General features: G+C 44.6%; 1 protein-coding gene across 13 annotated transcripts; it reads right to left on the bottom strand.

Moving 5' to 3' along the window:
• Positions 1 to 49,077: 49,077 nt before the first annotated feature.
• On the bottom strand, positions 49,078 to 137,338 carry ACSL3 (acyl-CoA synthetase long chain family member 3). 13 transcript variants are annotated; one of them, XM_075937547.1, is made up of 17 exons: positions 137,190 to 137,259; positions 114,704 to 114,807; positions 111,813 to 111,921; positions 109,689 to 110,115; positions 96,794 to 96,971; positions 80,039 to 80,148; positions 77,001 to 77,139; positions 74,956 to 75,106; positions 73,674 to 73,797; positions 73,296 to 73,367; positions 69,062 to 69,201; positions 66,844 to 67,016; positions 66,004 to 66,078; positions 59,631 to 59,822; positions 59,322 to 59,436; positions 55,551 to 55,708; positions 49,078 to 49,420 (listed from the first exon to the last, which is right to left on the bottom strand). In XM_075937547.1, exons 4-17 carry the CDS (start codon positions 110,037 to 110,039, stop codon positions 49,260 to 49,262), a joined length of 2,139 nt encoding a protein of 712 aa, XP_075793662.1. In that variant the 5' UTR covers positions 110,040 to 110,115; positions 111,813 to 111,921; positions 114,704 to 114,807; positions 137,190 to 137,259; the 3' UTR covers positions 49,078 to 49,259. The 13 variants fall into 13 exon arrangements, with proteins under 13 accessions (XP_075793662.1, XP_075793663.1, XP_025046353.1 ...); XM_075937548.1 differs by lacking the exon at positions 137,190 to 137,259 and adding an exon at positions 137,024 to 137,171; XM_025190568.2 differs by lacking the exon at positions 137,190 to 137,259 and adding an exon at positions 119,081 to 119,236.
• Between the last annotated feature and the right edge of the window lie 6,841 nt (positions 137,339 to 144,179).

Here is a 144,179-nt window from a genome sequence, read left to right as displayed (position 1 = left end):
ATTGAAAATGTCTTTGTATTATAATATTCACAGTGTACTAGGTACATACAGACTATTCAGGCATAGAAATAGGGAGGGAAGCAACATACTAGTTTGATAGAGGAGTAGTGTTTGACATTCATCCTGAATTTCCACACTGGGTTTGTTTTCTTGTTTTGTTATTTAACTGTAATTTTATTTTAAATAATTTCACAAGCAGTGTTTAGAACTACCTATCACTGTTCTAAATCAGCATGGGATGATTGGAACTCTGGTGTCTTTGGCTTCGCCCTTGCAGGGAAAATTAGGACCCATCATTCTTAATTGGTGGTAGCTAATAGGGAGTTGGTAGAATTTTTACCAGTCTTCTAATGCTGCTCAGGGTAGTTCTAGGCATCCTAGCAGTTTAAAAGGCAGTGGCATTCTACATCATCTTTCTTACAGATAGTACAGTAGTGGTAAAAAATTGCACAAGTGAGTCTAGTGTAGACATGGCCAGTACACCATGCTAATGGCATTATGCTGGCTGGCTGGCAGGCAGGCAAGAAAGAAAGAAAGTCTAGACTTCAAGCTTCTTTCGAAAAAAGGTTTTTTTGGAAGATCTCTTCATCTACACTTCAAAAGTGCATCGAAAAATCTTTCTGCTTTTTGAAAGAGAGCATCCACACCCATCGGATGCTCTCTCACATGTAAGCTGTGATTACTATGGACGGAGTGGCCACCAGGGCACTTTCCTGCAGGCCTCTTCTTCTGCATCCACAAATGCCTTTTTCCAAAAGAGCTCTTTCAGAAAAGGCATTCTTCCTTGTAGGATGAGATTTACCAATGTTGGAAAAACCCTTGTGTTCTTTTGATTTTCTTTCAAAAGTACGCAATAGCAATGAGGATGTAAGTAAAGGGGGGGGGGAGAAAAGGGGGGGAGAGAGAGAGAGAGAGAGAGAGAGGAAGGATTGATTGATTTTCCTTACTGGCTGCACTATATATAGAATAGAAAAATACTACAGATATTACTGTACATTTAATTATGCCTATAAATGCTGATTTAATAGCATAATTTCTCAAGTTTATTGTTATTTTTCTACAAAAAAAGAATTTAAGATGGCTGCTATCTTCTGATAGTTTTAGAGATGGACTTTTTCTGTTTCAACCTCATGCAGAAAAACAAAATATAAGTTTATGTTCTTTTAATGACATGCGTTTGGTAAAAATGTTTACTTCCATCAATGTAAAGGTGCCTTATGATGAGACATTCACATGTCCTGTGAAACCTAAGACAGTCAGAATCAACTTGACAATGTGACACTGGAGACAGCTTCTTTCCCATCAGGTAGTGGAAGATGAGATGTGAACAAATATTTGGAGTTTTCAGGAATCCTCTTAAGCATAAATGATGAGCATTTGCTGCAGCTTTCTACATTTTTGTTCTTCTGAAGATCCACAATGATCTCAGAAATAAAGCTTGTGCCAGCGTTTCAGCAAGTGAAAGAAATAAAGACTACTCAAAACATTTGAGTCTTACTTAAGCCCTTTCGTGACAGAGACAAGAGCTTTGAGAATGTGTGAGGAAAGTTAAAGTATTCACAGCCTCAGAAATGAATGAGTGCATTGCTGTCCAGATAGATAATTGAAACCAAGGCCTTGTCTACATTAACAAAGTAAGTTAATCAAAGTTATGCAAGTTATGTAATGTCAGTCAACATAGCTTAGATAAACTCTTAGAGGCATTTACAAAATGTTATGTCATTGGGAGACGCTTTCCCATTGATACAACTCCGCCTCCAAGTCAAGGAGAGTACTGAAGTTGGCGGGAGAGTGCTCTCCCATTGACTCACCATGGCTTCAACAGAGCCCCTAAATCAACCCTTCTGCATCGATAACAGCAGAACTAATTTAGCCCATAGTGAAGAAAAGCCCTGAGGCTGAGGCTAGACTACAACTCAACTTTGTCTTCAATCAAAACAAGTCCCTGTTTGCTGAAAAAGAAACAAGCTGTCATCGTTCATTTACAATTCTAATCGCACTTATTCCTTCTGCTTTTCACTTCTGCTAGTTCAGTGGAAGTCAGGCATGGTTATTTGCATTATTTTTGCAGAAATAACATTTGTAACAAAGACAGAAGAAAAGCTGAGTGATGCACTTTATACGGTTGTATTGCACACAAGCCATGAAATGATATCGTAAGGACAGTGGATGCAGTGGCTTTAGAACTGTACTTTACTGGCAAAGATACAATGGGAATTCTCATGGCCTATAATACTTCAAAGAAGGTTTTAAAAAAGACAGGAAATTAATCACTGGGGAAATCGAATACTCTTAAGTCAAGGAGACAGTTGTTGCTTGATTTCAACTGAAGCCATCCAATTCAGTTACAGTTTTCATGTTACAAGAAACAGCGAAGAGGCCAATATTTTAGACCAATTAGTACAATGCTGCCTTACTCCCACTCAAATGAATGTAAATTTAGGATGTGTAAAGAATACAGCATACGGCCCTCTGCGTGTTTTCTTCATAGAGTGAGTATGTGTTCTGCCTCATTTTCTACCTATCTGGGATCTAAAATACCTAACACATAGGAAACATTTCCTGTCATTAACAATAATAATATTAGTGGAAGGACTCAGAGTGTTACACAAAAATCAAAATAAACCACTCTAATAAGGGCATCATGGTGCCTTTGTAACACTGACAGACAGAAACAAACTAAGACCTCTGGAGCTTAGTACATGATTTACTACTTCATGAGCTAAAAGCTAGCTGGCTTTTAGCTAAAGCTGTAGAGAAGACTCATTACTTTCTCTTTAAGTGGTCTCAGTGCCACTAGAAGAGTCAGTACACCACACTCAGAAGGTGTGTGGGTTACACCTTCGCAAAAGAAAATACTCAAACCAGCATAATCCCTCTCCAAGGGCACCAACAAGCAACTGTGCCTAATAGTAGGGATGTAAAATTTCGATTATTTGGCTAATAGAACAGTCGATGCAATCTACATCAACTATTCAATTAGTCAATAAGGGCACTTCCTCCTTTGAAGTGTAATAAACAGGGCTGTTGCTACACTTCAAATGCAAAAGTGCTGTGGGGAGCACGGGGCCAGTGGGGACTCCAGGCTGCACATGGCAATTCAGTAACAGACCCCAGGCTCCAAGTGGTGCTGCTGCTTTGAAATGCCCATGCAATTTGGACCAGCAGAGGACTCCCAGCTGGCCCAAGGCTGCACGTGGCATTTCAAAGTGGCACTTTGAAGCACCCCGTCTCTTCCCTCCCCCCTTGCTGCTTCTTTCTTTACTGGATAGTCGACTAGTTGTTCACATCCCTACCTAACAGCTCAACAGGAACATCATCCTGACCTCCCTCCCCACTGAACCAAGCCGTGAGAGGAATAGTCAGTCCTCTCTCTGAAGAAAATGGTGCATGGCTAGGGTAAATTGTGTTCTCTCAGTTTCACTCAAAATCCCACTGATTCATTGAGGTTGCATGAGTAACACTGATAGGCAGAACCTAACCTGGGAGCTCGGAGTTTACTGCATGAGCCTCTACAGCTTGAGCTAAAAGGAAAATGGCTCTCAGCTAAGGCTGTAGAAGAAAATCAGGGTATGTCTAGACTGGCGTGTTTTTCCGGGATACCGGTATCCCAGAAAAACTCTGCTGCATCCAGAGAACATGTTTACTCTTCTGCTTTTTTTTTTTTTTTTTTTTTTTGAGGAAGAGCAAACGCACTCTTGCGGGGAGCCCTGTATACCTCATTCTATAAGGAATAAGGGCTTCTCCGAAAGAAGAAGCTCTTCTGCCATTTGGCCCTGTCTAGATGGGGCCAATGGCAGAAAAGCTATTGGAAAAAGCTACGTAAATTGTGGAGTGCAATTTGCATAGCTTTTTCCGACAAAGGACTGTAGTCTATACCTACCCTCATTCTTTTGCTCTGTAAGTGGTATAAGTGCCACTAAATGGGACAGTGAACCACACCCAGTAGGTGTATGGATGACACATAGCAGTAGATGAACAAGTTGCATTTCGCTACATTATCTTTTCTTTTTTAGTCCTGGACAAAATGGTTTATAAAATAAAAAGCTCTTCGAGTTGTTTCATAGCAATCGCAGTGTAGCATCCCAGGTCACTACGACCTTAATAGCATAACAGATGTTAGTTTCACATAGATAACAAATGTTGAACAATCTCTGCAACATATGAGGCACTCCAGCTTTCCTTCAACATAAGGCAGACATATCAAATGCATTTGTAACATTTCCTCCAAGATTTTTTCTTGAGATAGTCAAATTATTGCAGCTGTGGCAAGGGAAATGCCATGATTCGTTAAGGTCCGAACGACACTAATATCCTCTATCTACTTGTGATTGTAAATACAGATCAGGATTCTGCTGTCTTTCTTGTATGTGGCCCTTTCCAAGCCCGGGTATAAATACACCAGCGTGTATAATTTTGTAGCTCAGGTGATTGAGTGTAAGGACTGCATTAATTTTTGGCATTAGAAAATCCTCAGAATTTTCTCCATTATCCCAAAAGTCTGCATTAACACCAACAGCAGAAAGACTGACGACCACAATAAGGATGTGTGTGTAAGTAAATTCAGGTGTGTAGAAGAGAGCACGTAGATGAGCAAATGAATTACGCCAATTTAGAAGGTGACGTAGACATATGTATTGTAATTCTGCATGCCAGTGAAAAGGGTCTTAAACAGCAAATTACCAACTCCAAGCTGACATTTTGGCCCCATTGAATTCATTGGGTTTTTTATCATGGCACCAGGATTTCATACCAGGTCCATGGACAACAAGAGGAGATTAGTAAATAGAGTACACAGGGATATTAGGATGAAAGTCTTATTTTCTGTACAGTATTGGCTTTTCCATTAATAAGAGACACTCCAGCAAGGCTGATACCCTGCATGGTGGACGGGGGAAGGAAACAAGTAATGGATCATCTGAAACACTGTATCTACCTACAAGGGGGCATGCTGCCTCAGCCTGGAATGGTCACAGGTTTCAACAATGTAAATGAGCAGAGAATGTGTCACTACATTCCAAATACTGGACTGAAGACAATCCACACCTCCTCCAAGTGACAGACAGGTTCTTTTACCCATACCCTGAATCAGCATAGCCTCAAGTTGCCTCCATAGGTAAAAGTCCATTGGACTCCCATAATCAAGTCAAGCCTATTCCCCTACATCAGAATTGCTGGGTGGGAATGACAGTACAAATATTGCCTTCAAGTAAGGTGAGTGAGTTTCTCCCTCTGGGAAGCTGACAACTGGTAGCAGAATTTCAAGATACAGGCTTTGACTAATCAAAAAGCTGTACTAACAAAGTGCCACTGACAACTATTTTGACAGAGTGAGTTCACTCTTACATGCTTGTCCTGGCACACTGTAGTTCACACAACCACCAGTCAAGTTACAAGGCCAAAACCACATTGCACTGTGGGTAGACATCCCACTCTCCTCTGCACTGCCTTCAAATACCCTCCATTATGGAAAGCTGTCACCATGTTTGTCATCCCCCCCACCAAAAAATAGCGAGTGATACGGATACAATTCTCTAATGTAAACCAGGTCTATGCAAGTAGAAGGAAGGAATATGAGCTAATATTTGTAAAAATTCATATTTTTATGCTGTAAGAGTAAATAAAACCCTATCAGAAAGGTATTACAAAGCCTGGATCTCTTCTGGCAGCAAGAATGTTTCTCTGAGGGACAGAGACGCTTCCCTGGCTCAGATGTTTACACTGAAAAATTTGGTAAGAAATCATCAGTCCTTGTGCAGTTGAACAAGAATATTGTTAATCCAATGGAATTAATTAATCCAATGGAATATTGTTAATCCAATGGAACATTTTGTTCTCAAATTGTATCTGTTGGCTAACAACATGTAATTAGCCACTCAATGTAAACAAGACACTGCTGAAACACAGAAGTGTGTGTGATCTTTTTGCTCTACATGCTAGGAAAGTGTTATTATTTCACAACAGTCAAAAAAAATTCAGTGAAAGGAAGTGATGCAAGAAAAGGGGATTCTACAGTTTCACAAGAGTCTCTTCAAGTGAAGTGCATTTGGAGACAGATATTTATTCCTGATTGGGACATTGTTCTTTAATATTTCCAGAGATGTGTTAGAGATGAACAAAGACTTGTAAAAGGCTCAATTAATATTCACTTGTATTATAAAGAGAATTTGCATGTGAGCAGTGTTCATGAATATTACTGTGTCCAAGTTTATGAACATATGAATATTCAAGCTTCAAGGAAGTCCTAGTGAATAGAAAATGTTAAATATATGTTGATATTTACTTGGAAGATCCGTGATTTCATCGATGTGAATAGTCTCACCACCGACGCAGACCGCAACTTTTCCACGCCATCCTGTTTTATGCAGTTCTCGTCCGTGTCCTTCCATAAATCTTCCATAAAGGATCCACCCAATGTGCTGGAGGCCTTTCTCTTGTTCTTTTTACATCTTGTGGCATCCTCTGCCTCTATATCCACCATTCCACCACCATCACCATCACCATTACCATCACCATCACCATCACCGTGGAAGCGAGGAAGAACTGCACAGGACTGGAGGTCACGCTGTATTATTGTGTTCATAGTTGCTGTGGCCAAATCATCGCCTGGTGACCAACCTTCTGGTGATGAACCTCTCCGCACTTCACTAGGCGGGCCCTTGGACAGTGGACACATAGTCCACTGCCAGGACCAAACTTGAAATTTTTCCTGCTTGGTAGAACCTGCCAGAGCTTATGCTCCACTGGCATAGCCTTCCAGAGCCTAGGGTCACCTCCAAGCCACAATGAGGCAATGGAGTAGGATTTTGTGGAGAATAAGTGTTGATATTTCCTGAAAAATTTGAACTGTATAGTAAAATCAACTGTTCGGGTGGGATGGCTGCTTACATAAATCATCCAATCAGAGAACAAACAATAATAAGGCTTAAATATAAGCCAATATTTAAAAAGGGCTCTCGAGGCGATCCTGGCAATTACAGACCTCTAAGTCTAACTTCAGTACCAGGCAAATTAGTCGAAACAATAGTAAAGAATAAAATTGTGAGGCACATAGAAGAACATAATTTGTTGGACAAAAGTCAACATGGTTTCTGTAAAGGGAAATTATGTCTTACTAATCTATTAGAATTATCTGAAGGGGTTAACAAACATGCGGACAAGGGGGATCCAGTAGATATAGTATACTTAGATTTTCAGAAAGCTTTTGACAAGGTCCCTCACCAAAGGCTCTTGTGTAAATTACATGGTCATGGGATAAGAGGGAAGGTCCTTTCATGGATTGAGATCTGGTTAAAAAACAGGAAACAAAGGGTAGGAATAAATGGTAAATTTTCAGAATGGAGGGGGTAACTAGTGGTGTCCCCCAAGGGTCAGTCCTGGGACCAATCCTGTTCAACTTATTCATAAATGATCTGAAGAAAGGGGTAAGCAGTGAGGTGGTAAACTTCAAAAAGAACTCACCAAACTGAGTGATTGGGCAACAAAATGGCAAATGAAATTTAATGTGGATAAGTGTAAAGTAAAGCAAATTGGGAAAAATAACCCCAACTATACGTACAGTATGATGGGGGCTAATTTGGCTACGACAAATCAGGAAAGAGATCTTGGAGTTATCGTGGATAGTTCTCTGAACTTCCACACAGTGTGCAGCGGCAGTCAAAAAGGCAAATAGGATGCTAGGAATTATTAAGAAAGGACAGAAAATAAGACACAGAATATTTTACTGCCCCTGTATAAAACTATGGTACGCCCACATCTTGAATACTGTGTACAGATGTGGTCTCCTCACCTCAAAAAAGATATTTTGGCCTTGGAAAGGGTTCAGAAAAGGGCAACTAAAATGATTAGGGGTTTGGACCTGGTCCCATATGAAAAGAGGTTAAAACGACTGGGACTTTTCAGTTTAGAAAAGAGTAGCCTGAGGGGGGATATGTTAGAGGTATATAAAATCATGAGTGGTGTAGAGAGGGCAAATAAAGAAAAGTTATTTATTAGTTCCCATAATAGAAAAACTAGAGGACACTAAATGAAGTTAATGGGTAGCAGGTTTAAAACTAATAAAAGAAGGTTCTTCTTCACACAGCATGTAGTCAACCTGTGGAACTCCTTGCCAGAGGCTTTTTAAGACTACATTTGAAAGGGAATCCTCTGAACTGTCATTCATGCTTAAATTCGACACTTTACACCTAAGTTTGAATAAAGACTCTAATTATCTTACCCATTACAAAGATAGCTTCCCCAATTATCAACTCTAATATCATTTGCTCACAGACATTTACCTCCCCCCCATCCACCTTCTGTTCTGAAATTTGATTTGTCCTTTTCATATGTGTTCATTTTTTTTAATTGTATCCTTTGTTATATATGGTTGTGACAATTTTCTTCCACTATTTGATCTGAGGAAGTGGGTCCCTGGTTTTCATGGGCCCACAAAAGCTCATCACCTAATAAACCATCTTGTTAGTCTTTAAAGTGCTACATAGTTCTGTTTTTTGTTTCAGTATATTTTGAATAACAGCTGCTAGAGATTCTGTGGTAAACAAATATTTTGTTAATAGAACCTATAGAATTCTGGCAAAAAAGAACTTTGCTAAGTCAAGAACCAGGGAATCAGTTAATATAAGGGATACTGCAGGCACTTAAATCTCATTGGCTCAGTCCTCCCCCCATTAAAATCAATACCTAAGCTTCCATTTATATCCATGGAAGTAGGATTGGACTTATTGGCTCTATTAGAACTTGAAAATGTTCAATATCTCACAGGAGGCAGTCAGCAGCTAGCAAGGTCTCACCCCAAAACAGTGTTTTTATATAATAGGATAGGTGTATCGATTAAGGGGAGGAAGGTGTCTTAAGCCATGATAATCAGCCACCCAAAAACAGGGCCAAGTTGAGGACCTCTTATTCCAGTGGAAAGTGGTAACATAGAGAAGTTATTTCATGTAGGTAATAGTTCACGAATGGAAGCAAGGCATTCACAATCTGTCCCATGGGGCTTAAATCTTAAACCCTTACTAAGGAAAATTTCCGTTGACTTCTAATGAGCACAATGGGCTTGAACCTGCAAGATTCCATATGACAACACCTTACAGGGTCCATCCCTCTGTCATAGTTACAGGCATGGCTGCATCTCTGTCCCCTCTCTGGATTGTGAGATTCTGTCAGGCTCACACCTGCCTAAGCATTGAATTTTGCAAGTCTCCCACTCTCAGAACTGCTTATTCCAACCAATTATAAACCTAAAGACCCATCTTAGGTTCAGGCAGCTGCTTGATCCTCTCTTCAAGAGCCTGTGGCCAGTAATATTGGCCAGAGAAAGTGTTTATACTTAGCAGCTGTAACAAAGTATTAGAGATAAAAGGATTTTAAAACCAATTAAATGCAGGATTTATGCTTCACTACAAGCCATGTCAAATAGGTTTTCCTCTTAGGCCGTGTCCAGACTCAGGGGTTTTTTCGGGAAAAGTAGCCTTTTCCCGAAAAAACTTCCCCTGCGTCCAGACTCAAGCCGCGTTCTTTCGAAATTATTTCAAAAGAACGCGGCTTTTCTTTCGATGGCGGTAAACCTCAATTTACGAGGAAGAACTCGCTGGGTGCTCTCTTTCGAAAAAGCAGATTGCTCTTTTGAAAGATCCGCCTGCAGTCTAGACGCGATCTTTCGAAAGAGGCTCTTTCGAAAGATGCTTTCGAAAGAGCCTCTTTCGAAAGAAGCCTGCAGTCTAGACATAGCCTTACAGGAGCAGAAACCAACTCACAAAGAAAGCAAGACCTTCTAGTGACCCACACTGGTTGGGATACACAGCAGATCCTGATTTTCTTCTAGACCCACCCCTCCTTGGAGGAGGGAATTCGCACTAAGTAGAAGAAAGCTCCCTCTCCATTGAAGATGGAATCATTACTACACGGCGCAATCAATTTCTTTGTGCTCAGAGGTGAAGTCACCTGGTGTCTCTAATTTCTCCCACTTGGCCTGTCCATCCATCAGGGCCTATTAAAGAGGGATGAGCCTCTCCCGCATGGCTGTTCTTTTGTTTGGGTGGTTAGAAAAATTCAATCTTAATGCACTGCAATCATTGGCCAAATAGCATCTCTTCCCACTGCATTTGAGGATGTTTAAGTACATGGGCTCCTCATCCTCCTTTGTTAAGTTAATAAGCAATCATAGAAGTCAAGGCCATAAATCACATTTTGAATCTTCAGCAAAATGTGCATTTAATACAGATATTTATGGACCTATTTATTCACATAAGGTAACTGTGAGCAAACAGAGGACAGGTGTATGCAAGCTACCAATTGGTAAATAACCAAATTTGTACCTGCAAATAAACAGACCATGTTTGATCCAACACCCCCTGAAATCAACAGGCAGATGTCCCGTTAGTTGTCAACTAGCAACCCATTTTTCTTCCTTGTAACTGCTGTGCAGGAAAAAATTAAAGTAAAGTAAATAGAGGAGACATTGACTTTACCGAGGAAGCAGAACTTTTGATTAGGGAGGTGCCATTTTTACCTCGTCTTTTTTACTATGATAGGATGGAAATGTAAACCTGTATTATTATACCAGTATAAATTCCCCACTCCATCCCACACACACACATGCCCACTAACCCATGTAGACACTCTTATGTCTCTGTACTAGAGGCTTTTTGTTGTAGCTTAAATCCCATTGCCAAGCAACATAAAGCTAACTGAAAAATGGCTCCTTTATTATACTTGAATAAGGCTCCATCTACACTACCAGCTAGGGGTTTGATTCCCAGGTTGCCTTGGCTTCTATAAGAAGTTTTATAATACAAGTATAACTATACTGATTTAACTATATTGATATAACTGGATTAGTATAACTGGTAACATTTCCCTGTGTAAATAAGCCTTCAGGCCCATTTGCCTTCCCAAGCCCAAACAGCTTTAAAGATTTCACACAATAGAAAGGTGTTATAGGTGCAGTTTCAAAGTTAAAAAGATCTCACATCTCTTCCTCTTTCCAAAGAGAACAAGACAGCAAGCAACCTATAAAAAGGTTCAATGTAGGTAACAGTCGGGATATTGATTCACTCTTTTATGGTTGATACGCCCATGAATGGTTTCTCTAGTTGTTGGTTCATGAAAGTTAGGAAAAGAATTTACCAGAGGACTGTATCCTGCCATCATGTGTCCTTAGCAATATGTCAAATTTCTCTCTGCACACTGTGCATATAACCTAAAGTCAAATCCTGCTCTATTTACAAGAACAGTCCATTAAAGTCTTCTGACTAAGACAAGCAGAGTTTGGCCGCTAATTGTTACTTTTTCACTTGCTTGTCCCCTGCATTTAAGAAGCAAAAGATTTTTAAAACCAAATAGGTTCGTCATTCCTTTAGAAGAGTATTGACACAGACTATATTACAGTACAGGCAGTCCCTGAGTTACGCGGATCCGACTTATGTCGGATCCGCAGTTACGAACGGGGTTTTTCTCGCCCCGGAGGACAGGAGCGGCGGGACACCCAGATGTGCCGTGATCCCGCCGCCAGCCGCCCGCATCCTCCGGGGCAAGAAAATCTGCTCCGCGTCTCCCTGGTCTGCTGAGGGGGGGAAAGCCCCCCCCCCCCAGCAGACCAGGGAGATACGGAGCAAAGCCTCAGAGGATGCTGGCAGCAGGACAGCCGCGGCGTGTCTGGGCTGTCCCGCTGCCCGCGTGTTCCGCGGCTTTGCTCCCCGTCTCCCTGGTCTGCTGGTCTCCAGCAGACCAGCAGACCAGGGAGACACGGAGCAAAGCCGCGGAGGACCCGGGCGGTGGGACCGCGGTGCGTCTCAGTCCGCCGCCCGCGTCTCCCTGGTCTGCTGGGGGGGGGGGGGAGCGCAGCTAGTGTGCCCCTCTCCCCCCCAGCAGACCAAGCTTTTCTCCAGACACCTGTGGTAGAGCAGCTGGGGCGCTGCCGGTTGGTCCCGCAACGCCGCTCTGGGCACTACTGGACCAACCCGGCAGCACCCCAGCTGCTCTGCCCCAGGCGTCCTGATTCAGCCGCTGCTGAAACTGACCAGCGCTGACTACAGGAAGCCCGAGGCAGAGTTGCTCTGCCCCGGGCTTCCTGGAATCAGCCGCTGATCAGTTTCAGCAGCAGCTGACTTGGGGACGCCTGGGGTTCTTAAGTTGAATCTGTATGTAAGTCGGAACTGGCGTCCAGATTCAGCCTGTTGAAACTGATCAGCGGCTGATTCCAGGAAGCCCGGGGAAGAGCAACTCTGCCTCTGGCTTCCTGTAGTCAGCCGCTGGTCAGTTTCAGCAGCGGATGAATCTGGACGCCAGTTCTGACTTACATACAGATTCAACTTAAGAACAAACCTACAGTCCCTATCTTGTACGTAACCCGGGACTGCCTGTACTTAGAAAACAACAATGATTGTATTGGACTAAGCTATCACATCCCTAACAATGGCCAGCTTGGAGCTTGCTTGACTGCCTGTTGTCATAGTTACCTGCAATGGATAGAAACACATGCCGCTATGTAAATTAAATTACCATGGAACTGAGGACATCTGGATGTTATTGTATAAAGAAGTCACGTTCAGGGTGATGGATGACATTCTAATTAATAAAGAAATATACTGCAAACCCCTTGATCTAGCTAATCCATGGCTTTGAAAGAATTACCATGAAATTAAGATTGAGGATGTTCCCAAAAAAGACAGGATGTTGTTAAATAAACATAAATGACAGAGAATAATTCTTTTAAAATATATAAAATAGTTTGTATATCTATATAACACATAGTAGCTTTCTGCTTCGCACTAGTGTATATGGGAAAAGAATCGGGCCCCATCTGCCTAGAATATGCAGTTTTGCCTTCCCAAAAAGGAAGACAAGAAGCTTTACAGAAGGAAATTACACTGTATGGGGAGCACACCGATGAAGCACTGAAATTATGCTGAAATTCCCAGTGCTTTCTGCAAACATCAGTTGATACCGTGGGAAAAGAGACCTTGAGATCGGCTGAGTAATGCCCAGTCATGTATTCCTGAAAGCAACAAGGTACCTGAGTCTGTATTGGCAGAGAAGCAGATAGCCACTGAAATTAGTGGGTGTTTTGCCTGACTATGGAATACAGGATTAGACCTGAAATAATTCACAGATACTCCTGATAAACCCCAGCATTGCCCAGTCTTATGATGTAACTGGGAGTTGCATGATATTGGGGAGCTGATCTTTAGCTGGTGTAAATTGACATGGAGCTCTGACAAGCTACACCAGCAGACCACCTTGCTTTTTTTCCTTAAAGACCCAGTTGCTGGCACCCAGTTATGCCTTGAGAATCTCAGTTTTCATTTAAAAAAATAAAAGAAAAACACTTTGTTTCTAGCCCTCGTGGGTTACGTCTACACTGGCATGAATTTCTGAAAATGCTTTGAACGGAAAAGTTTTCCATTAAAAGCATTTTCGGAAAAGCACGTCTAGATTGGCAGAAAGCTTTTCCGCAAAAGCACTTTTTGCAGAAAAGCGTCCGTGGCCAATCTAGACGCGCTTTTCTGCAAAAAAGCCCCGATCACCATTTTCGCGATTGGGGTTTTTTTGTGGAAAACAGTACTATGCTGTCTACACTGGCCCTTTTGGGCAAAAGTCTTTCGGAAAAAGACTTTTGCCCGAACGGGAGCAGCATAGTTTTTTCGGAAAAGCACTGATGATTCAAGTGGCCAGTGTAGACAGCTGGCAAGTTTTTCCGGAAAAGCTGCTGATTTTCTGGAAAAACTTGCCAGTCTAGACACAGCCAGTGAGTGTGGGAGGAAAGTTGAAAACATGACCCCAAAGTGCTTCAACATGAGATGTCAAATGAAAGGACCCCCAACAATATTCATTTGTAAATCTGAATTTATTTATTTTTTTGGAACTCTGACTCACAATTTGTATTTGCTTTGGGTTGGCAATAAAAACATTCTTAGAAAGAAGCGGACAAATTTTGTCTGTGCTCCCTTTCCTCTCCCCTGCCTATTCAGGTTTATTTTTCATTTGAATCTGTCCTTATTCCCTGAAGATTGCAACAGAGCCTTTACATTTCTCAGCCACATTTCCCTGGTGTTTCAGGAAATGAGTAGAGCCTATAGACAAGGACAAAAAGGAATTAGTCATTCTAGGAAAAGTGTGAGGCAGAGGCTTTTCTGCAGCTGACTGGGAAAAGTTTACCAGAGCTGTGGCCAGTGCGTATGACAGCATGACTTGAAGTATTGTACAGCTGGCTGTTCTGTGAAACAAAGCAGTTACATAGAACAGACCAGAGAAAGTTGGAAATTCCAACCTGATATTACTTCATTATTTTTCCATGACTGGAACTGTCAAACTTTAATATATATGTAAGCAGGGGCTAAACTGCTGTTTGCTATCAGCCAGCTAAAAGGAAAGAGCTGACCTAGAGTGGGTGTGCCCACTACAATTGTTTAGCTGTGCAAGATAATTAACTGTTAACTGTTGATATGTAAATACAGCTCATGCCAGGAGGGGGAAGGAATCCGAGGTGTGGTTATGTAAATCCAATTCAGCCAGGGCAGATGGAGGGTCAGTGTTGGAATGGAATGTGGTGCATTGTAAATCGTTTGGGGCTGTTGTGGGGGTCACTAATCATGCTACCCCTAAATGTGGGAACTGTAAAACATGCCACCAGTGCTTGCAGGAGAGACACCACCATCATTGTAAGAAGTCTCCAAGGAACAAGCTTCCCCCCTTCCAGAGTTGAGTGAACTAAGCTGGGGGGAAGAGTTAAAGGGCTTGAGTCAGCTTGCTTCACATGTGCCAGGTGTGAGCAGTAAGACTGGCCCAACCTGTCCCTTTCCCCCTGGCTATGTCTATACTGGCATAATTTTCTGAAAATGCTTTTAATGGAAAACTTTTCTGTTAAAAGCATTTTTGGAAAAGCGCGTCTAGATTGGCAGGATGCTTTTCTGCAAAAGCACTTTTTGCGGAAAAGTGTCTGTGGCCAATCTAGATGCGGTTTTCTGCAAAAAAGCCCTGCCTCCCTTTTTTGCGGAAAACAGTACAGGCAGTCCCCGGGTTACGTACAAGATAGGGACTGTAGGTTTGTTCTTAAGTTGAATCTGTATGTAAGTCGGAACTGGCGTCCAGATTCAGCCTCTGCTGAAACTGACCGCCAGTTCTGACTTACATACAGAATCAACTTAAGAACCCCAGGCGTCCCCAAGTCAGCTGCTGCTGAAACTGATCAGCAGCTGATTCCAGGAAGCCCGGGGCAGAGCAACTCTGCCTCGGGCTTCCTGTAGTCAGCGCTGGTCAGTTTCAACAGAAGCTGACTTGGGGACGCCTGGGGCAGAGCAGCTGGGGTGCTGCTGGGTTGCTCTGGCAAAGCCTCAGAAGCGCGGGAACCCGCCCGGTGCCCCTGGTCTGCTGGAGATGGTCTCCAGCAGACCAGGGGCACCGGAGCAGCTTACGAATGGGGCTTTCTCGCCCCGGAGCTCGCAGGTAGCAATCCGCCACCTCGACCTCCGGGGCGAGAAAGCCCCATTCATAAGTGCGGATCCGACATAAGTCGGATCCGCGTAAGTCGGGGACTGCCTGTACTGTGCTGTCTTTTGGAAAAAGACTTTTGCCCAAATGGGAGCAGCATAGTATTTCTGGAAAAGCACTGACAATCTTACATGAGATTGTCAGTGCTTTTCCGGAAATTCAAGCGGCCAATGTAGACAGCTGGCAAATTTTTCTGGAAAAGCAGCTGATTTTCCGGAAAAACTTGCAAGTTTAGACACAGCCCCTTTGTTTTAAGGACAGCCCTAAATCAGACTCCATGAGTAGTCCAGTGGCACCTGGAATCTTTTGCCAGTCCAGGTGGTGGCTAAAGAGTTGAAATCACTGGTTTGGCTGGGAGCCAGACCCACTGTAGCCAGCAAGGAGCGGCAACCAGCAGCATAGCATGGAGCGGCAGCAGGTGCGGAGTGGCGACCAGCGGCAGGCACGGAGTGGTGACCAGCAGCGTGGCATGGAGCGGCAGCAGGTGAGGAGCGGCGGCAGGAAACCAGCGGTGTGGCGCGACGCGGCTGGTAGGAGCGGCGGCAGGCAACTAGAGCGGCTCTTAACATGCCCCCTATCTATCCCTCCACCCCCATTTCTACCCAGGTTGGGAGGTGAAACCCTGTGGGTGAACTTTTGGACTCTGGGTGGCATTGACCAGGGACAGAGACTTTTGGGGTGTCAGACTTTGGGACTTCGGGTGATTCTTAGCTGGGGGCGGGGGACTTAGCTCATGTTTGGGTTATGAACTCTGTTTGTGGTATTTTCCTAAGTTAATGCCGTATGACTTCTCTCTGTGTTTCATTAAATGTTTCCTTCCTACACTCAAGGGCTACGTCTAGACTGGCCCCTAATTCCGAAAAAGTCATGCAAAGCAGGTAAGTCAGAATAGGGAAATCCATGGGGGATTTAAATATCCCCCGCAGGATTTAAATAAACATGTCCGCTGCTTTTTTCCCGGCTTGGGGAAAAGCCAGAAAAAAGCGTCTAGTCTGGCGCGATCCTCCGGAATAAAGCCCTTTTCAAGTCTACACTTTCAAGTAGGAATAAGAGATCCTCCGGAAAAGGGCTTTATTCCGGAGGATCGCGCCAGTCTAGACGCTTTTTTCCGGCTTTTCCCCAAGCCGGAAAAAAAGCGGTGGACATGTTTATTTAAATCCCGCGGGGGATATTTAAATCCCCCTATTCTGACTTACCTGCTTTGCATGACTTTTCCAGAATTAGGGGCCAGTCTAGACGTAGCCAAGGGCTGTGTCTAGACTGGCAAGTTTTTCCACAAAATCATCTGCTTTTGCAGAAAAACTTGCCAGTTGTCTACACTGGCCGCTTGAATTTCCGGAAAAGCACTGACGATCTCATGTAAAATCATCAGTGCTTTTCTGAAAAAACTATGCTGCTCCCATTCGGGCAAAAGTCTTTTTCTGAAAGACTTTTGTGCAAAAGGACCAGTGTAGACAGCATAGTACTGTTTTCAGCAAAAAAGCCCCGATCGTGAAAAAGGCGATCGGGGCTTTTTTGCGGAAAACCGCGTCTAGATTGGCCACGGACGCTTTTCTGCAAAAAGTGCTTTTGCGGAAAAGCATCTTGCCAATCTAGATGCAATTTTTCCGAAAATGCTTTTAACGGAAAACTTTTCCGTTAAAAGCATTTCCGGAAAATCATGCCAATGTAGACATAGCCAGGCTGTGTCTACATTGGCAAGATTTTGGCAAAAACTTGCTGCCTATCTACTCTGACGGGGAGTTCTTGCGCAAGAACACTGACATTCTAACGTGTGAAATCAGTGCTTCTTGTGCATGAACTCTGATGCTCCCGCTCAGGAATAAGCCCTCTTGCACAACTGTTCTTGAGCAAGAGGCCAGTGTTGACAGGCAACATGAATTTCTTGCACAAGAAAGCCCGATGGCTAAAATGGCCTAGGCTTATCCTCGCCCCCCCTACACTTTGACATCTCTCCTGTCTTCCAGAACATGGAAAGGGAGGGGGCCGAGAGAAGGGACGCAATACTCACAGCCAGTGACTACTGAGCAGCGTGCGCAGGAGACAGCTATACTGCAGAGTGACCCCTGGGGGTCGCACCTATATATCACTGGCCAGCTGCGGACAGGACTCTGCATAGTGTGGCCAACAGAGCAGGAAGTGTCCCTCCACCCCAAATAGTGCCAATGGAGCCACCCCTGGACCTTCCCCAGTCTCCATCCCATAACCCCCAGGCCCTGACCAGGAGACCCCCTCCCCCAAGGAGAGAATGAGAACCACGCCTAGCCCCACCCCTCCCTGGAGAAGAGGCCTGGAACCATGGTCCAGTCCTGGACAGGCTGCAGGCCTTGTGGGGCCACTAGAAGCTGGGGGTCAGCACCCAGAGCCTGTCCCCCTGCAGACAGCCTGCAGGCTGTGGGGAGGCCGCTGGAGGCCAGCCCCGCCACCCCCCCCCCCCCCCCGCCCCCACAGGGTCAGTGTGGGGGACAGAGGAGAGGTGGATCTAAGGGCCAGCCCCTGTAGCCTGCTCCCCCTCCCCCAAGGACCCTAAACCCTTCCAGATCAGATACAGGGCTGGGAGGGTGCTACCGGCAGGGGCCATCTCCCAGAGCCTGGCCTTCCCCCAGACCAGCTGCAGGGACCAAGCTCTTCCCTAACTCCTGCACCCACCACACTCGCAGGCCTCTGCATGGAGCCCAAGCACTGCTGGGTACATTTGCTAGTTTTTCACAGAGGGTCCACAGAAATCCTTGCTATGCTACAATTTACCATACAGTTAGCCCACTTTGGCAGAGACCAGATGCTAAAGTCTGAGTCCAAAACAAGGACAATTAGCAGCCACAATTAGCATTCAAATAATTTACACACACTCATATAGAACTTCTAGTCAAAGGCCCTCGAGATACTCCAAGAGTATTAATGAACACCCACATGATCCAATTCCTGTTAATACTATTCTGTGTAGAAGGCAATTGTGGCATGGAGAGTTACATCCAAGAGCTACAGGAAGTCAGTGGCAGAACTGAGATTAGGTCTCCAGATTCCCAGCCCTGTGCCATAATTTCCTTACAGCAAACTTACCCGGCACTATTTGGGGTGGGCGGGGCTCTTATCTGCTCCACTGACCGGCAACCTGCAGAGTCTAGTCTGCGGCTGGAAAGTATAAGAGTGAGCGTTGGTGGATGAGGAGAGGCGTGAGGTAGGAGAGCCCATCCAGCACAGGCCAATTCTCTCCTCTCCAGCCCCTTAGCTACTACGGCCCTTTTCTCTCCCCTTCTCTAGTGAAGGGCCGGGAGGGGGAAAAGGGTTTGGGGCAGGGGGGGCTACTTACCAGTGGGTGGTCAGGCAAGATGGTGGAGGCCTAGCCCTGCTGGCCACTACTTTGGTGGTGCAGCTGCCCCCAGTGGACACTCTGCTGGATAGCTCTCCCCTGCCGGCTTCCTGTCCCCAGTAGCCCTCTCATATCACATCCCTCTGAAAAAAGCCCCTTGATTTCCATGTCATGGAAAACTGTCCTTTTCCTGGGGCTTCTGGTTCTCCTGGCACAACCAAACCCTGTCCTTGCTTTAAGTTAGGCGCAGAGGAAGCTGCCTACCAAATTTGGTGGCCCTAACTCTTACCATTTAGGAGGAGTTCTTCAGCAAACAGACTCGCAGACAGACACACTTTGCAATATAGAGAGAGAACCAGATGTTAGCCTGGAACATGGTAGAGAAAGCAATAAGCCAAAGAACTGAAAAATCTATGGAAAACCACTGAGAGTACGTCTACACTACAGTGCTAATTCGAACTAACTTAGTTCGAATTAGTTAATTCGAACTAAGTTAATTCGAACTAACGCATCTAGAACTAAAAACTAGCCACACTGATTGGACGCAGGGGGGCATTTAAGGGCAGCTGAAACCGGTTCTGGCAGAGCATCAGGTCAGTAGTTGCGTTGTGTGGCTGCTGTCTGAGGCTATCTGAGGCTCGCGCTTAAAGGGACCCCCCTGGACAGCCGGTTCTCAGCTTTTCCTGCTTGCTTGCCAACCTTGCCAAGGGACAGCAAAGCGTTGGTCTCTGTGCCCGTCTGTGTTGGTGCTTCCCTTCGGGGGGGCCGCCGCAGGTGGCAACATGGAGCCACGGCTCGCCCTGCACCTTCTGGTGCATGTTCTGGACTTGCTGCTGCAAGCCTGCCAGCAATGGCTCGAGGCTGCCTGGCTCCACCTGGTGAACGTCAGCCCCCTGCCTCTCTGCCTGGCCGCCCTGGGGGCCATGGAGGAGCCGCGGCGGCGCCCCGGCACAGGCGTGCCCCGCTGCATCTGGTGTCTGGACACCAGCACCGACTGGTGGGACCGCATCGTCCTGGAGCGCTGGGAGGACCGACAGTGGACCCAGAACTTCAGGATGAGGAGGGACACCTTCCTGGAGCTCTGCGAGTGGCTCGTCCCTGCCCTGCGCAGAAGGGACACTCGCATGAGGCCCGCCATCCCCCTCCAGAAGCGGGTGGCCATCGCCCTCTGGAAGCTCTCCACTCCGGACAGCTACCGATCCGTCGGGAACCAGTTTGGCGTGGGGAGATCCACCGTCGGAGCGGTGCTCATGCACGTATGGCACTCGTCGGCCACTGAGCCGGGGGGAGGGGGGCTGCGAGGAGGGGATGGGCCGCCCCAGGGACAAAGGGGGGGAGGGAGGAGGCGAAAGCGCCCTGCACCGGAGGGGTCGGGCTGTCCCGGCCGTACTACACGCCGCCAGGGGGGTTGCTTCCGGGAGTGGGGCGCGGGGCACTGCCAGGGCACAAACACTCCCAGCCACCGGGCGCCCCACTGATTGGCGCTTTGCTGTGTCTCTCTCCGCAGGTGGTCAAGGCCATCAACCGGGTGCTGCTCCACAGGGTGGTCCGCCTCGCCGACCTGGACGCCGTTATCCGGGGCTTCGGCGCCCTCGTCTTCCCCAACTGCGGTGGGGCCATCGACGGGACGCACATCCCCATCCGTGCCCCGGAACACCAGGCGTCCAGTTACGTGAACCGCAAGGGGTACTTCTCCGTGATCCTGCAGACCATGTGTGACCACCGGGGCCAGTTCATGGACATTAATGTGGGCTGGTCTGGCAAAGCACACAACTCCCGGGTGTACCGCAACTCCTCCGTGTGCCAGCGGCTGCAGGCCGGGACCTTCTTCCCCGACCGCCACATCAGGGTCGGGGACGTGGACATGCCCGTGTGCCTGGTGGGGGATGCCGCCTACCCACTGCAGCCCTGGCTCATGAAGCCCTACACGGGGCACCTCAATCCCTCCCGCCAGGCCTTCAATGCCAGGCTGACCAGGGCCCACATCGTGGTGGAGGGGGCCTTCGGGCATCTGAAAGCCCGCTTTCGATGCCTTCTCACCCATCTGGACCTGGCCGAGCACAACATCCCTCCCGTGGTGGCAGCATGTTGTGTGCTCCACAATTTGTGTGAGCGAAAGGGGGAGGCTTTCCTGCCAGCCTGGATGGCTGAGGCTGACCGCATGGCTGGACACTACGGTCAGCCCCGCACCGCCGCCATCCGGGAAGCCCAGCAGGGGGCCGTCCAGATCCAGGAAGCCCTGCAGGAGAGCTTCCTGGTGGAGGAGGAGGACTGACCTCTCCCTGCATGCCCCACTGGGGCCTTCTTCCACCCTACCCCCCTTCCCCTTTCCCCTCCCTACCTACTGTAAAATAAAGACACCTGTTTTTGAAACAAAAATGTCTGTTTATTTCACATAACTGGGTGGTGGAAGGGAGAAATTAGGGTGGGAGAGGGGAGGGGGAAAGCTGGGACGAGGGAGCTGGAAGGGGAGGGAAGGGAGGAAGGGAAAGGAAAGCTCAGGGGTGGGAGTCCGGCTGCTTCTCCCGTCTCGCCACACTGCGGGTCTGGGGGCGTCGGTGGGAAATGGTTGTGGAGGGGGGGGCAGGAGGGACAGGGGGTGTGGAGGAAGCAGTAGCGGGAGCAGGGGGAGCAGGAGGAGCAGGGGGAGCAGGGGGAGCAGGAGGAGCATGGGGAGGAAGAAATGGGAAGCTGTCGAGCAGGCTCTGGAGGTGGCCTCGCAGGGCATGGCCTTGCTCCTCCAGGGCCTCCAGACTCCTCCGGCGCAGCCTCAGGTCCTCCTGGACCCAGTGGTCCTGGGTGCGGAGCTGGTGGTCCATGAACCGGAGGTGCCGCCTTTGGTACGCCTCCTCGTTCCTGGCTCTCCTGCCTGCCCGGGCACGGGCAGCTGCTGCAGGCGGTGTGGTGCGCCCTGCAGGCCCAGGTGCTGCAGCTGTGGTGCAACAAGACCAGCGGTCAATTACCCCAGGGGCCCAGGTGTGTGAAACCCAGCTCCCCTCTGCAAGGCCAGGGCCCCTGCAGGATCCCCAGCTGCTGCTCCTTGGTGGGCAAGGCCCAGGCGCACAGTCCCGGGGCTCCCTCTCGCCCCAGCCCCCCCGTACACATAAGGGGAACACGATGGTACTCACAGGTGGACGCCTCCCCGGCCTCAGACGACACAGGCGAGTGGCTCTGTGGGGTGCCTCGGGGGTCCCGGGTCCTGGGCAGGCTGGCGGCAGGCTCCTGGCTCTCAGAGTCCTCCTCCTCCTCCTCCGTCTCCAGGAGCGGGCCCTCTGCCCCAGGGTCAATCACGTCCCGGGGAGCAGGGATGGCATGAGCCCCCAGGAGGCGGTCCAGGGCGTGGAAGTGGGGGCAGGCCTCCGGGTCGGCCCCTGGCTGGCAGGCCCAGGAGTAGGACTGCCGCAAGTCCTTAATTTTGCACCGGACCTGCTCCCGGCTGCGCTGGTGGCCCCTGGCGGCCAGGCTGGCAGCCATGCAGCTGTAGACTGCCGCGTTCCTGTGGCTAGTGCGGAGATCGTGGACATTGGAGGCTTCCCCCCAAACCTCGATGAGGTCCACGATCTCCGCACTTGACCAAGCAGGCACCCGCCTTTTGCGCCCCCGGGCAGGCTTCTGGGAGCCGCCAAGCTGGTCCTGGGGAGCAGTGGAGGGCTGGGTGTCATCGAGTTGCTGGCTCATCGTGTGGCAGGTGCAGGGTCTGCTGGCACGGGTGCTTGCAGCCTTGCAACTGGCACAAACTGTGTAGCCAGCCCGTGGCCCTTTAAGGGCTCCGGGGCCGGGAGGGGGGCAATAGAGTTTCCCTGGTGTTGGCCAGAGTGGCCACCAGGGAAACCTGGGAAGCCTTAGCCTCCCACTAGTTCGAATTAAGGGTCTACACAGCCCTTAATTCGAACTAGCTAGTTCGAACTAGGCTTAATCCTCGTAAAATGAGGTTTACCTAGTTTGAACTAAGCGCTCCGTTAGTTCGAATTAAGTTCGAACTAACGGAGCGCTAGTGTAGCGCCTAGGAAAGTTAGTTCGAACTAACGTCCGTTAGTTCGAACTAACTTTGTAGTGTAGACATACCCTGAGGGAGTAGGAAGAAGTGACCAGCCATCTAACCGTTATATTTTGTTCTTGCCGTCAACGTGGCTTGTGACTAATGCTGGGGACTGGGTGTCAGGGTCTGTGGAAGATCAGTACAGTGATCAGGACATGAACAGTTTGGCCTGGTGGTTAGTGCAGTGTTCTGAAACAAGAGGCAAATGAGTAAGCCCCTAATCAGGGCCAGGGATCAAAGCTGAAAGTCAGAGCCAAAGTCAGACAGGAAATGAGCCAATGCCAAGGATCAGTGTTTAGCAGTCAAAAAGTAGAGTTGAATCCAGAGCAGTCAGACAGCAGTGCGATAGGATTCAGGGACTGGAACAAGGCTGATGGAAGGAACCAGACCAGGCAGCTGGTAACAGATGGTAGGGTCTGTGGCAACTACAATTCAGGATCCATGTAACAGGTAACTTCCTGTGTCTCTCTCTAGCTTAAATGGTGTACCCAGCCCAATCAGGAACTCCGGAGCAACCCTGATGAGCTCTCTGCGGGTGGCATTTTAGTGGCACTTAAGGCCTCAGCGCTCCTAAGTCTCCAGTCACTGGTAGAGCCAGAGGGTGGCTGTGGCCACAGCAGGACCCATGGGTCCAATTCTAGGAGCCCTACATCCTCACATTGGAAACAGGGTAACACTCTAGAAGTGGCAAACTGTATGAATTCACACAAATCATTTGGTTCAATATTTTCATAAGAAGCCTCTGATTTCAGGTGCCGTGAAATACCAGCAGCAAGTGGAAACTTAGAGCCTGTTCCAATGGTGCCTATTGAAAGACTCCTATTGTTAGCTGTAGGAACTAGTTTGGCACCACAGTGAATAAATATTTTTTCCCCTTTGCATAAGCATCTTTCATTGTCAAGGATCTCAAAGCAGTATATAAGCACCAACCTGCGTCAAGCTGGGCACACCAAAACTGAGGCACCCAGAATCACAGGCTACAGTTCAAAGTTTGGCTTTATTTTCTTTGTTTTGCAGCTTTCTCATCAACTGGGTGGAAACCTTGCAAGGCTTCACTAAATAAGGTTTATATAGCGCTCCGAGATCCCTGAATGGAAGGTGCTGTATATAAAAGGCAAAGTGATATTTACTCACTCTATCTCTGACTGTTGCTGGTAGTTATGGAGTTCCTAAGTTCTGGTCTAAATCAAAAACAGGGTAAAAGAGGAATTGCTTTTTGGCCAATATAAAGACACTAAAACCATTTAAAAATAACTAAATCAGGGTTGGGACGAAAACATTTAGATGTATCACTGTAGGGCCTCTACATCAGTTCTTCATCACAGGGGGCAGCTTGGGACTCAGAGAATAAAGATGAGAAAATAAATGAAAAAAGCTTAAACAACCCAATGAGGCTCTTGGAGCATTCGAGGCAATGTTCAATTAAACTCTGCAACTGAAGAGGGAGACTGTCTATCCTCCCTCTGACCTAACAATGCATTAAGGTCAGACATCTGGATCACTTTAAATAAGAATTTGACCTAGTTTTTTATCTGGAAGAGTCTTCCTATCTGGATCCAAAAGGAAAAAGAAAGAGGTGTGAGCTTTTGTTCATGTCATCAGAACATACATACAGCTTCTTTGGTCTTACTCTGAGCTGGCAAAACAATACAAAAACCTGGAAAATTTACCCATAGAACCATTTATTGCTTTTGAATATTTAATTGATTCATGAAAATGATCACAAATCACACTTAGCACAGTTGGCTATTCCTCTGACAATTCAAGCCAGAAATGTGTTATTCTTTTGTTTCAAAACCCTGCCATGTACAAATTAGGAGCAAAAACACCACAACACAACTGAGCAGAGGTGTAGCGAGAGTGTTATGCACCCGGGGGCAAAGGCCAAATTTGCATCCCCCCCCTCAACAATTTATTACTGTGGATCTGTTATTATTTCTAAGTCAGAAAAAAAAGTGCTACCAGACTATTGTTTAAGTTTTTCCTTTTGTTATAAAGTATCTTTTATTTTAAAAAAATTATAGGTAACCCCAATACACTCACTCCTCCCCTTCAGCCAGGTCCCCCAGTGCTCCCAATCCCAATGCACTCACCTCTGCCCCAGAGCCAGGCACCCCCCATTCCAATGCAACCACCCCTTCCCCAGAGCAGGCATCCCAGCTCCCTCCATACCAATGCAACTGTAGGTAAATCTCATTAATCTCTGTATTAATCATTTTCTCAAGGAAAATTTTATTTTAATTTTGTATTAAGTCCTTTTGCATTGTAATAAGTCTTTAGTTTGTTGTATTAAGTCCTTTCATGGCGTGTCTACACTACCGCCCTAGTTCGAACTAGGGTGGTTAATGTAGTCATTCGAAGTTGCAAATGAAGCCCAGGATTTAAATGGCGCCGCCATTTTTAAATCCCTGTTAGTGCGGACTCTGTGCCTGCGGCTACACGCAGCACGGAGTAGATAGTTCGAATTAGGCTTTCTAATTCGAACTACCGTTACTCCTCGTGGAAAGCCTAGTTAGAAAGCCTACTCCTCCTAGTTAGAAAGCCTAATTCGAAAGCCTTCATTCCCTTGTTGACCCTCAGCTGGGATAGGGGTCCAGGTAATGCTCATAACTCAGGCTGAGCACAGGAACCTGCTCCCAACATCTTCCCCACTGACTCCCTGCCCTGAACCTAGCCAGGGCCACTGCTGTGCTCTCCCCCACCTTGCCAGGGTTACCTGCTGTGTGGGTCATTGCTGCCTCCTCAGCTTGGACTGCCAACTGTCTAACCACACACAAAACCCAAACACCCTTGCTCCATCCCATTCCCTACCTCTACCCCAAGACCCTGCCTGAGACCTACCCCTTCTCTGAGGCCCTGCTCCACTCACTCCATCCCCTCTCCCTCCATCAACTCTCTTCCACTCTTACTCACTTTCACCGGGTGGGGGCAAGGGGTTGGGGTGCAGGCGTAGGTTCCGGTGCAGAGGATGATGGGACAGTGCGGAATCTGGGAAGGAGTCTGGAGGTGCATGAGGGGACTCAGGGCTGGGGCAGAGGTGAAAGGGGAGAGAAAGTGTGCAGAGTGTTGGCTCTGGGAGAGGCTCAGGGCTGGACCCAGGGTAGGGATGCAGGAGGGGGTTCATGGTGCTGATTCTCAGAAGGGGCTCAGGGCTGGGATGGGGTGCAGGGGTGGGTGCTCTGTGCTGGCTCTTGGAAGGCTCAGAATTGGGGCAAAGGGCTGGATTGGAAGAGGGGGTGGGCGTGTGAAGGCTGGAGCAGAGTTTGGGTGCTGGGAGCTGGGGTACAGGAAAGGGGCTCAGGGCTGGCATACGGAAATGGGTGCAGGCTCTCAGGGATGGGGCAGAGGTTGACAAATCCAGCTATGTGGCACTTGCCTTGGACAGCTCCCCATTAATGGCTAAGGCAGGCTATGCTTGAACCCCTGATGGGTGGGAAAGGAGGCACTACACCCACCTACAGGCACTGCCCCTGCAGCTCTCATTGGCTGCAGTTCCTAACCTAAGGAACTGCGGGGTCAGTGCTCTGGGTGGGGCAGCTCACAGAGACCCCTTTCCCCCTGTTTCTGCCCCCTCCCCCCCACAGAGGCTGCAGGGACATGCCGGCTGCTTCTGCGAGCAGCGCAGGGCTAGAGCAAACAGGGAGCCTGGCTTAGCCCTGCTGAGCCAGTGGATTTTTAGCAGCCTAAAATCTCCCAGAGATTGAGTTCAGTTCCAGGAGACACCTGTCAAAACCAGGAAGGTTGGCAACTCTATCCCCAAGCAGGCTCTCACAGGCAAGCGCCACACTGCACAGAGGCAGTGACCTGGCGTGGCGATCCTCATGTGGCAGGAGAAGCAGCTCCTTCCTCCCTCCGCCCAGAGACTACCCATGACTGATGATAGTGGGGGTGAGCAGAGGGAAGGTAGCTGGCTTCAGCAGTGTTACTGAGCATGCTCAGTACAAGCCAAGCACCATCTGAGCAGACCCAGGAATCCTCTTTCTCGCCCATGTATTGTCACTGCCACTTCCTCCATCCCTTCCCAGGCCTGGATGTTGGGGAGAGGGACTGAGCGAGCCAGAAATATTTCAGGTGGGGGTGGCTCAGCACAAGCACAGAGCCGCCTGACCCCTGGCAAGCTGAGGAAAGCAAGCCTGAGAGTGACCCACAGAGCTGCAGTAAAGGAGGCTGGGCGCAGGAGAAGGTTCAGGGTTGGGACGGGTTGAAGAAGCAGGGTCTGGCTGGGTATCATTTAACGGAGACAGCTTCCAGGTGGTGGAGCAGTGGAGGTAAAGCAGGCTTACTTCGGTCCTGGCCCTGTGCCACTCCTAAAAGCATCTGGCATGGACAGCAATGGCTCCATGTGCTGCCCCTCATCTACAGGCACTGAGCCCACAACTTCTACTGGCCATGGTTACATGATATTGATCAATGGGAGCTGTAGCAGTGGTGTCTGCAGGCAAGAATGGCATGTGGAGACCCCTTGCTCTGCCTCTCTCTGCCATCCACTTCCAGGAGCAGCAATTACCATAAGGATAATGACTTCAGCCACAACATATTAAGCGTTTTAAAATAAATTTGAGTTTAGGGTACTGTGTAGATGCACCCAAATATTCAGCAATATCTATTGACAATTTGCTATTTTTTCAAACATTCCTGCCATAGTCATGGAAAATCAACACAAAAAAGGTCCAGACACAACCAAGCAACCTTTGGGGGCATGTTCCACTCATCACCCAGCTCCCTGAATTGCCCCCATCCAGCCAGAAGATAAAGCTTCAAATAATAAATTATTTATCCACCAGCTAAGAAAAACCTTACACTTCTCAAGCAAAGGAACCGTCAAAGAGAAGGATAGTCAGTAGTTAGAGAAGCACCTCAGGGTTCAAATCACCATCTTCATCACAGACTTCCATTATGTCACTTTGGTGATGTCACTTAGCACTTGACTTCACTGGAGCTATGCTAAATTTGAACTGTGAAGGGTTTGCCCCTTTGTCCCTCTGCCTCAGTTCCCCATCCGTAACACTAGGATACTTGCACTGCCTTACTTTCTCACGGGCATTGTGATACAAAATACATTAAAGATTGTGAGGTGCTTAGTAAATACTATGATAATGGAAGGGTTGGGGGACACAGAAACACCTAGGATAGATGGTAAAGATGCTGCAGTAAAAGCTGAAAATCAGAAAGGGAAAATGTATCACAGCTTTGTGATCTAGATCTGATGTGAGTATTGGGATGAGTATTTCCAACCAGACAGAGAACAGTTTAGTAATTAATAGAAGGTAAAATCAGGACAGGCTCTGTATACAAACATTGTACATTGCTGGTGTTCTTAAAAGTAAAACAAATCAGAACAGGTTAAGGAGAAATATTTATCCATGATGCATGAAACTGGATTGAATCATGTAACCAAATCCCATGCATCACAATAAATTACTCCTTAGAGACTGTAAACCCATATTGTGTTTCTGATTTTTACTGGATATAGTGCGGTATGTGCTCAACTAACTGAGACTAAAAGCAAGACCAAAAGCAAACAAGAGGAAGGCGCATGACCCCTTCAAATAACATTTAAAGTGTAATTAAAACCACATGCACACAGCAGGCTACATGGAGGGTATTTGCAACTGTAGTCCCAAGTGTTCATCCTTAAAAATGCTTCTGATAAGAAAAACCCCCACAGAGTTTTAAACTAAATAGAAATGAGAAATATCTTCCTTTGTACACCTTCTAGAGTAAAACATTAATTGTGGAAAAAAAATTTCTTTAACCCCTCTACCTCCCGTCGCCTCCTCCCCCCCTCCCCACTATAGCTGCAGTGCACAAAGATGCTCAGATTGTAACCTACGCTTTTCAAATAATTTCATTTGAGATGGTCACATGCTCAACTACAGGGATTCAGTAAGGGTATGTCCACACCACATTATTTTGAAATAACTAGCCTTACTTAGTCCACGTCTACACAGAAGGCAGTTATTTCTACATAATGTTGAAATACTGTCAAGCTAGAGGACTGCCTACTCTGACTCTTGTAAACCTCATTGTATGAGGAGTAAGGCTATGTCTAGACTACAGGGTTTTTCTGGGAAAAACTCTGCCACATCCAGGGAACACATCTGCTCTTCCACTTTTGTTTGAGGAAGAGCAGATGCGCTCTTTTGGAAGCCCTGTCTTCCCCCTTTCACAGGAAGAAGGGCTTTTCCGAAAGAGGAAGTTTTTCAGAAATTTGGCCCAGTGTAGACCGGCCAAATTTCGGAAAAGCCTCTTCTGGAAAAACTATCGGAAAAAGGTACGTAAATTGCAGAGAGCAATTTGCTTACCTTTTTCTGATAAACCATTGTAGTCTAGATGTAGCCTAAGGGAAGTTGTAGGAAGAGTGCTCTATTTCGAAAAAGAGCCCAATTTTGAAATAAGCTACACAATTGACGAAGCTCAATTTGGGGAGCTTATTTTGAATTAAGCCCTACTGTGCAGACATGCCCTAACAATGACATGCTTCTAAACCACCAGGGCTTGAGATCATTACCCTGGGACATACAAATCTACTTATCATTTTACCCTCAGAAAGATTTAGGTATTGATTTCCTCCTCTAATAACACATTGTTACAAGGGTGTTACAAGGAGGAGGGAGAAAAATTGTTTGCCTTGACCTCTAATGATAGGACAAGAAGCAATGGGCTTAAACTGCAGCAAGGGAGGTTTAGGTTGGACATTAGGAAAAACTTCCTAACTGTCAGGGTGGTTAAACACTGGAATAAATTGCCTAGGGAGGTTGTAGACTTTCCATCACTGGAGCTATTTAGGAGCAGGTAAGATAGACATCTATCAGGGATGATCTAAAGAAGGGGTGGGAAATCTAAGGCCTGGGGGCCAGATGCAGCCCCCATCTTGCCTCAATCTGGCCCCAAGGCTTGGGGCTCCCCCCTAGCATTGGGTAGCTCATGCATGAAGAGTGGGGTTTTTTGTTTTTCATTTGTGTGCAGCCCCGACCCAAAAAAGGTTCCTCACCCCAATCTAGATGGTGCTTGGTCCTGCCATGAGGGTAGGGGACTGGATTTGAAGAGCTCTCGAGGTCCTTTCCAGTTCTAGTATTCTATGATTGTTCATCTCCCTGGGGAATTGGCTTTACAATAGCCTTCATGCTGTTAATTTCTGATCTTCCCCAACATCAAGAATTTACTGGGAATGTTATTTATTCGGACAGCTGATGTTTATTATTGTGAAGGAGCTGGCCTGTTCCTACTCAGAACTACAGTCATCTCAAGTTCCAGCTGTGACATCAGTGTCATCACAGAATACTCTTTTGGGAGGCTTGTGAGGTCAGTAAGTACGGATTAAGGAACGGGAGGGGCCAGCAGATCTAAAGAGAGATTTGAAGAGATTTCAGTGGAAAGCAGATGTGCAAGGGATGGCTGTGTGGTTCTGGATTTGCTCTTCCTTGATTTACTGTCTTCATTACTAGTTTCCCTTATGCTTCCCGAAGATACATTTACTCTCCTCTTTCCCTCACCACATTTCTAGGAAAACTGGGGGCAAAACTGTGTTTCTGTGTGGATCGTATTTTTCATTTGTGTGTAAAGCTATTGTGAAGTGTTGTGTCTTTATTTAGCAAATAATGATGTAAATAAACATTAACTTTTATTTTACTAGTACAGGGCTGGGAGGGGGGTAAGGAAAGAAGAATAGACAAGCTCTGCCTTTGCAGACAAGTGCCAAGTCATCCCTCCCACCCTTTCCCTGTGGCTGGAAGTAGCTCCCATCCCTAGCCTCCCACACATTGCCAACAGGCTGCTGCTGGCCTCATTCTGGTGTGAATTCTGGCAGAAATTTTGGGAATGGGACCCTGCATGTCTTCCACTCTCATGTTGCCTCAGGAAGACATGGTACCAGGTAACAGGAGAGGCAGTGGATTGGACTTGGTGACCCGGAGCTCCCTTCTTCTCCACTATTCTTATGATCATGATCATGCATCCAGTGGTGAACACCATGGACTTCATGCACACCATTCATCCCAGGGACTTGCCTACACAGTGAGGCCCATGTAACAACACAAAAAATTGTTCCCATTCGCTATCTTAGGGACATTAAAATGTATTTCCTTTTAGAGATTAAATAATATTGTTAATGGACGCCCTCTTGAAGATTTTGGACTACAGGTCAGACGTCCCTGGTCTGGCACCCTCAGGACCTAAGTGATCCCAATCCAAGGAGTCTTCCAGACCAAGGGAGATCAAGGCTCCTTACTCAGCTGTAGGCTCTTCCCCCAGCCGGGGCTGCCCTCCCTGCCACCTGCCCCACTTCCTCAGCATCCCACTGCACCAGCCCGTCAGGCTCTGGCCATGCTGCCTCTAGCCCTGGCCAGGGCTGCATCCTACACAGTGCCGGTCCAGGCTGCGTGCCCAGTTGCCAGCCCCGCTACGTCAAGCTCTAGCTGGGGCTGCACTCCCCACAGCCAGCCCCACTGCCTTCAGCCTCGGCTGGAGCTGCACTTCCCACCACCAGCCCTGGCCAGGGCTGCACTTCCAGCTGCTGGCTCTGCTGCTTCCAACCCAGGCCAGAGCTGTGTTCCCCACCATGCCGGCCCTGCTGGGGTTGTGCTCCCCACCTCCAGCCTGACCTGGGCTGCGCTTCTGAACATGGCCAGCCGGGGCTCTCAGGCCCAGTAATATCCATGATCCTGCAAGACCATGGATGTTGACAGACCATGGATGTTGACAGACCAGAGTCACGGATTTGAGAGGTTCAACCCGTATTTAATTATGCTTCTGAGAATGACATATACTTGATGTCTACCAGAACTAGACTAGTTTCAGCTGGGTTTTATTTAGGTTTTTCAAATAAATAATATACTCGTGCTTATGATTTCAATGTTGTGTTAACTATTGTTCATTTTTAATCTTTACATAGCATGTAGAATGTTAGAACCATGAAGTTCACATCCATGCACAAAATCTGCACCACTTAAGTTTCCCTTACCCATTAAAAATAGGTCGAGTAGGACCTTCCTATGCAGCTAGTACAACTGAAGTAATTAGGCGAGTCACATAGTAGCTTATTAATCAGCATGATTGTGTGTGGCAGAATCAGATACTAAGTAAACATAGTCATTGTAATGGAAAATTATTAAAAAGATTACAAAGTATTTGTAGATGGAACTTGATGTACTATGTGCCCCTGAGTGCTATTCTTCCAAAATTAGAGAGATTAACTAAATTCAGTTTATAAATCATTGAGATGATGAGAAATATCAGATGGTCTGAAGCCATGTAGTCAGATTATTATGATTAAGGCAAACAATGGCAAAACATTAGCTGAAGAAAAAAAACAATGGTATGGTAACCAATACAGTAATGAACATTAAATTGTTGTGTGAGGAATTATGACCCCCCACCCTCCCAAAAAAAACCCTAAAACAAAACAAGGAGTAGATTTTCCAAGGGGATTAGACTAAATTGGAGTTAAGAACTTAGTCTCCTTTGAAAGTCCCAACCCAAATTTATTGAACAGCTGATATTGATCTGAAAAATCTCATGCTAACAAAAAATCTTAATGTTAGATTACTAATACTTTAAAACCAGTATTTCTTATGGTATTGAGTTATTCAGGCATTCACAGTTCCAGTCTTTGGTAAAACTTGAAACTGTAGAAGGTGCAAAAATGAAAAAAAAAGGGGGAGGGATCAAATTTCTTTGAACTTTAAAAAGGTTATCTTCAAATCTGGTCAGGAGATTGAGGCTCTTGCCTGTTGCTATGATTATGCAGCCATTCAAAAAGGATGCTCTGTTATCCTAGTTAAAATTATAACAGAAAACTTTAGAATCTCCCACTTTGCGGGCTACAACAGATTTTTCATGTCCTTGGTGTATGTAATCACAGGAGGAACCTGAAAACCACAGCTGGTTGGAATATTATGAGCATATGTAATTTCCTGCATAATAACAACAACGAGGAGCCCTGTGACACCTGACAGATTAACAGATTTATTTGGGCATAAGCTCTTATGGGAAAAACCACTTCAGCAGACGCACCTGACAACATGGCTTCCTCTCTGAAACCTGCATAATAAAGCTATGTTAAGAATTATTGGAGCTTTTTGGAAAAGTGCATAGAGGGTAAACAAGATGAAAATAATAAAAATCAGAAAAACAAAATGATGGGAATAGCAGTTCTTAGTTATCCCAAATCAGTTTAGGACTTTAAGCGTGATCCAATGTCTAGATAATAGAAAAAATACATTACTGACGTAAGCAAGTGCAGCTGCCTTGACGTCACATTTAGGCCAGCTGTGAATTCAATCCAAGGCATATGACTGGCTCCAACATCTGTCATGAATTGAGAGGTGGCTTTTGTGAGAGCTGTAAGGGTAACCCCCCATGCACGCACACACAGAGCTAGAGAGAAATGTACAAATACATAGATTTGCATGCCAAGTATATGACTCTAGAGCACCCCCAACATTCCCAAAGTCCTGTGTGTGTGCGTGGGTATGGTAGATAAGTCATTCCTCCTGAGAATTACACAGCAGACATAAGCCAATCTTTTGCAGCTTATGTCTGCTGTGCCAGATATTGTGTTCTGAGCTCAGGCAAACAGAAACTAGCAATAGTATCCAAGGAAGTTCTCTCTCTCTGCAGCTGTTGACCTGCAGCACAAGACCAAAGCACTGTGTGATTGTTTCTTCAAACTATATGAAAAAGGAACTCCTTTGGAAATGAACATTGTGCTTTTCCTGTTTCATTCCATGCTCCTTGGCATTGTAAAGGCTGTTTTCCTTTCTTCAGCCTCTACAAAGTAAGCTGAGGAGAAGAACCTCTGTGTTAAAAATAATTATTTCCATTGTGTATGCGGAGCCATCCCATCCATAGGACGAATTGGAGTAGTTGCCTAGGCCCCATGCTTTGGGGGAAGGGGCAGGACCAATGGTGGCCACCTCAACAGTCCTATGGATAGGAGATGCTCGAGGGATTATAGGGCCTGGCACAGGGTGGCAACAGCGGTTGCCTCCCACACACACTCACTAGGACAGTGGGATATGGTTGGAAATGTGAGCGAATGGTAAGTATTGGCCCTTCAGACTGTGAGTGAAAACAGCGACAAGCAATGTGCCTGACTCTGTAACGTGCTCGCCATGCTCTGCTCCTTTTGCCCGGCAAGAAAGGGGGAGGTGCTCAATACATCACGGGAACTGGTCCAAAGTATGTCAACACCTTCAGAAGAAGAGCAAGAAATGAGACTGAGCAATCTCCTACCCTGATAATATTCATTCGGAGAGAGCTGTTTGTCACTTCCAAGAGCATGATCCACCAGGGATGCAAGGAGCCACACTCCACAGGTTGACCAGAAAATGGTGGCAAAATCATATGGGTACTAAGACCCAGATGAGCATTAATGAAGATGCTCCACTCTCCTTTTGTTCTCCTGCTGCTAATGCACCACCCCTTCCCAATCTACAATCAGGCCACATGCAGCTCTTCCTCCCTGCCTTCCTCTCCTTGTTCCATCTACACAGCAGGAGACAGAGGCTCCATAGCATCTACAGGCACCACTTATCCCACAGCTGAACATTGTTCAGGTGTGGAAAGAGAGAGGAAGCTCTTTCTCCACCAGAAGCTTCTTAGTCAGCCCTATTTGGCACCTCTCTTCTCCTCCCTGTCTCCCACTCAGCACAAAACAATTCCCATCCACCATCCAAAGCCAGCTCTTGTTTCTTTCTATTGCCCAGAATCTGAGGTTAAAAAAAAGGTGTGTGGGGGCTGGCTGGGAAGAATTGAGAACCACTGAAAGAGGAGGATGCTCCTCCTTAATAGAACAAATCCTGATTATGACATTACCAACTAAAAGTTAATGTATGGAGTACAGCATCTGTCGACTGAATTCTCCTGCACAAGTCTGCCCAGCTACACAAACACACTAATCTGGAATTTATATCTACAGAATATACACTCAGTTCCATCCAAACAACATAATCAGAGCAGAGGAGTTTGCAGCATGTGCCGTTTTTTGGGAAAAAAAAGCCCTACAAAGGATCCTACTGCTCTCATCTGGTAAATATCACTGTCTGTTTCTGCAAGCTTCTCAAGACATGTGATTCACGTAAGACTATGTGCAGTTATTTGACTCACGCTTGCTCTCACATCAGATGACCACATTTTCTCTGACCTACTTACTGAAAGTGCTACTGATGGATGAAAGAACAAGAAATTATAGAAGAAAAAGAGGAAGGTTTGTGTGGAAATTGGACTGGAAGTAAAATGATCCTTCGTACACATTGTACATCATAGAAATATGAACCTACGTACGTAGGTAGCTAAAGAATACACAGAAGACTGATAAAGATAGACTGGGCACTGGGCTATTTGCTCAATGTAGATCATCATTAAAATTCTCCTGTGGTAAATGTGAAGGTTAGTCTGCAAACAGATTCTTGACTCGTATTGTTCTTGCTCCCTGAGAGGTTTTGCACTGTAATCAATGCAGGGAAGAAATACATAATAGAAAGCCAGCTAATGAAGATCAATAAACTGTGCATGCTGTAAAAGTGGTTTATAAGGGAGATGCATTGCACAGATCTTTAATATATTCAAAAATGCTTTTCTTTCTTAGACTCAGTAGAGCAAATACAACTACAGGTTGGACTTCTCTGTCTGGCACTCTCAGGACCTAGCTGGTGCGGAACCAGAGAATTTGATGAACCACAGGAGGTCAACCTTGTCTAGCAGCATTACCTACCAACATTTCCACTGCTTACTAGGCTCTTAGAAGACATTTAGAGGTAAATGAGAAACTAGAGAGGTTCAACCTGAATGCCAGAATTCAATTGGTGGAGTTAGTGGTTAGACTGCCCTCTAGTTGCTATAAAAATGAGTAGTCCTGTGGCAGCTTAGAGCAGCGTTTCTTAAAATGTGTTCCGTGGCACAACTGTGTGCCAGAGATATGGTGACCATATGGCCCTTTTTTCCCCAGGAAAGTCACAGATTTAAAGACACCCAGTGCTCGTGCGGCGAAGCAACAACTCCCCACCTCTACCCAGCACCTAAGCGACTCCCTTGGTGCTTTGCGCAGGCAGCCAGGGCCGTTGCCGGTGGCGTGCAGTGTCCAGAGCTCCGAGCTCACATGCAGCACACGCTGCCATCCGGCAACCCCCCATCCCTTTTCCTCCCACATGGCCTCCCTCTCACTGAGGGACTGCCTCCGCCGTGCGTGGCCGCCAACCCGGACTTCTCCATCCACGGGTGGCCGCCACCACTGCCGGCGGGGGAGGGGCGCTGGTTGGTGGTCAAACCCGGCAAGCCACGCCTGGGAGCTGCTGCCAGAGTCCTGGCAGGTAACGCGCAGAGCCTGGCTGGAGCACTGCAGAGGGTACGTTTGAGCTCTGCCGGTGTGCTCTGCACGTGGCCTTTTCTCCCCCGGCCCCTTCCCACCCAAGCCAGGCCTGGCGAGGTGGGGGGTTTCTCCCTCCACCCCCCGCGCGTGCTCCTCCTAATGGGAGTCAAAGCTGGTGCAGTCACTGGACTACACTAAAATTAGCACCGTGGGCAGCCCAGCTCTAGGCCTGGCAAGCTGTCCTGCCCTGGAAGCAGCTGGGGCCAGGACTGCGGGGACTTCTGGGGCCTGATGACAGACTCCAGCCCTGCAAACTGGAGGGGCATGGAGAGAACTGGGGGGGGGGGGGGAGAGGAAGGGACTTGTTCTGAGGGGAGGGAGACAGGGCAGGAGAATAGAGGGGAAGGCACCAAGGGACAGGGTGGAGGAGAGACAAATGCCAGGGGGCCAAGTGGAGACAATAAGGAAAAGGGCAGGAGGAGGGAGGGGAGGTGTCAGTGTGGGTGGGAGTGTGAAGGGGACTGGGTGATTCTGGGAGAGGAGAGGGTAGGAGCATTGGGGGCAAGAGGAATGAAGGGGAGGAGGAGGTGCTGGGAGAAGGGATGAAAGGACGGGTGGGCATGAGGAAGGAGGGGATGGAGCAAGTCATGTGTGAGGGCACAGAGAAGCATGAGAGAAACTGGGGTACAGGGTGGTGAGGGGATAGGCATCAGGGAGAAAGAGGGCAAGGGGCAGGGGCAGCGAGGGAAGGAGGAGGTACCAGGTGGGTGCAGGGATAAGGGAAGGTGTAGGTGCCAGCGGATTCTGGGTGTGAAGCAGAAGGGCAGACACCTGCAGGGGAGGGATCAGCACCAGAGGAGAGAGACAGGGCAGGTGTGTAGAGGGAGGTGTTAGGAGAGGAGATGAGGAGGGGTAGCTACACATGATCAGAGTGGGGCTACTGAAGAAGTGGGCACAGGGGGAAGAGAAGGGCTGGTGCAAAGGGGCAGGTTCAGGGGGGCAGTGAGAAAGGCAGGAGTCACAACAGCAGAGGAGGGTGAGGGGTTGAGGGGCAGCAGGCACCAGGGGAGCTGACTGAGTAAGGGGAGGAGACATGGCAGCACAGGGAAAAGGTAGAGGTTTATAAGATATTTATTAATAACTTAGGTGCCACAGTGGCACATCCAAACATGCCACATGAACTCAATACTAGTGCACAACACAAAATTCATTTTGCTCATGGGAAGAAAATCTTAGAGGGAAAACTTTCCCCAACCTCTTCTCTCCCTCCCCCGCCTCCCCAAGTTAATGTGATACAAATTGGGTTAATGCAATTTCGGGATAGTTGCACGAGAGGGGGGTGGTTCAGTGGGAGTCAAACTCCCACTGGTAGGAGGATAGTGGGAAAAGTTCTTAGAGGGGGTCACACAACACTTTTTACTTCTGGTCATGTGTCTGTATTGACCCTGAGAATCAGGGCATGGTTAACAGAGGTCAGGGGGTGTGGTTCAGAGGTCAGGGTGTGTGGCTAATGGGTCCCTAATTTTGGTTCAGAAAATATGGTCACTATACACGGAGAGAAGAGAGTTCAAATGCCTGCCCAAATCCTTGGTGTTCCCTATAAAAAAAATTGTTTGGTGTTCCTCAGTCTTAAAAAGTTTAAGAAACACTGCCTTAGGGTATGTCTACACTTGCAGCCTATTTCGGAATAGGGCTGCAAATGTAGGTATTCGGAATTGCAAATCAAGCCTGGGATTTAAATATCCCACGCTTGATTTGTATCTTCCTAGCCGGGCACCTTTTTTGACATTTACAAGCCCGGAATATGTCCATGTCTACACGCAGCAGTGAAATGGGCGTTCGAAATAAAGCCCTTTTTCGAACTACCTGTTAAACTTCATTGAAGGAAGAATAACAGGTAGTTCGAAATAGGGCTTGTTCACTTACAGCAGCATGGGCTACTCAGCCCAAACATGTATCCCCTGTGTTCAGACGGGTTTGTACTTAAGGCCCCTAAACTGTGCTGACAGTCACTGCTTGTGCTACCAGGGTGTCACTACTAATTTAACGTGATAACTCAGATGAAAGTTAATGCTAGTGTGTGTATGCAGGCTGGGAACTTCTTAGAGTCGGCATAGTCCAAAGCTGACCAAGCAGGCTTTTGATAAAGTGGAATGTCCTTAGCTAAAAATGGGGCTATCAGATCTGGGTTTTGGAGGCAGCACGAAGACATGGACACGTATAATATAGAATGGTCTGTTAGGAAACGTTAATGTGGGCACAATCTAAAGAACTTCAGCTACGAAGAGTGAACACACAAGACTACCCTCATCTCACTAAGATTCGCAGAAATCATAGGCATGTTGGACTGGAAGGAATCTCAGTAAATCATCTGGTTCAGTCCCTTGCACTGAGGCAAGACTAAGTATTATCTGAACCACAATGCTGGCTTCCTGTGAGCCCCCAAGGAGCTCAACCCCCCACTCTGCCCTAGGTCTCATCCCCATCCGATGCCTTTTTCCACGCCCCCACACTGTCCCTATATGTTCCCACCCAGTTATGCCCTCTCCCCCTCTTGAACAGCTGATTGTGGTGGGCAGAAGGCATTGGGCAGGAGGAGTTGATTGGTGGGATTGTTAGCAGACAGAGGCACTTGGAAGAAGGGGGGAGCTGGCTGTTGGTGGGTGCTAAGTACCCACTAATTCTTTCCATGGGTGTTCCACTCCAGCCCTGGAACATCAATGGAGTTGGTGCCTAGGATCTAACCCATCCCTGACAGATGTTTGTCTAACCTGTTCATAAAAACCTCCAATGACAGAGACTTCACAAAATCCCTAGGTAATTTGCTCCAGTCTTTAACTACCCTTTACGGTTAGAAAGTTTTCTCTAATGTCTAACCTAATTCTCCCTTGCTGCAATTTAAGTCCATTATTCTTGTTCTATTCTCAGTGAGTAAGGAGAACAATTTATCCTCTTTATAGCAACCTTTTACATACTTAAAAACTGTTATGTCCTCCTTCAGTCTTCTCTTCTCCAGACTAAACAAATCCAGTTTTTCAGTCTTGCCTGGTAGCTCATTTCCTAGAACTTTTAATTATTTTTGTTGCTGTCCTCTGGGCTCTCTCCAATTTGTCCATGTTGGACCAGAAGTATGGTGCCCAGAACCGGATATGGAGTATTCCAGTTAAAGTTATTGCATCTTACTTACAACCCTCATCCCATCCTGTTACTATTTCCCCCAGAATGATTTGTGCTTTATTTTTTTGAATACTGTATTCTCTAGTTGACTCATTTTGTTTGGGATTCACTATTGCCTCAAAAGCCTTTTCTGTAGTTCTCATTCCTAGGCAGTCATTTCCTATTTTGTAGTTGTGCAATGGATTACTCCAACTGAAGTGCAATGCTTTGCATTTGTTCCTCTTGATTTTCACCTTATTTATTTCAGATAATTTCTCCAGATAATTTTGAATCCTAATCCAGCCCTCACACCACTTACGACCTCTCCCAGCTGGGACTGTCTACCAATTTTGTAAGAATATTCTCTATGTCAGGGGTGGCCAACCTGCAGCTCTTCGCAGAAAGTGCAGTTAGCGAAGCGTACCCCGTGGCTTGCAAAGCCACCCCTGCACTCCTACAAAGGCCCCCCGGTCCACAGTTCCCTGTGTTTACTGAGTGCAGGGGAGCCATCCAGTGCAGTGAAGCAAAATGGCGCTGGCAAGATGGCACTGGCTGGCGGGAGCCTGATGTGGCCAAAAAGCCAAACCGGAGTTTTCATTTTAAAGGGCAATGTCCTTCCCCCTCCCCTCCCTCGACAACTTTTTTCCCCTCAGTTCTTTGCACTCTGTCCACCACTATTTTGTCTCTTTGCCTGTAACGGGTTGGCCACCTCTGCTCTATGTCATTATCCAAATCACGTACCGCATAGAACCGGACCTAAGATAGATCTCTGCGGGACCCCACTGGATCTGCCCTCCAGCTTGATTGTAAACCATATATAACTAATCTCTAAAGAGGCTTTTCCAACCAATTGTGCACTCATCTTATACTAAGTTCATCTAGGCTGTTTTGCTTTAGTTTGTTTATGAGAAGAGCAAGTGAAACAGTACCAAAAAGCTTACTAAAGTTGAGATACATCACATCTACTGCCTCACCTCATCTGCAAGGTTTGTTCGTCTGCAGGGGAGCTGACAGCCACAGCAGACCCCAGACAAGGGTTGGGGGGGGAGAGCTCTGTGCTCCTGGAAGGAGTGGGGCCTCAAGCAGAAGAGGTGGGATGGAAGCAGCCAGCCCTCAGTACTGCCCACACTACGGTGCTCCAGTGGCTATTTAAAAGGCTGAGGCTCCAGATGCGGCTACAGCCACACTAATCACCAAACACCATAGCTGTTGTCCCCTTTGTCCACCTTACCTCCTGGCAATGGCCCTGTTACTCAGTAAAAGAAGGATATTGGAGTGGTTTGTCATGATTTGTTCTTGACAAATCAACGTTGACTATTTCTTACCCTATTTTCTTCTAGGTGCTTACAAACCAGTTGTTTGATTATTTGCTCCATTATCTGGATACCAAAGTTGAACTGACTGATCTATAATCCCGTGGGTTGTCTTTATTCTCCTTTTTATAAATAAGTACTGCACGTAGGTGGCAAGTTCTATGGTCCCATGCTGTCCCGACACCAGGAATATTCCTGGTCCAGGGCTGGGCTCCACAGATTTCAGGGCTGGGTCGCTCTTCAGCCCATCCAGTAGGTTCCCCGCTCCCTGCATTTCCTGGCCCACCGGCTATCTCAGAATCTCTCCCCTGTGCATCCCCTGGCCAAAAACATCCCAGAAATCCCTGCTACCGCCAGCAGGAGTATAACGGGACTAGAGCAGTTTTCCGCTGCTAGCTACTTGCAGCTGTCTGCACCTCCCTGGAAGGAAGCTGCTGTGGCTCCGCTGAACAGCTGGTGTTGATGGTGTGGGCCCTTGGGCATTTTACATTGCCCAGGAGCGGCAGGCAGGCAGCAGTGTGCGCAGACACCCTCCAGGAGCCACTGTCCCAGGTAAGTGTGACCTCCCCAATGCTCTCCCTCCACACTCCTTCACATACCCTGCTCCCTCCAAAGCCTACATCCTCCTTCCACCCTACTGCCTGCCCCCAAACTTACACATCTCCTGGAGCCCCCAAACTCTCTCCCAGAGCCTGCACACAGGACCCCTTCATGCATCTCCTGACCTAGGCCAGAATATGCACCCCTCATTCAAGCCTGCACCCACATTTCCTCCCAGAGCTGGAACCCTGCCTCCCTGCACCCTAATTCCTTATCTCCATCCCAGAGCCTGCATCCCATGCCCACTCTTGCACCCAAACTTCCCCCCAGAGATCCTTCCCTCACCCCTCCAGCACTCAAGCTTCCTCTACGACTCTGCATCCTCCTAATTCACTGCCCCACCCCAGAGCTTACATCCAGTACCTAAACTCCCTCCCAGAGCCTTAGGAAGGTGGAGGGGGGAGGAGGAGAGGTATGAGTGGGGGAGGTGTACAGGCTCTGGGCATTCTGGACACAAGCCAACTTTTTGCAAACCTCCCGCCCGTGGTACTACATTTGCCTTTTTCTAGTCCTCTGGGATGTCTCCCATTCTCCACAAATCCTCAAAGGTAATCACTAATGCCACTTCCTTAAGTATCCTAATGTATTTCATCAGGGCCTTCCCACTTGAAGACATCCAACTTGTCCAAGTAATTCTTGTTCTTTTCCTATTTTAGCCTCAGACCCTACCATTTACACCAATGTTCACTATGTTAGTCGGCCAATTACTGCTAACTTTGTGGTGAAAAGGTCAAACCCAGCCCTAGAAGAGGTCAGCAGGCAGGCAAGCAGTCCTTCACCTGCCAGGGACCTGCTCATTACAGAGGAAGTAGTACACAATATGCTGCCTTCCCTTTCTCAGAACTTGCCACGGCTGACAGACACTTGTAGGGTCCTAGAATGCAGGCTCCAGCCCACACCCAAATAGCTGAACTGCAACGAAACAGTCTCTTAGCTCAAGCAAGATGACAGAGGCCAGCCACAGGTGTTTAAGTGCAGTGTTGTCCCCACCCTCTGGCCCGAAAGGGGCCAATCCACAACATTACAACCAATTATAAAGGGAAGGTGTCCAGTGCTTTCAAAACTACTAATTTTGCTCTAGTTAGTCTGGATTCATGTAAGCATAGGAACATATGATTTCCAGCTCTGGAAGGGAGACATGCACTGACTCCGCTCATGTTTCTGTGCTCAAAATCACAGAGGAACTGGCAGTGGTACTATGGCAACTTGGGCAAACTGCCTGAGCATAGATTCACCTAGAGCCTTAGGAACATACTCCAGCAGCTAGGCCAAGCTGACACTTACACTGCTCTTGGCTTCACTGCTGTTTTAGTGGGTCTGTCTACCTCAGCTGGCAAGCACCTACCCAGATGCAGTAGAAACACAGCCTCCAGCTGCTATGTACATGTATCCTAAGAAGAAGTTCACATTGAGTTTTAAAGCCTGCAGCAGTGTGTCTCAGAACCTAGACCTACAGACTTGGACTACAGTGCTAAAAACAGCTGTGTAGATATTGCAATTTGGGCTGGAGCTCTCCCTGGAGCTTCAGAGCTCAAATGCCAGCCTGAGACAAAACAGCTCCAAAGCTATTTTTAGCACTGCCGCACAAACCCAAGTCCGTAAAACTGAGCTCCAAGACTTACTGGTCTTGGGTTTTAAATTCAGTGTAGACAAAGCCTAAGAAAGGGAGGTTTAAAGTTGGGTAGTAGGCCTGCCCAGAAAAGCTGCTGGCGGGCCGTGATATGTTTTGTTTATCTAAGCATCCACAGGCACGCTGCATCCCACAGCTCCGACTGGCTGGAAACAGTGAATCACAGCCATTGGGAGCTGCAAGACTCCATGTCTATGGACGCTTAGATAAACAAAGCATCTTGCGGCTTGCCAGTGGCTTACCCAGGCGGGCCCACAACTCCTGGCTTAAGATGCTTCACAGACAGTTGCATAGTTGTACCCCTGGTATTGTTTTCAGTCTAACTGTAGGTAAAGAGAGAGAGAGAGAGAGAGAGAGAGAGACACAGACACCCCCCCACACATCACAGGTTATCAGAATTCCTTATTTTAATAAATCTGCAATATTTTTCCTGAATGACAGGTTTATTGCTTTTAAGCCACTTGGGTTTTTCCCCTTACCTTTTGTCACCATAGCTCACTGGAACATAGATTTCCAGTTTTGTGCGCCCATTCATCCATTCAGCTTGTATCCATTTTTCTAATCATGTGTTTGTCATCATCTCCTGGCAGTTTCCTTAATATGATACTCATATAAACATTAAGCTTTACATAAGGATAAAATATTCTGTGTCCATTCTTAGTACCCAGAAGTAGATTAGCTCTCACAATATGAGTCTTTCACATCTATTTATTTAATTTATCACCCAAAGAGCTTCCTGCAGATAGTTTAATTGATTTCCTAAGGCCTTGCAGTAGCTAAAGTCAAATGATCTAGACTCAGTTTTAAACTTAAAAAAAAAAAATCAGTTTTTAAAATCGTATCTTTGAACGAGGTTTTGAATACAAGTGTGTACCAGGAGGAGTCTGGTCACCTCTCACAATGAATGTCAAAACAAGCAAGTCACTTGTTCAGCAGGACAGCTTAGCATTTAGTGATTCTGCCCTAAAAGGGCCATGGAGACCAAAGACCTATTGGGAGAATGGGTGCATTTCAATATGAAGAACAACAGAGCTACTGCTTTACAGCAGCAAGATACCACTGTGATTAATGCAGAACTATAGGACTAATCAAGTCATCCCTAGACAGATTACATGCTTAGCACTCTGGACCTCAGTCTGAACATTTGCCACATACTGTAAAATCTCAAGTATAATGCACACTTTTCCCCCCTTTTTTTAGGGTCAAAGCCGGGGTGCACATTATACATAAGAGCTATTTTTTTAAAGTTTTAAACCCCCCCTCCCCTCCAAACAGAAACTTTCCCGCCACAGCCACGCCAGGCTCCTAGACAAGGTGAGGAGCCAGCTGCGCCGCCAGGCTGCAGCGCCCTGGCTCGCTGCCTTCCCAGTGCTCCTTCAGGCTGCATCCGGGGACCCCCGCGGCAGGTCCGAGCTCAGCTGGGCAGGGGGCCCCCGCGGCAGGTGTGAGTTCAGCGCGGCGCGAGCTCAGCTGGGCAGGGGACCCCACGGCAGGTGAAGCGAGGAGCTGGGGGCGCCGCTAGGCTGCAGCGCCCTGACTCACTGCCTGCCCAATCTTGGCGTGGGCAGTTGGGGAGAGGGCCCTGCGGCAGGCACGAGCCCCTTCCTTCCTATATATCCACACCATAAAATCGCGAGTGTAATGGGGGTGCGCATTATAAATAAGAGTTTAGTTTGTTCAAGAATTCTGACGTTTAAAAGGCAGGAGTGCATTACACAGAGGGGCGCATTATACTCGAGAGAAAGGGAGAATTAACGGGAGACAGGAATTTTACGCACGTGAGTAAAAATGTTACCAACAATTTTTTTAAATTCAAAGTATCTTCCCTTTGAAAATAGAAATATTCTCAATGGTCTTAATTCACTACCATTTTCAGAAGTGGCAAGAACGTAGTTTAAATGTGAAGGGTTAGATATATCCTCAACTGATGGACAAGTATCTGGTTCCACCAAATCAATGGCACAACTCTTCTGGGCTATGGTTCTGGTCCAGTCTGACTTTTTTGTGGGGAAAAACAAATCAACACTCTGAAAAAGTGAAGAACAGGAAGTTCAGGGCTTAATTTGTGAAACTCTATTTTACCTTTATTTTTGAAACAATGTCCAATTACAAATAAATAATTCATACAATATAACTCAGTTATGATATACACTTTTTCAGGCAGTTCATATTAACAACCAAACCAAGACTACATTGAAAATGAGTTTGCATTAAATAACCAATTACAGTAATATACAACTGGTCATTCAATTACATTTTCAGCCTGGTCTAATGTGTACAAACTTAAAAAGAGACTCCTCCTCTTGCCAGAACAGAAGACACAGATGTATACATTTCTTACAAGCTCAAACAAATGAACACATCACATTCATAAAAAAAAAATGCTGCAACACAAGGTCTAAGTGGAGTTCTGAAACAGAGGAAAAAGCTTGTGAATTTCAACAGCATAAATATAAAAGTTTACTGCCATGCACTCTTATCTTATGGCAGTTTCTGCCTAAATTTACAAGCTTTGTAGGAAGTTTTTATGTAGAGGTTCAATTCCTTACATTTCTCCTCATCCTACCTAAAAAATTGATAGCACATATCTATGTGCCATATTTTTAGTTTTAATTGCACACAGCTTTTAACTTCAACCTCAGAAAAAAAAATATTTTACTGCTGAGAAGACACTGCTTCCCCTTGAGGTACAGTCAATTTTTCTGTAAACTGCAATAAAAGCAGCATCAGTAAACTTATCATGTCTTTTCTGACATCTAATTTTTAATTTCCTAACCACATCCAGAAAAAAGCTCTCTCTATTCCCTATAAAAACACTTGTGACATCTGGATTGAAGCGCCAGTCTAAAGTCTTGAAGCAGTTAAAAAAATAACCCTTCAAAATGCAGAAGATTTGTGCCAACTATTCATCTTCCAGTCCTGGTTCTTACTGGGTCAATTAGTCCTCTTTTAAATGCAACTCAAAATTCATAGTTATGTACATTTTCACCTGGGGATAAGTAACTAATAATCACTATTATCCCACTGATTCAGAATTATAAAAATTTTAAATTTGTTCTTGTCAAAATGCTTCTTTGCAAGAGCCAACTTTTACAACTTTTACAACAGTCTCCTGGCTGCAGGTCCCACCCTCATATTCTTATTATGAGAACCATGAAAAAGTCAAGGCTAAATTCAGCTTTCATTTTAAAAAGTAAGTTCATAGCCATTTTCATTGCAAAAGTAACCTTGAAAATAGACATAAATACTATATTGTTGAAAGCCCGTGACTGATTTTTTAATAGGTTTTTTAGAATCCACTGTGGCCATTGCAACATGTGAAATCCATTCCATCAGGCTGGTAGATATATATTTTTTTAAGTTCTGGAGGCCAGGAAGAGCAGAAAGTCTCCAAATCAGTTCATAATTGGGGTCTGGGGCCAGCCAGGTAGGTTACCACCATCAGTGAACTATTCCTCTGCTAAGCAGCTAGCATAGCCTAGAACCACAAGATGAAAGGATAATGGCAGTTCAAACACTCAAGATGTATTGTAGCTCAATGGATTACAATCACATGAGATATGTGCATTTCATTTCAGTTATGATTTATGACATGAGCTGCTTTTATGGCACTAGTTATTTAATGTAACTTTTCTCCCATAGAGATTGCTCTTAAGAAGCTCTGAATAGCCACAAGTGACTTTTAACAGGATTTACAGTTATTCAGAACCTCAGGATCAGGCCATTTATTTCCCCATCTTTGAAACAGACTTAAAATACTTACCAAAAACCAATTTTTAGGCCCACACAAAAATTCAAAGGCCTTTGTCACTAAGTAGAAACTGTATAAAATTGCTTTACTGATTTATTGTCATGTTCTGTAGAAGAAACAAAAGCTTTCTCTCTCTAACAAAACTAATCTGATGTCAGCAGAAACTGGAACAATTTCTCTACATCAACTTAAAAGTACATCACAAAAGAAAATTGGATTGAAAGACAGATGTAAACTTAGATTATAGCCCAACCTTCTGACAGAACTGGAAGGATAGTAAAGATATATTAATAAACTAACATTAAATGTGTTCAGTTCTATGATTTATTCCAAGTGCATTTAAGAATTTAACAGTATACTTTAAATTATCATTTCTTTCAGAGTTTATCTTCTGGATTAATAAAGTGTATAATATTTTAAATATACTGCAGAGTACAAGTTGTTAGCCATTTTTTTTATTACTTTAGTTTTCCTTGAATCACAAAAAAGTCATTTGCAAACTTGAGGAAAGTGTATCAGCTGCTTCAAAGTGCAGATTCTATTTATGAACTTTATTGCTTCTCTATGTCATTTGACAATGCTAATCCATATTTTATTCAACTTTTTTCTATACCTAACATAGTGACACTTTTCTTTTGATTTGGCAATTCATGTGCTCCCATTCTTCAAATCACTTTCCTACAATTAGACTTAGCTTCATATATCTGACATGTGTTTGTAACATCCTTAAGATTCAGATCAATGACCATAGACTGAATTACAACAGACTCATTATCTTATTTCTCACACAAGAATGATTTAAACTTATTTTTAATTCTGACAATTCCATTTGACTAAATACACTAACCTCACCAAAAGGTACAGAGTTAGCCAATACCAACAAAAGCGCAAGTCCATGGCAACCCTATAAGTGCTATTAAAAATACAGCTCACTCTTCTATTATTTAAGAGACTGAAACAAGGTATTATACACTTTCAGCAGCACAAGAAACCTGCTTGACTTTGGTCTCCTACACAACTGGACTGTATAAAGATCAATTTTCATATATTTCAGAATTAAATTTTTCATCAGAGTTCATGTGATTTACCAATGCTAAGAGCTGAATAGAACAGTTTCAGGTACTGAACTTCTTTTGTACAGCCTATAGCATCAAGCAAGCATAAAAGACCTGACTTTTTAAATTATAATTTTATACATATATCTCATAAGAGGGAAGAAAAATCTGCAAAATTTAAAGTTCTTTTAATACTTGTTGCATCACAAAATGCACCAATGCCTTTCCATAGTCTCATGTGACCCTGATCAGGATATTTTCTCTAAACTAAAAATAAAATACATATTTGAAACCAATCTATAGACTCTCACTTTAGACCTAGCTAGCACCCAGAACTTTTGAAATGAAAGCTTCACAGGGCTATTTATATTTAAATATAGAGACTCCTTTTTAAAAAGCCAAGAATTTGGGTGCAACAATTAAACAACCAAGCAAGTAAACTAATATGACCCTTGCTGACAAAACTTCAGACATCTGCCTTCACAACAAAAAAGATTATATCAAGAAAAGAACATGAAATGATTAATAGGGAAAGATTTTCAAAGGTGCAGATGGCAGTTGGGTGTCCAACCCAACTGGAACCTAACTGACATTTATATCTTTAAAAAATTTCCCTCCAAAAGACTTGGACTGCACCTAGGTTTGAACATGACTATTATCAATTATTTATAAGCAACAAAACAGAAAAACTGAATTGTGCGTGTAAGACTCATGAGAAAAGAGATGATTTTGTTAAAGTTCTGACAAACTTTCAGAATTCATTTTACTTAACACTTTAAAGATCTCATAACTTTTGAACAATGCAACTTCTGTACAAAATGGCCTCAAAATATTTTAAAAGTGAATTTCTATATTAGATAGATTATTCACAGATGTAGCTTTTGCTGCACTAAATAGCATCTTGTATATTAATAAAACTTCAAACAACATATTCTCCAGGGCTGCCTGCTTATATACAATGCTGTGCCATGCCGGCCTTTCTTTTTTAGGAAAAAAAAATAAAATATTTAAGGAGCAACCATCAGGCACATCTTTCAGGTGTATTTCATAAAAGTCAGAATGTCAGACTTTTTCTCTCTCAATTTACAAAAACAATTGCACAGCAACAAATAATCTGGTCTTCTGTCCAACAGTGATTTGATGTATAAGCATTTTCAGATTACATAATTTTGCAATATCAATAACTTTTCATATTTAAATATTTATATAAAAAGGCCTCCAGAATAACTATTTCTTACATAGCCAAGTTATCCCTCTATACAGCCAAACGTTAAAAAGTTTCAACCAGAACATTATACAGGATTTATAAATCATATTTAAAAACTTGAGGCTCCAAAAAAATCCACAGTTTCCCAAAAGGACTCAGGAAAATCCATATACTGACAGGGTATCAGAGAAAACTGGAAAGAAGGAGACAGACACAAGTTTGCTGCCTTAACACTTTACTAATCCTGACAGTTAAAGATGTTGATGTTATCAGAAGTAACTGTTTAAACTGAAAATGAGGAATGGTGTTTTTGTTTGTTGGTCTCAAGTACTGAGACATGAGATTCAAGTATTTCCTATTTGATCTGAGCTCACTGTAGCAAAGCAGCACAGGAAAAGAATTATTTAGTTTTTCCGTACATTCGATCAATGTCCACCTGGTAGTATGATGTAAGCTCTCTGCGTTTTAACTTGAAAGCGTCTGTCACCAGACCTGTCTCAGGGGTCCAAGGATCAGGGCTCAAACGAATTTTTATTGGTATTTCAAATTTCTCCAGATGAGCTGCAATTAAAAACAAACAAATAAAAAAAGATTTCAAATGTATGTGGGTTTATTTTTGTTGTTTTCCCCTCAATTAAAACATAGATTGAGGGGGCTAAATCATGCTCTCATACAGAAAAGCCAATGCTACAAGGATAAAATTACTCTACATTAAACTTCAGTTTGCTGCCACACAGAGGTCTTCAAAGTAAGTGTAATCACAGGATCTCTGGAAATTATATTCTCATTATCATGGGATGTTCCCTATGTGCTTGGGCCATTGTGCTGCTCACTGGCTCACAGCTGCATGGCTCACTCAAGATCTATGATGCAAGGCCTGTTTTCTGACCCTGACTTTCTAAGTCGTAGAAAGCAAGGCACAGAAGTGAATTTATTTAGGATGAAAATAGTGCTACTTCCTCCTGTTTGTTTCCGATGGTATTCCTAGAAAGCTGCTGGGAGAACATGTTGAGTATAAAAGGAGATTACCTACCTCTACAGTAACTGATATTCTTCGAGATGAGTGTCTCTGTGGGCGTTCCACATTGGGTTGGTGTGCCGCTGCCGAGCCCAGTGATGGAGATTTTGACAGCTGAACTCCTGGAATGTGTATGCGCCGGCTGAGAGCGCCATGCACTAACTGCCTACACTGCATATGCGCGAGCCCCACACCCCTTCCTCAGTTCCTTCTCTACCCTGGAGTCCGCTGCTAGACAAGCATAACCCCGAAGTAGAGGGAAAGAAAGGAGGGTAGTGGAGCACCCACGGAGACACTCATCTCAAAGAACACCAGTTACTGTAGAGGTAGGTAACCTCCTTTTCTTCTTCAAGAGCTGTCCCCGTGGGTGCTCCACATTAGGTGATGAAAAACCATGTCTCCTCGAGGAGGTAGGGACTTCGGGTCAGGAAGGAAGGCAGTGGATAAGACCGATTTTGAGACTCTGAGGTTTGATAGAGGGTCTGTAAGAGTGCATAGTGTTTAGCAAATGTTTGTTCCAAGGACCTTATAACGGCCAAGCATATGTCTGCTAGTGGGACCTTCCTTAGGAAGGCAATAGAAGTGGAAACCACCCTGGTGGAATGGATTATTCTGTCTGAAGGAGCCACTCATGCTTGCTCATAGCAGAGCTTGATACCGTCCACAATCCAATGCGACAGTCTCTGTGAAGATAATGTGCTGCCCTTATTGTGGCTCACTATGGAGACAAAGAGTCTAGGAGAGGATAGGAAGGGTTTGATGCATTGTAGATAGAAAGGCAGAGCTCTACAGAGATCAAGGGTCTACATCCGGGTTTCAAAGTCATTCATGTGGGGCTTCAGAAAAAGGGTAGGTAAATGAATAGTATGGTTGAGGTGAAATGAGGAATGTATCTTCGAGAAGAATCAGGAATGGGTGGGAATATGACCTTGTCCTTGAAGAAAATGGTATAGAGAGGGTCGGCCATGAGGGCTGTGATTTCTCCCATTCTTCTAGCCAAGGTAATGGCTATGAGGAATGCTGTCTTCACGGACAAGTGCAGCAAGGAGCACAAAGCCATTGGTTCGAAGGGAGCTGTTATAAGCGTGTTTAGTACCAGATGGAGGTACCATGGTTGCATAGGCAGGGCTACGTCTGGATAAAAAGCTTGGAGTCCCTTCAAAAACCTGCGTGTGAGTGGATACACAAAGACTGAAGTATCATTGATATTGACATGGAAGGTGGCGATAGCAGCGAGATGGACCCTGAAGGAAGTTAGCACCAGGCTGGTCTGTTTGAGGTTGGGGAGGTAGTTGAGGATAGTTGATATTGGTGCTGTGCATGGTGAAAGGTTCTTTTGAGCGCACACCACCACAAACCCTCTCCATTTGTGTGCATAAGTTTTGCGCATGCTAGGGGCTCTGCTGTGGAGGAGAACTGTTTGTACTTTGTGGGAACATCAAAGATCTACGCCTGAGAGCCATCGAGGAGCCAAGCCATGAGGTGGAGAGAGGCGAGGTTTGGGGGCTTGGACAGTGACAGCGGGGTAAGGAGGAGGTCCCGGAGGGGAGGTAAGTGAATGGGTTGATCGAGGGACATCTTGGTCAGGAAAGGGAACCACGGTTGTTGAGGCCGTGTGGGCACAATGAGGATAAGGGGAGCTCTGTCCCTCCTGATTTTGTGTATCACTCTGTTTAGGAGTGGTATCGATGGGAAGGTATAGAGTAGGTGTTGTGTCCAGGTGAGTAAGGAGTTATTGCCCAGGGAACCCTTGCTGATGCCTGCCCTGGAACAGTAATGTTGGCATTGTATGTTCTTGGCAGTGGCGAATAGGTCTATGACTGGTTAGCCCCAGAGGTGGAAAATGTTGGCCAGAATGCTGAGGTTTAGTTAGTATTCGTGTTTCGGAGGAAGAGCTCGACTCAGAGTATCGGCAGTAGTGTTGAATATGCCTGAGAGGTAGACTGCTGTGATACTGATATTGTACCTTATGCACCAGTTCCATAATGTGCAGCCACTGAGCAAAGTGCGCGAAAGCGTGCGCCTCCTTGTCTATTGATGCAGAACATTGTGGCTACATTGTCAGAGTATAGTTGGATCTGGTGGTTGGCTAAAAGGGACAAGAATTTTTTGCATGCATAGCGGACAGCCCTGAGCTCCAAGCTGTTAATCTGAAGTTTTGCTATTTGAAACCACAGGCCCGGAGCGGTGTGCTGGTTCTCAGTTACTTCCTGCAAGGGGATATTAAGTTCCACCACAACTCGTTTGAGCAAGTCCTGGAAATGAACGAAGTCATCGGATGTGGACGGGGTTGGTGGAGGAGCTGCCTCATCGCTGTTGATTGCTGTTGCAGGACTGGCTGGTAAATTCTCGTTGGGCAGCCCAGCGTCTGCTTGACATGGTTGTAATGTCTGCCTTTTATGCAAAGTGTGTTGATTACTACTTGACTTAGATTTTGATCGGGGTGCCACCCCTGTTCCTCCAGTACTGAAACTGCAGAAAAGGTATAGGTGAGGGTCCCCACAGGTTTGGATACCAGGGGGACCATGTTATTGCAAGCTTGGTATGGAGCAGGTGAGTGTAGCGAATGACCTGACCGAGGAGACCCATGAGAAGAAAAACGGATAATAGATTCGCCCTCAGAGTCAGAAGAGAAATCTTGATTGAGACCTGCTGGAGAGGCTGGCTTGACAGGTGAGTCGATATTGTCCAGAACAGGAGAACTGAGCGTGGAGGAGATCAGCAAGTTGCCCTGCTGCATATATTGCTGTGGGGTGGCGTGAACGCACAGTAGCATTGGCACCACTTGAGGTAGTGGGCGAAGAGACTGCACAGAGCAGGATGAGCCTTCCAATGGTGGTGGCATTAGAACGTAGAGCAGCTGCGTTATTCCCCTATGCGCTGCTATCGGCACAGGGTGTTCCCATATTGAGAGAGGCGGGCAGCAGGAAGCCTGAAGCCCCCGGGTGAGAGGAGGATTCCTCAGCCTTCGCAGGCACCGTGGCAGCAGTTCTGGAAACACCTGGGACGTCAAAGATGCTGAGGCGCAGTGCTGCAGATAAAACTGGCAGTGGGAACTTGGGAGACAGCCTCTTTGAAGGTGGGGCTGCATTCAGCATAGAGGTGGACCGTTTCTTTGAGAGTGCCTTATCTTTGCATTTTTTGTGTTTTGATTAGCCAGGGTCCAAGGCAGGTATAACGAATAGCATTATAAGCTTCGGCCTGAGATCGCTGTCATGTCTGGTTCTTGCCTTCATCATAGAGCAGTGAGGGCATTTGTGACAGGTGAGGGTATTTGTGACATGAGTTTCATCAAGGCATTGGATGCATTCATCATGTCCATTCAATACTGGGATTGCCTCCGCACAAGTCATGCAATGCTTAAACTGAGGGGATCCCAGCATTTCTAACCACAAGCACTTTGTTGTGATAGAGATTCCCTTAAAGTTATTTTACTCCATTGTTTTCTTCCTTCAGTTTCTGTTTCCTTTTCTCTCTCTCTCTCTCTCTCTCGTTTTTTTTTGGGGGGGGGGGGGGGGTCAGGGAGTGTAAAATCCGGGTTGTATTAAAATCTGTCAGTCTCATTGAGTTTGTCGTCCTAAATCTTTAGATCTTTATGTTAGTTGTGCTGTCAACTGCAGTGTCTCTGTGGGATGTTTTGTTTTTTTGAGCAGAAAAGAAAAAAAAGTGGTGCCACGGTTTAAAGCGCAGCATCCACAAGAAGTGAAAAACTCTTTACATCAACAGGAGAACTCTAACAATTGCAATGAAGAAACAAGTGATCTAATTATGAGAGAGGGGTCTAATTCTAGTAGAGAAAAACTGAGAGAAAATGCTGTAAGGAGAGATGAAGGTTCCGTGTGAAGCCAGAGGCAGTAGAGAAGGAACTGGGGAGGGGAGGAGGATTTGCACATACTCAGTGTAGGCAGTTAGTGAGTATGTGGTGCTCTCAGCCGGCGCATGCGCAATCCAGGGGTACAGCTGTCAAAATCTCCATCATTGGGCACGGCGGCGGCACATCAATCTAATGTGGAGCACCCCCGGGGGGACTTCTCTCTCTCGAAGAATAGGTGCTCCTCTCACTATAATATACAGTACTTTCCCAAACCTACACAGCCCATTAGACGGTTTGTGAAGATGATCTTCAGTGAACTCACCAGAAAAGGAAACTGACGAGAAGGAGAATATCATTTACATTTTACTTTCCCCCTTTCATTGTTTTCCCACCCTTTTTATTCACTATGGAACACAATGGAGAGGAATATTTGACTATTACTTTTTAGCATGAAAGCTAAAGTAATGAAGCAATGTAAAAATAAAGTCAACAGAAGACTGAACTAATGAAAACAAGTGTCAGTGTACTGCATATTGTATGCTCATTAGCTTACATAATAGATAATATAAGCAAATTAAATATTAAAGATTTTGAGATAGGCAAGGAGAAAAGTGAGAATTACTTGTCTGTAACTGGAGATACTTCAAGATGTTCTGCCCCTATCTATATTCTATATGTGGGTATACATTAAGGATATAACAGAGTAGTCGATTAATCTATTAACCAATAAGTAAAAGCTCCTTACTCCCGCTGCAACTTTGCATTTAAACTGTAGCAAGAGCCAGGTGGGCAGGCAGCCTGGCTCAGTCTCAATTTGCGCCAGTGGATCTATGGACCTACTCCCCGCTTGAGTTCCCAGAGTAGTGTAGGCATTGCTACTAGGAGAAGGTCTTATTGACCATGCTCTAATAATCTGAATATAACAATAGGGATATATTACTGACCATTGGGCAGAATGGTGATAGTGACTGTGAAACACTAAGAGAGATTAGAGGTGCTATTAAAAAAAAAAAAACCCTCAAGAATAATGGTGGATTTTAACTATTCCCATACATGTCATTGCAAGATAGGGATAAAGTTTCTTGACACTTTAAATGACTGCTTCGTGGAGCAGCTGGTTCTGTAACCCACAAGAGGAGAGGCAGTTCTTGAAAAACACCTGACCTCACCATTCCTTATAACATCAGTCTGGAACACGAGTGGAACAACTGTGCAGGTGCACACTAAGAGTACGTCTACACAGCAGCATTATTTCGGAATAACGGACATTCTGAAATATCACAGTGCATGTCTACACTACAAGCCTTTATTTCAAAATAATGTTGAGCTGGAGGACTTCTTGCTTTGACTCATAGTAACCCACATTTAATGAGTAAGAGAAGTCGAAGGAAGAGTATTTTTTCTTCGACTTCCTGCTATGTAGAGCATGCCAAAAGCCAAGTTAAGCTATTTTGACTTCATCTACACAACTGATGTAGCTGAAGATGCATAGCTTAATTTGATGTTAGTCCTGCTGTGTAGACAGACCCTAAGACATTACTTGCTAGAAATATTCAGTATCAGCCACATGGAGCACTTATTTATCCATGTGAGATCACAGACACAAGCACTCTAAGACCAATTATGTAAATTATATCCCCTACCTCGCCCACACTCAAAAAGCATTCTTACAGTTAAAGTCAAGTTTTGCAAAAAACACAAACAACCATTATAGATGCCTTCTACTTCAGATGCAAATTATACATAATAAACATCTTTTGTAAATTGATATGTATCCTTTATTTCTATGGTTTTACATGTTATGGTTTTACAATACATTAAGCTCCACAAAGCAAATAAAAATTTAACTAACTGCTCACCTGAGAAAGCAGCTTCAGTTAGTATCTTCAGTACCTCTTTTTCTATTTCAGGACTGGTGCAGATCTCTTCCCAGGTTCCTTTAAATCCTTTCTTTCGAGCTAGTTCTGTAAGCTCTTTTTGATTTGGCACAAGAAATGCAATGACGTAAGACTGGAAACTGAGAAGTATAAAATGTACTTTAGTATTAATTTTGTGGAGTTAACTAGTCATTTAAAAACAATTATAAAGTTCAAATTTTCTAGTTAATATGTTGATTTTTTACTTTTGTCTATCTAGAATCTCACAGAAATAGTACCTTTTCTTAATAAGCAAAAGTCTGTATTACCAAATATGGTTACTTATGCCACAACTGACCCAAGTAAGTATTAAGGGGAAACATGAGCCTTCCACTTCCTCCAGTGTAGAGAGTCAATGGAGCAGTCCTGTGCTTAAAACAGTGGCTGCCGTGTGCCTGAGGGTCCCTGCAGGGTGGTCTGCGGACTGGATCTAATGGCTTGGCAGGCCAGATTCGATTTGTGAGAGATGTCTTGCCCACCCCGCCCTAGGTAGATCCACCACTCACTATCCCCTAGGGAGGTGGAATAAGACACTAAAGACATAATTGACAGGAATATTTTTCCTAGATACACCAAGGACTGGTGGACCATTCTGGCAGGTTAACAGATATAATTGCAGGCTGGTCTATAAGGCTACAGCTACACGGCCATGAGTTGGTTTTTTTTGCGGAAGAGGATATGGAAATCATGCTCTCATTTGCATATCTTCTTCTGATGCTTTTTGTGGAAGAGGTTTAGCTGATAAAAAGCCCCGGGTAGATGGCACCATTTGTCAGAAAAAAACCCCTTTTTCGCACGATCCCTTATTCCTCAAAAATCAAGGTTTACAGGATCTTGCAAAAAAGGGTTTTTTTCCCCAGCAAACGGCCCTATCTACACGGGACTTTTTATTGGCAAAACCTCTTCCACAAAAAGATATGCAAATGAGAGTGCAATTTGCATATCCTCTTCCACAAAAATATGGCAGTGTAGCTGTAGCCTGAGTGTTCATGACACCAAGATATTTTGGAACTCAGTATTAGTTTAAATTACCAGGGAAAAGACTGCCCTCAGGAGCACTATGGACATTAATGACGTGGAGTTTTGTCCAGTTATTTTGGGAGATCCAACTTATCTCTTGGCACCCTAACAAACAGAGTCATTTTCAGGCTATGTGAAGAGAAGGAAGGAACATTGTAATTATAAATGATTGTGCATTTGGTCATTTGAAAGACAGACAGGACTGAAAGCAGCAGGGGGAAAAAATCCACTAAATTGTATTTTGTACAATGTTTGAGAGAGCAAGGGGGAAAGTCTTATAGGTGGGTGGGAGAGTGAAGAGAGGAGATTTGTAGGGCTGACATTTCCCTGCATCCCCCTTCTGCACCGACAGGGGAAAATGGACCCTCCTGGATGCATAAAACAGTTGGCATTGCTGCTTACTCCCCCACTGGACTGCTGCTTCTTTGCCCCAAGCAGCCCAGATGGTGCACAAACAAAGAAGGGAGAGCACAGCTGTTGATGCCTCAGCACAGCCCATGTGGGGAAGTGACCTGAATGCAAGGAGCCCTGGCTTGTGTCTTGAGGGGAGAGGAAGAGATAGAGCACATGCATGTCTGAGTATGAGTGCACTGTCTCTTTAGCAAAGCACTCGGGGTCAGGAACATGCAGGGCTTATGTTGCAACACAAGCAAGAAGAGCAGCTCCTGCCCCCACCGCACCAGACAGGACAGTGCCAGTCCAAAGTGGTCAGGGTGGCTCAGGGGAAAAAGGGGTGGAGGACAGAAACAGCAACACCTGCACATGTGGGACAGAAGGAGGTTATGCACCCATGTTCTGGAGGAGCTGGGTGGTTATCTAGCTGCCTTCTGCAGCTCGGATCTCCCCAGCACCAGCACTGCTACTCACCTGCCTGCATACTGCCACCATCAGGGCAGGTCAGGTGGAGATCAAAATCCTACTCATGGTCAGGGGTAAAGTAACTTAAATTTCTTATGAATACTGTAGAGGATATGACTCTTCAAGCCTGGCCTGGGTTCCTGGCTGGGTCTCTGGTTCAGCTGAACCAGATGCAGGGCAAGAATACTGTTCTGTTCTGGTAGGGCATGACTGCGGCTGGCTTTCCAGCTGTCCATAGTCAGGCTCCTGAGTGACTGGCTCTCAAGGAGCAACTCCTCTCCAGCCTCCTCCTACTCATTCTCTGATGATTCTAGCCAGTTGTCCTCACTGGGAGAACAAGGGCGTACAGGCAACAGTCTCAGAATAGTGGCTGGGATGGGCTGTACTGTAATTGGATAGAATCCCATCTCATTCATCAAAAGTGCACAGGTCATATGCCCTCTGCCAAACTGTTCTTTTATCCCCCGTTTCAATGTTTCTCCTAAGCATTTTGCTTTCTATCTGGCACTTGGATGGATCCAGCTCACTACCGCTCACGGACATCTGCTTTGTAATGTCCACCAAAAACTTCTTATATCTGTGGCTGGCCGCAAGCAGGGCTGGCCCACAACATTTTGGTACCTGAGAGGGGAGCTCAAATGATGCCCCCAGTCTGCCTGTTATGTCTTATGCCCTGCTTCCTACAGCACAACACTCTACCATCTTTGTATTTTCTTTGCTCAAGATGCACATATGCACCAGCAGGAGACACAATTTTCTACACTCTGGGTTCTAGTGCCTCAGTCTGGCACCTGAGGTGGCCGTCTCAGTCTGCCTCATGGTAAGGCCAGCCCTGGCCACAACAGTTTCTTGAATTGACACTTCTCTTTGAGTGTTGATGAGATCCAGTGACTCAGCTTGGCTCCAAATAGCTGTACAAGGCATGTTTTGGGGCTTCTCAAGTGCTATCACATGTGTATTTTCAGAATAATGATGCACTGAATCGAGGAGCAAAAACCAAAATCTGGCTCTGTATCACCTTTTAAAGGGGGGCAAGGGTCATTCAAGGCACTTGAAACCAGGGTAGGAAGGGCACACGAGTAAATGAACAGATCGGTAAGAACTGACCTGAAAAGCACAGTGGGATGGCTGTTGGAAGCACGCAAAAAGGTGAACAGCAACCATAAGCACACAGACAAAAGACCAAACTAATTCAGTTAGGAGCAAACCTAGTCCACTTGCAGAAGTATTCCAGAGTTCCCATGAAACGTGGAGTTGGAGTGCAGTAATGAGGCACATCATGCATACTCAAGCATGTTCAAACCAGATTAACTAGATTTGATAAAGTTTAAAGTCCCCATGTAAACAAGCCCTCAATGAGATGCAACATTAGTAGCTGAAGAGCAGTTTTCCATTGCTGCCCTAGTATCTAATGGTGGATGGGTCAGCAGGATTCTCCTTTCACTCTTGCAGAGATCCTCAGCACATTCAGTTACTTGCAGCAGATATACAAAACAAGATTTCGCTACAGATGTATTAATTTTGTCATGCATGAGTACTTATGTATCAATGAGAGATAATCAATGCTTAATCTTTTCAAGTTTTAGATATGATTATATCTGGAGCCGAGTGTGCATAGGCACACTGCAAAATGTCAAAAAAAACCAAAACCACCCCAAAACAAAGAGGGTGCCCTTGAAAATTTTTAATGTTAAGAATGTGTACAGATTTATATTTTCTATATTTCTTTCAAATGGACAAAAACCTTTGTCAGCAAAAATGTTTCATGTTCAATCACTGTTGTGTTTAAATAATAGAAAATATAGAACCCAAAGCATTGGTAACATCAGCTCTTACCTGCTTGCATATGCACAAATGTTATCTACCAGTGAAAGACTCTTCAAAGCTGCCTCAACTTTTCCAAGAGAAACGTATTCTCCAGCCTGGAGTTTTACAAGGTCTTTTTTACGATCTGTTGATGAAGAGAAAAATTAAATAAATGTTGTTTGCAAAATGAAAATACCATGGCCTTAAGTCTACCCATTTCTGAGATCTAAGCATATAATGCAACATAAGCATATTTCTGTGCACTTTAAGCATATTTCTGTGCAGTTTCTGGTATGCACAGACAAGAAGTAAATTAATCAAATTCCTTAGATAACTCACCAATTATTTTTAGACATCCATCTGCATGGAACTCTCCAATGTCTCCAGTGTGGAGCCACCTCTGTCCATTCTCATCCACAGTGAAATCTTTTTTGGTTCGTTCTTCATTTTTGTAGTAGCCCATGGTCACATTTTGGCCTCCAATAAGAATCTCACCTCTAGGATATGGCTTATCAGTATTATAATATCCACCTAAAAACAGAGTTAATTATTTTCTAAACATGATATTGGTTTTAAAAGAAATTAAACATAAATCTACAAAATAAAAACTATTCCAAGCAAATGTACATAGTTTAATAGATTTACGTTTGTTTTTTTTTTAATGCAAATTAGGTTTTATAGGGTAAGTCATTAGTTTAGATTAGAATTGTTATTTTTGAAAGCATATTTTTTACAATAAATTTCTGAATCATAACTAAGGAATATTAGTGACTACAAACCATTTTTAGCGTCTAGCTAGAGATGGGTAAGCACTATGCATTAATGATGCTATTCCTACGAGAGTAGAGGGCCAACTCAAGGAATACATATCACCTAAATCTCATTCAAAGGATTTAAGTGAGACCCAAAACAAAGGGGTGAATTTAATTCAATGTCATGAGGAAAAATCTCTCCAAAAAACAGGCTATGTCTAGAATGCAGGCTTCTTTCAGAAGAACCTTTTTCATAAGAGATCTTCCAGAAAAACTCATTCTGAAACAGCATATCCACACTGCAAAAGGGCATCAAAAAAAGCTATCTGCTTTTTCGAAAGGTAGCGTCCTCATTGAATGGACACTGTCTCGCATTTCAGCTGTGATTACTATGGACGGAGTGGCCACCAGAGAGGGCAACTGTGCTTTTCCCCTTCTTTCGAAAGAAGTCCCTCTTCCACATCCACACACGCCTTTTTCTGAAAGAGCCCTCACAGAAAAAGGCTTCTTCCTTGTAGAATGAAGATTACCAGTGTCGGAAAAACCCCTCTGTTCTTTCAACTTTCTTTCGGAAGAACATGATTGCAGTGTGGATGTAACTGAAAAACTCTGTAGTGTAGACATGCCCACAGCCACTCCCCCATACAAACTAGATGAGACTTTGAAGGGAGGCAAAAAACTGAAACAGGTACTTCAAACATCTAATTAGATCCACTTAACTTAATAAGCTTCCAGTTCTTTCTCCCTTTTTTATTATTACATTGCTGCTTGTAAATTGCATTATGCCTATTGTGAAATTTTCTAACAACAATAAGAAAAGAAAATGTGTACTTGTAGTTTACCTTGAACCCTAGGGAATCCAAAAACCCTGGAGTGGTACATACAGAGCTGTATCTCTCATTTCAGTGTGTTAGCATTTAATAATTCTCTACATAGGAGGGCATGTGCATGTATGGTCATGTAACATGAAAAAATAAATAAATATTATAGTAAAATATTATTTTTATATTATCCTATTGCATAAGAACATAAGAACATCAGAACAGCCGTACTGGGTCAGACCAAAGGTCCATCAGCCCAGTAGCCTGTCTGCCGACAGTGGCCAGCACCAGGTGCCCCAGAGAGGGTGAATCGAAGACAATGATCAAGCCATTTGTCTCCCGTCATCCCTCTCCAGCCTCTGACAGAGGCCAGGGACACCAATTCTATCCCCTGGCTAATAGCCTTTTACGGACCTAACCTCCATGAAATTATCTAGCTTCTTTTTAAACTCTGTTATAGTCCTAGCCTTCACAGCCTCCTCTGGCAAGGAGTTCCACAGGTTGACTACACGCTGGGTGAAGAAGAACTTTCTTTTTTGAGTTTTAAACTTGCTACCCATTAATTTCATTTGGTGTCCTCTAGTTCTTCTATTACGGGAACTAATAAATAAACTTTTCTTTATCCACCCTCTCCACACCACTCATGATTTTATATACCTCTATCATATCCCTCCACAGTCTCCTCTTTTATAAACTGAAGAGTCCCAGTCACTTTAACCTCTCCTCATATGGGACCCATTCCAAACCCCTAATCATTTTAGTTGCCCTTTTCTGAACCCTTTCCAAGGCCAAAATATCTTTTTTGAGGTGAGGAGACCACATCTGCACACAGTATTCAAGATATGGACGTACCATGCTTTTATACAGGGGCGGTAAGAAATTGTGTCTTATTTTCTATCCCTTTCTTAATAATTCCTAGCATCCTATTTGCCTTTTTGACCGCCGCTGCAGACTGTGTGGAAGTTTTCAGAGAACTATCCACAATATCTCCAAGATCTCTTTCCTGATTTGTCGTAGCCAAATTAGCCCCCATCATACTGTACCTATAGTTGGGGTTATTTTTCCCGATGTGCATTACTTTACACTTATCCACATTAAATTTCATTTGCCATTTTGTTGCCCAATCACTCAGTTTGGTGAGATCTTTTTGGAGTCCCTCACAGTCTGCTTCTGTCTTGACTATCCTAAACAGTTTGGTATTATCCGCAAACTTAACCACCTCACTGCTTACCCCTTTCTCCAGATCATTTATGAATAAGTTGAACAGGATTGGTCCCAGGACTGACCCTTGGGGGACACCACTAGTTACCCCCTCCATTCTGAAAATTTACCATTTATTCCTACCTATGTTTCCTGTCTTTTAACCAGTTCTCAATCCAAGAAAGGACCTTCCCTCTTATCCCATGGCCATGTAATTTACACGAGAGCCTTTGGTGAAGGATCTTGTCAAAGGCTTTCTAAAAATCTAAGTATACTGTATCTACTGGATCCCCCTTGTCCGCATGTTTGTTAACCCCTTCAAAGAACTCTAAAGGGAAATCCTGTCTTACTAATCTATTACAGAAACCATGTTGACTTTTGTCCAACAAATTATGTTCTTCTACATGCCTCACAATTTTATTCTTTGCTATTGTTTTGACTAATTTGCCCGGTACTGAAGTTAGGCTTACCGGTCTGTAATTGCCAGGATCGCCTCTAGAGCCCTTTTAAAATATTGGTGTCACGTTGGCTACCTTCCAGTCATTAAGTACGGAAGCTGATTTAAAGGATAGGTTACAAACCACAGGTAATAGTTCAGCAATTTCCCATTTGAGTTTTTAGAACCTTTGGATGAATGCCATCTGGTCCTGGAGATTTGTTAACATTAAGTTTTTCTCTTTGTTCCAAAACCTCCTCTAATGACACTTGAATCTGAGGAACTGTCCTGGATTGATCAACCACAAAGGATGCTGCAGATTTGGGAATCTCTCCAATGTCCTCAGCCGTGAAGACTGAAGCAAAGAAATCATTTAGTTTCTCCGCAATGGCTTTATCGTCCTTGATTGCTCCTTTTATATTTCGATCATCTAGGGGACCCACCGTTTTTTTAGCAGGCTTCCTGCTTCTAATGTACTTAAAAAACATTTTGTTATTTCTTTTTGAGTTTTTGGCTAGCTGTTCCTCAAAATCTTTTTTTGCTTTTCTTATTACATTTTTACACCTGATTTGACAGTGTTTATGTTCCTTTCTATTTATCTCACTAGGATTGGACTTCCACTTATTAAAAGATACCTTTTTGTCCTTCACTGCTTCTTTTACATGGTGGTTAAGCCACAGTGACTCTTTTTTAGGTCTCTTGCTATGTTTTTTAATTTGGGGTATACATTTAAGTTGGGCCTCTATTATGGTGTCTTTAAAAAGTTTTCATGCAGCTTGCAGGGATTTGGCTCTAGTCATTGTGCCTTTTAATTTCTATTTAACTAACCTCCTCGTTTTTGTGTAATTCCCCTTTTTGAAATTAAATGCCAGGGTGCTGGACTGCTGAGGTGTTCTTCCCACCACAGGAATGTTAAATGCTATTATATTATGGTCACTATTCCCAAGCAGTCCTGTAACAGTTATCGCCTGGACCTGATCCTGCGCTCCACTCAGGACTAAATAGAGAACTGCCTCTCCCCTTGTGGGTTCCTGCACCAGCTGCTCTAAGAAGCAGTCATTTAAACCATTGAGAAATTTTATCTCCGCTTCTCTTCCTGAGGTGACATGTATCCAGTCAATATGGGGATAATTAAAATCCCCCGTTATTATAGAGTTCTTTATTTTGGTAGCCTCTCTAACCTCCCTCAGCATTTCAATGTCAGTATCACTGTCCTGGTCAGGAGCTCGGTAATATATCCCTACTGCTAATTTCTTATTATTGGAGCACAGAATTACTATCCATAGCAATTCTATGGAACATGTTGATTCATTTAATATTTTTATTTCATTTGATTCTACATTATCTTTCACATACAGTGCCACCCCGCCACCCACCCGGCCTGCTCTATCCTTTCGATATATTTTATATCCCGGTATGATTGTGTCCCACAGATTTTCCTCATTCCACTTGGTTTCAGTGATGCCTATTATGTCAATCTCCTCCTTTAATACGAGGTACTCTAGTTCACCTATCTTATTAGTCAGACTCCTAGCATTTGTGTAGAAGCACTTCAAAAATTTGCCACTGCTTATTTGTCTGCCCTTCCCTGATGCATTGGATTCCTTTGTACGCGGTTGTTTGTCTCCTCCCTTCCTCTCTTTCTGACTACAGCTTAGAGAATCTCTATCAATGGATTCTCCTCTAAGAGAAGTCTCCTCCGATTTCCATGCATCTCCGTACCAATCGGCTTTCTCCCATCTCTTAGTTTAAAAACTGCTCTACGGCCTTTTTAATGTTTAGTGCCAGCAGCCTGGTTCCACCCTTGTTTAGGTGGAGCCCAACCTTCCTGTATAGGCTCCCCCACTCCCAAAAGTGTCCCCAGTTCCTAATAAATCCAAACCCCTCTTCCCTACACCATTGTCTCATCCACGCATTGAGACTCTGAAGCTCTGCCTGCCTACCTGGCCCTGCGCGTGGAACTGGAAGCATTTCCGAGAATGCCACCATAGAGGTCCTGGATTTCAGTCTCTTTCCTAGCAGCCTAAATTTGGCCTCCAGGACATCTCTCCTACCCTTCCCTACGTCATTGGTACCTACATGTACCACGACCACCGGCTCTTCCCCAGCACTACACATAAGTCTATCTAGATGCCTCGAGAGATCTGCAACCTTCGCACCAGGCAGGTAAGTGATCATACGGTTCTCCCAGTCATCACAAACCCAACTATCTATGTTAAATTGTCCTTTTCATATGTGTTCATTTTTTTTAAATTGTATCCTTTGGTATATATGGTTGTGACTATTTTCTTCCACTATTTGATCTGAGGAAGTGGGTCTGGCCCACGAAAGCTCATCATCTAATAAACCATCTTGTTAGTCTTTAAAGTGCTACATAGTCCTGTATTTTGTTCCAACTATCTATGTTTCTAACGATCGAATCACCCACTACTAACACCTGCCTCTTCCTAACAACTGGCATTCCCTCCCCCTCCGAGGTATCCTCAGTGCGAGAGGATACCGCAACATCCTCTGGAAGAAGGGTCCCAACTATGGGATGGTTTCCCTCTGCTCCCATTGAATGCTCTGTTCCGTTGAGACTTTCATCCTCCTTAAGAGCACTGGGGCTCTCAGACTGGAGGTGGGACAGTGCTACAGTGTCCCAGAAAGTCTCATCAACATATCTCTCTACCTCCCTTAGCTCCTCCAGTTCAGCCACCCTGGCCTCAAAAGCCCGAACTCGGTCTCTGAGAGTCAGGAGCTCCTTGCAACGGGTGCACACATACGCCACCCGCCCACAGGGCAGGTAATCATACATGTTACACTCGACGCAATAAACAGGATAGCCTCCACTCTGCTGCTGGACTTCTGTCTCCATTTTTCTTATGAATAAGTTTAAGTATAAACTGGGCTTCTTTTTAAATTTCTGGAATATAGATTATTATAAGAGTTATTGCCTAGGAATTCCAGTCATGGACAAGCATCCCATTGTGCTAGGCAACATACTAACACAAGCTGTAAATCAGAACTGTTTAAAAATTATTGTAAGTATACGGATAACCAAATCTATAAATATTTATAAACTTTATAGCAGCTGGGGAGATTATTTTTTTTAAAATCACACCTGTGTGCAATGAGGTAGGAAAAAAAACATTCATCTACTAAACTAATATTATTGAAACACAGTAGGTTTCCATTCATCCTGAGACACCAAAAACAGACTAATTTCATGGTTTTATTATACTAACCATAATTTCCTTAGACAAATACCAATCATTTTCTATTGTCTACATTTAAAGTATCTAAATATTCTATTTCACTTCCTCTTCAGTAAATAACACATGCACTGTATTTCTTGGGGTACTGCTGTATGGGAGCTTGGTTGAAGCTTACTGGTCCTGTGCCATCCAGGCAACAGCTTTAACTTACAGTGTGGAAAACTGTACATAGTGTAGCCAAATAAATACAAACTGAAATACATACATACATGCATCTGGAGTTTCATTACATAAGAGTTTTCTTACCTTCTTCCCAGTTCATTAATTTGATTTCACAGCAAACCAAAGGTGCTCCTACTCTCCCTGTAGTGTAGTCCCAGACTAAAATTAAAACAATTTTTCAATGTAAAATATACAAGTAGTGATAAGAAATACATTTTATTTATCAAAATTAAATAGTTGATCTTCTTAATTTAAGTGCTCACAGCACAACTTTCAAAATGTGCAATTAACATACACACACACACACACACACACACACACACACACACACACACACACACAGATTAGGACCTTGATCATGCAACAGGAGAATAAGGTGAAAAGCTCAGATTTAATCATATGGCTCTAGGCATTCACAGCAACTACCCTCATCGATCATATTACAGTACCAGAGCCTACAACTGTAAATGGAGGCTTACCTGCTTCCTGAGTAAGTCAACAATATATAAATTAAAAAATTCACAATAATTTATTGACACTGAATTTTGAATGTCTTTTCTGAACTACTTTTGAACTGATAAGATCCCAACATGGGAATTTCCATCTCAATGTTGGCCATCCTACGCCGCTGGATTCTTGCAACAAATTTATTCAGTTCAGCTAGCACATTCAAAATTCCAAAATTCAGTTCATACTATTTCAGGTTTACCGGCTACAATTTGAACAAAAATTTATAAATTAATATATTTAAGCACAAAACCTCCAGATTATGCCTTCTAAAATTAAACTATCCCTAAAAAACACAGAAGTCGTCCCTCAGTATTTTCCCTTTTACAAGTTTGTGGACATAAATCGAAATGAATACTCCATTGAAGATTATACAACCAAAGATCATGGCATCCATTTGGACATGCCAACACTAACCTTCGGTGATTGTTCCAGCCCCAGCTGACTCAGTTAATCCATATCCCTGTCCCACAGGGCAACAGAAACAGATGTTCATAAATCGCTGAGTTGCAGCAGAAAGTGGAGCTCCTCCACATAGCAGAATGCGAATTTTACCACCTAGCAGCATTCGTACTTTCCGGAAAATTAGGCTAAAAATGCAAAGTTAAGACAGCAGGATGTTTTGGTTGCTTAAAAATAAAAGAGCAAGAGAATTATCTTGTTTTGCACAGACATAAAAAATATTCTCAAAATTCAGAGATTTGTAGGTATGCAAGAATGCAGGATTAGATCCACAAACAATACACAAAAGTTTTTCAAAATAATGTTTAGATAGAAATTTTTCAAGTTATAATTTTTGCATTTTAATCTGCAGGATAAGTCAAATTGTCTTGAAGATGTTTTACTGAGATAGCACAGTTCTAATGTCTATTTGCCCACATTTTTTAAAAGAAAAACGAACTACAGAAATCTGTGCAACTTTATTATCTCTTTCAGGGTGCATTTACAAAGCACTCTTAGCTCAAGATAAGCTACGCAATTTGAATTATGCATAGCTTATTTCAAGTGTATTTCAAAATAACTTGCTATTCCAAAATGCCCCTTAGCCCTTATGGAATAAATGTTACTGGCAAGTTGGACTAAACTGTCTGTTATTTCAAAACCTATTTCGAAATAACAAGCTTCTTAAATAGACGCAGAATAGCTCCACAGTGTAGACATACCCTTAGTCTCAATAAAGTCTGGAATCACTTGACTCATACAAGTGATTTGAGCATAGAGGTATATTGCAGGATTTAAGATTCTTGCAGAGTTGAAATCTGATTTTCCATGTATCATGTATATGTAAAAGGCTCAGAAAACGTGAACAGTAGTCCATAAATATTCCTGTGCTGTTCATTTTAATCAAGGATTACAAGGGGATTTGATTTAACTTGATGTGACTGGACCTTTTTGTCTGTATTTGCGAGCGACTACCTTCTGCTTCTATAAGAACTCTCATAGAAATATAGGGCTGGAATAGACTTCAACAAGTTATTAAGTCCAGCCCCCTGTACTGTTGCAGGACCAAGTAAACCTATATCATCCCTGGTACAGATACTAAGTTTGACTTTCACCATTCTTCTGAGACCTCCCCCATTCTTTAGGAGTTCTCAAAAATAACTGGTAACATTTCAAAGATTACTTCAGCTAGTTCCTTAAGTACCCTAAAATGAATTTCATCAAGTCCTGCCAACTTGAATACATTTAACTTACTTAAATATTCTTTAACTTGTACTTCCCTTACTCTGGTTTGCATTCCTTCTCCTTGTTGTTAATATGAATAGTATTGATGATCTGATCATCATTAACACTTGCAGTAGAAAACTCATGCAAAATAGGGATTATACGACTTAGCTTTCTTGATGTCATCAGCTATGGATTCTCTTTCCCCATTCATTTGAGGACTTACACTTTTCTTCATCTTTACCTTATTTCTAATATTTTTTAAAAAAACATAACTTTACATCCTGTTATGTTCCTTGCTAGGTGTAACTCACTTTATGCCTTAGATTTTGCTTTCTTGTGCCTTTCAGATTTTGTGCTATTCTTTTGTACTCCATTAGGAGTTTCTGCATGTTTCTGCTTTTTGTAGAATTCCTTTTGCTTTTTGGATTATTAAAGAGAAGCTGAAGGAGACATATAGGCCTCTTACAGTTCTTCCTATCTTTCAGAATAGTTTTGCTTTTAATACCTGTGTTGTTGAGAAACTACCAGCCCTCCTCAACTCCTTTTTCTTATTACCTTACAGCCCAGCTTTATAATAGTAAGGTTCACATTATGTTAAAAACAAAATATAATAAAACTTGCTTCGTTATAAAAATAGATTCTTCCTTCCAGGTATGTACAAAGCCCTCCTCCTGCCCCCCCAAAATAAAGCTAATAGAAGCAACACAATAACTTGAATAGGAAAATATCCAAGCTTTCAAATTACTGAAAAGAAAATAATTAACATTTCTATTATATTTATATTAATAAATGCTGAAGTAAACCCAATTGAAATACTGACTCATTGTGCGACTTTAGGTAAGTCAATGGACTTGTGCCTAAAACAAAGAGCTTTAAAATTAAAGAAAAGTAGGACTCACTGAAGACCATATATTGTACATATGGCAACATTTTTAAAAAGCCCAATAAAACAGAATTGAAAATCTACCTGTCACAAAGTGGTGTAGAGCAGCCTTTTGAAATCTGTTCCATTTTGTAATTGTAGGCCAATATAAACAGATTCCTTTGGAAACTGGTCATTTCGTTCACTTTATTCATGACATTTTTGTAGATCCGATCCATGATTTCCTTGTTAAATTAAAGAATTAAATACAAAAAGCTAAGCAAGTTAACAGCATTACTAAATTTAATGTACTAAAAGTCAAACATGCTAGTACATTTCAAGGAACAAAACCTGCCTGTTGCTCCTACTTCTACAGGATTACTGTAGCTGGGGCAGGGTCCTTAGGACAGGCCAACGAGACAGAGCAGCAGTAAAATGCACTCCCAGTGCGAGGAGGCGAACTGTGCAATCCTAATCCTACCAGCTGCCTGCAGTATAAGTGCTATGTACCTGGGGAGCTTGATATCTCCTAACCAGCATCTGATGCTGCACTGGATATGCTGTGCAAATGGCATGTTTGCTAACTCTCAGTGTTCTTAAATGCCGTGGAATTTGCTTATCCAAGGGTGTGGGCCCCGATCAATCCCTGTCCTATCCCTTCAGCATTAGCAAAGCCTAGAGAAAAACACTGTCCTCAATTTATAGTTAAACCTTAAAACGAGACAAAAATAATTATAAAATCTTAATGTACAAAGTAGAGTATTAGTCAGACATTTTGAGATTTCTGATGGCTTGCACTCCATACTAACTACATTTGGAAGTATAAAACTAACAATTACTGCTAGATATCGCTTTTCAAATATTCCATAAGTAATATACCACAAAGTGCAAAGCATACCCACTACATTCTTTACCCACAAAAGGCCTAATTATCTTGTGTATTTTTTTCCTTTAAACGAATGAATGAATGAATGTTTATGGCAAGACCAATTTTCCACATTCTTTTTACATAATGCTGGCAAACTCATTGCTCTGTAAGGGACATTGCTTATTAGGAGACAATAGTACAACAGGTGACAAATAGAACAAAATGTCTTCTATAGATCATATTTAGCGAATTTTACATAAATCATATTTATACCAGCTACTATTAGCAATAGCATGATAAAAGCTGAAATGCCATGATAAAGAAGTTACTCATCTTGTGCTGTAACAATGGTTCTTTGAGATGTTTGTCCCTGTGTGCGCTCCACTTCAGGTGCTGGTGTATCCTTGCACTAGCGATCCGAGGCTTTTCATAGCAGTGCCCTGTTGTGCCACACATGCGTAATCAGCACCTAGTGGGTCACTGGTGCCTGTTAACTGCTCACACAACATGGTTCCCTCCGTTCCTTCTCTACCATGGAAATCGGTATGCAGCCTCCAAAGTAGGGGAGGAAGGAGGATGGCAGAGCACCCACAGAGACACATCTAGAAGAACTATCTTTACTGCACAAGGTAACTATTTCTCCTTCAAGTGCTGCCCCTTTGGAAGCTCAATTCAGGTGTTTGTAGAGCAGTGTCCATTCTGAGGAGGTGGGCCTTGGAGCTGGGCCATGGACATGGGTGAAAAGACAGCTAGTCCTACTGTGGCTTCAGGGACTGTCCCAGTGGTTATGGTGTAACGTTTAGCAAAAAAGTCAGAGGATAGGTGGCTGCTCTGCAAATATCGACAAGTGGAACATCTCTAAGGAAAACTGTAGATGCAGCTACCACTCCGGTGAAACGGGCTGTTATTGTCTGTGGCGGTTGTTTGTTATGAATGACATAACAGGTATGTATGTACAAGGAAAACTATTTGGAAAGCTGTTGGGAAGATATGGCTTCACCCTTGGAGCATTCAGCTATGGACAAAAAGAGTCTAGTTTATTCTTGTCCAGATGGAAGGCGAGAGCACAGCAGACGTAGAGCATGTGAAGCGATGCTTGCAGTGAAGTCTCATGTGGTTTGGTAAAGACGATATATCGGTAAATGAACAGTTTCATTAATATGGAAGGCGGATGCTACCTTAGGTAGGAACTTAGGGCGTGACTATAAGGTGACGTTGCCTTTGGTGAAAACGGTGTCAGGACGGTCAGCCATGAGGGCCACTATTTCTCCAACATGTCTGCCTCATGTGACTGCCATAAGGAATGCCACATTTATGAATAGATGGAGAGGAGAACATATGGCCAATGGCTCAAAAGGGCTCCTTACCATGGGGTACGTGTTCTGAATCCCCATGAAAAAGCATTTTGTGATGGGATGGGGAAAAAAGCAAGGAGCCATTTATTGGGTCATGGAACACGGTGATGGCATCCAAATGGACCTTTAATGAGCTAAGATTTAAATTCCTTTAAATCTAATAGGTAGTCTAGTACTGTGAACAGAGGTACTGAGGTAGGTGGAGTGGGTTACGCAGTTGCATATGGGGGCTCCTGGGAAACCAGTGCATGTGGGGCTTTTAAGCTGGCTCCACTCATTTACTGGCTCTCACCTACTCACCCCCCTCCCTGCACTGCTGCCTCTGATAGAGGCAGCAGTGTGTGGGGGGGTGGGAGGGAGGGGAGGGAAGGGGAAGGAAAGGTGGCTCCCCGGTTAACTGTTTACACAGTTATACTTTCATGTGCCTAGTAGTATTTAGGGAACCAGAGGCAGCAGTGTGTGTGTGTGGAGGGGGGGGGGTAAGGGGAGGGAAGGGGAAGGAAAGGTGGCTCCCCGGTTAACTGTTTACACAGTTATACTTTCACGTGCCTAGTAGTATGTAGGGAACCAGGTAGGTAAGCCACAATAAGTGTAACATCATGGCAGATGCACCAATTCCATAATTTAACAGCCTTTCACACAGAGGGCATTCGACTGTGCACGACTTTGTCGATTGATGTAATACATGAAGAAGGTGTTGTCTGTACGGATTCAGATCATTGTGTTCTGGTATAAATCACAGGAAGTGCTGGCAGGCTTTGAGTACTGCCCTGAGTTCTAATATGTTGATGTGTAGTGAAGATTCTTGAGGAGACCATTTCTCCTGAATCACGTGGCTTCCTACATGAGCTCCCCAACCAAGGAGAGAGGAATCTGTGGTTTTGACAGAAGTTAGCACGACCTGATGGAATGGAATGCCCTGGAGGATATTTTGAGGTTGTGTCCACCAATGTACAAAAGAAAGAATATGCTGTGCTACTGATACCATTTTTTTCAGTTCATCACTGGAGTGAACATATACTGTGGCAAGCTAAGCCTGAAGGCAGTGCATGGACAGCCTGTCAAACTTCACTACATATAAAACAACAAAAGGTCTGGTAGCACTTTATTGACTAACAAAACATGTAAATAGTATCATGAGCTTTCGTGGGCACAGCCCATTCACTACATATGCTGAGGCAGCTATATGTCCAAGAATTTGGAGGCAGGTCCTTGCTGTAGTGTAAGGGCAGATTCAAACTGTATCAACAAGAGGGATGAGTGTGTCAAGTCTGTCTTGGGCCCAGGCTTATTGATTAATCATGTAAATTGGGTAAACGTTCGCATCCCTATGTAGTACAGGAATCTTTCCTAGTATTCAAGACTTAGTCCATCTTGGAAGGAAAGACATGGCCCTCTTTAAGGCATTTGACACAGGATGAATGTCCATCAGAAATTGGCCTGGGGTCTTTACAGGTGTCAAATTTTTTTAAATTCTGGTAAACCAGGCATGATGTTGGTCAAATGGTGGGCAAAAAGTGAAAGGTGTGTGGGGTGGGGGAGGGAGTTCCTGTGAGTGGGAAGGCTCCAATACATAAGGGTTTTGATGGTTTGTTGGTTTCTTTGATTGTTTAGAAGAAAAGAACAAGGTTATTTGAAAAGGGGTAAAAAAGTCAAGGTGTTTAACTGTAGTCGTACTTTGTAGGTGAAGAGAGGGCAACTGCTGGGAGCTCCGTCTGCTACTGAAGATGGTAGAGAAGGAACTGAGGGAACTGTGCCACATGCACAGTCAATGGGTGCCAATGGCACCACTAGGTGCCGACTGTAAATGTGCTACAGGGCACTGCTATGAAAAGTCTCCTATTGCAGCATGAGGACACACCAGCACCTACAAGGACAGCACTTGAAGAAGAAGTGTAATTTCCACCAAATAGTGTTAGTCAGCTAGTATGTAAGAATGTTCACACCACCATGTAAATATTTGTATCATATTTTAAATAAAAAGTATATAATGTAAACCTGTCTTACTGCCAAAGGTCTCCTCTTTGTAATTTACAGTAACTATCAAGATATTATTCCTCTTTGTCATGTAAGATTTGAATGATGAAATATCCTTAAAAGAAAGCATCAAACTTACTGGTACAGATGCCATTAGGGTAGGTCTAAGCATAGTAACATCTCCTTTGCTTCCTTTCTTTATTTTAGAGGACTAAATAGGAGAAATAAATAAGGTTAAGTGAAGCATTTATACAGATTTTAAAAATGTAAATATGTAAATAGAAAGGTGATTGTTTTCTTAATGAGAAAATCAGTGATATCAGTTTCTAGAGATCCTTCACTGTAAAAATTGCTTAGTAGTCTAATGTATTGATTTCTAACAAAAAATATACCTGTTTATATTTTGGTATGAAAAGATTTTCTTACTGCTTTCCTTTAAAAGTTTTGAACAGCTATTAAGAAATCTATTGAAAGTTTATCTTTTATTCCTGTGGTGCAACATATATGAGTTATATACCTGATCAGCTAACGTCTGGGGTGATGAGTAGCCAATACGGCATCCATGAGATACACAAACAAGTTCAGCGCTTAACTCCAGAACATGAGCAAGAGGCAAATATCCAATATAAACGTCTTTTTCCCTGAAAAAAATTAAAGACACATTCACATTGTACTATTTAGCATCTTCTGTACAATCACTTAAAATCAAACTGTTTTTACAGCCCCCAATTAAACAGAAAAAAATAAAGAATATGAATGTGCCTGAAAACCAATCTCAGTATTTTTGAGCATGTATGTGTGGTTTCGAAAGTTATGAAATGTTCATTTTTAATTTAAGGCCTTTGAAGAATGTTATTTACTTATCAGAGAACAAAAGATTCAAAAAGTGATCACTTAAAACAAAGACCACAAAGATGGGACAAAAGTCTATGTTATACAAAATAAAGGCGCGGTATAGAATTTACAGCTACAGAGGGAAAATGAAGGCAGGGAGCTTTACCCTGCTTTTATGCCCTCCTGATTCTGGACTGCTCCAGGAACTTCTGTGGTCACAAAAATAATTTAGATCACTCTAAGGGCTAACTTACATCACCCACCACAGACTCAGGCACAGTGCTGCCCAGAATCTCTACAGAACACTGTGCTGCAACTCTGCCCCTCATATGCCCCTTCTGCCTCTGCCTTTCTGTGTCAATTTTTGCTAGTCATTTGGATTTAAAAAAAAAAAAAAAACCTTTAAAAAGATACATAAATAAAAAAAAGTCACTCCATTCAGAATATTCGCAGTGAACACTAACTTGTTTTTCTATGAAATATCATGCTTTTAACTTAAAGCTAAGATCTACCACATAGTAAATGGACAAAGAATCAAAAACACATCCTTTGAACACCTTGGAGAAAATAGCTGTATGCTTGCTTGTGGTCAACAACTTCACTCATGATACAAAGAAACTCTCCACATCGGGGAAAGATCTGCATGGGACACAACTTACTCAGGGGTCAGTCCATCACTGTGCAATGAGTGCCCAACGGAACTAAGGGCCATCACAAACTCACACTTTCTATTCCAAGTAAAAGGCCCATTTCTTTGAGTTTTCTATCCCTAACACAAATAAATGGAAAATCAACACCGTAACAGATATTCAAATACTAATGCACTACTGGAAAATACTCTGTATACTTCAGTGGTAATGAGTACATTCTAAGAATCTACATAGAGCATCTAGTTACACAATAATTAATTTATGATTACATGTAATTACAAGCCCTCTTTAATGAAAACTGTTATTGGTACATACCCCAAATGAGGAATTCTTTCAGCCATACCAGTTATGCCAGCAATAAGGTTGCAATGAGAGATCATGACTCCTTTTGGAAGTCCTGTAGATCCGCTTGTGTACATGATTACTGCAATATCTGAGGGTACAGGCCTGACGTGCTGTTTGCTTACTGTAATTTTTATTAAAACAAATTATGCACAATGTATAGAAAGCAACTATAAAATTTAAAATCTTGATAGCGTACAATATAGTGATTATTCTGCTAAGGAACTAGACATTACTTCTGTGTCTATTTACATTCAGTGAACCAGATTATGGCCAATCCCTGGCACCTGCACAGGGTGAAACAAAATTTAAAGTGTCCCCTAACTTCTCTGCAACATCTATAATACTGTGTAGTTACAGTAAAGTAAAAATCAGATTCTTCAAGTGTACTATATCTCCACCATACACATAGTTGAAACAGATGGGAAGAATGGGGAATGAACAAAACTTTGGTTCCAAAATTCAACGTGCTGGACAGCATAGCTGCACTAGCATGCTAGGAGATGTACATATTGGGGTGCATGAGTAGGCTGAGGACTGACTGGCTAAGCAGCAGTTCTGCAGAAAAGGACCTAGGGATTACAGTGGATGAGAAGCTACAGATGAGTCAGTGTGCCCTTGCCAAGAAGGCTAATGGCATATTGGGGTGCATTAGTAGAAGCATTGCCAGCAGATCTGGGGAAGTGATTATTTCTCTTTATTCGGCACTAGTGAAGACACATATGGAGTACTGTGTCCAATTCTGCCCCGATCCACCCCATTAGATAAAGGATGTGTATGCATTGGAGAGAATCCAGTGGAGGGCAACAAAAATGCTGGAGCACATAACACATGAGGAGAGGCTGAAGAATTTGGGCTTCTTTAGTCTACAGAAGAGTATGTGTATAGGAGGGGGCGAGGGCGTTGGGGGGTTTGCTGGCAACTTTCAACTACCTGAAGGGGGGTTCCAAAGAGGACGAAGAGAGGCTGTTGTCAGTGGTGACAGATCATAGGGTTGGAAGAGACCTCAGGAGCTCCAATCCCCTCCCAATTAAATCATTCCAGCCAGGGCTTTGTCAAGCCAGGACAGAACGGACAGATTACAGAACGAGGAGCAATGTTGCCAAGATGTAATGGGGGTGATCTAGGTTGGATATTAGGAAAAACTATTTCACTTTGAGGGTGGTGAAGCACTGGAATGGGTTACCTATGGAGGTAGCAGAATCTCCATCCTTAGTGGTTTTTAAATCCTGGCTTGATAAAGCCTTGGATAAAGATGATTTAATTGGGATTGGTCTTGCTTTTAGCAGGGGCCTGTATCCTTTCAACCCTATGATTCTATCTGTTGCACCAGGTATAGGGCACAATATATCCCCACCACAGCAGGGTGAGGAACCAGGAGTGTGACTGAGTCAACCTGCTTTTGTGTATTCCTGGGGAATAGCAACAACACACTGCCCCATACATGGGGTTCAGAACAAAGCTACACTTGAGCCAACATCAATTCTGAAAACCACATTCTATTCACCTACTATAATTTCTATGAAGATGGTGTAATTCATTTGAAATAAGGAATCTACATAGAACTGTAAGAACATAGGCCCTAATCCTGCAATTTATTTCCTATAATCAAATTTAGTTAGTTTACTGATTAAATGGGGACAGGCAGCAGGGACACTGCCAGGCTGGAGTGGCCTGACCTCCCCACTGCAGGCAGGGGCTGCTTCCAGCCACATGTGGGGCTGGCCAGCTCCCAGACTGCACAGTGCTGCTGCTTCCAGGAGCCATTGCCGGCCCCCTGCTGGGCTGCCAGCTCCCAACCACCTGCAGCAGGCCGTGGGTGGAGGATTGCTTACCAGGTATCTGCTAAGCACCACCCGTTCGGGTGGTAAGATGTTACATCCCTAGTTAGATATATAATTTATACATTATACCATGACCAAACAAGATTTTTTGCAGTAAAGGCCGGGACTCTCCTGACTCATTCAGGTTTAGCTGTACAACAGTTTCTCCAAACCAAGTATTTAAAAAGTACATACCATTATCTGCCTTGGCCCCCATTGCTTGCACGGAAGCCATGGTGTGAACAATGACACCCTTGGGGAATTCTGACCATGTTGATGGTTTGCCATCCACAGTAATGATATGTCGTAATAGTGGAACCTGAGAAACAATTTCCTGTGGAAATGGAGACTTGTGCTTCATTTTGCAAGAAAAGCTGGTGCAAAAGTTTATACCAAGAATGAAACAATGTATTTTTACAGCACACGTTAAAATATTACTGAGACCAGCAGACCACAGGCACCGGGACTGAAGAGGCAGCAGCGGCGGTTCCCTGCGCTTCTGAGGCTTTGCTCTGGCCGCCGCTGCTGGGGACTGTCCCCAGCAGACCACAGGCAGCGGGACTGAAGCCGCAGCCGCGGCGGGTTCCCGCCTGGTGCCCCTGGTTTGCTGGAGACGGTCTCCAGCAGACGAGGGGCACCGGAGCAGCTTACGAACGGGGCTCTCTCGCCCCGGAGCTCGCAGGTAGCAATCCGCCACCTCGACCTCCGGGGCGAGAAAGCCCCGTTCGTAAGTGCGGATCCGACGTAAGTCGGGGACTGCCTGTACTATTTTAGAATTTATAAAAAGCTAGTTACATTTCTGCATATATGCATGACCAGTTTTTTGACTTTTAATTATTTAAGATTTCAAACTGAATCCATGAATTAACAAAGCATTTCTGACTTTTGCTTAAGTAAAATTGATTCCACACTGAATGTAGCCATTTTTTAAACAGAGGAGAAATTCTCTCATGAAGTGTACTTATTTTTCCAAGTACAATATTAGATTTAACATGTTATTTCTGTAATTGAAAAGGATGCTGTTAGGCATGAGTGATTCAACCTTTAAGCAACTTTAATAAAGATGCTTAAGCTGATCTACCATTTCTAAAAATGACACTGAGTCAAGCACAAAGACTGCCATGTTGTACAATCCATTGTCTGATAGGAGAACAATTAACAATAATCTAGGAGTGCTGAATTTTGACACATTTATTATTACACATGTACTTCATGCATTATTGTGTTCTGTCTATTTGCGTCATTTCTGATTACTCAGGATACTGAAAATAAGTATCAGCCATGATCTTATAATACTTTACAGAACACAAGCAACCTTGTAGGTCTAACCTTACCTGCCCTGTTTTCTGCTAAAAGTAATAAACAAACCAGTTAAATGTTAGGTTTCACTGGTTAACCACTTAAATGTGGGCAGGTAGGCTGGGCAGGCCCTTCCTCTCCCCCCGCTATCAGGGGCTGCTCCAGCCAGGCTAAAGCACCCCCCCCCCACTCACAGTTTGCTGCTCCAGTTGAGCCACGCTGGGCCCGCTGCAATCAAGGGCTGCTCTGGCCGGGCTGGAGCACTGATGGCAGGTCATGGGGCATAGAGGATGGGAGGCTGCTCCAGCCCTCGCTGGTAAACCAGTAAGGGTGATGCTTAGTGGTTAACCATTCACATCCCTACTTTGGCATTATTTTCACAAATCAAATGTGAGCATTTTTCCGCACAAATCCAGCTCCAACAGTGCAAACTCTTTTGTACTGGAGCCTTTTAGCTACCCAGCTCAGTAAAGGTAGGTAAGATATTCAAAATGCCTCCAGCTTGCCTACAGAATACAGTAAAAGTCCTTTTATTCAGCCCTTCACCAACTGGTAAGCTCAGTAAATCAGTGTTCCTGATCTGTACAGATAGTCTGGTTTATAGCGTGGCTGGTGTCGGGTTGACAGGGAACTGGGGCATAAGAGGGGCTGCAGGGCCTGTCCTGGGAAGTAGTATGGTTCTGGGAGGTGGCCTGGGACGTGGGAATGGCTCAGGGTGTTGGTTGGTGGGAGGCACTCACCTCTGGCAGCCCCCACAAGCAGTTCCCCCTCCCTGCTGTTGCTGGCAGAAGCACAACCAAATGTCTCTATAGGCATGCTGCCTCCATCCCCCCTCCAAGAGTGCTGACTCTGTGGGAATTGTGCGGGGGTGGCATCTGCTGATAGAAGTAGCATGCCTACTTGCAACAGAGCCACCTGGCCATGCCTCTATCAAGAGTAGCAGGGATGGAGAGCTGCTTGCAGGGACCCTCAGATGTGCACACCCCCTCAATCCAGCACCCTTAGCCCCTCCCATGCCAACTCCCTTGCTCCTTCCCAGACCCAAACTCCCTCCCAAACCCTGGGTCCCACGGTCCCTCCCACATCCTTGCCCACACACCCCTCACACTCCAAACCTTTCTCTATTAGTTAGCTGGGATTGTTAATTTACTGGCACCCTCTGTACCTTCAGCATGCCAGTTAAAAAAGCTTTTACTATGGCCTCCTCAATTGGAAGGACCTGTATTGTTGCACCAGTGCAAGTAAAATTATAACACATTTTCTGAGAGTAGTGGCAAAATTCCACCCAAATTCTTCTACTGCAACCATCAACTTAGTATCTGAAAACCTTACCACTAATAAGAGAGTTAAACCAATGAGTAACACTTTCCTTAATCTTGTTTGGCTACTTTAGATGATACATTAACATGCTTTCTTGCTTACTTATATAAAATTTTATAGGACTTATTCTACACTGCACTACTGCACAAAAGGGTAACGGGATTATAAAGTATGTGTAAACATCTACCGAATCAGACTGGTAGGTTTTTTACACTTCATCCTTGTAACATACAAGTTGGCAGATTCCTGCTATCTGTGAATAGTCCTTTGGTTTCAGCGAAGTTGTGTATGGGCTCACCTTTCTACACCCTACATTTCATACACAACATTAAGGCCTCACTTTGTACTGGTATAAATAACTACACCTTACACTCACAAAGAGTGTAAAATCACTCCAAGAGTCAAGGAGTGTAAAACATTTGCTTTAGAAAATGTTTGATATTTTTGTTCTCTTATATTGTGAAAAAAGAAACAAATCTCTAACTTGTGGAATACATGCATTACAAAAAGGCAAGAATATCAATAAATTGGGACATATACATCAGCCTGTAGTCTCCTACATCAGCTCACATACACTACAACAAATTTAGTCACAAAGAAAAGGCATTCCTTACCTTCAACTTTGTTTGCATCAGTTCTTTACTAGTAATGATGGTTGTCACCTCACTTTCCTTTAATCCATGTACTATTGCTGGGCCTCCTAAAGTAGCATACAATGTAACAACTGTGGAAGAAAAATTGACATGATGAATCCTTATTACAAATATTCAAGATATTTCAAAGGTCTTCAAAAGAAAAGAAAAAGAACCTCAGATTAACCAACTCAGGCAAGGGACTCAGAACCTGTGTTGCCAGCTAAAATAATGGCCAAGAAGATACACAGTCCTATGGTGAATGCACGTTTTAGTTTGCTTATGAGAGAAATCAAGAATATTGCTTACATGAGTATTTGTAGTTAAGTAAACAATAACTGAATATTTCAAAACTCACGCCAACCTGCATAACCCACTCTAAATTTTCTCCTCAACCTTCCTGGCTTTTATCATTTTAAATACAGACATCTGTTCTTAATGTGTAAGATTTTACATTGTACTTAATCTTCCTGCATATAAGCAGGCTAACTCTAATTGATTACTTTCTCTTTTCAAAAAAATTATATATTCCATTATTAGACCTTTTGAATCAGTGACTAATCAGAAGCTATTTATAAATTCTAATTAATACAAAGTTGAACTTTTCTTAGTTTAAATATGGGTTTAGAATTTCCTTCAAACAATTGTGACAAACAGCATTTCCATTGTCTGTCAAATACACAGTTTCTCTGTATATGACTAGTATAAGTTAAATATAATTGCATCTAGGAGACGCTGAACGTAGGTTCTGAACCCCATACAACAGGTGATAAAATTTATACATCCTTGACCAGTTTGTGACACTTACACCATCACTCATTTTAATTTTAACTTTAGCATATTCTTGTGCTTTAAAAGGTGCATGCTGATTGTCTGGGTGGTTCAAAAGTCCTGTTCTTCTGTATACAATGTTACACAGATAGAAGAATGTTAGGGCTTTTTTGCATTCCTCCAAGATAAAAAGAATTACCTTCTATCAGAGAGCAAGTCAGACTAGATACACAGGAATCTAATTCTATATGGCAAATCCTACTTTTTTTTAATCTAGTCAATTATAAAATCAAGTTAGACTATAAATCTAAGCCTCATCACATGATGTACTTCTAAGGATTCCCACTATTATCCATATGCATTATGTATAGCTAAACATCTGAAAACAATCCTGATTCATAGTCTTTATCCCACATTTTGTATGAGTTTGCCCCCAAATCATTTCCAGCTGTAATGAAAAAAAATGGGAGTTTGAGTGGGAGGAAAAACATGATTGCATTTATACAAATGCTTCAATAAATTCATATTCTGCTATTATTACTATTAAAAAGACTCTACACTGATTTTCAATTATATGTAACATTCAGTTAAATTATAAAATTATAATATGCACAACTGTAGTTTTCAAAAAACTACAGTAGCAAAAGTTTTCTTCTGCACCAAATGCCAAAATAAATTATATTTAAAATTAACTCCCCTCAGATTTGTTCCTAATAGAGCTCACTGAATAGAGTATATAAATTTCCATAAACATCATTGCTTTTATTTATAAATTATATAAGTAAATAAATGTTTATTCTTGAAAGCCTAATTCAATCATCTCCTAATGAAGCGAATAAAATATATTTTATTTCCTCATTTGCACAGTGTAGAATATGCAGTACGTGGCACTTCAAAACAGCAATTAAATGTTCTAAGTTTCCTTTATCTGACAAAACAGGACCAGTTATCCTTTTAATTTTGTCTGTGTTTAGTATATTACATTAAAATCACCAGATCTGAACTACCTATTGGACTTTTCAAACATTGATCCCAATTCTGCAATCAAATCTGCATATAAAGAAAAGGGCAGAAAGAACCATTCAGAGGGAAAGATCTTTTAAAAAAAAAAAAAACCTACAGTATAATCTTAAAGGCAAAACTAACTTTACTTTTAGAAAATGGAATACCAACTGAGGAGCGAAGAGAGTTTAGTGCAGTTCACCGCCTGAACAAGTTGCAAGATTACTAATTCTTTTCACCTTTGGCACAAATAAACTGCAAGTTGAAACATAGAAGGAGGTGCCATTATCAGAATCAGATTTTTTTAAATTTCACTTGTGCTTTCATCTGGAATTAGTTTGCTGAAAATTTTTATGTGGTGAGGAGGGGGGAAGGGAACCACTACAATTTAAAGTGTATTATTGCACTAACTTTATTTTAGTAAAGACAAACCCCGATACCAACAAAGAAAAAAGTCTCAGCCTATTAGATGGTATTTAATTCTTGGAACTAACAACTCATTATGTTAAACTAAGAAAAATGCAAAAGCAGCCAGTTTCTTTTATTCAGAAAAGTTAATAGTTGACCTTTTCTTACTTTTTTCTTGTTAAAACTGTCTGTCATAGTTTAGGACTGTTGCAGGGCAAATGCACAAGCACATTGTTTTCTTTAATTTGGTGGGAGAAAAGTACAGAAGAGTGGCTCTACTAGTTCCCACGAGCTCTCTCCACTTAGTCCAGTGACCCCTGTTATACAAACAACTTAGCAAAATTTAAGTTTCCCCAAGCCAATTAGCATACTGAAACTCTACAGTACTTGGGAGAGAAAAGTATAATATCTGAAACAATCATTTACAGAATTATGCACCTACAAAGCAAACAAGTGAAAAACAAATAAGTTATGTGAAAAAGTTGACTAGGCTGAGAGGTGTATATAGTTTTCAAGATGGTGTACTGACGTCATGGAGAAAAAGAAAAGTGAGCTATGACAGCTGCTAGCCATTATCACTAATGCTGATCTGCAAAGTCAGCACTTCTCAGCAAAAGAACCTAACACTTTCTCAGGCACATCTGAGATTTTATGATATATACAATCTTGTGATTAAGTCTGAAATTTAACTTCTATTTGTATATTTGATTTTGGTATTGATTCAAGAAACGTCAGAAAACCAAAACTTCTAAGCACTAAATGTGTCAGCTTTTAATACAGGGTGAAAACTTCACCCCATTAAAGTCAATGGGAATTTTTTCATTGATTTCCAAGATTTCACATACATTAAAATTAGATTAATTCACTCCCTACTATGACTTTAGAAACCTGATATTAGGGTGTTTATGGGCTTACTCCTAAATTTGGTGAATTTTATAGATTTAATGAATTGCATAAAATTATGATGATTTGATTACATATTTTTCATTAAAAAGACTTCTATGAGGGAGCTATATCCGTAGTGGGAGAAAAAAAACCTAGAGACAGCCAACCTCTGATTATCAATGTATTAGAAGTATGTTAGGGGAAAAAGCAATACATGATTCCATGTTTTTTGTGGTGTTACTTAATACTAACTCGGGTCTTTCAGTTGTTCCAAATGAGTGGGTAAGAGGTTTTGTGCATGAACAGATTTTGAAAAATGTAAAAATTCAATGTAACTGCTACATTACCAGTTAAAACTAGTTGCATAAATCACTTTCTTACATACCCACTCTTCTTTGAAATGTTAAACAATTTACAATTTGAAATAAAAGGTAAAAATAAAAAATGAATTATGCAGGATTTTTCTAATTATCAATTCATCTTAAGTTTTATGCAGTTCATGAAATATATAAAAATACACCAAATATAGGCATAAGTCCATAAACACCAGGTTTCTAAAGGCATTATATTCATCACCATGCTGTCAGTGTAAAGCTTGTATACTATGCACTCTAGCATATATTTTGTTGATATGATACCATAAAAGATATTACATTTTACATTCCAAGAGTCTGGCATGGTACAGCAGAAATAAGTTTTCCTTTCCATATCATCAAATTTAAAAAAATATTAATATCCCTATGTATAATTAAAAGCTGGAGCAGCACAATAAGTGAATCATTTACCATATTGCTAATGTTAGAACAGAATGAATTATGTTTTAACTAAGTGACTACGTGAACAGTGCATGACAATATCATCTGCCAACAAAAAGGTCAGCCAAGTTCACACAAGATCACATACTGCTTAGACACTAAATAAGATGTCAGACAGTGAGCTGAAGCACGTCTCACTGAGAGAATTTAAAACATTAAGCCAAATAAAGTAACTCCACACACTAAGGGTATGTCTACACTACAGCGCTAATTTGAACTAACTTAGTTCGAATTAGTTAATTCGAACTAAGCTAATTCGAACTAACGGATCCAGACTAAAAAACTAGTTCGAATTAGCGTTTTGCTAATTCGAACTAGCATGTCCACATTAAGTGGACCCTGAACCAGGCTTAAGGATGGCCGGAAGCAGTGCCGGCAGGGTATCAGAGGAGGACTTAGAGCGTGGAGATGCTGTCTCAGGCTAGCCCAGGGCTGCGCTTAAAGGGACCCGACCCCCACCCCGGACAGACAGTTCTCAGGGGTGCCCCGCTTGCAAAGCAGTCCTGGCTTGGAGTGCCCGAACTACCCACACTGGGCACATCACACCACTCGGCCATCAGCCCGGCTGCACTTGCCGCAGGCTGCCATCTGGGGTGAGGGGGCAATTGGGGGGCTGCAGGAGAGCTTCCACCCCCAGAAGCCCGCAGAGCCAGCCCAGTCCTCCCCATCGGGGGCTCGTACCCCATTCCTCCTTCACCTCCTTCCACTTACCCTTCCCTAGCCCCTCTTCTTGATGTACAAAATAAAGATAACGTGTAGTCAAAACTAGAAACTCTCTTTATTGAACAAAACTCGGGGAAACTGGGAAAAGGAGGTGGGAGAGGGGAAGAGAGAGGCTGGGAGAGGGGAGGGGGAAAACTGGGAGGAGGGAGCTGAAAGGGGGAAGCAAGGGAAAGGAGGGGGTAGGGAAACTGAAGGATCAGGGATGGGGGTCTCGCCGGGCCAACCGCCTCCCAGCACGGCGAGGGAGGGGGCCTCGGCATCCCCGGGGGGATGGGGTGGAGGGTGCGGAGGTTGAGGTGGGGGGTGTGGACATTGAGGAAGAGGTTGTGGGGGTTGAGGAGGAAGAGGTGGGAGGGGGGGCAGGAGTTGGGGGGGCAGCAGGCACAGGACCAGCACGGGGCACCATGCTCTACAGCAGGAGCTGCAGGTTGGTGCTCAGCCCTTGGACCTCAGCCAGCAGCTCGTGGCGGACCTGCAGGTCTTCCCGCATCCAGGCCTGCAGTGTGCGGTGCACGGCTCGCAGGGCACCCAGGTGCTGGTCCCGGTACTCCTGCTCCGTGCTGGCGGTCCGGAGCAGGCCGCGGGTGCGGGAGCATGTCCCGGGCGGGGTGGTGCGCCCTGCACGAGCAGCTGGTGCAGCTGTAGAGAAAGAAGAGAAGTGGTCAGTTCTCCCTGGGGACGCAGAGGATGATGCCCAGCCCCCTCCCCCACCCCGCAACGTGAGGGTGACCATGTCCTGCACCGTCACAGCCGCTGTGCTTGTACAGAGGCCATGGTCAGGATGTCTGGCTCTCCCCGGGACTGGGAGCTGCCCCAAGACCGCACCCATGTCCCTGTGCCATGTATAGTGTGGCCGGGGCAGCAGGGGGGAGGGGGAGATGTCCCCTGCCTCCGTGTAGAGGGGACATGTGAAGGGAAAGCATCCTGCTGGTTCCTGCCCCGGGGTCGGGAGCATGTCACGTCTCTTTGCACAAGCATGTGCCTATTGGGCCATGGCCCCTGGGTGTCACGCAGCTGGAGCCACCTGCCCAAGGGTGGCATGGCACATGCTCGCACGTGCACAGGTGTCTGCGTGATCCGTGGAAGGCATGGCCCACGCGCGCGGTCTCTGGTCTCCCTCCCACCTCCACCCTCCCCTCCTCCCCGAACTACTTAATTCAAACTACTTACCCGGTACGGTCTCCCTGACCGACCCTGCTGGAACAGCTGGCGGTGGCCCCTCCGGTGCACCCAGGTCAGGGCCCTCTGGTCCCGGCTCGCTGTCCCCCGGGCTGGCACGGACTGCCCCTCCCCCCAAGAGTTGGTGGAGGGCGGGGAAGTAGGGGCAGGTGTCATCCCCTGCAGCAGCGCCACCCCTTGTGGCCCTGGCGTACCCCTGCCGCAGCTGCTTCAGCTTGATTCACACCTGCTCTTGGGTGCGCCTGTGTCTCTTGTGGGCCATGGCGGCTGCTATGCGTTCCTCCTCCTAGTGCGGAGATCTTGGAGATTGGGGGCCTGCCCCCAAATCTCAATGAGGTCCATGAGCTCCGCACTAGTCCAGGGGGCCACGCGCCGTCTACGGCCCCTGGGTGCTCGGGACTGGGCAGGGGACGGCTCGCTGCCACTGGCTGCCTGGCTCATGGTGGGGCCACTGGCTCAGGGGTAGACACTGCTGGCAGGGCTGTCTGACTCCAGTGCCGTCTGGCCAGAGTCTACCCCTTTAAGGGCCCGGGGCTGGGGGAGAGGAGAAGAGTTTTCCTGGTTGTGCCCAGAGAGGCCACCAGGGGGAACCTGGGAAGGGCTAGCCTCCCACTAGTTCGAATTAAGGGTCTACACAGCCCTTAATTCGAACTAGTAAGTTCGAACTAGGCTTAATCCTCGTAAAATGAGGTTTACCTAGTTCGAACTAAGCGCTCCGTTAGTTCGAATTAAGTTCGAACTAACGGAGCACTAGTGAAGCGCCTATGAAATTTAGTTCGAACTTACGTCTGTTAGTTCACTACAAAGTTAGTTCGTAGACATACCCTATTCTACACCATCCATTAAGACATTTCACTGTTACAAATTCCAGAAAATATTTAAAAAATTTAAATCTATTTCATTTCCAAGGATAAAATAAATGAACTGTGCAGCTGTATCTTATTCCCTTGGCTGTTCATTCAGAAAATAATGGATTCCACAAAAGTGGAAGAGGATGGATCTACACAGGAAATACATTCTGAAGTCTCAGTTAAAGGTGAGTAACCCTGTTCATTTGAGAACTGTCTGTGAGGATCCCTGTGCTTGGGAGTTTATCTAACAATAGGAATATTTAAAGATTAAAGGATTGTGTCTCATGATAAATCAGTTCTCCAATTATGGGTAATATTGTTATAAGTTGTATTAAAATTGTCCCTGGAGATCTCATGGGCATCATGGTATTAAGCAGTGGTTAGATATTTAGGGATAAAGGGACTGTGTCTCAAAGAAATTACTATTCAAACAGACATGACACGAGGGGAGGGATGGCACAAAGATAACTTATCCAGGGTCACACAAAGCAGATCAGTGGTAAAGCCAACAAACTGCGTTTCTCAAGTCGCAAGTTCAATGAAGTGACCTATCCACTGGACCATACTGTTTCTCTTCCTGTGCACCCAGGCTGACAATTCTCTACCACTTCACAAGAACTGGGCTTGGCAGATGCCTTTTGACTCTCCACTAACAACGTTGCATCTCCAATATACAATCAATTGCTTTTGGTTCCTACTGAGACAAAATGTTCCTGTCTCCCGAATGCAAGATCTAACCCCATTTCCAAGACCAAGATATTAGAACGGTCATAGATGATACGGAGCATTTTGTTTTCATAAACAAGTTAAACGTATTTGCTATTTCAACTGTGGAGCTGTGAATAAGTCACATGCATTCTGTCTAGCTTTTGTTTTCCTGATTACACTCAAAGTAGAAGCATAAGAGGGATGATATGGAAAATTCTGACAAGAATCTAGAGCAATGAAGAGAATGTTATTTAGCAGCAAAATAAATCTATTTGGTGGTTCTTATTTCCAGGCCTGCAATGAGAGGGAGCAAAGGGGACAGCTCCCCTGGCAATTTAAAAGGTCCCGGGGCTCCTGGCTGCCACTACTTCAACAACTACAGTGCCCAGAGTCCCAGACCTTTTAAATTGTCACCAGAGCCCGCAGCGACACATGCCTTGTGGCTTCAGTGGCAATGAAGAGCTGGCTTGGGGAGAAGATAACCCCCAGGCCCATCCCTTCTGTACGAGGTCCCACCCCTTCCAGGGACCGAAGCCAGCTCCCCCCAGGACCCAATAAAGTCTCTCTTGCCAGTTTTTGACTACAGACTTGATCATAGCACCTTTTGAAGACCACTCATAACATGCATAGTACTTGTGGCTCCACTGATTTGGCAGATGGAGAGATGTGTATTGCTCTTTACTAGCTTTTATTCCAATTCACTGAGTCTGGGTTCTTCCTGCTGAAGGAACAGATGGATTCAGGTACACTCCCAAGGCTGTGGAGAATGCATGAGCCCTAGTGAAGTGCACCCTAACCTGGGGTGGCTCCCTCTGAGCCAGCTTATAACACTCTCTAATACACGAGAAGACCCAGGTGGATAATCTTTGGGTCAAAATAGGAAAGCCCTACATTCTGTCTGTATAGGCAATAAACAGCTGTGTTGAATTACGGAAAAGTTTTGTTCTATCTATGTAAAAAGCCAAGGCACGCTTGGCATCTAAAGAATGCAACACCTGTTCTTTAGGGGAGCGGTGTGGTTTTGGAAAGAAAACGGGTAAGACAATTTCCTGTGCCATATGAAAAGGCGAAACCACCTTGGGGAGCCGGGTGTGGGCAGAGCCTAACATTATCCGCCGAGAACACCAAGTAAGGCAGCTCTATAGTCAATGTACAAAGCTCGGAGTCCTGGCGTGCCGAGGTTATGGCTACCAAGAATGCTACCTTTAGGGATAAATGTCTTAAGGAGCAGGTCGCCAAGGGCTCAAAAGGGGGAGACATCAATTTTTTGAGCACCAGACTGAGATCCCACTGGGGAACTGGCGGCTTCACATGAGGGCTCACTTTGTCTAGGCCCCTTAGGAATCTCTTTACTATCGGGTCAGTAAATAGGGAACTAGACCCCCCCCCCCCCCCATTTACTGACCCGTGGAAAGCAGAAAGGGATGCCAAGTATACTTTAATAGATGAGGCGGATAGGCCAGTGTGCCGCAGTCCAAGTAGATAATTGAGCACCAGCGGAACTGGAGCCCAGCATGGGTCCAGCCCTTTTTGGGATGCCCATACGGTGAAACGTTTCCATTTAGCCTCATAAAACTTTCTAGTAGAGGGCTTTCTACTACCCAACAGGACCATCTGAACTGCCTGCGAGCAAGCCCGCTCAGCACGTGTTAACTACTGATAAGCCACGCCATAAGGTGGAGTGATCTGAGATTCGGATGGACTATGAGTCGTCCCCCCCCCCCCCCCCCGACAGGGCTGAGTGATGAGGTCCGGGACCATGGGCAGGGGTTGCAGCTTTGTACACAGCATCTCCAGCAATATCGTGAACCAAAATTGTCTGAGCCAGCTCGGGCGATCAGGATTACTTGAGCTGTGAATGCTTTCACCCTGGCGAAGACCTTGGGGATCAATGGGAACGGTGGAAACGCATAGAGAAGTCCCTGAGGCCATTTCTCTGTTAGTGCATCTCCCCTGGACTGCTTGCCCAGCCCCAGAAATGAGTAATAGAGGGGGCATTTCTTGTTCTCTGCTGTGGCAAACATATCCACCCGGGGATAACCGCACCTGAGGAAAGTTTGACCCACGACCTCCCCTTTCAAAGACCACTCGTGGGCTCCGAAGGACCTGCTCAGTGCATCTGCTAGCAAGTTCTTGCAACCGGGCAGGTACTTGGCCTGAATGTGGATTTTGTGTTCTATGCACAGGTCCCATAGGAGCATCGCCTCCCTGCTCAGAGAGTAAGATCGGGCTCCCCCATTTGTTCACATAGGACACGGCTGCCATGTTGTCGAGGCGCACCAGAATTGAGCGCTGTGAAAGCATGGGTAAGAACACCTCGCACGCTTTCCTGACTGCCTGTAACTCTCTCACATTGATGTGTAGGATCCTCTCACAAGGTGTCCACACTCCCTGTGTTCTGTAGCGGTGTATGTGAGCTTCCCAGCCTACGTCAGAGGCATCCGTCACTAACGTGACTGAGGTCAGCTCGATCTGAAACGGTTCCCCCCCCGCAAACCACCTCCCTCTGAGTCCACCATTGTAAAGAGATAAGTACTTGCGGGGGAACAGTGAGTAGTACGTCCCAGTGTGCTGAAGTCTGATTGAAAACAGTCGCCAGCCACGCCTGGAGGGGCCGAAGTCTCAGCCTGGCGTGGTGGACGACGTAGGTGCATACCGCCATGTGACCAAGCAGCTTCATACAGGTGTAGGCCGAAACAAGGGGGGGGAATGCTTCAGGTCGTTCACCATGGTCAGTATGGTATCAAACCTTACCCTGGGGAAGGAGGCCCGTGCCAGCCTGGCATTGAGGAGGGCCCCAACAAATTCTCTCTCCTGACAAGGGATCAGCATTGACTTCTCGTCATTCAGTAAGAGCCCCAGCCTCCTGAAGAGGGACTGTATAAAGCCTACGTGAGCTGTTACCTGCGCGTGAGAGCGCCCTCGAACCAGCCAGTCATTCAGGTAGGGAAACACCTGTATACCTCAGGTCCTGAGAAATGCAGCTACCACCGCCATACATTTTGTAAACACTCTGGGGGCCGTAGAGAGCCCAAACGGAAGAACAATAAACTGGAAATGGTTGGGGAACACAACAAATCGCAGAAAATTCCTGTGACTCGGCCTTATCGCTATATGGAAATAAGCGTCTTTGAGGTCAAGGACCGTGTACCAATCGCCCTGCTCCAAGAGTGGAATGATGGAGGCCAGGGTTAACATTCTGAACTTCGTCTTTACCACCTCCTTGTTGAGGTTTCGAAGGTCCAGAATTGGGCGAAAGCACCCTTTCGGTTTTGGGATAACAAAATAACGTGAGTAAAACCTCCTGCCCTCCAAACGGGAGGGGACCCGTTCTATCGCACCTTTCTCAAGGACTGCGAGGACCTCCTGATGCAGGACGGCCTCATGCAATGGGTCCCTGAAAAGGGATGGGGAGGGAGGGAAGGAAGGGGGGGAAACCCAGAAACGGGATACAATAACCCAACCTTACAAGATCAAGAACCCATCTGTCCGAGGTAATCTCGGTCCACGTTTGCACGAAATGGGATAACCTGTCCCCAAACATTGGGGGGGGGGGGGGGGGGGGAGATCGGGACATGGCCCTCGATGATGGTGTCAAAACTGGGGCTTAGCTTGGTGGGAAAGGGGCTGACTGGTTCCCCTAACATTATTATGATGAGGGCAACGACACCTGCAGTTAGAGGTTGAAGCTCCCATCGTCCCTGCGCCCCCACCGGGAGGACGAGGTTGGCGCCTCTAATAATTTCCACGGCCCTGCTGAAACTGTGGTAAACCCTGCTGTCAATAGGGGAGTTGTCGCCTTTGAGGAGCTGGCGTGTGTATTCCCAATGACCGAAGTGTCGACTGAGTATCCTTTAACGTGTGCAGTCTAGAGTCTGTATGCTCTGAGAAGAGGGCCTTTCCCTCGAATGGGAGGTCCTGGATAGTAGACTGCACCTCCGGAGGAATGCCACACACCTGCAGCCAGGCGCTGCACACATAACCACGCCCGATGCCATAGTCCTGGCGGCCGAATCTACAGCATCTAAAGAGGCTGTAGAGCTGTGCATGCGATTGTCCTGCCCTCAGCGGTCACGGTAGCAAATTCTGGTTGTGCATCAGGTGGGAGCCTATCTCTAAACCTGTCGACAGCCTGCAAGGTATTATAGGCATATCGGCTTAGCGTTGCCTGCTGGTTAGCAATTCAAAGCTGTACTCACCCCGTAGCATAAACCTTACACCCCAATAAGTCCAGGCGCTTAGGTTCCCTGGCCTTTGGGGTTGAGCCGGGTTGTGGCAGCTTTTCTTTTTGTGCAGCGGCTTGGACTATGATGGATCCCAGGACAGGGTGCGAGTACAAGAGCTTATGTCCGGACTGAGAGATAAAATAGCACCTCTAAACCCCCTTAAAGTTCAGGGTGAGTGAGGCGGGGGTCTGCCAGAGAGTGGTAGTAATTTTGGCTACCGTTTTGTTTAGCGGCAAAGCAAGCCTGGCAGAAGCATCCTCTGACAGGATGTCTACCATGGGATCTGACTCTTGCGGAACTGGCTCCACAGGTACACCCAAGTTGGAGGGAAGGCGACGTAAAAGGTCCTGATGGGACCTAGAGTCCATAGCTGGCATGGATGGCACAGGGTCAGCTACAGCTTCATCTGGGGAAGAGGATGAGGAAGACTCTCTGAGGCTCTAAAGGTGGGAGCACCTCCGGCGGAATAGGCACCGAAGGAAGCTGTGGACCCAGCTGAGATGGCACCACAGCCAGAGGCAGGTGGTTTGGGGCCTCCATATGGAAAGCGTGAACCCCTGGAGGTGACGGAGGCCTGGGAAGCAACGCTGATGCAGGGGTGTGTCGGCAGGAGGCGGCGGACATCCGCGAAAGTATCGTGAGCCCCTGCCATTGATGGTAAGCCCATGGCGTCCAAAAAGGCCAGGGGGGCTGAAGGCTGAGGGGGCCAGGACTGCTGAAACCCAGACTGGCGCGTGTGGGGCCGGGAACGAGAACGGTGCTTGGATGAAGGTCTGGAGGAAGCCTCCGAGCGGAGCGACTCCACATCTGACTCAGAGGAGTAGTCAGAAGCGGACCAAGGCAGTGCTAAGCCAGGCTGGTCTTGAGATGAAGGAGGCTTAAGCATGGCCATAGACTGCAGCTTTGTAGGAAGCCTCACTTGAGTCGGTGCCGACGAAGTGCGTGCATCAGCTGATGCTTGTTGACTGTGCTCCATGCTTTCTGGTGCAGGCACCGGATCACCGGTGCTAGATGGGGCAGGCACTAAATGGAGAGCCTGCATCATAACCGGTGCCGCAATGAAAACTGATGCTGGGGCGAGCGCTGTTGCCGGAGCTATGCCGGGTGCTTTTGCCGGTGCCCAGGCGGGTGCTAAGCCAGACGTCCGCGCCGGTGCCAAGGTAGGCGCTGGTGCTATTGTAGGGTCAGATGCCAGCACCGGCATTGAAATTGACGCTGGTGCCGCAGTAGAAGCGGCCAGTACCGGCGTGTGCAGCTGAGCCGGTGCCGTGGGCACATTAGTCAGCGCTGGAGTTGGGGGTGGCGCCCTCGCTTGGCACAGCACCTGTTAACACCCTGGTGGTTGTTGGGGCAGTGCAGCTACAGAAAACGGCGTGCACTGGTACAGGGCTGGCTGCGGGGCACAAGACACAGACATGGTCGGTGCTGGAAGCAGTGCCCATACCTTCTCTGGTGCCCACTGCACTTCCGTTATGGGTGCCGGCAGCGTAGTTGTAAGGGACGGCAACCCCATGTGCTGTTGCGGGGTGGTTGCCGGCACCACCGTCGACCAAGGCTCACAGTGTGGGGGGGCAACTGGGGCCATCATGGCTCCCAGTGTCAGCCGCTGCGATCCCACTGGCCCCAGCACCAACTGCAGGGAAACCATGAGGTGGATCAGCTCACGGGCAGCCTTAAACGTCTCAGGTGTAGATGGCCGGTGCAGTGACAGCATGCCTGGGATGTCTGCCAACCCGCCTTTTTGAGTTCCCGAAAGTGCCTCAGAGCGCTCGGATCTCCGCCGATGGTGTTTTCCTGCACCAGACTTGTGGCCGGGCGATCTAACCCTTGAAGTCTTGGCCCTCTTCGGGGCCGGGGAATGTGAGCAGTGCCTTGGTGCCAGTGGCGTGGGCACCGATGCCCCATCACATGCCCCCCCTGCACTCGCCGTTTGCGGTGCAGAGGCTACCCCGGTCTCAGGACCCGGTGCCGGTTGCAGAGCCTCCTCCATCAACAAAAGTTTTAAGCTCGAGTCCTTCTCTTTCTTTGTCCGCGGATTAAATGCCGGATAGATTCTGCAGGTGTCTGTCAGGTGGCTTTCCCCCAGACACTTTAAGCAGTTGTCATGGGGGTCATCTCTGGGCATGAATTTTGCGCAGGAAGTGCATGGCTTAAATCCTTGTGGTCCAGGCATTCCCTACCCCCTAAGGGGGGGAGGGAGAACAAAGGAAAAGAAAGTCCAACACTAAATACCTAACCAATGGGATAACTATTAGAGAAGTATTTACATAAAGAGATAAGCGGGGAAATTGACTAGGTAATTGACATGCTCCAACCAACCGTCACTGACGGTAAGAAGGAACTGAGAAGGAGGAGCGTCGGCAGGGGTACTTATGTGCTGCTATAGTGGCACCACTCCAGGGGGCGACCCGCCGGCGCTATGGGTGCTGCTAGGGGAAAAACGCTCCGCAGAACTGTGCACGTAGCGCACACACACCTCACTCGAATGGACAGGAGCAACCACTCGAAGAAGAAAGTGTGTTCTTGAGCTCTTCAAACACCTGATCTCTTATGGAAGATGAGCACCTGCTTCCGCCTGCCCCCCTAAGTGTAAACTTGTAACCGCTGAAGTTTACAAAAATAAACGTTTGCTAAAATCCGTACTTACATTTACCCTTAAAAATGCATGTATCCTAACAAATGTTACAACAATTCTTCAAATTAAGCTATCCACAAGTTGCTAACAGACATCCTTAAACACAATGCCATAGAGCAGGGGTGGGCAATAATTTTTGGTGGGGGGCCACTCCAAGATTTTGGTAAGTGGTCAAGGGCCGTACTTTTCTGTAGACGACGGTGCAGGGTCTAGGGTGGAGGTTGGGTGCAGAAAGGTGCATGGGGTAAGGGATGGGGGTTCAGGAGATGGTGTGAGGTCTGAGAGGGTGTTTGGATGGAGGAAGGAGTTGTGACCTGGGTCAGGGGATTGGAGTGTAGGTTCCAGGAGGGAGTGTGGGTGCAGAAGAGGGTTCCGGCCAGGTGGAGGGTTCTAGGAGGGGATACAGGGTGGGGAGGGAGTTGTAACCTGGGGCAGGAGGGTGCAGAGGGTTTGGATGGTGATCTGGGGGAGGGAGTTAGGATGCAGGAGGGGTTGGGGTGCCAGAGTCAGGTGCTTGCTGGGAGGAGTTTGCCTAATTGTCTCCTGGCCAGTAGCCCCAACCTGCTTGAAAATACAGGCTGCTCCCTCCACGTGGCTTTCAACTCCTGCTGCCCCAGTCTCTCAGGCCAATCTTTCAGCTCTGATTGACTGGCTGTTTCCAGCTAATAGGAGCTCAGAGATTGGCTGAGGTCAGTTCTTATTGGCGGGTTGTTTCTGGCCAATAGGAGCTGAGGACTGAGCTGAAGGCAGGGAGATTGAAAGAAGACTCTCCTTCCCTGAAGAGCAGAGAAACACAGGGACTGTGTTAAGCTTGTGCCTGAGGGTCCCGGCAGGGTGGTCCGTGGGCTGGATCCTGTGGCTTAGCGGGCTGGATCCAGCCCCTGGGCCATATTTTGCCCAGCCCTGCCATACAGCCTACATTACCAACATCTTAAATGCAAAATGTAAGCAATGAAGCTGTAATGACTCATGAGAATTCCTGTTATTGCCTTGGCTCTGAAATGGCTGCTTCATGTTCCAGGGTCTCTGGTATATTAGTGCAAATACAGATCTTCTGCAAACGCAATCGAATATATGGCACTCTAAACAGAATCCAAAATTTTACTATTTCTTATTTCATTTCTCTTTTGTTTTCACTTAGGTGGATCTTTCAAATGTTGCTTTTATTGACTAGTCCTAATTCTGTGAAAAATCCATCTCAAGTAGTGACTAGACCAAGAGGCAGAGCAGCTATTTCTTCAGCAGACTGAAAAAAAAGTAGTGGATGGAAATGAATGAGACCAGCAGAAATACAAATGCAGCAGGAGAAAAGAGGAAAGAAGGGAAGGAGAAAGAAAGAGGAGAATTAAGACAGATCAATTAGATTTAGGAGACTTACATGGCCATCCAAAATGGGTTCCTGAATGAACATTAGTCTTAAGTAAAACAATATAGCTTATTAAACTACAAATTATTTAAATTGAGTTAACTTTTACTTATAACAATTTGGCAGTCACTTCATGACAGTGAAGTGATGGATAATAGAAAAGATTAAAAAAATTGGGTAATCTCAGATACACTGGTATATAGTTTTGGTCTGATATAATACAATAAATATAAATCTTTATTCAAAGTAAATTTATAACAAGGAAAGAGTCAGCTTATAATGCAAAAGGCAGCAAGTATCCAATCAAATATAAACCATATCAAATGAAAATATACTTCTGACTCAGATTCAATTATTTCTTTCCAGATTTTTATTTATTGACTTTGCTGTAAAGTAACTACTGTGATCTGCACTGATTTTATATAAAAAAAATAAATATTGTTTCTCATCACTGCTCCTCTCTCATGGAGAAGCAGAGCACAAACCAATATGAGGAAAATATACTTATTTAACTTTTATATATTTATTGGAACTTTTCTACTTTTGTGGATCCAGGCTTGATAGGACATACCCAAGTTTTTGCATCTAAAGCAGCATTTCTCAAACTGTTAGTTGGCACCCCAAAGTAGGTCATGACCTCCTTTAAATGGGTCTCCCAAGCTATCTTAGACTTGCTGGGGCCCTGGGCTGAAGCCTGAGTCCCACTGGCTAGGCCCAAAGCCATAGCTTGAAGGTTTAGCCTGCTTGGCAACGCTCAGGTTACAGACCACCTGCCTGGGGCTCAAGCCCACCTTGGTCTTCAGCTGTGGTCCCTCCCAGCCAGGTGGGGCACTCAGCTTTGACCCCCCTTACTTGAAGCAATGAGGCTCAGATGGTTTCTGGCTTTGGTCTTCCGTGTGTTTGTGAAGTAATTTCTGTTATCAGAAGGTGATCATGGTGCAATGAAGTTTGAGAACACATAATCTAAGTGTGTAATGTAACACACCAGAACAGAATTAGACAGATTATTTTAGCATAATATTTTCCATGTAAGACTGCATACAGTCTATAAAATAAAATATATTAAAATAAACTTCTAAAACATGAAGTAAACTAAAGATCAATTTGAATTTTCAGATTGTGTCATTAGATCAAAAGATATTAATTATAGAGTATATGAAGTACTTACGTTGGTAATTGTACATAAAGCAGGCCTGTGCAGTGATCATCCACTCTGCTCTAGTCTCACAGAAGATGGCAATGTTAGTCTTCGGCTGCTGCCCCAATACTGCTAAGCCATTTCCAAAATTAGTAGCTTTAATGAAGACATCATCATATGAGAGCCAAGTGTATTTTCCAAGGATGACCTAATAAAAGTAATATAAATGTACATAAATGTAATTTAGAAAAAGGTAGGCCCCAAGATTTCAAATTGTGGTCCTTATTATACCTTAGGTCATGTGAAAATATGAATGATGCAAGTCTAAAAATATAATTGTCAACATTTCCCAAAGGATAATATTCTTGCATTAAAACAAATTATAGCATCATGGAAGTTCCAATCTTGTCCCTCAAAGTCCAAATTAAAAAAAAAAAAGGCTCTGTACAAGGAAACTGTGGTTGTTGAGGGAATGGAAATTGGCTATAGAGTGAGTATGGTGTACAGTGGACCATAACCCCATATACAAGAACCACAATATAGATGTAGTTCAAAGTGCTAGGATATCCTCTCCTCTACTGTCCCTCCCTAAAAATGTGCCCACTACAAACCCAGAGAACTGGTACAATATTCAGTTCCACAATTTACAAGGAATGAGATCTCCTCTAACAAATACCGCAGTTTTTGTTTCTGCTCTTCCACTACAGCATTTGGGGTCTTCTGAGGGCTTGCTAAATACCACAATTATTAACCCTTTAACATTTAAGATTTTTAAAAGTTTATTTTGGAAAACGTTAAAAGCTTAATAGTAAAGTATTTTCTCTAATATCCCTTTTGCTTTACTTGTATGGAAACCTTCCTGGTTTCCAGCCAGTTCACCTACCTGCCAACTTACCCTTCCCATTACCTCAGCAGCCTACCATGCAGGCTCCTGGGAAATCCTAACTCCCCAGTACCACACCAGTCATTTGGCTGAAAAGCTTAGGCTTCCCATCCTCAGCCTAGAAAACACAGGTTACTACAGAGACACAGAGTCTGAGAGCTCAGAAACCTGTCTGAAATTGACACAATATTCATCAATTTCATGACTATTCACCATTGAATAGCAGCTGTGAAACTGAACTAACTCTAGTTAGCTTCATTTAGCTGCTGCTTGTGAGTCATAGTAAAGGTAGGTACTGGGGTTATTCATAAAGAAAGAACTCCCTCATCAAAAATATGGGCAACTAAGAAACCAGGTGCTTGGCAACTCTGGCTCCCAAATTCCCAGTAGATCACTTGACTAGTTACCATAAAGTTAGGGAATCAAAGAGCCTGTGGATCTCATTCTATTTCAAAACACTGAAATATTCCTGCTGTGTTTTTAAAACATTATGTATTTAGCTGGTCTGTAAAAAATCCAAATATTTGGATATCCATCCTGTTTTGGGATGAAAACATTTCCAAAAGACTCAACCTTCTTTGCAGACCCAGAAATCAGTTTTACTGACAGCTACCTGGAGCAATGAGCAGCACAGCTCATTTAAGATCACCACCACCAAACTCTACTCTCAGCCTAGAATACTAAGGGATGCAAGGGGGGAACCTACTTCATGTAATATTTATGACTCTCTCCTTATATGATTTAAACCATCCACTAAAACATTTCCTGCCAATCAATATAATTTGCAGAAATGCATGCAAAGGTCCACAAATTACTATGAAATGAGTGGAAAGGGATCCATTAAATAAACAATGGATTAAATAAACAATTCCGTTAAAAGCACTTTAATCCTTCAACAGATTTGTGTTTATTAGATGTTACATTTAAGTTTAAACTAATTTGGCATGCAACATCTAAACTAGGGAAGTCCAACTCCAACAGATTTTATGATGCAGATTAGACTAGTGCTTTTCTTAACTAGAGATCAGCAATGATACAGGTTGTGTTTAGGGAGCTTTTATTAACAAGAGAAATTTTACCTCTATTAGCTACCTTGAGTACTGAAATAGTTAAGATGTAGCAGCATGCACCCCAGCACAGGTTGAACAAGCCTACCTGGAACACTGGTAAAGGCACATGCTGTTGAGGATTCACAAATGATCTCTCAGCTAGTCAGATCAAAGCTAGCTCCAATACATATACATGAACTGCAACTACATCTCCTGATTGCAGTGTCGATAAATCATTAGCTTCCTACACCTATGCTTCCTTGATTTCCTGAACTCATTTTCCTTATCCTAAGCCCCATGTACCCTGCATCCTTGTTTGTTCCTCTTTTCCATGACAGGTCAATGTTCTACCACCATCTATATGCCACTTCCTCCTGCCTTCATAAGCACACATTTTTTGAGAATGTGAAACAAAGCCTCATCACCCTCTCCAGGTCTCCTAATAGAGGGACAGCTGTGAATGGGAAAAGGGGGAGTGTCAGAAGGAGGTATGAGAAGAGGTAAAGCCTCAGCAGCACAGTGGCTGCTTCTCCAGACCGGGAAGGCTGATCCAGTTGGTTCTTACTTGCTTTTTGACCCAATCCTGGGTGCTGCAGCATCCACTCCTGCCCTTCCTGAACCCACTTTCATCTCCACAGCTTTACATAGGGGAAGAGCCCACAAAACATTTCCACTGCAGAGGTGCTAGACCTGACTACCCTTCCAGTTTTGCAATCCTTGTCTCCAAGTACTCTAACTCCAAATCTATTTCCCTTCTAATTTGACTGACACCATGTTCACATTCCTACCTAAACTACCTCAATTCAGCAGCCAGAGTCTTATCCACACACACACACACACACACACACAAACACACACACACACACACACAACCAGTTTATACTACTCAAAATACTAAGGCGATTTTTCCTCCTGTAGGCATACAAAGATAGGCTGCGTCTAGACTAGCAAGTTTTTCCGCAAAATCAGTTGCTTTTGTGGAAAAACTTGCCATTGTCTACACTGGCCGCTTGAATTTCCGCAAGAACACTGACGACCTCATGTAAGAAATCAGTGATTCTTGCGGAAATACTATGGTGCTCCCGTTCGGGCAAAAGTCCTTTTGCACAAAAGGGCCAGTGTAGACAGCTCAGATTTGTTTTGCGCGAAAATGGCGATCGGGGCTTTTTTGTGCAAAAGTGCATCTAGATTAGCCACGGATGCTTTTGTGCAAAAGTGCTTTTGCGGAAAAGCGTCTGTGCCAATCTAGACGCTCTTTTCCGCAAATGCTTTTAACGGAAAACTTTTCCGTTAAAAGCATTTGCGGAAAATCATGCCAGTCTAGACGTAGCCATAATGTATAGATATTTATCAAAAAACTATTTTGAAAATTGGTTTAAGAATTTCCCTTGCACAGCTTCAAGATTTCTACTAAATGGGGCGGGGTAAAATGATATTTTCCTTTCTCGTCATTCACTTTGAAGGTTCAGGAAAGAATTATGAGATACATTGGAAATCAATGGTTTAGAACCTTTGCAAAGGAATACCTCTAATTGTTTTTTTTTAAATTGTCATGGATTAGTTTGAATTTTAATGTAGTCATTGTTAAAAGGTTTTCTGATTTTTAAAACAATTCACAATTTTGGCTCTTAATCCACAGATAATACAAGAGCAACAAAGCTTGAGTATTTACAGAAGCACTTTCTAGTGTACAGTAGTTAATGCCAAACTTAACCAGTTTACTATACAGGATGAACCTCTTTAGTCTGGCACACTCTTGTCCAGCAGTAGCCGTGGTCTGCCATGATTTTAGTTAGCTGGATGTATACACATCATGGGTGTGGCTAAATTTCCTATGGTCCCATAAAGTTTGTTTACAGCCACTAGTTCTGGCTGTCCATAGTCTGTGCTCTTATTTCACTCTGATTTACCACTAGATGTCTTCTAAGAGCCCAATAAGCAGTGGAAATGTTAACGCTACCAGACAAATATTGACCTCCGCTGATCAGCAAATTCTCTGGTTCAGGACCAGTCAGGTCCCAAGTGTGCCAAGACTAGAGATGTTCAACCTGTATAAAAATCCCAGTCCTACAAACACTTATGTACATGTTTAACTTTAAACACTTCATCAGTCCCTATGGAGATTCCTCAAATATGTAAAGTTAAGTATGCACATAGTTGTTTATGGGCTCTAAGGGGTCAAAAGGAAAGTAAAGAACCTCTCTTTTAGCAGACATTTATACCCTAACATTATACTAAGTACCAAGGCAATGCTTAAAAGGCCTCAGGAAGAAGCAGTCAACCTTAAGAGTGGAAAACAAAAAATAAATACTGCCCTCTAGTGCGTCTGATTTTTTCATTTATTTAAATAAATTAATTGCTAAAGTTATACAGAGTATTAATATGTACATTTTCCCATTAAACAGAAGTCAAATAAATATTAAATATATGACAATGTTTGAAAGCATTGAACAATAACCATTTAGTGGTTCTTGGACAAATCTCTTTCACATATTTGTCCATTCAGTATACAGGCAGTCCCCGGGTTACGTACAATATAGGAACTGTAGGTTTGTTCTTAAGTTGAATTTGTACGTAAGTCAGAACTGGCGTCCAGATTCAGCCACTGCTGACACTGACCAGCGGCTGACTATAGGAAGCCCGAGGCAGAGTTGCTCTGCCCTGGGCTTCCTGGAATCAGCCACTGATCAGTTTCAACAGCGGCTGAATTTGGACGCCTGGGACAGAGCAGCTGGGGCGCTGCCGGGTTGGTCCCGCAGCACCGCTCCTCGGCGCTACTGGACCAACCCGGCAGCACCCCAGCTGCTCTACCCCAGCTGTCCCCAAGTCAGCCGCTGCTGAAACTGATCAGCGGCTGATTCCAGGAAGCCCGGGTTAGAGCAACTCTGCCTCAGGCTTCCTGTAGTCAGCCACTGCTCAGTTTCATCAGCAGCTGACTTGGGGAAGCCTGGGGCAGAGCAGCTGGGGTGCTGCCGGGTTGGTCCAGTAGTGCCAAGGAGCGGTGCTGCGGGACCAACCCGGCAGCGCCCCAGCTGCTCTACCCCAGGCGTCGTCGGCGAGAAAAGCCTGGTCTGCTGGGAGAGTGGGTGGCACACGAGCTGCGTCCCCCCCCCCAGCAGACCAGGGAGACGCGGGTGGCGGGACCGCCAAGACGCACCGCGGTCCCGCCCACATCCTCCACGGCTTTGCTCCGCCTCTCCCTGGTCTGCTGGGGAGGTGCTCCCCCCAGCAGACCAGGGAAATGGGGAGCAAAGCCTCGGAGGACGCCAGCCGCGGGACAGCCGCGGCGCATCTGGGCTGTCCCGCTGCCCGCGTGCTCCGCGGCTATGTTCCGCATCTCCCTGGTTTGCTGGTGGGGGGCTCCCTCCCCCAGCAGACCAGGGAGACACGGAGCAGCTTTTCTCGCCCCGGAGGACGTGGGCGGCGGGACCACGGCACATCTGGGCGTCCTGCCGCTCCCGTCCTCCGGGGCGAGGAAAGCCCCGTTCATAACTGCGGATCCGACATAAGTCGGATCCGTGTAACTCGGGGACTGCCTGTAGTTGTCTCAACAGTCCCAGGATATTAGATTCTCCCATGTCTTCTCTGCATTCTTAGAATGTGTAAGATTTAAAGAAAATACATTTCTGGGGTGAAATCTTTGCTTCACTAAAATCAATGTGAGTTGTGAGATTAAGTTCAATGAAGCCAAAATGTTATGCCTGGTTTATAATCTCAAATCTATTGTCCAATTTACAGTATAGAGCTAAGAATGAGGAAGGTGTTCCAGTTGAAATTAATCTTTTTTTTTTCCAAACACAAAAGCATATAAGTTAAAGAAAACTAGTTAAACATCCTTTTCACAACCCAAATCTATTGAAACTTTCCAATTAAATTAGGCTTCCAGTTAAGTTTTCAACTATTTTCAAGATTAACACACCCTGGCATTTTCAAATAATACACGGGGAGAGGAGAGAGGGAAAAAGTTCGCTGGTTCTCTTGTTGATGTTTAAAAGCAAACTGATTGCAGTTCCAGTACTGTGAAATTCCAAAAAGATAGCAAAAAAATATTTTATCTTCATTCATTTATTGCAGTCTTGGTTATTATTCTCAAATACAGAACACTAGAAAGTGTACCCAGCACTGCTTGGTTCCTTAATTAATTGGGTTTTTCTTCATTTAACTCACTGCTCTGAAATGGGGCTGGAGATGAGAGATTCAGTATGCAGGTTGCCCCAGGAAGAGGGGTTCATCTGCCCACTGTCCCCAGGCAGAATGCACTGCAGCAAACAGTGTACTCTCCCCTCTCTCCCTGATGGAGAACAGCCAGCAATGTTCCTGGATGAATCTGGGGGGCTGAAGCAGTCCCCAATGACTTCAAATGGAACCATAGTTATTCAGTGCTTCTGAAAATCAGATAGATCCTCTTTTTAAAAACTACAAAATTATACAACTCAACTTGCTAACATTCACACAAGCAAATTGCCTCTTCAGGGAGAGTGGCCCAAAAGACAGTGCTCTTGATCAGCTGTCAGAAGATCTGGGTTCTATGCCTAGATCTGCCCACTGACTTATTGAGCGACCCAAGGTAAGTCATTTTTCACCAGTTCATTCTGCTTCCCAACTGGCAATAATTAGCACCCTTTGTAAGTAAGTGAATATTTATCAATACACTATATGAATAAAAGTTATGAATTATTATATAAATATTTAAAAGCTGGTTCTGAACAGTGACCAGCTGCATTTACAAAGAGAACTAGAGAATAAAGAATGATATAAAATGGGAAAATTAGCACACAGACCATTGAGAATTAGTAGATACTTGACTAAAGTATCAGTTAATCTGTTCTAGACAATAGGTTTCATAATTTTAGACCAATGAGATGAAATGTAAGACTTCTAGAAAGATGTAACAGATTTGTTGTAACATTGTAGCATCTCTGGCAGATGCCTGTTAGTCTTCAAACTTTTTCATAATATGTTCTCTACAGAAGAGTTTCAGGGAATTACATTAAAAGCTATGGGAAGTTTTGCTATTGATTTCAGAGACAATAATTAGCCCAAAGTCCTATTTCAAAAATTGTACAGGTTGGATCTCCCTTGTTCAGCACCCTGGGAACCTGACCGGTCCTGGATGAGGGAACCGACCAGACAACGGGAGGTCCTCTGACACCTGCCCTTCAGCTTACTGCCCATCTCCACTGCTGCTTAGTTCAGTCCAGCCAGGCTGCCTACTGGCCAGCCCCTGCCCTGGCTCCACTACCTGCCAGGTGGCACTTGGCCAACTGCTCTGCTTCAATTGGGCTGATGCAGCCACATTCCTCTCCCTGCTCCCAGCTGCTGGGTCCGCAGTCCCAGCCCCGCTGCTGGGTGGCACGTGACCTCAGCTATACTGCTTCTGTCGGGCTGCTGCAGCCCAGCCCGGCTTTCTCCTCCAAGGCTGCAGTGCTGCAGCCCTGGCCCTGCTGCCGGGAAGCAGGCTACCCCAATCATGCTACTGCCACTGCCTGGATAACTGCGGACCTGCTGCCACCACCTAGGATATTACAGCTCCGCTGCTGCCTGGGCTGACGTGGCACCAGCCAGGCTACCCCTCCTGGGCAGCCATGGGCTTGGCCCTGCAGCAGGCCAGCAGGCAGCCCAGACAGCACTCCACTCCCGCCCGGACTGCCCCGGTACCGCCTCTGTCCTGGCTGCTGCAGCCCCGCTGCCACCAGGCTAGTGGGGCTCCCAGCTGCTGGCCCTCCTGCTCCAGGGTCCTCTCATCTAGCAGCATCCATGGTCATGCCAGACCACAGATGTTGCCGGACAAGAGAGTCCTGGTCAAAGGAAGTGCAACCTGTATAAGCCAATTCCTGCCATCCCTACTGATGAAGTTCGCTGTCAAAACCCTGACTGCTTTCAATAGGTGTCCTACTAGAAAAATGTGCAAAGTACCTTTTAAAACGTTTACAGTTTGATTTGTTTTGCTAAACACTGTATATTACATTTTAAACAAGAGACAACATTTCTTAACACAAAAAGAAAATGTTAAGAAATTCTAAAAGCAATCTTATGCAGGAGTGCCACCCTATGGAACAAAACAGCATAGCATCAAGCATAGCAATCTGTCATATTAAACCTCAAGTAGGGACATTAGAAAGTGTAATTGAATAGTCATGTAACTGCAAAAAATATCATCAATTACATGAGTATTTGAGTCCCCAGGAGCAGGACCGGCAGTCAGTGCACTCCCAACCCCGCTCCTAAGGAGCCCCTGCCACCTCACGCTTCTGCCTCTGTGTCAGAGACAGCAGCACAGGGTGTCAGGAGGAGCCAGTCCATGAGGGGAGCTGGCATAAAAACCTGCAGTGCAGGGTGGCAGCTGCCACTGTCTGTGGGGAATCAGAGCTCCCCAAAGACAGAGGCTGCTCCACAGGATGTGGAGCAGCCTCTTTCCGCAAAGACCTCGGACCTCCCACGGACAGAGGCTGCTGCCGCAAAGCAGGCTCGCCATAGACACAGGCTGCTCCATGAAATGCAGAGCAGCCTCTCTCCATGGGGAGCTCAGCCCGCCACAGACAGAGGTCCTCCCCACTGCACTGCTGCCTCTAATAGAGACAGTAGTGCAAGGGGGTGCAGGCACAGCCAGTGCTGGGGGGAACCGACTTTTAAGCTGGCTCCCCCCAGCACTGGCTCCTGCCAGCCCCTAGCCTCCTGCCTCTGTAGAAGGCAGCAAGGTGGTGGCAGGCAAGTCCACGGAGCCAATATGCACAGGGAGCTGGCTTGAAAGCTGGCAGAGACAGTAGCGTAGGGGTAGAGGTGGGCAGGCAGCTACTGTGCTCATAGGAAGCCAGTTTTTAAACCAGCTTCTCACAGGCACTGGTTCCTGTGGGACGTGGGGGGAGAATTAGGGATGTAATAGACTCATAGACTTTAAGGTCAGAAGGGACCATTATGATCATCTAGTCTGACCCCCTGCACAGTGCAGGCCACAAAATCTCACCCACCACTCCTAGAATAATCCTCTCACCTATATCTCAGATACTGAAGCCTTCAAATACTTTGAAGACCCCAAGATGCAGAGAATCCTCCAGCTGTGATCTGTACCCCATGCTACAGAGGAAGGCGAAAAACCTCCAGGGCCTCTGCCAATCTACCCTGGAGGAAAATTCCTTCCCGACCCCAAATATGGCGATCAGCTAAACCCTGAGCATGTGGGCAAGACTCACCAGCCAGACACCCAGAAAGTTCTCTATAGTAACTCCTATCATCCCTCCATTGACCTATTTCCCACTGATAATGAATGGTCAATTAGTTACCAAGATCATGTTATCTCATCAAACCATTCCCTTCATAACCCCATCTAGTTTAATCTTGAAACCAGATAGATCTTTTGCCCCCACTACTTCCCTTGGAAGCCGTTCCAGAACCTCCCTCATCTAAATGGTTAGAAACCTTCGTCTAATCTCAAGTCTAAACTTCCTACTAGCCAGCTTATATCCATTTGTTCTTGTGTCCACATTGGTATTAAACTTAAATAATTCCTCTCCCTCCCTGGTATTTATCCCTCTAATATATTTAAAGAGTGCGATAATGTCCCCCTTCAGCCTTCTTTTGGTTAAAGTAAACAAGCCAAGCTCCTTGAGTCTTCTTTCATAAGACAGGTTTTCCATTCCTCGGATCATCCTAGTGGCCCTTCTTTGTACCTGTTCCAGTTTGAATTCATCCTTCTTAAACATGGGAGACCAGAACTGCACACAGTATTCCAAATGGGGTCTCACCAATGCCTTGTATAATGGCACTAACACCTCCTTATCCCTACTGGAAATACCTCGCCTAATACATCCCAAGATCGTATTAGCCTTTTTCACAGCCATGTCACAATGGCGGCTCATAGTCATCCTATAATCAACCAGGACTCCGAGGTCCTTCTCCTCCTCCGTTGCTTCCAACTGATGTGTCCTCAGCTTATAACTAAAATTCTTGTTATTAATCCCTAAATGCATAACCTTACACTTCTCACTATTAAATTTCATCCTATTGCTATCACTCCAATTTACAAGATCATCCAGATCTTCCTGTATGATATCCCGATCCTTTTCTGAATTGGCAATAGCTCCCAACTTTGTGTCATCCACAAATTTTATTAGGACACTTCCACTTTTGGTGCCAAGATCAGCGATAAAAAGATTAAATAAAATTGGCCCCAAAACTGATCCCTAAGGAACTCCACTAGTAACCTTCCTCCAACCTGACAGTTCACCTTTCAATATGACCCGCTGTAGTCTCCCTTTAACCAGTTGCTTATCCACCTCTCAACTTCCATATTAATCCCTATCTTTTCCAATTTAACCAATAATTCCCCATGTGGTACTGTAACAAATGCCTTACTAAAGTCAAGGTAGATTAGATCCACTGCATTTCCTTTATCTAAAAAAATCTGTTACTTTCTCAAAAAAGGAGATCAGGTTGGTTTGGCACGATCTACCTTTTGTAAAACCATGTTGTAATTTGTCCCAATTGCCATTAGCCTCAATGTCTCTAACTACTTTCTCCTTCAAAATTTTTTCCAGGATCTTACATACTACAGATGTCAAACTAACAGGCCTATAGTTACCCGGGTCGCTTTTTTTTCCTTTCTTAAAAATCGGAACTATACTAGCAATTCTCCAGTCAAATGGTACAACCCCTGAGTTTAGAGATTTATTAAAAAATTTTGCTATTGGACTTGCAAGTTCATGTGCCAGTTCCTTTAATATTCTTGGATGAAGATTATCTGGGCCCCCCGATTTACTCCCATTAAGCTGTTCAAGTTTGGCTTTTACCTCGGATATGGTAATATCTACCTCCTTATCTTTAGTCCCATTTGTTAACTTACCATTATCCTTAAGCTCTTCATTAGCCTCATTAAAGACTGAAGCAAAGTATTTGTTCAAATATTGGGCCATTCCTAGATTATCCTTAACCTCCACTCCATCCTTAGTAATTTTAGCGGTCCTACTTCTTTTTTTGTTTTTTTCCTATTTATATGGCTATAAGAATAGTATAGTTGATTAACCAATTAACTGATAAGCAAAAGGTTATAGGATAATGCTACAGACTACACGCATTTCCCTCCCCCTGCCAATAAATTTTTTCTCAGGCAGACCATCAGCCCAGCTCAATCCTGGCTTGCGATGGGTCTGTAACCTACTTCTGCTGCAGCTCTGCATTTAAAGTGTGTTGGAAGACTTGGGTGGGCAGGCAGCCCGGTTCAGTTCCAGCTCGCGCCAGGTCCGGAAGCTCAGACAATCCATTCTAAGCTGCATGACAGCAGTTTCACAGGTGATTAATCAGCCCACCCTGTCAGTCAACGCCATGCATGGAGCCCTGAGCCTTTGACTGGGCAGGACTGATTAATCACCTGTGAAGCTGTGCTGCTGCACAGCTTAGAGAGAGCACTGGTCAGGACCCAGCATGAGCCGGGACTGCTTCAATTCCTGCTCAGGCTGGGTTCTCTGCTGTGTCTTTTCCTATGAAATGTAGCAAGAGCTGCTGGTGGCTCTTATTACATTTCAAGGCAGAGGCACAACAGGGATAGTGAGCGCCTCTTTACCCCCTTATCGACTAGTCAAGCAGTCAATGGAAATGCTATCAACTACTCAATTAGCTGATTAATCAAAATTTAGCATCACTAATACTCAGAAGCAAGCCCAATTTGCATGAAACATGAATGTGCTCTTGTGCTTACGTTACAAGCAAACAAAATTGGGAACTGTACATCAAAATAGGTTATATGTATGCACACCTTATGAAAACAAATGTTTCTGCACAGTATCTCCCTTTCACCAGCACATTATCTTCAGAGCAAGGCAAAAGGTTTGCCCTCAGTTAAAACTCCTCTGTAAGACAAGTTAAAAAAAGAACACATATGCTAACATACGCTTGTGTGTGCATACATTACTATACGGATATTTTAACCATATTTTATGTTTTTTGTAAATAAAACACCACGTGTATTGTTAAAATATCCCTGTTAACTTTGAAAGTAAAGGAAGTTTCCAACTAAAAAGATTATCATCACCAAAATTAATCTTTTTATTAGGAAGATGGCAGCCCTTTCTTCCCTTTCTGGAAGTCCTAGAGAGCACAATACTGGCATTGATTGGTTCCTGATCAGAACATACTTGACTGAGGATACCATTGGAGCATGCAGATTTCATTTTCTAGATCTCAATACCTATCTATCTATGCAGATCTTAATAATACCATCTCACAATCATGCTATGAAAGAGTTTAAATAATGTGAAATAATGGAGGAAATATTACTTGACTTATCCTTTTAGGCAGTAGCATGCTTCCTAGAGCCTTACAAAAAGCATGAGTCAATCATCAACGAAGACCTTAATTTACAAAACTAAAGAAAAGGCTACTGTATGAAATCATCCCACTGTGCTATTTGAATTGTTCAAAAAGTACTATTGGAATGGTTTACATTTAAAAAAAAAAAAAATCTGTATTTCACCTTTAAGGTGACTGCACCAAAACAAAAAGAAGACTTTGCAATTATGATCTGTGGTGCCAAACAGGAAGTTCTTGTGCAAACAAAACGTCCATTAAATTCAATTTATTAGAAAAGCACATACTAGTTGATTTGTTTCAGATTCTATGTTGTCAAGGAAAGTTTAGAGAAACACAAGTAAGATTTTTCACAATACTTTAAATCCATTTCCTCCTCTACCTCTAGATTTCTAACAAGCAGTACATTCTCCCCAAAAAATCAGAATAATTTTGCACAATAATTTCACCATCCATTTTTCCTGTTTCATTGGAACCATAAGTGATGATATCTAAAAAGTGCAAAAAGGATTTTAGATTTGTCTTAAAACAGGGATTAATGTAAGAAGGAATTGTAACTCTTGCCATGGCTACTTAATCTCAGAAAGAAATTTAATTGTTTAGACCATATCACTCTAGTTAGAGCTGTTGCAAAGGAAAGTACTCTTTTTTTAGTTAAAAATAAAAGTTAAAAGCAGACAAAAAAAACCCTTACCTTTTTAAAAACCTTTCCAGAGGGCTGGATTTCATCTTCCTCTTTTAAGACTTCACGTGTCCCTAAGAGTTTTTTGTCCTTAAATTTAGTTTTAGCATATTTGAAAACTTTGTCGAGTGTGTCACATCCAGGATATAAAACTGAAGCTAAGCAATGCAAGCTGTTCACAGACCTGTAGGGACTTCCAGATTTGTTTGTCACTGGTTTAGCTTTAATTTGCTTTGATTTTGCTATGGTCTGTCTTGAGCCAGATAGTAGGTACCATGGAATGTAGGTTATAAATGAGTACACGAATATCATAAAGTTTATTAAGTGCAGAAGAACAGGATTGATAGTATGCTTTAGCTTCATTCTGCCAACTTGTGAAGGCTGTAGATCAACAGGAGAGTTTGACAAATTTGTTGATTACATGTAGATCAGGGATGACCTGAAAGAGAAAGAAAAGTCCATTTGCCATCCATTCAAAAACATGTATTTAGCATTTTCTAATGAAGAGTTACCAAAGCAGTAATTTATATATTTAAGAGTTAATTTATGCATTTAAGCATACACAACATTTAAAAACTACTTACTAAGTCATCTTATTCTTCACTTGATTTAATCAAATTTCCAGTTCCAATTTTTAAATAGATGCACCCACAAAAACCGAAGACACACGACCCAACCACGTCAGAATATGATAAAATTCTGTGCGTATTTTTTAACCTGCTGAGACAGGATGTTTGCCCTGCACTGGCCCTTGAAGGGGCTGAGAGTGAAGCCCAGCTGGGGACAATATAAAGAAGGACTCTTGGAGGGAGGAGAAGAGACCTGACTGCTGCTCTGGCTAGAGAGCAGTAGGGACCTGACTGCCAGAGAAGCGAGAGATTTCCTGGAGATAGAGCAGGGCTGGGGAGGCTTTGGCCAAGTAAGCCCCAGGCTGTCAGGCCTGAAGCCTCGGGGGCTGTGACAGGCAGCCATAGTAGGCAGGGCTGTGAGAGGCAGCCTGGTAGGCAGAGGCAGCAGTCCACACACCCACTGCCAGTCTTCCTCTAGCTCCTGCCTCCAGATCACACTGCAGTCTGTACCAGCCACACGTCACTGGCAAAGGGTGTGTGGACTTGCTGCCTATGCCTACCAGGCTGCCTCTCATAGCCCTGCCTACCATGGCTGCCTCTCACAGCCCCCAAGGTTTCAGGCCTTTCAGCCGGGGGCTTACTTGGCCAGAGCCTCCCCAGCCTACCATGTCTGCCTCTTGCAGCCTAGCCTATCATGGCTGCCTCTTGCAGCCCCTAGTAAGCTTCATGCCTTGTAGCCTGGGGCTTACCTGGCCAAAGCCTCCCCAGCCCTGCTCTATCTCCAGGAAATCTCTCGCTTCCCTGTCAGTCAGGCCCCTACTGCTCTCCTGCCAGAGCAGCAGTCAGGTCTCCTCTCCTCCCTCCAAGAGTCCCTCTTTATATCGTCCCCAGCTGGGCCCCCATTAGCAGAGCTGCCTCAGCTGGGCTTTACCCTCAGCCCCTTCAAGGGCCAGTGCAGAGCAAACACCCTGTTACACCTGCAATCTTCAACTCCTTCACCTTTGAACTATCAACCTACTTAAGTCTGTGAGGAAAAGTAGCAACACCACTGATTTCACATAGTGATCAATAGATACATCAAATTAAGATGTTGGCCAAGTCCCTATGAAATCCTACAGCAGGGGCCAGAATATTTTTGCAGTACAGCCCAGGAATCCGAGCAGCCCATGAGGGGTGTGTTCATACCTGTCCCCCAAGCCTTACCTCTTCCCATCACCAGGAGTGGCCTAGTGTAGGGTGGCAGCAACCATCAGTCCTAAACATAACCGTACCTTAATGACATTTGGAGACATGACTGAGGAATTAAGATAGTGATATAATTAGAATTTTGCTCTATGGACAGACTTAAATACTGCCATGGTTGCAGTCAAGTGTGCCTAAATTTCAATCAATAAAGTCCCCATTGTGCCTAAATCTCTACTGTGGGTATAGATGCAAGTACCAAGAGTGTCTGACACTTGAACACCTAGCTCATGCCCAAACTCTAGCAGAATTTTCAACACAGGCGTTGCTCTGGTCACCTTTACAGTAGGGCCCAATTCAGTAGGAGGTTTTGGAAGCCACTTACTGGATCAGGCCTCTCACAATATTGTAGTGTCCTTCTTACATTTAGCCCCACTGTTAAGTTGGGAACCACTGCTTTGTGGTCCATGGACCTCTGATAGTCTGAGATGGTACTGTAGGGGGTCCACAGAAAAATTAAAATTAATGTACAGTGTATAAACACAGATGTATTTTAATTAATAAATATTCCTATACTGTTTATTATAAATATACATTAAATACTTAGTTCCATGATCATGTTATATGTCACCCTGCTCTCTCCATTCAAAAGTTGTGGGAAAAGTTTAGTTGGGCTAGCAAAAATAGATCGGTGGATCAAGACAGGGATTCTGAAAAGAAAAGAACTGGGAGACCATTGTGGAACATCAAGTTCCACTTCAAAATAAACACAAAGTAAAATGAAAACACAAAAATATAGCAATGTATAATATTTTTTTACTCCTCAAAAAATAAGGAGTAATGTTAGTTCGAACCAAGAGGTTTGGTTCGAACTAACACGTCCCAGCGCGCACTTCCTGGTTCAAAACAGCTGTTGAGTGGAGTAATGCGCCGGCAAGATCATGCTAATGAAGTACGGGATATTTAAATCCCCACTTCATTAGCAATTTCGGTCGCCTACATTTTCATCCCTAGCTCGAACTAGGGAGAAAGTGTAGACGTACCCTGAGTGATCAACTCTAGTACAGTATAGAATTTTTGTGCTTTCTTAATGGAATATCACCACTACAATTTGATAACATCTTCCAAAAGGGAATAAAAGAGTATCTATAGTTCCTTTCTGAAGAAAGGATGGAAGTATATTTTAGTGATCCTACTATGATCTCGTTGCAATATGGAAATACTTGCAGAAGAATGATAAACTATGACAGAAGGAACTTCTTGTTGGCAACACAGATTTGTCACCTTCCTTGCATGGCTGAAAGGTGGAGAGAAAAAAAAAAAACTAAGATACTTTCACTCCTTTGTTTTTCTTCAACAATTTTTCTCCCACACTGATAGGGAAAGGAATCTCAGGAGGGGAATTAAATAAGTGCTCTGTATTTGAATGAATAAACATGACAACATTTTCAGCACAATGAGATTAACACACTCCAGAACAGATCTATATTTGCATTAGCCATATAGGCCATGGACCCTTTGTCTTGTAAGCAAAAAAGTCAAAAAAGCTGTCAGAGGGAATAGAGAAAACCCCCACATCAAGTACTCCTGCAATGTCCACCTTGCCACTGAAGAAAACATGGATCACCAGCGAGTCTTGAGCAGATGGTCATATTTATAGGTAAAGCAAACAGATATTTATGTTCTCTCCACTGGAAAGATATCTGAACTGTTATCTCCTACCCAGGAATCACCCATAAGGGTATGTTATAGAGCGAGCACTCCTTCTAGCCAGATTAACAGCAATTAAGAAGGCCTTACAGAATGCAATCCAATAGTCAGAGGAGATATGGACCTATACCTTTCCGCTAATGTATTCAGAATGATAGCCTAACTGTTCATTTACACCAAAACTCAGGCTCCCAAGACTCTGAAAGACATTCAGTGAACAGAGCATTTTCCCCATCATCAAATGTACAGGTGGACATTTCTCAGGAGACATCAAATGCTTGTAAGTTCCTTATGTGTGGATAATGATGTGGGAGAAGGAAAAAATCCAGCTTCTCTATGAAGAGGCAAAGTTGAATTTCTAAGACTAGCAATTACAGTCTCTTCCCGACTTATGAACCGGTTACGGACCAAGCAATTGGTTGTAACTCAGTTCGTTCGTAAGTCGGACCCCATAAAGTTACACGCGACTGCGCTGTTCATAAGCACGGATCGCGTTCGTAACTTGGGGTCTGCCATTTACAATAGCTTCAGTCGTAACTGCGAATGGTCGACCGTTTGCAACTCGGGGACCAGCTGTCCGAAAAAAACCCCCAATCATCTTTTTATATGTAGATTCACCAGTTCTTATATGAATTTTTTTCTTATCTTCATGCAGTCAACCATAGAGGAATACGTTGCTGTTTTTACAGAAAAATCACCTCTCCCCCCCACCCAAGTAGATTTTTTTAAATGCTCAACAAAAAACACTCTTATATTCACATTTTAAAAACTGAATACAAGATTATTTTCATTAAGATACAAATATCTGTAGATTAATGTGTTCTGTAGAATACAGAGACTAAATTTTGCATATGAACTATATGTCAGTGACCCTTTAACATTAGATATTCCAGAAATTCAATGTAGGAAAATGTAAATAAATATTCAGCAGCTGCTGTATATATAAAGACCTACTACAAGCCAGACCATCACATTTTGTGTAGGACTGGTTCCAAAAATCTGGCTATGGAGTAAGAAAAAGCCACGTTGATCCTGGAGTGGTCAAACTGATTCTGGAATCAGATCCTGATTATTAAGTATGAGATGCAAGATAGCTCAGGAGCATCAGTATAAATCTTTGAGGAAAAGCTGCTACTAAGAAGTACACAAACATTGCAGAAAGCTAGAAATAAGCATGTTAACGTGCACACACAAAATTGCTACACAGTTGTACATGATAATTTTTTGATGGAGCAGTAAAACGTGAGAATGGGAGGAAACTAGAAATCTCCTCTGTTCTCTCTTTCACTCCTCCAAGTCAATGCAAGTCAGGCATATTTATTCTGGATCTAGGGCAAATGGGACTGGCAGTTTCCAGAGCTGATCCTTCCTTCTTGGGGTATAATCTGTGATTTGACCTGGTGATCTACTTATCATGCTAATACTATTCTACCCTTTACTTTCAAAAGTAAACTTTTGTGAAATGAGAAAGAAAGAAATCCGTACAAAAATGTGTTTACTAACTGATCTGCTTATCCTGTAACAACAACCACACTAGAATACACATGAGCGTCAAGAAAAAGAAACCTTATGCAACTTTTCATAGTGGCAGGTAAAGATGTGAAAGCCACTGCCGGATGCTTCAGTCTCAGCTTATCCCAGAGGTGCTGTCACAGGCAAGCGTGTGAAATCTACAGAAGAAAAATCCCAATTAAATAAGGCAATTATAAATGCATTGGAATTGTTGGACTTTCACCCAAATAACTTCTGTAGCTTAAGGTCTGTAATTTTCCAAACAATGCTACTCGTGTTGCATAAAATAGCAATTGAGTAATCAAATGTTTTCAAAATTTAACAAGAAGATTTACAAGTAGTTATTGGCTTGTTTGACTCAATATGCTGATTGTCAGATGTGATATCATAATGGCAATACAAAATGAAACACAATTGCAGTGTGTGAAAAGACAGACCAAGGAAATACTAGATTACAATTGTTTCTACAGAGAGACTAGAAGAATCAGGAAAACCAGTGATGCTTGTCTCAAGAATTAGAGGTTTGGGGGTTTTTTAAGTTCAAGATAGAAGCTTTACCTGGTGTTGCGTGGGTCATTAACTCAAATAATTTTTGTTTTTGGAAAATAAAATGAAATAAAATGCTACATTTAAATTGTTGCTCTGGGGTGGAGCTAGGGATGACGGTTTCAGTATGCAGGTAGTCCAGAGAGAAAGAGAGGTCCAGGTCCAGGTTTGTCTGCCCCTGCACTCCCCAGCCAGGGTGAGGAATGCAACAAACTGGTGCGCTTTCCCCTCACTTCCTGATGAAGGAGAATAGTCAGCAATGTTCCAATATGAATGAGAGGAGGGGGAGCTTCAGCCCTTCCCTAATGGTCATGTAGGGGGTGCGAGAACAGACCCAGCTAGCCCCTTTCACCTGCCTGGTGATTCTGTCTCTTTTCAGTTTGGTTTTAGGTGAAGCAATCCCATTCCAGGCATATCCCATTTTTTCCAGGCACAACCAAACCCTTACTTCAGGATTTAATGCATCTGAGAGTACTAAGAAATTTGGCAAATGTCATTGCGGAGCCTTTGGCCATTATCTTCGAAAACTCGTGGAGATCGTGAGAGATCCCAGATGATTGGAAAATGGCAAATGTACTGCCCATCTTTAAAAACGGGAAGAAGGACAATCCAGGGAACTACAAACCAATCAGCCTTACCTCAGTGCCCAGAAAAATCATGGAGGGGATCCTCAAAGAATCCATTTTGAAGCACTTGGAAGAGGGGGAAGTGATCAGGAAGTCAACATGGATTTGCGAAGGGCAAGTCCTGCCTGACCAACCTGATTAGCTTCTATGATGAGGTAACTGGCTCTGTGGATATGGGAACGTCAGTGGATGTGATATACCTTGACTTTAGCAAAGCTTTTGATACAGTCTCCCACAATATTCTTGCCACAAGTTAAGGGAATATGGATTGGACACATGGACTGTAAAATGGATAGAAAGCTGACTAGAGTGACAGGCCCAACGGGTAGCGATCAATGGCTCGATGTCAGGTTGGTGGTCGGTTTCTAACAGAGTGCCCCAAGGATCTTTTCTAGGACTGGTTTTGTTTACCATTTTTATTAATTACCTGGATGTGGGGATGGATTGCACCCTCAACAACTTCACAGATTACACTAAACTGGGAGAAGTAGATACGGTAGAGAGCAGGGATAGGGTCCAGAGTGACCTGGAAAGATTAGAGGATTGGACCAAAAGAAATGTGATGAGGTTCAACAAGGACAAGTGTAGAGTCCTACACTTGGGATGGAAGTATCCCAAGCGTTGTTACAGGCTGGGAACCAAATGGCTAATTAGCCGTTTTGTAAAAAAGGACCTGGGGATTACAGTGGATGAGAAGCTGGATATGAGTCAACTGTGTGCCTTTGTAGCCAAGAAGGCTAATGGCATATTAGGGTGCATTAGAAGGAACATTGCTAGCAGATCCAGAGAAGTGATTGATTCCCCTTTATGCGGCTTTGGTGAGGCCACATCTGGAGCATTGTGTCCAATTCTGTCCAGTCCACTACTGAAAGGATGTGGACGCATTGAAGAGGGTCCAGCGGAGGGCAACCAAAATGATTAGGGGGCTGGAGCGCATGACCTATGAGAAGAGAGTGAGGGATTTGGGTTTGTTTAGTCTGCAGTAGAGAAGAGTGAGGGGGGATTTGATAGCAGCCTTCAACTTCCTGAAGGGAGGTTCAAAGAGGACGAAGAAAGGCTTTTCACAGTAGTGACGGATGATAGAACAAGGAGCAATGGTCTCAAGTTACAGTGAGAGAGGTCTAGGTTGGATATTAGGAAAAACTATTTCACTAGGAGGGTGGTGAAGCACTGGAATGGGTTACATCGGAAGGTGGTGGAATCTCCATCCCTAGAGGTTTTTAAGTCTCGGCTTGACAAAGCACTGGCTGGGTTGATTTCGTTGGGATTGGTCCTGCCTTGGGCAGGGGGCTGGACTTGATGACCTCCTGAGTTCTCTTCCAGCTCTATGATACCTTGCTTTAAGATATGATAAAAGGAAGCTGCATACCAAAGTTGGTGGTCCTAGCTCTTACTATTTAAGAGGCGTCTTGGACAGACAGACAGATACACAGACAAACAGACATACAAACTCTCAAATATATAGTAGGCTAGGTCACATGGACTGCAGTCTCCAAACCAAGGACCACTTCACTCTGCTTAACAAGTTACATGTGTCAATGAATTTATTTTTAACAACTGTTTAAGGTAATTATGCTGAAAGTTCTCATTTCTAGTGTCTCTACTCTAGCTCCACTTTTGCTGAATCCACTGGGAGACTGTTTAAAAAAGCTAGAACACGGAAATCCCACAAATTCATAGAAAAATTTCAAAGATGGTCACACAAGTACAATTTTGGGGTCAGTATACATTAGCATGAATGTTCATAACACTTTCAAATTCAGTGAACCTTGTGAACAAAAAATCATTTGCTTTTTATTAATATTCACAGAAATTAAAGGGATTGAGATTATAGGTTTTATTTTAAAAAGCATTTGAATACTTTTTTAAGTCGCTTCAGGGGATAGCCAAGTTACTTGAAAAACTTTAACTTGAAAAACTTAAACAACAAATAATCTTACAGAACCTTAGACTAAGAAAACTTGTAGATGGTATCATAAGCTTTTGCGGGCACAACCCACTTTTTAAGTAATTAGTCAAGGTAATCAAGTCGATATAAACACTTGTAATACACAAATTTAAATGTAAAAAAAGTTTGTCTCCACTAGCTTCCATCTGCATTTTCTCTGTCTCCTTTCTTTCACTGACCTCTACCATATTTCAGCACACTCATAAAAATCCTCCATTCTAGCTGTTAACCAAAATATTTTAGGTGATTTCCAGCAAATTATTTACTAGCAAGAGGGATGCAGTGAGAAGCAAGATATACTACTGAAATCATAATTTATATTAGCAATCATTTAATTAATGATTACTCTGATACTTCACTCAAACCTATTTTACTTAAACCTAATTATTAAGTTAACATATTAAGAATAACCTCATTAAGTATCATCAGTACAATATTGTCAACACTTGGAATGATAATTTCCAAGTGGACAGATACTTGAAAACTTGAGTTTAATGTTTTGAGATGGGAACAGAGATTGAGAGATGACTGTAGTCACTCATCAGCTTAAATTCTTTTAGTCTGGGAAGAGAGGGGAAGCAAAACTGCATTAGGTGGTTTTTTCCAGTGTTTTACATATAACCATCACTGCATTAGCTAATGCAATTTTTACACCAACCAACCAATTTCAGTCAACAAGAAGTTAAATTTACTGTTTTACTGAACTTTTCAAGATGTACAGTCAAAATCCTGGCTTTAAATTTCTCATTTTGGACTTTAAATATATTCTTGCTTAGCTCACAGATTGTCTTTTTGGTTAAATTTTCATGTGGTCTCTATTTTCCAGTCAATATACACACACAAGCAGGAAACAGATACAAAAGTGACTATCGAGCTACATTTTACCAGGGAAAGTGCTCTAAATCAAATGGGTCTCTAGATGTCTTATAGAAAGACTATTTTCTCAAAATAACTTTTCTTATTTAAAAAAAAAAAACCCGCGCAAAGTCAAAACATTTTCTCGAGACACGTAGCAAAACCTTCCTCCCAGAAAATGAAATATTTCGTCCCTGTACTTAAATGATAACCTGGGGCAGGGTCCATTTTCCTGAACTCTGCCGCCAGCACAGCCTAAGTGAAAGGAAATTGAAGGCAAGACGCAGCGCACACCTCGGAACTAGAAACCGGCAACGGCGTCAAACCACGCTCCTCTCCACAGCTAGGGAGGATCACTGACCCCCAGCCTCTCTCCTTCCCACCGTTCTCCGGCTCCCCAACGATCGTCTACCCTGCACTCCCTTAAAAGGTCTGTGCGCTTCCGCCCGACCTTACCTGCGATCCTCTCCCGGGCAGCCCACTCGCCTTCCCCCCACACGCCCCCGCGAAGTCTGGCAGGCAGCTCCTACTGCCATTCATTCAATGGGGAGCGGGGTTAAACGCGGCTCTAAGCCGGCCAGCGTCTCCGTAGCAACGGAAAATCTGCTTTGTGACGCGTTCACACACGCTCTCTTCCCTCCTGTCCCCGGGCCCCCACCCCACTTGTGACCCAGACAAAGGCAGTTGGTCTTCCTTATACCTTGCTGCTAACGCGCTGGTGCTGGCTCCATTCAGTTCTCCTCAGGCCCCTCACTTTCTCGAGGAGCCCTAGCGCCTCCCCCATCTCAGTCATTTCCCTGTAATTTCTAGAATGCTGCCACACTCGTTTCTGGATCCTTTCAGTACAGGAACTCCGATTTCTCGCTTTCGCCCTGGCTTGTGCTGTTCTGCACGGTGCCTCCATTAACAAGTGATTTCAGATCCTGGTGAGGGTAATGAATGCCACACTGAAACCAGCAAACTCTTCACCGTTTTTTAAACACGGCTTTAACATTAATTCCTCCACAAAGTCTGGGATAGGTCTGGAAGTTTGTGGCAAAGCAGGGAATTGAACTCAGGTCTGCTATTGTTTATTGATGCTTTGTCCTTAGTGCAACATACCCTAACTTATCACCGAGCTTAGGAAATAGAAGACTGCTAAAGTCACTTCCAAAGAAGAATAAATGCTTTCAATGTAGGTTATTAAGATTTATCTAAAACCCTTTCCTAATGGCGAGTGCACTCTGAAGAGCAAGAAATGATCTGCCATCAGGAAGCTACCTGGCTTTCACTATCCCCTCCAATGTGGCAGTCCTCACAATGGAAATATTTCTCCATACCCTGCAATCCCTACTTTCTCATTGCAGGATCTGAGCTAAATACATGGTTTTCCCAGCATCATGTGCATGCATGTGAGAAATTATTAGTTTACATAGGAAAAGGTACATACAAAAGGATAAAAGTTACTCCACAGTTGTTTTTTCTAAGGATATTAAAACCAGTCTTGCACAGACAGATATGTTCTAAATGTCCTCAGCTAGCAAAGAACAATTATATTTACTCATTTTGGTGCAAGATTAATGTGTGTACCTGCATGTGCAGTTCAGCAATTGTAATTTGCTTAATATTAAAAAAAAATCACTAAAAACAGCACTGGCATCTCATGGTCACTACTTTCATGATATAAACTCAATGTATTGTTGCTGAGGATAAAGCCATTTCTACCTCAGTCTTTCCAGCAAATCTCATAGAGAGAAAAGCCATGAAATAGTGGAATTGGCTGAACCATTAGAGCAGCAGTTCTCAAACTTTTTGGCGTGCCCAGAGCATAAAAACAAACTGGAGCTTAAAAAAAAAAAAAAAACTTACATATGCAGCTATAATATAAGGGGGTGTATATAACTGGTAAGAAAGTAAATATTAAATCAAAATAATTAAACAGATAAAGGGCTTTAACTTTATTTAAACACATTTTGGTACACTAAGTAAAATAATTAATTTATGTCCAAAACGAAAGGTTTCAACATTGTCTTTATGACAGGTGGGAAGCTCGAGGCTTTTCCCTGCTGGACAAGGTTTCCTCATTGCCTTGCCCCCAGCCAAGGGGACAGGGACAGGGAATGGTAGTGGAGCAGCTTGTTCCCACCACAAGCTGGATTAAGCCCACAAGACTCGGGGGTTCCCACTCCCTCAACCAGAAGTCAGCGCTGGTGATCTAACATCATGGGGGGTTGGAGAGATTGTGGAGTTGAAGCGCGAGTGCAGGTTCCCAGCTGCAGGGGGCGGTGAAGTTTGAGAACCACTGTGTTATGAGAATATCAAAAACTAGCACCGCCACTTAGATCTTGGTAATAGAGGCAGCCAACCTGGTTAATTTTCCCTTACTATAGCACAAACAAAAGGATCATGAAGTTCTATAGCAAACAATTGTCAAGAAAACAAATAAATCTGTTTATCAGAGCTTTTAATATATCCTACATGAAAGTAAAGTACAGATCCTCTAACCAAGGAAAGAACAATCTGTTCTGCAACATTCCATCAACATTTCTAATCTTCAAGGTTTCATTCTCTGGTTTCTATGAATGTACCAATTATTTTCTTGTAAAGTGGTTTTACGTGACCAGAAAACCCAGCCTGGCAACCAGTTATCTATGGCAGTTTGGCTTCTACTCACACTTCAGTGATTAAGCTCTTTTTGGAACTTTCATGTATGCCAGCTGTACTAAAAATTTCTATTGTGTAAGCTCTTGTGTAGAAAGGACATAGGCATTTTTTACCATCCAAAAAACTATTAGAGATAATGATAGAAACAAATGCACCCATAGGGGGATACAAACTCCCATAATGGATCAGAGCCCAAGTTCATCAACCTGTTTCCAACAGTAACCTGCAGCATATGCTTCAAAGAATAACACCTACTACTTATATAGCATTTTCTTCTCAGTGGTTCTCAATTGCTGCATAATTTTCAATGTTTATCCTCCTAACACCCAGTAAGGCATCTAAGTATTAACCCCATTTTATAGATAGGAAACTGAGGCACTGAAGCTAGATAATTTAACCAATGGAAATTTGGGACAAAGCAGGGAACTGAACTCAGGTCACCTAACACAAGGCTAGTGGGCTAACCCCTGGATATAAGAGATAGTCAGGAGGTAATTGTGGAATATCCTATTCTCAATATTGGCTCTCACCTTGATTTCTAATCACCAGAGACTGGCTTAAGCCCTGAAACATACTGGATAAGTCTACACTGCAAGGCTTTTGCACAAAAACGGTCGGTTTTGTGCAAAAACCTGCAGAGTGTCCACACCTCATATGCGCTTTTACGCAAGTAAATCAGCAATAAAATGGCAGAACAGAGGGCTTTTGCCAGTGTAGGTAAAACTTCTACGAGGCGTAACTCCCTTTTGTGCTACAGCTATTGTGCAAAAAGGCAAGTGTGAATGCTCCAGAGGGGTTTCTTGTGCAAGAAACCCCTATGGGAAAAAGCACAGGTGCTCTGATGGCCATTCTGTGAAGAGAGCGTCCACGCTGCATGGACACTCTTGCACAAGAAAGAGTGCAAGAGTGTCCGTGCAGCGTGGATGCTCTCTTGCACAAAAGCACATCACTTTTGCGATGCGCTTTTAGGGATGGACATGCTCTTGCACAAGAAGTTTTTGCACAAGAACTCATCCGCAAAAGACTTCTTGCGCAAAAACCTTGCAGTGTAGACGTAGCCAAAGTGTATCCCTTCCAAACTATTACCAAGTATCCAGAGTTAATATTAATGTGTCAAATCTCTTTTTAAATCTTCCTAAGTTTGGCCTCAACTTCCTGTAGAAATGAGTTTCACATGACAATAACTAGTGAAAAAATATTTCCTTCTATCAGTTCTTAATTTGTCATCTTTTAATTTAATTAAATGTTCCCTTGATGTTGTGTTATAAAACAAGGATAACAGAAAACCCTGATTTTTTCCCTTATATATATTTATATACTTATCATGTTCCACTCTAGTTACTTTTTTGAGCTAACACCATAAAAAAAACCACAAGATTTTCTTTGTGTAGAAACACCACAATTCAATCAATTTATTCAGATGAATCAGCAACTGTTGATCTCCAAGTGTAAACAAGAACAAATCCATGATTAGCCCAAGTTTCATTAAACTGATTGCTGATATTTAAAAAAAACCCTACCAAAAGAGTGCTACTTCTAAGCTTCAAAGAGAGCTTAGAACATTCTACAAGAAGGATGATCCTATGGTTATGGTACCGGATTTGGACTCCAAGATCTGGATTCAATGCCAAGCTCCTGCACATTCTGCATAGATAACCCTGGGAAACTCACTAAGGTCTAGGTTTTTAAAGATATTTTGGTGTTGCTATGCTCAGCACTGCAAAATCCCAAGTGACAAAGGGTCTGATCCTTTAGAGAGTCCTAGTGACCTCAATGTGTTCTGAATAAGGCTTTCCTGATCTTTAAAAAAAAAAAAGAAGAGGGGGCTAATATTTCCCTACCTCATACGGGATATTTTGAGGATAAGTTTGTTAGTATTTGTAAAGTATTCAGATATTACAATGGTAGGGCTTATATAAAAGGAGAGAGAAAGCTAAATATAATAAGCATGAAGATAGCTTACTGGAAAACAAAGAATACCTCCAAACTGAGCCAAAAGTCCTTTCAACATTTGACAGAGGCAAAATTTTAGGGTAAGGTGCAAGTTTTATTTCTGAAATTGTGGCTAATTAATAGGGAGAGTAAGCAGCTGGCTTCTGTTTTTACTTTGTATCTTGTCCCTCCTTCCTGGGGTGTTTTTTTTTTTAAATTCCATATACTAATGTTTTTTGGTTCTCTGTGCATTTCCTGTTTCACCACTTCCCCTACTTGTCTACTTAACAGAAAGAGGAGGGGCACTTCTTTTCCTCCTGTCTGCTCCTCCCTCAAGTAACCTCTTAGGCCAAGACTGCAAAATGAATCACTGCTTTCCCTTCCAGTTATACAACAACAGCTTTACTTCCCCAGTACTGTGAGAAGAAAGCAGACTCAACCTTTATAATCAAATGCTGTTGATCTGCCACTACCTTTTATAGCTGCCTGTGCAGAGATGAGGCAAAGGGCCTAAACCTCTCGGCAAAGGCTTCAACTCCAACTGTACTCATACTATAATGACAAACAGCAGTGTGTCAGGGATGGTAGTAGCAGTGCTTTAAGTGCTGCTTTCCTTCAAAGAAATTTTTGTAGCATGGCTGTAAGAAATAGCATGAACCCAGCTAGACCAATATTGCAATAATGGCATTTTTTCTTAGTGCAATTGCACTTTGGACCCATCTATACCACAAAACACTTCTCCAGTGTAGGCAGGATCCCAGATACACAAAGATTTCAATGAACATACCTCTGAAATAAATAGAAGAAATTCACACTTCTTACAGGCAAATACTTCAGTGAGTTCATAAACTTTTTCTACCTACAAGTGGGATAAGTGGGGTGTGATGTGCAGAATGCTCTGTGCCTATACGGGGAGGAGCAGGGCCACAGAACAGCTTGTTAATGTGTCTGCGGAGAATCTTGTCTACACAGCTCCATGAAGCTCTCACACAAACTCTTTAATCCTTCTCACAAGGTTTTTGGGGAGGCCAATCTTTTGCTGTCCTCTGCAGTAGGACACTTTCCCATACCAAGCCACCAGGCAGTGGTCTGGTGTCACCGAGCCACAAATCATTGCAGCATAACACCCAGATTTATGGTCATATTCAATCAGCATTCACTCCCAATCACTCTGGCTACGTCTACATTGGCCCCTTTTCCGGAAGGGGCATGGTAATTTTTGAAATCGCAATGGGGAAATGCGCGGGGGATTTAAATATCCCCCGCGGCATTTAAATAAAAGTGTCCGCCGCTTTTTTCCGGCTTTTAGAAAAGCCGGAAAAGAGCGTCTACACTGGCCCCGATCCTCCGGAAAAAAAGCCCTTTTCTGGAGGATCTTATTCCTACTTCCGGAAAAGGGGCCAATGTAGACGTAGCCTCTCTGTGATTCAGAGAAGACTGATATCTCATAACATATGGCAACCTGAAGGAAGGAGAAGGAAAAAGCTATTAGAACTCTTCCCAGGAGGTCATATGTGCCAGACACAGCATGTGCTGGACACAGCAGGAAGCAGTCTCCCCCTTTCCTTCTGCAGACTCCTGCCTTAGCTGGCCCTTTTCCATGCCTGCCTGCCTCCAGACCGAGTGCTCCCCAAAGCTCCCCTGAAAACTCTGCACTTGCTGTAAAGTGTCTGCTTTAAAGAAAACATTTGGCCTTGCACGGAACACATCTCCATTGTATTAATGGAGACCTTCAGTGTAGGCTAAGATTAGGGGTAGGCTTAACACAATGCATCTCCTGTAATGTCTGCCCCTGGGACTGCAGCTAGCTCAGTGCATGTTTTCCCTCTTCCAGCATCTGTCTACTTGGCTCACATCCACAGGAAAAAGCAGATTAAGACATGTTCCGGGAGTAGATGGACTGCATGAACTCCCTCGTGGAGGAGATTCTGGCAGAACACATGGAATACCAGGAGAGAAGAGCTGCCAGGGAGCAACAGGTAAGACCATGTTTGCTTCTCTGGGCACTTTTATGGAATGGCTGGCTTCATGCCTGAAGAGGGCCCCCTCCCAGAATCCCATCTGCCCCAACAACAACCTCGGCCCCACCTCCCCCAACCTCGTGGCTTCCACTCCCAGGATTCCTGAGGCCGCCAGGGCCCCAGGACACAGGAGGTGGGGACTCCAGGGCAGCTGTTCCCTCCAGGACTTTGGGAGGCAGAAGGCAGTCCCACTCACATTCCTAAGCCCCCCTCCTCCCTTTGGGTTCCTACTTCTTTCTTTTCCCTGCTGTTTTTCCCAAATAAAAACTCCTGTTCTTTGAAAACGGTCTCTCTACTGCTTCAACTGCAGGATTGGGGTAGGGGATTAAAGGCAAACACAGGGAATGCGAGTATCAGAGGGGTAGCTGTGTTTGTCTGAATCTGACAAAGTGGGTCTTTGCCCACGAAAGCTTATGCTCCAATAAGTCTATAAGGAGCCACATGACTCTCTGTCGCTTTTACAAGGAGTGCAGGAGCAACTTGTGGAAAGCCATGTGGAAGAGTCTCAAAATTGGCCATGCTGCTACTTCCTCTGTGGTTTTCTTACTGAACTAGCTAGATTAAAGCTACCATGGATTAGTATACCTGGTCTGAAAATTATACCCTGATTGCAGTGTAAACTATAGTACAATGCTTCATTTTAAAGGTTTCCCTCCAAACTAAGTAGGCTAAAAGCCTTTGATCTTTAAATGAAAAGTTTAATTTTGGAGAAATTGGTAAATAAGCTCCCTTATATCTAGCTCTTATATACCAGTTTTCAACAATAGATCACTAGAGCCCTGTATGGATAGGAAATTAGAGCTGTAGATATCCAAATCCACATCTGTCGATGCACATATCCACAGATAAAGTGAATACTCTTGGATTTGCAGGGCTCTATCAATCATGAATTTTTTTTTAAGAAGGTCAGTACCATTACCCACATTTTACAGAGAGGGGATGTGAGTTGCCCAAGGTCACCCAGCAGCCCAATGACAGAGCCAAGAACAGAATCCAAGTCCCTCTCAAATGCTCTATCAACCAGGCCATGCTTGCTGCTAGACAGGGAAAAATTAATGTTCACTGTTAATAGGCAAGTGGCTTTATCAAGCCTTACTACTTAATTAAAAATATAGTTACTAAAACACTTTAAACAAAAGAGAAAATAGTATTATACAACTCTAAACAGTACAAAAAAATAAAACCAAAATCAACAGAGTAACATACACATGAGAGTCACAAAATTCAATGTTTAAGTATCTATTCCTTAAACGCATGGGATAAGTTGTGTTCTATTACTTGGGATAAAGTTGCATATTAAGGTAACATCTCAATATTGATATACAAATTTAAATCCTGAAAAATAGATTCATGGTCGACAAACACCATTTTGAATAAAAAAGAACCACACTATTCGAGAAAATGTTAGTTACTGGTAATGTCTCAGAATTCTAACTCCCAATGTCCTTGACATACAAAAGGTCAAGACACACTGTGATACTGAAATAAGAACACAAATAATACAATGCACAAAGTCATTTGTGATAGTAAAGAGAGGTACAGGTTGGACCTCGCAAAATCAGGACTCTCTAGTCTGCCAGGACCACGGATGTTTCTGGACCAGGGAGTCCAGACTGGGAGCCCCAGAGGCAAGATGGCTGGTAGCTGCGAGCCCAGCAGGGCTATGGCTGGAGCTGTGACCAGGGCTGGAGCCCTGGTAGGGAAGCTGGGCCATGACAGTCCCGGTAGCAGGGACAGGGTTGAGGCAGCTGCTGCAGCCCCAGTAATGGGGAAAGGGATGTGACAGCCATGGCAGCCCAGCAGGAGGGACAACTGGGATCGGCCACAGGGAGGAGCGGTGGGCTGGGAGGCCAGTAGCAGGAGACCAACACTGGTCCTGAGTGTTAGAATATGGAGGTGTAAACTATTAGGAGATTATAAATCACTGTGATTAATTTTACTGTTTATTTTAGAATTGTGCTTTTGTCTATCTGTGAGTCCATTTGTTCAAGAATTCCTCAGTAAGAGCTAGGACTACCGAAGTTGACATGAGGCTTCCACTTACAACTTAAAGCAAGGTCAGGGTTTGATTTTCCCAGGATAATAAGATTAGCATGGAATTTTGATTGTTTCTCATAAAATGAAAAGGTCCAACAGGAAGCAAGGGGCCAGAGATGGGGACGGGAACAGCTATAACCCCAAAGGGCCAGCAGAAGGCAGGGGTGGAGAAAGGGACAGCAATCTACTATATATGTCAGAGAGTTTGTGCGTGTCTGCTTGTCTGTCCCCAGCCAGGGGACATGCACCACTCCCCCAGCTTTGCTTACTACAGCTGCAGCATCTATGAACAAGCACTTCTCACCTGGCTCCAAGCTGCTGCATGAAAGAGGGCTGGGACTGTCCTCTCTCCCCAGGGCAGCCTGCATACAGAACCCCTCATCGCCTGTCCCACCCCAGAACAATTATTTAAATAAAAGAAAACAAGAGTTATTTGAGTTGAGGACCCAAACAATGCCAGGTAAATCTTCTAGTAAAACAAATGGAAACAAATTAAAATTATAAGTGCCCCCACACAATAAAGTGTTAAAGGAAAGAGTTCTGGAATAAATAGGCTTTGATCTACACTGCAGAGAGAAAGACAGCCAAAGAACAAATATGTCCTCTCTGAAAACTTAAGAAGAGTTATGGAGATTTTATTAATATCATCTAAAAGTCTCCTTCCAAGTACTTCCACTGGATGGCAGGCTTTACTTTCACATGAATGGACAGGGGAAAAAACTACTATGGTTTAAAGAACTTTTCTCTGTTATACAACTCGTTATTTGATCAATTCTCCGAAGTTTTGCTCCCATTTTTTCTAGAAGCCTCAGCATTTAGGAAGCAGTCCTTCAGGTAAATTTGAAAGGGTATGGTCAAATAGTCAGAGGGGAACAACAAACATAGGTGACTGGAATGGGTGAATACAGAAATTGATTTAAAATATATCAGCAGAATATCTACCTAATTCTTGAAAAATACTAAAAGACTGAAAAATTCAGCAACACCTAAAGGTGCTGAAAGGATGGGGCACACACTATTAAAGTCTTGGATGCAGCTTTGAGGGATTTGTTCTTTTTTCAATGCACACACTTAAATAGTACAAACTCCTTTAATGCATTTAAAGAGAATTTCTACTTATTTTAAACAAAATATAACTCATTTTAAAGAATAAAAACTATTTAATTGGGCTTCTTTAAATTATGTATTTAAAAAGCAGCCTGCTGACCCAATTCAAAATCTTGCACTGCCAAGGGTGCCAATGAGTTTGGGAGATCAGTAGACCTTGCCACCTACTTCATAATGTTTTCCAACACCGCAAGAAGTAGAAGTTTCAAGTATGTTCATTGTGAATATTTTTTTAAAACTACAGTGAACCCTCGTTTATCGCGGTAGATAGGTTCCAAACCCGACCGCGATAGCTGAAAATCCGCGAAGTAGGGACACCATATTTACGTACTGTAAATAGAAACCGATAGGTCCCCCCACCCCCTACAAAGTTTCCCCTGTGATTAGCCTATACTGTATTGTAATTCCATATCATTCTTTAATGCTGCACAAAAGCCATCTGTAATGACGAATAATATGAAAGTATAAAGACAATAGGCAAGCACGATATGATACGGATATAAAAAAAGTCCGCGAAGTCGTGAATCCGCGATGGTCGAACCGCGAAGTAGCGAGGGCTCACTGTACTAATTTTCCAATTTCTGCTTTGGCATTTTCAACTGTATCTTACCTAAACCCTATACGAATAAGCAGTTGCAACTGCATTGCTAGAAAAACCAAGCTGGATGGATAAAGTGTTTTTTGTGCTTCAAATAAGGCATCAAGATTTGCAAAGAAAAAGCCTCAGCAGGATACATATGGTAAAAATAATGACAGGATGAATGACCAACTGACATCCCAGCACTACCATTCCCCATTTTGATAAAAATCTCCTTTGAAGGAACGCAGGTGCAGGCATGGAGTTCCTTCTAAAGCAGGGCTATTCAACACGAAGCCCGTGGGCCGCATGCGGCCCACAGCTACTTGAGCCGCTTCCCAGGTCAATTGCCTGCCTCATTGCTGGGGCTCCAACTGCAGAACCGAGCACCAAGCCACACAGCTTTGAGCCAGGCCATGTGCGCAGGAGCTGCCTGCTGTGGGGGAGCAGGGGAGAAGCAGCGGCAGAGCACGCTTGCCACATCTGCCACAGAGCCAAGCCGCGTGGCATGGCACTGACACAATCCACGTCTAAACATGTATGGGAGCTGCCGGCTGGCTGGGAGGGGAATTGCCAAAAGGTGTGCTGGGTCTTCTCCAGATGTGAAACTGCAACATTCCTGTGCAATTATGGTAATCTGAGATTTTCAGGGCTACACAGTACAGTCTGCTCAGAATTTTTTTTTTTCCAATTTACATTTAACTGTTTTACATGGCAGTCATTTATGAAGACTGTTTCTGCAGCACGCAATGCCAATCCCCCTATTGACAGGTGCACACCTATGTCACTCTTTCAAATGCATAACCAACCAACTCACAATTAACTTTTAGGCAACTTACTTTTACAGAAGTATTTTTCAAATCTGTCCTCTACGCTAGTTCTCATTTAACACTAAGAACATACAAATTAGCTGGTCAGTGATTACATGGTTACACGCACCTGCAATGTGGCCTCTGATACAGAGGTAGCAGCGCGGGGTGGCAGCCAGCTCACCAGGACCCATTGCGCACCAGAAGCCAGCTGTAGCAGAGGCAGCAGTGCAGGGCAACAGCTGGCTCTCAGTGTGCACCAGTCCCATCTGCAGCCTCGCTCCCAGGGGACTGGCTGCCACTCCTGTGCTACTGGCTTTGTGGCAGCCGGCTCCCCAGCAGCAAAGTGGGAGCCTGAGCATAACTGTTAATGGTAACCAATAAACCCAGGCTTATCAGTTAACCATTTAAACAGTTATACTTTTAAATCCCTACTCCTCCATCCTGTCACATTCTGACATGTCTATGGTGTCTATAATGAAAGCTGGTTGGGAATTATTTGACAACCATTTATTCAGAAATGCAGATGAAACTTTTTCATGACCTGATCAATTTTGGGAAAAAACTCCTCACTCATAAGTTCTCCCAGGACTGATTTTCTAGTCAAAATAAGAGGCATACACCCTCCCCTCTTGCCTCCAAAACAGCCAACAACCTACTGGTTAAGGCACTCACATCAGATTCAAGTCACTCTGAATCAGCCAGGGCATGGACTTGAACCTGGGTCTCCCACATGAGTTCCCTCATCACTATTAGGCTATATGCTATACCATTGAAGGAAAATGGGGGGCGCATCTCTGGTTTTTCCACAACAAAAAAATATTTAAAAAAAAATTAAAATTTCATCCCAATTCAAAGTTTTTCTTTTCTGAAATCTCAAACATTTTTGTATAGTGGAAAAATAATTTCCCACCCTGCTGTTTGTTACCTCAACATGACTACTGCATTCCTAAAAATGTTGTGCTTAAGTCACAGAATATATAAAGGTTCTAGCTCAGCAACAGACAACCTAGGCTAGCAACTGGGCCTCATGAGTGGCCCTTCAACTCAGTGGGCCAAAAGATTTTCATAACCACAACAATCTCCCGGATAGGATACCTGTGTACTTAGAATTTGCAGGGTGTGCCAAATGAACCACAGCGGTACTTTGACTTGATACAGAGAGTGTTTGGCTGATGAGTCAATGTTGTGTGCAATCGGCATGCACCTCACTTCACGTGCCCTTGCTTTATTAGTGTGTCACTTTACTAATACCCGTGGGAGGGGGGGGGGGGAGAAATCTTGAGCAAGTCAACTGCTTACTTCCCTTGTGAAGATATGTACTACTCCTTTAAGTGACTAAGGAGAACCTGGGATGTAATCAAAGAAGCCCTGTTCCAACCTAGAACTGGGTTACATAAACAGAAAGAAAGAAAGAAAACCCATGCAAGCTGCAGTGGTTTCTTTCAAGCTCTAAGTCAGGGATCAGAAAACTTCAGCACACAACATATCAGAGTAACCTGCTGTCAAGCTGAGACACATTTGCACTGCCTCTCACAGCACTCTGTGACCATGGTTCACTGTTCCTGGTCAAAGGGAGCTGCAGGAAGCAATGCAAGCCAGCAGTCACTTGGGGAGGGAGCGTGCCAATGGATAGGCAACAAACAAAATGTCTCACAGCCCACCAGAAGATTACCCCTCCTCTGGGAGACCAGCCTAATCAGACTCAGCATGTGTCTACACAGGGATAAATGATCTACAGAACAGCTGCATATGGCTTAGGTCATATAACTTGGCTCAAGGGATTTGGGCTGCAAGGCTAAAATTGCTGTGTAGATCATTTGGGCTCAAGCTGGAACCGGAGCTCTGGGACCCTCAATTCTTGCAGTTGTGGGCTTTTATTCCTGGGTAGTCATACCCTCAGGACCTACGTACACTATAAACCTACATTGGACTTTTACTGGGCCAACTTCTTGCAGTGGTTCATGTGCAACACTGACAGAAGATGGGCAGTGTGGACATCATCATCCCCTCCCATCAATTTATGAGACAGAGACCTGACTTGCTGCCCTCATCACCACTTTGGCTGCCCAATGGGAACAGGGCAGCCAGACTCCTGGAATGGAGTTCCCAACCCAGCACAGCTTTGCTCCCTGTGATGAGCAAGAAGCCAAAAGCCAGAAGGGCAGCAGGATCCCTGGAAGGAGATCCACACCCCAGAGCCCAGTCAGCTGCCATGCTCCTGATGGAGAGCAGTGAAGTTAGAGCCTGAGTGGTAGCCCAGCTGGGAGTAGAAAGTCTGAGCCAGAGCAGCAGCCGTGCTGGAGAGACAGCTTTTCTGTCAATTTCATGGTTCCAGCTTGACTCAAATGTTAGTAACACAGTGTACACAATAGGAGATAATGCTTACCATTTAACCAGAAGCCCAGCTGGAGCAGCCCACCGTGATATGGTGTTGGGGGGGCAGAGGGGGTAGCTCCAGCCCAGTTGGGCCCACCAGGCCACACCACAGAGTGGAACTGCATTTAAGCAGTTAATTGATTAAATGTTACATTTAACTGGTTAACTGATTCCCACTCTCACTTTGCCTCCATTTCACCACTTTTCCCCTTCTCTCCAGAGTGATGCTGGGGACCAGTGAGGTGGAGCACAGTATAGTATCGTCAGTAGCAGTGCTGCTGGCCCCTGCACTGACCAGGCACCACGTCTCCTGAAGCAGGGATGGAGTAAAGTAGGGCCATGCTGCCATCCTCCAACCACCCAGGCCTCACGTCCCTCTAAGGCTGGGTATAGTAGAGTGCAGCCAGTAACACTGTCACTAGGCCCCACAATGCTCAGTGCCCACATACCCCAGAAGTGCAGATGGGGCAGAATGAAGCAGGGCTGGTGGTACTGCTCAGGCCCTGTATCTCCCTAAAGCGGGATGGAGCAGAGCAGAGTGGGGCCACTAGCACTGCTGCCAGGGCCCTCTCTGAACCTTCCTATGGCTGTAGTATAGACCAGTGGTTCCCAACCACTGGTCTGCAGCCGGACCATGGTGGCTCCAGCTGCCGGGCCATGATAGCTCTGGGGGCCAGAATACGCTGCTCCCACTATGGCTGTTGGGAGAGGCGTGTCCTGCCCCCACCTTTCAGCCAACCAACACTGGGCAGGATCTCTTACCAGACACAGAAGAACGTTTTGCTGAACAGCAGAAGGTCTGCACAGAACCCAGGCAGCAGTACTCAGATGGTGGCTGGGAGACAGTGCAAGGCTAGGTGAGGGGACAGGGCTAGTACTGGGGAAATCTGGGGGCAAAACTAATACTGGAGGCCTCTGGGAGTGGGGCTAATACTAGGGAGTCTAAGGGGTGGAGGGCTGACACTGGGGCATCCAGGGTGGGGAGCTGGCTCTGAGGGGTTCTGGGGGCAGGGCTAGTAGTGGGGACTGGGGGCTAGCACTGAGAGGGGCTCTAGAGGTGTTGAGTATAGTGGATCTCTCGAAACAGGATCCGAGGGATCTGGTAGTGAGGAGTTCTAAGGGGTGGGGGGCTGGCACTAAGGCATTTGTGATACTGGAGGGGGCTCTGAGGCAGGAGGCTGGCACTGGGGGGGGGTTGGGTGCAAGGGACTCTGGGGTCAGTGGCTGGTGCTGGAGGGTAGCGAAGGGGTTGGGGCTCTAGGAGTTAGGGCTAGCACTGGAGGTGCTGGGGGACGGGGCTTTTGGTGGACTAGTAACATTTTATTTGTATAGTTGCGTATTCATTATTTGCATAATGAATATGCAAATAAAATGTTATCGGTCCACTAAAAGTTTGTGAATGATTTTGCCGGTCCCCATTAAAAAAGGGCTTGGGAACAGCTGGTATAGACCAGGCCTCAGAGATGTGGTGTTACAGATGTTAAGTTTGGGAGCTGAACCAGGGTCCTGAGGTGGGGATCTTTTGAACCATTTACTGTAATTCCTAAGGCAATAGCCTATTTTGTTAACACATTTTGATGGCTCCTTGTCCAGACTATGCACCTGAATACATTTCTACCAATCAGGGGAAATTAAAGTGGTGTACACCTGCAGAACCACACAAGGGACACTTTTAGGCCTCCATACTTGCTGTATATCTTGTTTATGTAAATGATAAGCTCTTTGAGGTAGGGATTGTCTGACACTTTTTTTTTTGGTAGTGCTGAGCCCAACAATGAACTAATTTTTGTACTTGTACTCTCTAGAGTAGGGGTGGGCAAAAATCAGGCCCACCAAGCAATTCTCTCCAGCCTGATTAGCAGTGTGTGCACTCTTAAAGCTGGCAGAATAGTCAGCTCCCCTCCCCCCCACCTTGCTCTGTCCTGCCTCCCAGCTGGCATCTAGGAATCTCCTGCTAATTGTACAGAAGGAAGGACAGAGGGAAGTACTGAAGTCAGGGTATCCCCCTGGCCCTGTACCCCATCTCTGCAGAGCAAGGGTCAGTGAGAGGGAGACACCCATAGGGGGGCTGCTCCAGTCTGAAGTGTGGATGGTAAGTGACTCAGTCGATGCACAGTGAGGAGAGACAACAGAGCAGGAGAGATTTCCCTTAAAGAAACAGAACGTGGCTTCTCTCAGAAACTTACCCAGCATACGCACTCTGTAACACTATCACATCTGGATACACTGGAGAAATGGTCTGAGATAAATAGGATAAAGTTTAATAAGGACAAATGCAAAGTACTCCACTTAGGGAGGAACAATTCATGTTACATGTACAGAACGGGAAGTGACTGTCTAGGGAGAAGTACTGAAGATCTAGAGGTCATAGTGGACCACAAGCTAAATATGAGTCAACTGTGTGATGCTGTTTCAAAAAAAAGCAACATGATTCTGGGATGCATTAACAGGTGTGTTGTGAGCAAGACACAAGAGGTCATTCTTTGACTCTACTCTGCATGGAGTAAGCCTCAGTTGAAGTACTGTGTCCAGTTCTGGGCACCACATGTCAAGAAAGATGTGGGGAAATTAGAAGAGGTACAGAGAAGAGCAACAAGAATGATTAAAGGTCTAGAGAACATGACCTATGAAGGAAGACTGAAAGAACTGGGCTTGTTTAGTTCGAAAAGAAGACGACAGAGAGAGGACATGATAGCAGTTTTCAGGTATTTAAAAGGATGTCACAAGGAGGAGGGAGAAAAATTGTTCTCCTTAGCCTCTGAGGATAGGACAAGCAGTAATGGGCTTAAACTGCAGCTGGGGAGGTTTAGGTTGGACATTAGGAAATACTTCCTGTCAGGGTGGTGAAACACTGGAATAAATTGCCCAGGGAGGTTGTGGAATCTCCATCTCTGGAGATATTTAAGAGCAGGTTAGAGAGACATCTATCAGGGATGATCTAGACAGTACTGGGTCCTGCCATGAGGGCAGGGGACTGAACTCGATGACCTCTCGAGGTCCCTTCCAGTTCTAGTGCTATATGAAATCTATAATAATTTTCTAACCCGTTTTTGAAACTGTATAAATTGTAAATTCAGAATTCATCAGTTCATTGTGATGGCCTCCTTTGCCTCTTCATGTGAAGAACTCAGTTTGTCCCACAAGAAATTTTACTTAACTAGTATGGCCTATGGAGGATAACTGGGAAGCATGACTTCCGCCTCTACATGTCTTGCACTTTGTCTCTTCTGTGGAGTTAAGCAAGGGAAATCAGCCTAACTTGACCTATTCTGGGCTCCAGATTCAGTACAAAAACTAGCAACAGGATGTGTATAAAAATACTCTAATCCTTTTCTAGAGCATCATGTAAAAATAGTCAGTACTTTTGGAAGGGGGACTGAAGGCTAGTTTCAAAGTATTTATGTTGAGAAAGTGGCTTTTCATTTCTCAATTGTTTGAACTGGAATATGTTGAAAACTCAGTGAGATTTTTCAATACTCAACTATTTCAGGTTTAATTAGCTAATCGAGCAGTTGATGGAATTTCTATCAACTGCCTGATTAGTCGATAAGGAGGGGGGCACTTGCTATCCTGTGCCTCTGCCTTTTAAATGTAGTAAAAGCTACCTGTGGCTCTTACTACATTTAAAAGGCAGAGGTACAGCAGGGAACCCAGGGTGAGCAGGGACTCAAGCAGTCCCGCTCGTGCTAGGTCCCGACTGCTGCGCTTCGGTCTTTAAAATGCCATAGGGCTCTCACTATATTTAAAAGGCAGAGGCACAGCAGTTGGGACCCAGCGCAAGTCTCAACATCCCCATCCTACCATTTCCCTTTCCTGCCATCAACCCCATACACCCTTTTTCCTCTACTCATCTTCACTCCCCTTCCCCACTCAAACCTCCTTAGGGGCACCTCTTCACTTTCCACTGGAGCTTAACCTACTGGCATTTGATTTAGCAGGTCTAGTCAAGTCCTGTAAATCAAATGCTGAGGGCAGCTGCAGCTGGTGCCAGTAGTCCTTGCAGTCATGAGGTGTAAGGGAAGCCAATGGGAGCATTTGCTCCCATCGGCCTCCCGTTGTGGGGACTAGGTCAACCTTGTCTTAAGTCTTACATGTTCTACGTAGCTGGAGTTGATACCTTCAGCCAACCTTCCAGGCCTACTGTAGACCTGGCCTCACACACACACACCAACTTCACCCTTCTCCATCCCCAATCTCAGTCCCACAAACCTCACTCAATTCCCCACCTCCTCAATTTGCCACACCCACCAACCACACCCCTTCCCAATCTCAGCCCCTCCCCACCCTCATCCTGCTAGCACTCCACCCCTTCTTAGTCTCACTCTTCACCAATGTTCCCCTCTAATCTTTTCCACCCGTACGCGGAATAAATTTTATGTGCACCAAGGTATGTGGAATTGTGCACTACCAGGAGAGACAGAAAAACAGCTGCTAATCAGCTGGGCAGCACTGGAATCTCTCCTAAGCACCTTATAGACTCTCAGATATATTGGAGCATAGTCAGTTGCATGAGACTGCAGATTCAGACTGACATGGTTACCCCTCTGATACTTGTCTCCTGAGCAGCCACACAAGCGCATAGCTCACAGGGAACACTGGTCCTCATCCCCTTGAGCCCTCCCCCCCCCCCCACTCCCATCAACCTCACCCCCACCCACCTCACTCAACTCCCCAACCACACCTCTCCCACACCCCCAAGCCTCACCCCCAAAGCCGCAGCCTCACCCCCGCACTAACCTCACTTCCCACCCACGCGCCCCGCCTCCTTCCCCACACCCAGCCCCGTCGCCCCCCACCACGCACCAGCCACGAGCCTAGCCAGCCCGTGTCCCCCCGCAAAGGCGCCCAAGCGAAGCAGCAGCTCCCCTCCGCCAGCTCCGCGGGCGGCTCTCACCGCGCCTTGCCGGATCCGGTGCCCAGGCCGCGACGCAGGGGACCAGCCTCGGGCTTATACCCAGAGCGCCAGCCGGCTCCCCGCGCTACCCACGCGCCCCCAGCTCCATGGGCCGGCACCGCGGAGCCAATCCGGGCCCGGCTGAACCCCCCCTTACTGCACACACCTCCAGAAGCCAACGCAGCAGCCGAGCACCCTCGTTCCATATACATGATCGGCGCTCTCTGATTGGCCGGAGCGGGGTGGCGCGCCGAGAGGCTGGCTCTGTGTACGTTACAAACGGCTGCCACGCAGGGGTTATTACAGGGCGTTCGCTGCCGGGGTCAGCGGTTGTATTGCGCAGGGCTGCTGGGAGGGGGGCGCGAGGACAGCGTGGGCAGCCGTTGGAGCGGCTCGAGTCTGGGGCTGGGAGTGTGAACAATTGATCTGTACAGTGTGATACGAGTGACAATTGACGTTCCAAAGCGCTGGTGTCCACGCAGGGATTATTATGCACATACATTGCCGCGCGTGGTGTCAATAATGTGTAAACAATTCCTGCCTCCCAGTCACGCGCCTCTCCTTCCCTGCTGCAATGGAAACAAGCGGGATTTCTTACACAACCGCGTAATCCTCAAATCGCGCTGTAAGCCCGTATGCGAACTGCTGTAAGCACCTCGGAGATTTACAAGCCGCTAAACGGTCATTTTAGCTAATTTAAGGCAGGAGCAACATTGTGAATCGGAGATTCATTTTGTGTTTACAGATGTGGCGCTATCTGAAAATAAATATCAATATAACAAGGTTGCAGTCACAAGAACAAAAGGAAGGCAAAAGTTTTTATTTTTAACTTCTGCAGCGCGCTGACACTGTAACCAGCTTTTTCAAAATATTTATTTAAGAGTGATAGGTGTGAAGTGATAGAGAAATAATCGCTTCACCTTAAGAGACTTTCCCCATATTTTCAGTTACTACTATTTTCAGCAGGGCATAGTCCACACCCAAGAGTTGAAATGATCTTGGTACTCCTTCCCAGTGCCAGCTCGAGCTATTCCTGCGCCCCAGGCAGCGGGCGCGTGACGCATGGCGCATGTGTGGCCCTGCACCCTGGCGTGCTGCGCACCTTACAACTGCAATCGGGGGCGCAACATCTGATGGCAGCTCTAAGGGGCGCCACGCAGCCCCCAGCCCCGGGCCCACCGCGCCTGATTGCAGCTCTAAGGGGTGCCAGGCATGCAGCTCCCCTTACAGCTGCCATCAGGTTCCCCCCATAGGTTGGTGCCCCGAGCAGCTGCCTGGCTAGCCCCCCCCCCCTTTAATCCGGCCCTGCTCCCTCTTCTCAAAATACAAGGAGTCTTGGTTAGATGACCTGAGGGAAACTCTCCTGTTCTCTTCTGTGACTTACAGGCCTCCAGAAAGACTTACAAATTGGCCTGGGCTGCCTGCTTCATGGGTTCTTTCGTCCCAGATATGTGATTGGTGGAGATGTCATATTGACACCACCTCCTGGGAGACCCTGGCACAAGATGGATCGACATAGCGCATGCTGATCCACCAAGGCTGTCAAACATCTGAAGCCAGAAGGACAACCATAGCGGAAGAGAAGCGAGCACTCCGTAAAGCCAGAATTGCAAACGTTGCAACAGTGGTGCCTACACATGTCTGCCCGACATGTGGCAGAACATTTCGTGCCCGCATTGGCCTTATCAGCCATCTGCGGACACACCGTGGACAGCCCACAAATCGTTAGATGTCAAGGTCCTCTTCGAACACAATGGACGAACATCATCATCATTATAATTACATGAATCTCCTTCACAAAGGGAGGAAATAGTGGAAGATAGAAATAGGAAATATTAGAGATTTCTGAGCTATAAACCAGCTTGAAGGATTCTGGGTCAATAAAAGTGATAGAAGCAATACAGGTAATATTACAATATTAGATTAAAAATTCAAGAGTTCCATATTCACAGAGATAAGACAAAAGAAGGTTAAAAATTCTGTACCTGAAAATGGAAGAACCTCAAGCACTTGTTCAAAGAAAGAAAAACATTTCAATCTCTTCAGAAAAAGGGAATCCAAGTAACATTCCACTAAGGCAGGGGTCTCCAAACTACGGCCCGTGGGCCGGATGCGGCCCGCGAGGCCCTCTCATCCGGCCCGCGGAGCTGGGGCGGGGAAGAAACTCCCCGCACTAACAGCCCCTCCCCCGGAGAAGCGCCGAGCGGCGCGGCGGAGCGGAGCCCAGGGGAAAGCCCACGGGGAGGGGAGCGAGGGCGCACAGCCGCAGGCGTGGCAGGTGAGGAAGGCGGCAGGACCCAGGAGGAGAAGGGGCAGGGACGCCAGGGTGAGCGGCACGCCCCGTGCGTGCCGGCTCAAAAGGGGGAGGGGCCGGAAGGACAGGGGCGGCCGGCACTCACTTTCTTTTGGGCAGGCAGCCAGGAGAGGGAAGCCGGAGGAGCCAGCGGGACGGAGGAGGGACTCTGGACCCGCGCAGCCCTTGCCCTGGGCAGCGAGACTCCCCGGCCGGGGGTGCGGGGGATCGGAGCCGCCAACGGACGGCCACACGCCCTGCGGACCGACGGCCGAGCCCGGGCTCTGCGCGTCCCTCACAGCAAGAGGGGTTGGGACTTGGCGTGGACAATTGCTCCCTATTGGCCAGTGCGTTCTTATCCTATTGGCTAGCTCTCTCATGAGGTCACTAGTGGGCTGGGCTCTATTTTGGCATCCAGGAAACAATTTCACCATTCACACTAATACAGGTGTTCATGTGTAGTGTATCAATGTGTTATTAAATAATAACTGAATAAAATAATATTAAATAAATAATTAAAAACAACATCCATGTTTTGATTGTTTTTTATTTGGACCTCAAGTGTGTAGTCGGCCCCCGAACTGCTGTTTGATAGTTAATGCGGCCCTCGGGCAGAAAAGATTGGAGACCCCTGCACTAAGGGATTCAATTATTTCAACAAACACATGCCAAATTAAAGATAGTGCAATGTGAACAACTCACAAAAAAGAGCAACACCAGAGTTCTGATGAACACTCTGGTTTGAACTTCTAATCTTTTAAATTTCACGTCAGGGAAAGAACCAAGGACAAAATTCCTGGATAAATCAAGAGTAGCTATTTTATGAAAACACAGGCAAGATTTCACAGGGTACAGACAGCACTCAGTAAAGGATAGTGCTTTATCCTTTATGATAGCTGGTGCATGGATGAAAGAATGAATTCCTTTTCTTGTGCTTACCTATGGTTGTTCTATGGACAATGACATAAGAATGGCCACACTGGATCAGATCAATGGTCTGTCTAGCCCATCATTCTGTCTTCTGACAGGTGCTTCAGAGGGAATGAACAGAATATGCATTCATTGTGTGATGTATCCCATCATCCAGTCCCAGTTTCTGACAATCAGAGGCCCAGGGTTCCCAAACCATGGGGTTGCATCCCTGACCATCTTGGTTAATTGATGCCATTGGTGGTCTTATCCTCAGTGAATTTATCATATTCTTTTTTGAACCCTGTTATAGTGTTGGCCTTCACAACATCCACTATCAATGGCTATGTCTACACTGGCAGGTTCTTGTTCAAGAACACGTCCACACTGCCATGTGCGAGATGTGCTTTTGCACAAGAGCATCCATGGCAGTGTGGACGCTCTCTTGCACAAGAAAGCGCTGATGGCCATTTTAGCCATAGGGCTTTCTTGTGGAAGAAACACCTGCCGTGCGTCCACACTGCCCTCTTGTGCAAGTGCTGTTGCGCAAGAAGGCTTACACTTGTAAAAAAAGAGCGTAGCTCTTGCACAACAAGCCCTCTCTTACCATGCCGTACTGTAAAACTTCTTGTGCAAGAGCGGACAGGCAGTATAGACATAGCCAATGAATTTTATAGGTTGACATAGTGGTATGTGAAGATGCACTACACCAAATGAGAGTTTTAGTTCCAAAGACTATTAGGCTACGTCTACACTGCAGCCTTTTGTCGGCAGAGACAATGCAAATGAAGCACTCATTAGCATTTGTCGCATCGTCATATCCATATTCTCTGCCGATGCTTTTTGCAGAAGAGATTTTTGCGCAAAAACAAGCATTGTACACGGGGCCATTTTGCGCAAAAAACCCTTTTGAGCAAGATCCCTTATGCCTCAAAAAAGGATACAGGATCTTGAGCAAAAGGGTTTTTTTTTTTAATAAAATGGCCCCGTCTACACTGCTTGTTTTTTCACAAACACCTCTTCCGCAAAAAGCATCAGCAGAGAATATGCAAATGACAGGGCGACAAATGCTAATGAGCGCTTCATTTGCATTGCTTCTGCAGACAAAAGGCTGCAGTGTAGATGTAGCCTTAAGACTCCTAACTTGGAATTAGAAATGGCTCTCACCCAACCTCCGGGATTTATAATTATCAACTTTAAAAAAAGCGGGTCACTTTTTTATTCCAAATCTGGATCTTGTTTAAAAGTTTGCACCTTGTCTCCATCTTTATAAAAGGCTGTGCTAACTGCTGGATCTAAACATGTCTGAAATTTGAAATACAAACACAAGCTCATAGACCCACTCCACTCTAAATGGAAACTTCCCAGGACAATGAGCTGTTAAAAGGGAGTTTGGAGAGGGAGTTCTCCAGACAAAAGGAGGAAGCTAATCCAGGACCCTTGAGGGAAGTGGCTATCTGTAGTGTGTATTTGTGTTTGTGTTTAGGGTTTTCTTGCTGTGTGCTGAGTTTGTGTTTGGCTGTTTGGGGTTTTTTTTCTCCTTTCCCCTTCTCCCTCCTCCTCCCCCCCTCCCCACAGAGTGAGTGCTATGGCTGGCAGGTGGAAGCTGTGAGCTTCTAATCAGGGTTTGAAATCTAGAAGCCTCTTGGAGCCTTAATCCGGGGGAGGAGGTATCAGGCAGTCCAGGGCTGTGTCTAGACTGGCAAGTTTTTCCGCAAAATCATCTGCTTTTGCGGAAAAACTTGCCAGCAGTCTACACTGGTCTCTTGAATTTCTGCAAAAGCACTGATGATCGTATGTAAGATTGTCAATGCTTTTGCAGAAATACTATGCTGCTCCCGTTCAGGCAAAAGTCTTTTTCTGAAAAACTTTTGCGCAAAGGACCAGTGTAGACAGCAGAGATTTGTTTTCCACAAAAAAGCCCCGATCGCGAAAATGGCCATCGGGGCTTTTTTGCGGAAAAGCGCGTCTAGATTGGCCACAAATGCTTTTCCGCAAAAAGTGCTTTTGTGGAAAAGCATCCTGCCAATCTAGACATGCTTTTCCGAAAATGCTTTTAACGGAAAACTTTTCCATTAAAAGCATTTCCGGAAAGTCATGCCAGTGTAGACGTAGCCCAGGAGTTTATAAAGGAGTGTGAGCGAGCAACCAGGAACTTATGAACAGGGGCTGTTAACAGGGAGTTTGGAGAGGGAGTTGGGAAAGGGGTGAAATACACTCGCCATTCTTGAAAATCTTTTCACTACACTCTTGCCCTTCAAAGAGGCATTTATAAAAAGGGAAATAAGAACAACCAAGGAAACTACAGACCAGTTAGTTTAACTTCTGTGCCAGGGAAGATAATGGAGCAAGTAATTAAGGAAATCATCTGTAAACACTTGGAAGGTAGCAAGGTGATAGGGAACAGCCAGCATGGATTTGTAAAGAACAAATCATGTCAATCTGATAGCTTTCTTTGATAGGATAACAAATCTTGTGGATAAGGGAGAAGCGGTGGATGTGGTATACGTAGACATTAGTAAGGCATTTGATACAGTTTCGCATGATATTCTTATCAATAAACTAGGCAAATATAACTTAGATGGGGCTACTATAAGGTGAGTGCATAACTAGCTGGATAACCGTACTGAGAGAGTAGTTATTAATGGTTCACAATCCTGTTGGAAAGGTATAACAAGTGGGGTTCCGCAGGGGTCTGTTTTGGGACCAGCTCTGTTCAATATCTTCATCAACGATTTAGATATTGGCATAGAAAGTACGCTTATTAAGTTTGCAGATGATACCAAGCTGGAAGGTGTTGTGACTAATCTGGAAGATAGGGTCATAATTCAAAATGATCTGGACAAATTGGAGAAATGAACTGAGGTAAACAGGATGTAGTTTAATAAAGATAAATGCAAAGTGCTCCACTAGGAAGGAACAATCAGTTTCACACATACAGAATGGGAAGCGACTGTCTAGGAAGGAGTACAGCAGAAAGGGATCTAGGGGTTATAATGGACCACAAGCTGAATATGAGTCAGCAGTGTGATGCTGTTGCAAAAAAAGCAAATATGATTCTGGGATGCATTAACAGATGTGTTGTGAGCAAGACACGAGAAGTCATTTTTCTGCTCTATTCTGCGCTAGTTAAGCCACAGTTGGAATACTGTGTCCAGTTCTGGGCACTGAATTTCAAGAACGATGTGGAGAAATTGGAGAGGGTCCAGAGAAGAGCAACAAGAATGAGTAAAGGTCTAGAGAACATGACCTATGAAGGAAGGCTGAAAGAATTAGGTTTGTTTAGTTTAGAAAAGAGAAGATTGAGGGGAGACATGATAGCCGGTTTCAGGTATCTAAAAGGGTATCATAAGGAGGAGGGAGCAAACTTGTTCATCTTGGCCTCTGAGGACAGAACAAGAAGCAATGGGCTTAAACTGCAGCAAGGGAGGTTTAGGTTGGACATTAGGAAAAAGTTCCTGTCAGGGTAGTCAAACACAGGAATAAATTGCTCAGGGAGGTTGTGGAATCTCCATCTCTGGAGATATTTAAGAGTAGGTTGTCTATCAGGGATGGTCTACACAGTATTTGGTCCTGCCATGAAGGCAGGGGACTGGACTCGATGACCTCTCAAGGTCCCTTCCAATCTTAGTATTCTATGCTTCTATGATTTAATAGCAACTGAGGAATCTCTCAGAAGGAAGCCAGGTATGGATGGTGATAGGTCTGCTATTGTTACCTGCACAGCATGTGCCATGTTTGTCTTCCTCCCTGAAGAAAGAAGGGATTTCATCTGGACTAAGTGCAAACTGGTCGCCATTTTAGAAGAAAAAAATAGAGGACTTGAGGTCCAGGCATCGACCCTATGTACTATCAGAGAGGATGAAGACTTCCTCCACAGAAGGCAGTGTTTAATCCTGCAGGCACAGCAGACTGAAGAGCCAGTCAGGGCAGTACAGTACAAGGAAGAGAATT

This window comes from Pelodiscus sinensis, chromosome 10 (genome assembly GCF_049634645.1).
Source record: "Pelodiscus sinensis isolate JC-2024 chromosome 10, ASM4963464v1, whole genome shotgun sequence".
Lineage (NCBI taxonomy): Eukaryota > Metazoa > Chordata > Testudines > Trionychidae > Pelodiscus > Pelodiscus sinensis.
The sequence above is the reverse complement of the archived record's forward strand: the minus strand, read 5'-3'. Positions and strand labels throughout refer to the sequence as shown.

Bases quoted from the DNA above. Each gene is read 5' to 3' on its own strand.
- ACSL3 (XM_075937551.1), bottom strand. From the start codon at position 110,039: ATGAAGCTAAAGCATACTATCAATCCTGTTCTTCTGCACTTAATAAAC. The intron at 73,368-73,673 runs GTATATAACTCA...TCTCCTATTTAG, and splicing joins CCCAGACGTTAGCTGATCAG to TCCTCTAAAATAAAGAAAGG. The intron at 49,421-55,550 runs GTGAGCAGTTAG...TTTTAATTGCAG, and splicing joins AACTGAAGCTGCTTTCTCAG to CTCATCTGGAGAAATTTGAA.